Source organism: Leucoraja erinacea, chromosome 3, assembly GCF_028641065.1.
Source record: "Leucoraja erinacea ecotype New England chromosome 3, Leri_hhj_1, whole genome shotgun sequence".
Taxonomy (NCBI): Eukaryota; Metazoa; Chordata; class Chondrichthyes; order Rajiformes; family Rajidae; genus Leucoraja; species Leucoraja erinaceus.
In genome coordinates, this window is record NC_073379.1 from 51753999 (window position 1) to 51898177 (window position 144179).

Here is a 144179-nt window from a genome sequence, read left to right on the forward strand (position 1 = left end):
CTGGGGCCAAATGGAGCGGCTTATGGAGCAGATGCTCCAACGTGACAGACTCCGGGAGATGAAGTCTAGTCACCATGGGTTATACAAAACACCCACAGCAGCACCTTACGTAGCGCTGCGCAGTGCATCTCCCTCGACAGAGGGGAGTACTGGGGGTCAATTCTGGGCTGACCCTGAAGAGGGGTTTGCTGAACAAACACCAAGTGTGCAGGGGGTGCAGGAAGAACCTGAAGACACAAAGCCACCAATATTATTATTTGGGGGCAACCTGTCCAAGCAGGTTAAGGAGCTCGATGAGGAGGCAAAAACCCTGGGGCTCATAAAGGCGACAACAGGAAGGACCTCCTACACTCAAAGACAGCACCCTTACACACCCACCAGCAGAGCAAGACAATCAGAAGCTGGTGAAAGCTCAAAGGCCAGACATACAGGACAGCGGTCTTTTTTAGGCCATGGCCCAGACCGGCCTTCGTGGAAAATGCGCAAACCCCAAACCCAAACCCTCAACCTCCTCGAAGACTACACAGGAAGAAGTAAACTTTCCACTGGTAACCATGGAGGTAGGTGGGTCTGGTCCCTCACAAATTATAGGAAGTGTAGATAATACACATATCGGTGGGAGATTACACTTCTTTTGGGAGGCATGGAGTGCATTAACAACAGACACTTATCCTAAACAGTATCCAGGGATATACCATTGAATTTGTGCACAAAAATAGCCACCAGTTCAGCATGTACCGAACCAAACGTTCGTACTTTCACGAAAAGAAAAATTAGAAGCACATGCTGAACTGGTGAGACTTCACGCTAAGGGGGTTATTGAAAAAACCCAACACGATACTCTGGAATTTGTGTCTAATATCTTTACCAAAAACAAAAACGATGGTGGTTGTCGCATCATCATAGATTTGACCAAATTGAATACATTTGTGCAGTATATTCATTTCAAAATGGAAACCTTTGTTACGGCCAAACAGTTGATTTCCACAGGCTACTTCATGGCTAGCATCGACCTAAAAGATGCTTACTATTCAGTGCCTATATGGACTGATCACAGACGTTATTTAAAATTCAACTGGACGGGGCAGCACTGGCAGTATAGAGCTCTACCAAATGGATTAACATCAGCCCCAGGCTGTTTACAAAAATTTGAAACCAGCCCTAGCGTTTCTTCGGAAACAAAAACATATGATCATGGCCTATCTAGATTACATATTGATTGTGGGCTAAACTTTGGAATTAGCCAAACTAGCTGTATCAGCCACCAGACAATTGTTTGAGAAACTGGGGTTTATCATCCATCCAGTTAAATCTAAACTAATGCCTTCTACCATAATGGATTATTTGGAGTTCACTATTGACTCAGTTCACATGTCGGTGACTTTACCAAAGGACAAGGCTACAGTCTTAACTGAGGCCTGCAACAATCTCAGTGACATCAGTGAACCATCTATCAGATTGGTAGCAAGGGTGATTGGTGATTCAGTGGATCAGGCAGCATCTCTGGAGGGAATGGACAGTACCCTAAACCTGAAATGTCATCCGTCCATTTCACTCCACAGATGTTGCCTGTTCGGTTGAATTCCTCCAACTGTTTGCTTTAAAACAAAATGGATCTGTGTTTAGAGTGAGAAGCGGTGGAAGTGAAGATAAATTATTTTTCTAATTGATCCAGGATAAAGTTCCAGTTTGAAAAGCAGGACCTGGTTATCAAAAATAAAGCTGGAACAGAGATAGATCAAGACCATGAAGAAACTGTATTAGCTTTGCTTGGCAAGTACCCCAGAGTGTTATGTGATTAATATGGAAACATTCAAGATATGAAAGCCAAGATTCATGTGAATGCCACACCTCAGTTCCTCAAAACATGACCTGTGCCTTGCAGTCTGAGAGAGGAGCAGCTGGAAGCAGACGTCAATATTCTTTTGGAATTGTATGTATAATTTATGTAGAATATTTGTACAATATAATTGTTGTGTTTTTGTATAATTATCTATGTGCCTCTAATGCTGCTGCAAGATTTTTCATTGTAGCTGCACCTCATCATACTCGTGCATATGACAATAAACTTGAACATGACCAGAAATAGCCACAAAGTGCTGGAGTAACGCAGTGGATCAGGCAGTATCTCTGGAGAAAAGGAATAGGTGACGTTTCGGATCGAAACCCTTCCCCAGATCCAAAACATCACTTATTCATTTTCTCCAGAGATGCTGCCTGATCCACTGAGATACTCCAGCATTTGTGTCTATCTTTGGTGTAAACCAGCATCTGCAGTTCCTTCCGATACAGCTTAAACATGACCAGGTTTGGTTTCGTGACTGGGCTACAATAATTGTTGCTATACAAGAGACTCTGTGCTGTTTGGATCTGTGGTGAGCACAAGAAGTGAATCAACAGAGAGGCATGAACAGACAGAAACCCTTTGCATCTGATTGCTGCATTATTTATTCTGCTTGGATATAACTCTTCACAGCCCTACACATCACATGTTCACCAGCAGATCAATTAAGACAAAAGTTCAAAGCAAACCTCAATTCTAACCCGTGGTTCTTCTATATCGGTGAGATTCAAGCATACATTGGGTAGCCATTTTGCTCACTCTATCTGCCATGGCTTGATGGACTTCTTAGTTGCTAACCATTATAACTACCCTTTCCTTCCCCATATCAACCTTCTTGGTCCTTGGCCTCCTCCACTCTAGAGTGAGGCCACGTGCAAACTGGAAGAACAGCACCTCATATTCTGCTTGGGTAGCCTACAACCCAACAGTATGAATATTGAATTCTCCAATTACAAGCTAAACCCCTCCTAATCCTCCTTCTTTTCTCCTCTCTCCCCAGTGCACATGCATTTCTCCCACCATCTTCCACTACCCCATTTCTCTTCTTCCCGCCCCACCCCCACCCCCACTCTACATCAGTCTGAAGAAGGGTTTCAGCCCAAACGTTGCCTATTTCCTTTGCTTAATAGATGCTGCCTCACCCACTTTTGTCTATCTTCGATTTTCCAGCATCTGCAGTTCCTTCTTGAACACCCCATTCCTCCTTCTCCTTTCACTCATCAATCCCATCTCCGTTCCCCATTTCCCTGTTATCTCCCACTTTCCCCTTCCCCCGTCTCCTTCTACTCATATCCCTTCTTCCTGCTTTACATTTCACTCCTCTTCTTCCCTTCTTATCTGACATCCTTTTGTCTCCTTTTCACCTCTTCCATTTTTCACTTTGCCCATCAGTTATATTCACCTATCACTCGCTAGGCTTTGCCCCACCCCTACCTTTCTTTTACAGGTTTCTCCTCATACCATCAATTTGAAGAATCGTACTGATCTAATTCATCATTGGCCTATTCCCTCCACAGATGCTACCTGATTGCTGAGTTCCTCTAGCACTTTGTTTTCTGTTCAACTGTTACTATAAGCGAGTTCGGTAATCCGACTGCGCATGCCCAGGTCATAGGTCACTCGCTATAAACATTCTCGGCAGCTGTGGTGCTGCGTTGTGTGCAGGCCTGCATTTCGTCCGTGGTCGGGTCTCCGGGCACTGTTGAGTTGCTGCTTGGCCGTACCAGTCTCCTCCCGGGTGTCCCGTCCATGTCTGGGGGTGTCCAGGGTGGCCCCGAACTTGCAGCCAGCACGGGGGGAAGCGCTGGCTCCAGCTGGGTTGGCCGGCAGCCAGGGCGCAGGCCTGGAGCGGTGGTGGTCATGGACTTGCAACTAACACCGGGTGGATTGGCCGGTAGCTACTGGGTGGGGCGAGGGCTACAGCTGGCGGTCCCCGGCCCATCGGGAAGCGGGTTCCTCGGGAGTTGGAGTGAGGTTGGGCTGGAGTTGGCTCTTCTTCTCCGGGCTGGCTGTGGGTCTGTGGGCCGCTGCTCCGGGCCAGTGTCCAGTTGGTCCGGATGTCTCCGGCTGTCCCCGGGCGGGGATGGGACACTCTGGGAGGGGGGACGGAGAAGGTCCAGTTGTGGTTCGGCGGTACTTGCAGCGCCGGGGACCCGGACTTGATCCTGGCTGCGGATGAAGCGCGGGTCTGTGTGTGTGCAGCGGCCGAGAATGTCTCTCCGCCGGTCCAGTTTCCCCCTCCTCCTGTCTCCCACTCGCATCTGCCCCCTCTATCTCGCTGTTACACCCCGCTCACCTGCTACCTGGCACCCCTGTTCCTCAGATTTAATATATTTTTACACATAAATCATGAATAAAGATAAGAATTCATACACAGTTTATACAGTCAGCGCTTCATTCGCTTTTTCTTTATAGCAAGTGACCTTTGACAAATCTCATGATTCCTTGCATTTTTGCGTATTACCATTATTATTCCCCTTTGAATAATCCAAGCATTCCAGTTAGAATAGAATCAGCCATTTTCTAGAGAACATTCTATCAGTTCATAAGTTCTAGGAGCAGAATTAGGCCATTTGCCCATCAAGTCTACTCTGGCATTCAATCATGGCTGAACTATCTTTCCTTCTCAACCCCATTCTCCTGTCTTTATTCCATAACTTCTGACCCCCTTACTAATCAAGAATCAGTTAATTCAAAATCTGATAGGTGTCATAGACAATGTGATATCTGGGGGAAAAAAGCAAGATCGCACCAATCTAGAAGGTATATAATTATTCAGAAACACGTGTATGGTTGAGTGAAGACTTGAGGGTCATTTCTCCTTGGTTTTAAGATAAATGCTAAAGCCCCATCTGGTCATGGCAGAATTGGATACACATAATACCACCAATTTGACAGAGTTAAAGGCTTGGTCAGAACTCTTCGTCTCCTATCACTGGTTTCCACTATCTTTAATACATAGCATTAGGATCTCTCATGTGAATCACTGTCTCACTAAACATGAAACTAGATAAAGAAACAAGAAACTGCGAGCTAAGGATGTTCTCTCAGACACATCCTCATGCCTACCCCTTGACCATGACCCCACAGATGAATACCAGGCCACCGCCCCCCAGAATGTTCCGATCTCATCACCTTTAGTGGTCGCTCCAAAAATCCACCAGCAGGACTGCCCTGGCAGACACATTGTTTCTGCCTGCTCCTGGCCCACCGAACATCTCCAAATACAGTAAACCCTTGTTTTTACATACCTTTTTATAATGGTTTTCAGTTATAGTGTACAAATATACCGAACTTCACCGGCCAAAATACCGATGCCACCCCTGGCCATTTCCATGGCTGCACCTGCTGCCGCTGCCACCTGTATTGCTGCATTGAGACATTGGAGCTTTGGAGTTTTGGGCAGCTAAGGCTTCAATGTTTCCGCTGAAAAATGTCACGTCTGTCAGTGCAGTTCTTGCTCAGTTAAATTTTATCTTTGGGTCTCGTCACATGAAATGCCATATATTACATTCGCGTGTAGTGACGAAGTCGACCCTTTAATAAGACTCAAGGAAATATAAGATTGACCATCTGCAATGAGTTTTACTTGCACAGAGGGAGAAGTGTCTCAACCAAAGCTGTGATCACAACTCCAAAGTTAAGTCGGTACAACAGGGCATTTATAAACCAAAATAGTTAACAACCGAGGAAGTGCTGATGTGAGGTAGATTGATATGTTAATTACAGCAGTTGTGCTTTACTCTTACATTGTACAATGGTCATGACTTCTCGGTTCCGAATGCAACAAGGTACAAAGGTAAGAACAATGAAGGAGAACCGGGGTGTAGTGGAACTGACAGTTAATATGTTAAGGGCCTGTCCCACTTACGTGTCCTTGGCATGCAAATTACACGACCTCGTGGTCGCGTTGAGGCGCACGGGCATCGTATGGCTGCACGGGGCCGGTCCCATTGAGAAGTGTGGAGGGGTATGTAGTTGTGCGCGACATCCCGCGGGGCTCCAAAAATTTTGTAGTGAACGAAATCTTCGCGCACCAACGGCCTGTCACGGAACTGACGGCCAAAGTGGGACAGGCCCAAGACCCTGGCGCGATGCAACATCTCACCTGCCACAGCAGCAGAAGCAGGCAAACGATCGCCGAACTCGGCCTGAGGCTCACGGCCTTTGCAGTCCGGATCCACCCCCACTTCTACTGCCAGAGCGGGGCCAAGAAAATTGAAGATAGAAACAAAATGCTGGTGTAACTCAACGGGACCGGCAGCATCTCTGGAGAGAAGCAATGGGTGACATTTCGGGTCAAGACCCTTCTTTTCAGACTGAAGAAGAGTCTCAACACGAAACGTCACCCATTGCTTCTCTCCAGAGATGCTGCCGGTGCAGCTGAGTTACTCCAGCTTTGTGTCCATCTTCAAATGACATCACGCGCTCCAGACGGCTGTGCGGTCGATTGATGTCACGCGCGACCTTCACGGGACCGTCGTGGCTCAACACGACCATGAGGTTGCGTAATTTACGTGCCAAGGACACGCAAGTGGGACAGGCCCTTTAATGGTAGACGCTAGCTGGCAACTTGAACTAATGTATCAATAAACACCACGAACATTTTTTGTGACTTCCACAGTAGGGTCAATTGGCAATAACAAGTACCATTGCTGTGGTCCGTTATGAGGGTTTACTGTATCTCAATTGTTTTGTCCTCCCCTTGTCCAATGTTTTCCAACCTACTTCCGAGACACCTTACACGCTCTCCAATACTTCAATAACTTTAAATTCCTCATTACCTCATCTTTACCATGGATGTCCAGTTGATTTCATCAAATTTACCACCCACTTTACTTGGCTTGGACTATCTCTGACACCTATCTGGACCTCTCAGTCTCCATCACTGCGGCAGACTGCTGGCTGACATCTTGATTGCAAATGCACAGCCTGCAACAGTTATCTTGACTACACATCCTCCTACCCTGCCCATTGCACGGATGTCATTCTCTACTCTCAATTTCTCCGTCTCCATTGCATCTGTTCCTAAGGTGAAGCTTTCCTTTCTAGGACATCCGCATGTCCTCTTTCGTTGGTAAATATGGTTTCCCCCCTGCTGTTGTAGATAGATCCCTCATCCATGTCTTCTCTGTGTCCCCTAGTTCTGTTCTCACTTCCCCTCTTCCGACGGAACAAGGATAGAGATCCCCTGGTCCATACCTTCCACCCCCACCGGCCTTTGCATCCAGCACAAAATTCTCCAACCTGTTTTGCCACCTTCAATGTCATCCCACCACTAGTAACATCTTCCCATACCCACCCTTTCCACGCTCCATAGAGACCAGGCCCTCCACAATTCTTTGGTTCACATCCCATTCCACTCAAACCACATCTTTCCCATGTAATACCGGTCCCGACGGCTCCACCCTCACATCCATCTAGTGACCCCCGGAGCTCATCCAGAAGAGACAGGGGCATGAGCTCCTGATATATCTTACTTTACATGGGTGAGACCAAACATGGACAACGCGACTGTTTCGCCAGATATTTGAGCTTGGTCTGTGAAGGCCGGCTGCATCTCCGGCTTGCATCTCCTGTCTGCTAACCATTTTAGTACTCCTTCCCATTCCCATGCCGACCTTCCTGTCCAGGCCTCCTCCATTCCCAGAGTGGGGCCACACGCAAACTGGAGGAACAACACGTCATATTCCACTTGAATAGCTTACAACCCAACGGTATGAACATTTAATTAATCAATTTTAGGTAACATATCCCCTTTATCCCCATCCCACTTCTTTCCTGTGCCCCCAATCTATTTATCCTATTATCCCACCTATTTTCTTTCTCCTTCTCAGTCGGATTTACCACTAGGCTTCATAGGCTGAAGCCTAGGGCATTGAAATCTATGGTGCCTCCGGCCAAGGCAGGACACCTGCCCTTCAACTCTGAGTGAGCCCCTCTCTCTATCTCTCTCTCTGTCACTCTCCGTCTCTGCCCGCCATCCGTAGCCGTGTCCGGGCCGCTGGGTCTCCGCTCTCCGCTCGCATCTCATCCGCCGGCACGGCCGGCCGCCTTGCACATGCGCACTGCTACGGCCAGCACGTCCTCCCCCTGCACATGCGCACAACCACGGCCAGCACATCATCGGCCGCCCTGCGCATGCGCACTGCCATGGCAACTGGTCGGCGCTGCGCACTTTCTCCCTCGCTTTGAATTGTGGGAGATCTGGCTGCCATTGCTGTCCGGTCGCCTCCTCGCCGTGACCGCTAAAAACCAACACAAAATCACTCCCTGGAGCTGAAGTAACTCCCTGGAGTAACTCTTGCTTCTGGTTTCCTGGTCCTCCAAAAATATTCTAAATGGAATGGAATTTAAACTGAAGGTGGTGGAGGGTCCAGCCAACTCTGAACAACAACAGCCTATTGCACTTTATCTGTTTATTTATTGTGTATATATATGGTCTATGGTAAATAAACACACTGAACTTTTATCTCCTGTTCTGTATTATGTTTACATATTCTGTTGTGCTGTTGTGCTGCAGCAAGCAAGATTTTCATTGTCCTATCCATAGTATGGTCCAACACAACTTTGGAGTTAAATCTAATTACGGGTTGGGGTGATGGGTGGGGAGAGATGTGAGGTCTATGGTATATAAACACACTGAACTTTTATCTCCTGTTCTTTCTTTCTCTTTTTGTCTGTTTATTTTTCTTATTTTTTCTATTCCTTTCTTCTTTCTTTCATTTATTCACTTTTTGGCTACACCACTTTGGTAGTCTAGGGGTTCTATCTTTGCACATTTCACTATCTCTTTCTTGCATTTTCTTCTTTCTTTTTTTCTAACTATAGCTAAAAGTTAAAGTTGAAGTTTCACAATAACTATTATTTCACATGCCTTTGGTTATATTTTTGTACATTTGCTTCTAATATATAAAAATTAAAAAAAAATTAAAAAATGTAAAAAGCTGCCAAGGTTGCCCAGCTGACAACAGAGAAAAAAAGTTAAGTGAGGTGTATAATATTTTTGACACTGTCATAGGCCTTTCTTACATATGCTGTTACAACACACTGTAGTCTCTAAACAACCCTTCAGTAATTTTCCTTGCCCTCCATTTCAGAATAATAGTAAGCCGATAACTCGACACTAGCACTGGTAATAAATAAATAAATTTAAAACGCAGCTTTCCAGCCCTTATCTCATTGGCAAATCGGTGTCAATCTGGTGGACCATCTTCCTCTAGTCGTGGGGGTGGAGGGTTGGGAGGGGCCTCACAAGTGGAACAGCCTAGGGCCTCTTCATCTAAATTTGGCCCTGCTCCTTCTCCCCTCTTCCTCCATCCCCTTCCACCTATATTCCTCTCTATTACATATCACATCTCTTCTCTCCTTATCTGACATTTTTGTCTTCTTTTCATCTCTTTTCATGACAACCCATTTGACGATCAAGTGTACCCCCTCATCTGTATCCACCTATCACTTGCAAGGTTTTGTCCTGCCCCCCCCCACCGCCTTTACAACCTCCTCCCACCTAACACAATTAGTCCGACGGTCCGATTCCAAAATGTCACCAGTCCATTTCCTCCCGGGATGCTGCTGCCTGACCCGCTGAGTTACTCTAACATTTTTGTGTTTTACTCAAGTTTCCAGCATCTGCAGTTTCTTGTGTTTTCAAGGACTGAAGTGGTTGCCACCGAGTTTGCAGTTTTACTTCATCATGAACCTGCAAAGGTGTAACTGCTGTTCTGTGATGTGTCACAGGTGGAAGAAGTGTATTTTTGTCAGTGAAGAATAGGAATGACTGACTGACTGGTTTTCATGGGGGGTCTCTACAGTTGGAGCTACGATATTCAATACTAGAAAATGGGGTGATCAAGTCCGACAAACACCTCACACGTTTTATGCACCAGAAGCCACAACCCTGCAGCTTGCTATAATGAAATAATGTGCCCCATCTGTTCTGTGGGTGTACAACAGATGGGAAGGTGGATGTGAAGATCACATGTTGTTACCTCATCTCAGTCAAAAGATAAAACGAAATATCCAAAACGCGTCGGTTCTTTGAGGATCAAAACTTATTATCCTATTTAAGGAAGGACAGCTAAGCAGAAGTACAACAGAGTAATGAACAAATTGCCTGTTTAACCAGTAATCTAGACGGAACTGGTCATTATTTATGCAGTTCCATCCTCGACTCCATTGGCAACAGCATCACAGGAATCCATGCTAACTTCTTTTGATCGCATGGCCCCGGCCGAACAGTCCATGGTTGAAGATGCCTGCTGATTCTGCTGGTCCAATTTTGGAAAAGATTAAGTGTGGCATGCAGTCTCACAGCTCCAGTGATCTGGGTTCCATTCTGACTCCAGTCTTGCCTGCCTGGAGTTTGCAGATTCTCCTTGTAGATTTGCGAGTTCCCCCCTGGTGACATAGAGATGGAGAGATACAGCATAGAAACAGGCCTCTGGCCAACCACGTCCACGCTGACCATCCACCATTTTAGACTCATCCTATATTATTCTCCCCAAAATCCTATCAATTTAAACCAAATTTACACTCAACTACACGAGAAGCAGTTTACAGAGGCCAATTTATTTATCAATCTGCACAATTTTGGCTTATGGAAAGAAACCAAAGCAACTCAAACATTGATAAGACAGGGTAGAGGAAGGAGAGAGAGAGAGCTTAGTAACATGGCTAGAGACAACAGCCTCTTCCTCAATATCAACAAAATGAAGGAGCTGGTCATTAAGGTACAAAAATGCTGGAGAAACGGGTGAGGCAGCATCTATGGAGCGAAGGAAATAGGCAACATTTTGGGTCGAAACCCTTCTCCAGACTGATGTGAGGGTGGGGTGGTGGGAAGAAGAAAGGAAGAGGCGGAGACATTGGGCTGAGGGAGAGCTGAGAAGGGGAGGAGAAAGTAGGGACTATCTGAAATTAGAGAAGTCAATGTTCATACCGCTGGGGTGCAAACAGCCCAAGCAAAATATGAGGTGCTGCTCCTCCAATTTACGGTGGTCCTCACTCTGGCGATGGAGGCCCAGGACAGAAAGGTCGGATTCGGAATAGGAGGGGGAATTGAAGTGCTGAGCCACCGGGAGATCAGGTTGGTTATTGAGAACTGAGCAGAGGTGTTCGGCAAGCCTACGCTTGGTCTCACCGATGTAACATAAAACATAGAAAATAGGTGCAGGAGTAGGCCATTCGGCCCTTCGAGCCTGCAACATGATCATGGCTGATCATCCAACTCAGTAACCTGTACCTGCCTTCTTTCCATACCCCCTGATCCCTTTAGCCACAAGGGCCACATCTAACTCCCTCTTAAATATAGCCAATGAACTGGCCTCAACTAGCTTCTGTGGCAGAGATTTCCAGAGATTCACCACTCTCTGTGTGAAAAATGTTTCCCTCATCTCGGTCCTAAAAGATTTCCCCCTTATCCTTACACTGTGACCCCTTGTTCTGGACTTCCCCAACCTCAGGAACAATCTTCCTGCATCTAGCCTGTCCAACCCCTTAAGAATTTTGTAAGTTTCTATAAGATCCCCCCTCAATCTTCTAAATTCTAGGGAGTACAAACCGAGTCTATCCAGTCTTTCTTCATATGAAAGTCCTGACATCCTAGGAATCAGTCTGGTGAACCTTCTCTGTACTCCCTCTATGGCAAGAATGTCCTTCCTCAGATTAGGAGACCAAAACTGTACGCAATACTCCAGGTGTGGTCTCACCAAGACCCTGTACAACTGCAGTAGAACCTCCCTGCTCCTATACTCAAATCCTTTGCTATGAATGCTAACATACCATTCACCTTCTTCACTGCCTGCTGCACCTGCATGCCTACTTTTAATGACTGGTGTACCATGACACCCAGGTCTCGTTGCATCTCCCCCTTTCCTAATCGGCCACCATTCAGATAATAATCCACTTTCCTGTTTTTGCCACCAAAGTGGATAACCTCACATTTATCCATATTATACTGCATCTGCCATGCATTTGCCCACTCACCCAGCCTATCCAAATCACCTTGCAGCCTCCTAGCATCCTCCACACAGCTAACACTGCCCCCCAGCTTCGTGTCATCCGCAAATTTGGAGATGTTGCATTCAATTCCCTCGTCCAAATCATTAATATATATCGTAAATAGCTGGGGTCCCAGCACTGAGCCTTGCGGTACCCCACTAGTCACTGCCTGCCATTCTGAAAAGGACCCGTTTCCTCCTACTCTTTGCTTCCTGTCTGCCAGCCAGTTCTCTATCCACATCAATACTGAACCCCCAATACCGTGTGCTTTAAGTTTGTTTACTAATCTCTTATGTGGGACCTTGTCGAAAGCCTGCTGAAAGTCCAGATATAACACATCCACTGGTTCTCCCTTATCCACTCTATTAGTTACATCCTCGAAAAATTCTATAAGATTCGTCAGACATGATTTACCTTTCATAAATCCATGCTGACTTTGTCCAATGATTTCACCACTTTCCAAATATGCTGCTATCCCATCTTTAATAACTGATTCTAGCAGTTTCCCCACTACCGACGTTAGACTAACTGGTCTGTAATCCCACGTTTTCTCTCTCCCTCCCTTTTTAAAAAGTGGGGTTACATTAGCTACTCTCCAATCCTCAGGAACTACTCCAGAATCAAAAGAGTTTTGAAAAATTATCACTAATGCATCCACTATTTCTGGGGCTACTTCCTTAAGTACTCTGGGATGCAGCCTATCTGACCCTGGGGATTTATCGGCCTTTAATCCATTCAATTTACCTAACGCCACTTCCCGGCTAACCTGGATTTCACTCAGTTCCTCCATCTCATTTGACCCCCGGTCCCCTGCTATTTCCGACAGATTATTTATGTCTTCCTTAGTGAAGACAGAACCAAAGTAGTTATTCAATTGGTCTGCCATGTCCTTGTTCCATATGATCAATTCACCTGTTTTTGACTGCAAGGGACCTACATTTTTTCAAACTAATCTTTTTCTCTTCACATATCTATAAAAGCTTTTGCAGTCAGTTTTTGTGTTCCCTGCCAGTTTTCTTTCATAATCTATTTTCCCTTTCCTAATTAAACCCTTTGTCCTCCTCTGCTGGACTCTGAATTTCTCCCAGTCCTCTGTTAGGCTGGTCATTATCATCAGGATGCTGAGTGGACAACACACCCAATTCCGTATCAATGGTGCTGAAGACGAGATGGTCAAAAGATTCAGGATCCAAGAAATAAACATCACCAACAATTTGTTTTGGTCCAACCACATTGACACCCAAGTCCGTATCAATGGCGCTGAATGCAGATCAATATGTTGAGATAAAAGGTCAAAGTTACTCAGCGGGTCCGGCGTCCTTCTTCAATGATTTTGGGGTGATGGTGGGGTGGGGGAAAAGGTTGGTGTGGCAGCTGCTCGGCCCAAGGCTGCAAGAAATTGCAGGGTTGTGCATGCAGCCCAGTCCATCACAGATCCCATCCTTTCCCACATTGACTCCATCCATATCTCATTTTGCCTTGAGATAGCAGCCAACGTAATCAAGGATTCCTCACAACCCCGTCATTCTCACTTCTCCCATCCCGTCGGGCAGATGATACAAATGGTTGAAAACATGCACCACCAGATTTAAGAATATTGTTGTTATCAGACACTTGAACAGATCTCTCTTATGCAAAAGATGATTTCCCAATTTTCCAATCTACCTTATTGCAGTCCTTGCTCATTATTATAGCTGTATTCTGCATCCCCCTCACCTGTGCATTTGCCTTTGTTCAACACACCCTACTTTGTCCTACCTCCCCTCTCTCCCAACTTTCTCCCCCTCCTCTCCATCACCCTAAAATCATTGTAGAAGGACGACGACCCAAAACGTCGGACCCGCTGTGTAACTTTGTGTTCTTTTATGTCAACACATTGATTTGGTGAAGTCAGATATTTAAAGAAGGAAGAGCATGAGTCCAGGCCTCGTAACCACTAATTCAAACAAAATACTCCTTTATTGAAGGCTAACAATGAATCTGATTATTGGGCTAGATTGTTTGTCGTGGGCCAGATTGATTTGTGGTTCCTCGTGTCGATGTGATGATGTGTCGTGAAGACCAATGAAAATATTGTAAGTTGCAGACATCAGCTCAACCAAATGATCTGTTCTGGAAATGGATGTTTCCACATTTTCTACTGAAATCAATTGAGTGAAGGAGGATACACCTCAAGCAGAGGTGATGTTATTTCATGCTCCAGTAGAAACTGAACTTGCAAAATGTGAAAAGCTTGTTGCAAATTCATGTGCTCATGCCTTCGACACAACCGCAAATTGAATCTTACTCATCCATTATCACTGTGTTCATTGCTCATTACACAACTCAACTAAACCTTATTCCTCCATTACCATTGTGCCCATTGATCTACATTGCTTGTTGATCTATCAATCTTTCCATTTCAATAGACAATAGACAAAAGGCGCAGGAGTGGGCTATTCGGCCCTTCGAGCCAGCACCTCCATTCAATGTGATCATGGCTGATCATCCCCAATCAGTACCCCGTTCCTGCCTTCTCCCCATATCCCCAATGGAGGGTTATGGTATGAGTGCAGGCAGGTGGGACTAAGGGGAAAAACAGTTGTTCGGCACGGACTTGTAGGGCCGAGATGGCCTGTTTCCGTGCTGTAATTGTTATATGGTTTATACGGTTATCCCCTGACTCCGGTATCTTTAAGAGCCCTATCTAGCTCTCTCTTGAAAGTATGCAGAGAACCAGCCCCCACCGCCATCTGAGGCAGAGAATTCCACACTCACAACTCTCTTGTTAAAAAGTGTTCCGTCTCAGTACTAAATGGCTTACCCCTTATTCTTAAACTGTGGCCCCTGGTTCTGGACTGCCCCAACATCGGGAACATGTTTCCTGCCTCTGGCGTGTCCAAACCCTTAATAATCTTATATGTTTCAATAAGCCCCTCTCTCATCCTTCTAATCTCCAGAGTACACAAGCCCAGCCGCTCCAATCTCTCAGCATATGACATAAATCCCGGGAATTAACCTTGTAAACCTACGCTGCATTCACTCAATAGCAAGAACTTCCTTCCTCAAATTAGAGAACCAAAACTGCACACAATACTCCAGGTGTGGTCTCACTAGGGCCCTATACAACTGCAGAAGGACCTCTTTGCTCCTATACTCAACCCCTCTTTTTATGAAGGCCAACATGCCTTTCGCTTTCTTCACTGCCTGCTGTGCCTGCATGCTTACTTTCATTAACTGATGAATAAGGACCCTCAGATCCCGTTGTATTTCTCCTTTTCCCAACTTGACACCATTTAGATAATAATCTGCCTTCCTGTTTCTGCTACCGAAGTGGATAACCTCACATTTATCCACATTAAACTGCATCTGCCATGCATCTGCCCACTCACCAACCTTTCCAAGTCACCCAGCATTTTCATAACATTCTCCTCACAGTTCACACTGCCACCCAGCTTTGTGTCATCTGCAAATTTGCTAACGTTACTTTGAATCCTTTCATCTAAATCATTGATGTATATCGCAAATAGCTGCAGTCCCAGCACCAAGCCTTGCAGTACCCCACTAGTCACTGCCTGCCATTCTGAAAGGGACCCCGTTAATCCTTACTCATTGTTTCCTGTCTGCCAACCAATTTTCTATCCATGTCAGCACTCTACCCCCAATACCATGTGTCCTAATTTTGCCCACTAATCTCCTATGTGGGACCTTATCAAATGCTCTCTGAAAGTCCAGGTACACTACATCCACTCCTCTCCCTTGTCCATTTTCCTAGTTACATCCTCAAAAAATTCCAGAAGATTAGTCAAGCATGATTTCCCCTTCGTAAATCCATGCTGACTCGGACCGATCCTGTTACCGCTATCCAAATGTGCCGCTATTTCATCTTTTATAATTGCCTCCAGCATTTTCCCCACCACCGATGTCAGGCTAACTGGTCTATAATTCCCTGTTTTCTCTCTTCCGCCTTTCTTAAAAAGTGGGATAACATTAGCTACCCTCCAATCCACAGGAACTGATCCTGATTCTATGGAACATTGGAAAATTATCACCAATGCATACATGATTTCTAGAGCCACTTCCTTAAGTACCCTGGGATGCTGACCATCGGCCCTGGGGATTTATCAGCCTTCAGTCCAATCAGTCTACTCAACACCTAATGTGGATTTCCTTCATTTCCTCCGTCACCCCAGATCCTCTGGCCACTAGTACATCAGGGAGATTGTTTGTGTCCTCCTTAGTGACAACAGATCCAAAGTACCTGTTCAACTCATCCAAAATTTTCAAAAATTTAAATTTTTGTGTTCAAATAGCCCAGTCCATCCTTACTTTCGTTAATTCCTCCATCCCTGCAAACTTTCATCTTTCGTGTTTGCTCCTTACATCCTGTCATTATTGGTAGCTACCACTTCAGGTGTCTGGTCCCGAGACATTGGAAGTTCCACCCAAGCCTTTACTTCTCTTTCCCCCTCCTTCAAAAACAGTGCTACAAATCTACCTCTCACAGTGACTGGTGGAGTATGTTTGAGGAGCCAGGTGTCCATTTTTTGTTGAATTAGCCACCTGTAAATCCCCTTGAGATATTTTATTATGTTAACATTGATGTGTAAGCTCATGACTCTAAAGGCATCAATGCTTTCAATCAACTTCAACATACTTCCTGGAACATTGAAAATAATACAATTTTAGTTGGCCAAATTCCAGTCTTTACTATTATAGTCATAGTGTTATACAACAGCGAAACAGGCCCTTTGGCCGAAGTTGTCCATGCTGAGCTAGGTTGCCCTATCTCTGCTAATCCTATTTACCCACATTTGGCCCATAACCCATTTGGCCCATGACCCATTTCAAAACTCTTTAGATTCTGGAGTAGTTCCTGAGGATTGGAGGGTAGCTAATGTAACCCCACTTTTTAAGAAGGGAGGGAGAGAGAAAACAGGGAATTACAAACCAGTTAGTCTGACATCGGTAGTGGGGAAACTGCTAGTCAGTTATTAAAGATAGGATAGCAGCACATTTGGAAAGTGGTGAAATCATTGGACAAAGTCAGCATGGATTTGCGAAAGGTAAGTCATGTCTGACGAATCTTATAGAATTTTTCGAGGATGTAACTAGCAGAGTGGATAAGGAAGAACCAATGGATGTGTTATATCTGGACTTTCAGAAGGCTTTCGACAAGGTCCCACATAAGAGATTAGCATAAAAACTTAAAGCACATGGTATTGGGGGTTCAGTATTGATGTGGATAGAGAACTGACTAGCAAACAGGAAGCAAAGAGCAGGAGTAAACGGGTCCTTTTCAGAATGGCAGGCAGTGACTAATGGGGTACCGCAAGGCTCAGTGCTGGGACCCCAGCTATTTACAATCTATATTAATGATTTGGATGAAGGAATTGAATGCAACATCTCCAAGTTTGCGGATGACACGAAGCTGGGGGGGCTGTGTTAGCTGTGAGGAAGATGCTAGAAGGCTGCAAAGTGACTTGGATAGGCTGGGTGAGTGGGCAAATACATGGCAGATGCAGTATAATGTGGATAAATGTGAGGTTATCCACTTTGGTGGCAAAAACAGGAAAGTAGACTATTATCTAAATGGTGGCCGATTAGGAAAAGGGGAGATGCAACGAGACCTGGATGTCATGGTACACCAGTCATTGAAAGTAAGCATACAGGTGCAGCAGGCAGTGAAGAAAGCGAATGGTATGTTAGCATTCATAGCAAAAGGATTTGAGTATAGGAGCAGGGAGATTCTACTGCAGTTGTACAGGGTATTGGTGAGACCACACCTGGAGTATTGTGTACAGCTTTGGTCTCCAAATCTGAGGAAAGACATTCTTGCCATAGAGGTAGTACAGAGAAGGTTCACCAGACTGATTCCTGGGATGTCAGGACTTTCATATGAAGAAAGACTGGATAGACTCGGCTTGTACTCTCTAGAATTTAGAAGATTGAGGGGGGATCTTATAGAAATTTACAAAATTCTTAAAGAGTTGGACAGGCTAGATGCAGGAAGATTGTTCCCGATGTTGGGGAAGTCCAGGACAAGGGGTCACAGTTTAAGGATAAAGGGGAAATCCTTTAGGACCCAGATGAGAAAAACATTTTTCACACAGAGAGTGGTGAATCTCTGGAACTCTCTGCCACAGAAGGCAGTTGAGGCCAATTCATTGGTTATATTTAAGAGGGAGTTAGATGTGGCCCTTGTGGCTAAAGGGATCAGGGGATATGGAGAGAAGGCAGGTACAGGATACAGAGTTGGATGATCAGCCATGATCATATTGAGTGGTGGTGCAGGCTCGAAGGGCCGAATGGCCTACTCCTGCACCTATTTTCTATGTTTCTATGTAACCCTCTGAACTTTTCCTAAAAATCCATCAGGCGAGAATGAAATGCTCGGAGAAGGAGAAAGAGGTGCAGCGCACAGGACTTGAACCTGTTGAAACACAGGGTGACCAATGCGGAACACAATAATCCTCAACAATGTGTTGTCCAACTGTAACATAATATCACAACTTCTATACTCAATTCCATAATTGATGAAGGCCAATGCGTCAAATGCCCTTTTCAGTATCCGATCTACCTGGGATGCCACTTTGTGGGGACTATGTACTAGATCCTTCAATACTACCTAATTATGCCTTGTACATTCCCATCCAAATTGTTGATGTCGATGAGAAACAGCAATGGGCACAGCATCGATTCCTGAAGCACACCACGAGTTACAGGCTTCCAATCCTAAAACCAACCTCCCACCACCACCCTCTGCTTCCTACCATGAAGCCAATGGTCAATTCAGTCATATCCACTTCTGATCCATGTGTGGCTAGTTCAAAAAGCAAACGTAAGATCTTAAAACTATCCACGGATTAATGTCCATGCTTGAGTCACCAACGAAGCCACTCAGCAAAAGTGGTCTTGACTCCTGACAGCATGTCCCAAACTTGAGACCTCTGCTACTAACAAGAATAAGGAGAACACCAACAGCAGTTTCTCCTACAACCCACGGCCTCACATTTCCAACCTATCTGCATTTATTTATCATCACTGATCTTAAATGTTGGAGCTGCTTATCTAATACCAATGAAGTACTTTCACCTGCTGTACAGTGGTTCCAAAAAAAGTGGTTCACCATCATCTTCTTAAGATATTTCAGGATGGACACAAAGGCTAGCTTTACCTAGAACATCTCAAGAACAGAAACAAAGGAAATCAGGAGACAGAAGGAGCTACAGATGCAGGTTTACAAAAAAGACAAAGTGCTGGAATAATTCAGTGGATAAGTCAGTATTTCTGGGTATGGATAGGCAGGGCTGCCAACTCTCATGCATTGAGCGTGAGAATCATGCATTTCACCAAGTTCTCACGCTGATCACAAATTTCTCACGCTCTGTCGTGAGAAATTCTGTGATCAACGAAAATTTCAAAACTCATATCAACTGCATGGGCCGCGGGTGTTGGAGAGCCGGGGCTGAGGGAGGGATGGAAGCAGAAGCAGCGGTGGGGACAGATGCGGACAGGGAGCCGGGGCTGGCGAGTGTTTGCCGGGCTGGCGATTGTTTGCCGAGCTGGCGAGTTGCTCACTGCAGCTCCAGCCATGGAGCAGCCTCAGTGCAAGAGTCCCGGGCTCAGTGCATGAGAGTGACAGAGAGATGGAGCGAGATAGAGAGGGGGCCGCTCAGAGTTGCTTGCCAAGCCGGGCAAAATGGGACGGCTGTTAGGTTGCCGACGGTACTTTAGGTCGCCATTGGCAACCGGGCAACCACTAATTTCGAGCCCTGTAAAGGGTAGCCCAGTTAGGACTGAGATGAGGACAAACTTTCTTCACAGAGTTGTGAATCTGTGGAATTCTCTGCCACCGAAGGCAGTGAAGGCCAATTCACTGGATGGGATGTTTTCAAGAGACAGTTACATTTTGCTCTTGAAGCTAGCGAAATCAAGGGATATGGGGAAAAAACAGGAAAGAGGTACTGATTTTAGATGAACAGCCATGATTATATTGAATGGCAGTGCTGGCTTGAAGGGCCAAATGGCCTATTCCTGCACCTATTTTCTATCTTTCTATGCTTGAGTAAATGGCAATAAAACTTGACCACTTGATTTTGAACCATTCATGCATGGTAGAGGTATAATGTAGTCATAGAGTGATACAATGTAAAAACAGGCCCTTCGGCAAAACATGCCCACACCCGCCAACATGTAGTCCCTGCCTCAACTACCTCCTCTGGCAGCTTGTTCCATGTACCCACCACCCTTTGTGTGGAAAAAGTTACCCCTTGAAATGTTACCTCTTAAAAATACTTCAAATAAAAAACATTGAAATCATATTTCTACAAGGCACTAAAACATGACTTTAATATATCAAATTTCAAAACGTTCCTACCGTGGGAGGAAGGATAACCCCCTCACATACCCTCCCCCCACTCGGTTGCTCCACTCCCTCGCCAGTTACTCCCAAGGCCAGTGATCAGTGATTGCTCAGCCTCCCCACTTTCAAAAACGTTCCGTGGCCCCCTGGTTCAGACAGAAAACACTGCCAGATGGGAGCGGGGAACGGAGGCCAGTTGTCTGTGATGTCTGGATCCCAATGCTCAGCACTTTAAGTTTCAGAGTTGGCAAATGTTATTGATTTGTAATTAGCTTGATTTGTAATTTGTTGACAAAACCTTAATTTATTAATCCAGAATATCCAGGGGGATGGGATAAGTGTAATATTAAAATGACATGCAAAGTGTCAAGCTGTCTGTCACAACATACAGCCCCGATAACCCATTATTTCCTTCAGTTAAATATTGGGAAGGTAGCACTATTGTCATCTGCCACTCAACTATTATGTTTGTTTACTTCACTGACTATTTCTAACCCCCCCCCCCCCCCCAAAATTACTTTAACAGGTTGAATGGAAATGTCCCCAATCTCGTTGTTTTATTAATTGAACACGTGGATGAACATCCTCAAGGAGTGTAATCAGATGGAAACTGATTCAGATGCGATGTTTAAGAGCTTGTTCAAAGAAGGGGCATATTTTAAAGGAGTGACAGACATACTTGCAGGGGAATGTGTGAGGAGGTCATTATTTGTCTTTAATTTTAGCTTGAACCAGGACATCTGAAGATTCAAAGTTTAATATAGTAATTGTGCTGATACTGACTCCAACCAACCACGTAATGAATATCATCCATTCCGGAGGTTTTATTTTTCTGATGCCATTTAAACTTCACTTGGATTTCAATCACTTCAATGTAAAAGTAATTTGGGAATGGGGAGCATTGGAACAAAAATTTGCCCTCGGTACATATTAACTGTAATATAATAATGTATGCATGTTGGTAGGTGCAATCAAAACAAAGATTTTTTTATCATTGTTGTGTTATGAATACGACAGAAAATATTATGTACTCTCAAGATCACATTTAATAGAATAATATTGCTTAAATATATAGTTATTGGACTTTGCATTTCGGAAAAGTCTAGCTGAGAGGAAGACAGCAAAATACTGAAAATATTGGGGGTGAAAATGACTTCAGGACAGTTTGTTAGGAAAATGAAGGAAATGGTAACAGAATACTTATACAACTGAGTGAGTATAATTTTATGGATGAGAAATTGTGTTAAACATAGAAACATAGAAAATAGGTGCAGGAGGAGGCCATTCGGCCCTTCGAGCCAGCACCGCCATTCATTGTGATCATGGCTGAGCGTCCCCAATCAATAGCGTGTGCCTGCCTTCTCCCCATAGCCCTTGAGTCCACTAGCCCTTAGAGCTCTATCTAACTCCCACTGAAATCTATTCAGTGATTTTGCCTCCACTGCCCTCTGTGGCAGGGAATTTTATAAATTCACAACTCTCTGGGTGAAAACGTTTTTTCTCACCTCAGTCTTAAACGGCCTCCCCTTTATTCTAAGATTGTGGCCCCTGGTTCTGGAATCGCCCAACATTGGGAACATTTTTCCTGCATCTAGCTTGTCCAGTCCTTTTATAATTGTATATGTTTCTATAAGATCCACCCTCATCCTTTTAAACTCCAGTGACAAGCCTAGTCTTTTCAATCTTTCCTCATATGACAGCCCCGCCGTCCCAGGGATCAATCGCGTGAACCTACGCTGCACGGCCTCAATCACAAGGATGTCCTTCCTCAAATTATGAGACCAAAACTGTACACGATACTCCAGATGTGGTCTTACCAGAGCCCTATACAACTGCAGAAGAACCTCTTTACTCCTATACTGAAATCCTCTTGTTATGAAGGCCAACATTCCATTAGCTTTCTTCACTGCCTGCTGTACCTGCATGCCAACGTTCAGTGACTTGTGTACAAGGACACCCAGGTCTCACTGTACCTCTCCCTTACCTAACCTAACCCCATTGAGATAATAATCTGCCCCCTTGTTTCAGCCGCCAAAGTGGATAACCTCACATTTATCTATATTACACTGCATCTGCCCACTCACTCAACCTGTCCAGGTCACCCTGCAACCTCTTAACATCCTCTTCACAGTTCACACTGCCACCCAGCTTTGTGTCATCTGCAAATTTGCTAGTGTTGCTCCTAATTCCTTCTTCCAATCATTAATATAAATGGTAAACAGTTGCGGCCCCAACACCGAGCCTTGCGGCATCCACTCGCCACTGCCTGCCATTTGGAAAAGGACCCGTTCACTCCTACTCTTTGCTTTCTGTCTGCCAACCAATTTTCTATCCACGTCAATACCCTACCCCCAATACCATGTGCTCTAATTTTAGTCACCAGTCTCCCGTGCGGGACCTTGTAAAAGGCTTTCTGAAAGTCTAGATACACTACATCCACTGGCTCCCCTTCATCCATTTTACTTGGCACATCCTCAAAAAATTCCAGAAGATTAGTCAAGCAAGATTTTCCTCTCATAAATCAATGCTAACTTGGACTAATCCTTTTACTGCTATCCAAATGCCCCATTATTACCTCTTTAATAATTGACTCCAGCATCTTTCCCACCACCAAAGTCAGGCTAACTGGTCTGTAATTCCCCGTTTTCTCTCTCGCTCCTTTTTTGAAAAGTGGGATAACATTAGCTATCCTCCAATCCACAGGAACTGATCCAAAATCTATTGGACATTGGAAAATGATCACCAATCCATCCACTATTTCTAGAGCCACCTCCCTGAGGATCCTGGGATGCAGACCATCAGGCTGGGGATTTGTCATCCTTCAGTCCCATTAGCCTACCCAATACTATTTCTCGCCTAATGAAAATGTCTTTCAGTTCCTCTACCCCCTTAGATCCTCTGTCCTCCAGTACATCTGGGAGATTGTTTTTGTCTTCCTTAGTGAAGACAGATCCAAAGTGCCTGTTCAACTCTTCTGCCATTTCCTTGTTCCCCATAATAATTTCACCTGTGTCTGCCTTCAAGGGACTCACATTTGACTTTGCTATTCTTTTCCCCTTAACATATCTAAAGAAGCTTTTACTCTCCTTTATATTCCTGGCCAGCTTCCCCTCGTACTTCATCTTTTCAGCCCATATTGCCCATTTTGTTTCCTTCTGTTGTCCTATGAAACTTTCCCAATCCTCTGGCTTCCGGCTAATCTTTGCTGTGTTATATATCGTTTCTTTTAGTTTTATTCTATTCCTAACTTCTCTTGTCAGCGACAGTTGCCTCCTACTCCCCTTAGAAATTTTCTTCACTTTTGGAATGAAATGATCCTGCGGCTTCTGGATTATGCCCAGAAATTCCTGCCATTGCTGTTCCACCGTCATTCCTGCTAGGATACCTTTCCAGTCTACCTTAGACAGCTTCTCCCTCATGCCTTCATAGTCCCCTTTATTCAACTGCATCACTTCCGATTTAACCTTCTCCTTCTCAAATTACAGATTAAAACTAATCATATTATGATCACTACCTCCAAGCGATTCCTTTACCTCTTGTTCTCTTATCAAATCTGGTTCATTGGACAACACTAAATCCAGAATTGCCTTTTCTCTGGTCGGCTCCATTACAAGCAGCTCTAAGAATCCATCTCGGAGGCACTCTACAAACTCTCTTTCTTGGGGTCCTGAACCAAACTGATTGTCCAAGTCTACCTGCATATTGAGATCCCCCATCACCACAGTGGCATTACTTCGTTTAATGCCAGTTTTAACTCCTGCTGCAACGTACACCCTACATCTGGGCTACTATTTGTGGGTCTGTAGATAACACCAATTAGTGTCTTCTTGTCTTTGCAAATCCTCAACTCAATCCATGGTGACTCTACCTCGTCTGTCCCTATGTCTTCCCTCGCAAAGGTCTGAATTCCATCCCTCACCAGCAGAGCTACCCCCCCCCCCCCTCCTCTGCCCACCTGTCTGTCCTTTCTATAGGATGTATAACCTTGAATATTAAGTTCCCATGCCCAATCCTGCTGCAGCCACGTCTCAGTAATCCACATAATGTCATATCTACCAACCTCTAACTGAGCCTCAAGCAATTGATGACTTCTTTGACAAAGTAACTAGCATGTTACAAGGAAACCAATGGATGTAGCAAATTTTGTTATACAAAATTTGGTCTGTGAAGTGCCCCATAAAAGATTACCGCATTAGATAAGCACCTGTGGATTTGAACATAATAGGTTAAGTCCAGGGGGTCAGATAAGGGGCTTGATGTGTAGGCCAGATATATTGTCAGTGCAGAGGGGCTAGGAGCAAGGCCAAGTGTGCATCCAGAGTCAAGGTCTGGAATAGTACTAGGTGTACAGTCAAAGCTGGGACAATGGGAGTATTCAGCACTTGAAACCTAAGCAGGTAAGCAGCTATGATCAGGGTAGAATAGAGGGCCAGGTGTAAGGCTGGACACAGGGTCACGAATGAGAGAAGGTATGCAACTGGAGTCAGGGTCAGGAGTAGTACCAGGTGCGCAGTGAGACCCAGGTTGGTCAACATGGGCTAAGTGTTTGATTATAATCTGACTTCCATACATGAATATACTACGATCATTCATGTGCTGCACCTGTTGATCAGAGCCTGGCTCTACTGTGGAATGTAATTAGGAATGTAATTTAGCCTAACCATATTCAAAGCTAATTCAATTTAAAGCATAAATATTGCATTCAAGTGTAAGTTAAAAGACTCGCTACAGTATGCACCAGATTTCACAATTTCAAGCGGAAAAATGCAAAAGCTCCGTACCAATGGGAGGGGGTCCCACCTCCCCGTCGCTATGCTCCCTCGGGCTTGGTCTCTCGCAATTTCTCACTCCCAACTCTCACCCAATGTTGGCAGCCCTGGTGGCATTTCGGGTGGAGCCCCTTCTTCAGATTAATTGTGGTCATAGGGACAAAGATGTCAAAGGAATGGTGGACAGAGCCTGGTAGTGACAGGTGGATCCAGGTGAGGGGGAGAGGGGGGGGGGGGGGGATTGGTGGGCAGTTGGGTGGACAAGGCCAGAAAAGATCTGTAACCGAGTTCCTTGATCCCACTCCATCTTCAAGCACAGTTGGTTAGGGGTGAAAACGCCAACGTCGTCCTGTATGCCCGCCGAATGCTACCGAACTGCATTGATCGGTTCCATTGTCTCAAATTGACAGGACTGGCTGGGAACGCGGTTTCTCTTTGCCAGTGTGTGCTTCTTTGTGGATTTAAGTGCGTCAAGAGTGTTTACTTATCATATGCACCGGGTATGAAGCGGAACAATGAAATTCTACTTGCTGCAGCTTTACAGACCCCCTTTGTTAACAGAATTCAACTTAAAAGTCAGTACCTTAAAACAAACACCAAATTCATCCTTCCAATTGTTCTGAATCGCGAAGGTGGTGAACTGCTGAAGCATAACACGCAAGATCTGTCGGCACCAGAAATAAGAGACACAGAGAGATGCAAATTGCAGGGTTTAAACTTTCACGTGTCTCTCCGAGATAGAGCCGCCGAGGAGGACACGCCTGGTCTGGAGTCTTATCCGAACCATCGCTGCCTCCAAGTAATTTGCTCGCCGCTTAGCGAGATAGAGATCGGTTTGTGCAACACCAGATGTGAGCGCCGCGTTTGTGTACTTCTCATCGCTGTAGCACTGGTGGAAGGATGTTGTTTGCCCTCCCTAGAGACTCGGTGCCACTGAACGCCTCGGGGCTCGCAGCTAGACCGCCAGGTCTACCCGGCGAGGCGAGGGCAGTTGAAAGCGCTGCCCAATTCGTTCGCTGCACCGCCTTCGGTAAATCAGAAATCCAGAAACCTGCTCACTGAAGCCACCGGAGCTGTGCATCAGAAGAAACTAATCAACTCAGCAAAGGGCTTCTGGACTCGTTAGCTAGCGATGCCTTCTCCCAAACCCAGTACACGCTGTAACAGCGCGCCCTGTATATCCTGCCTTGTGTTTTGTTAGTTGTTGCTATTCGGGTTTTAACGCTAGCTCTTGTGCGCCTCGTTTTTTATTGCAGATCGCTTCAGTTAGGAAAGATGTAATCAGCTGAAAGTCTGACCCGGAGTCTGCACTGGGAGCCACAAGCGCTCGGCAGAGAAGCAAGTTCCCCGGGAGGTCTGTCTCTGTGTCACGCTGCTGCTTTTGAACAGGAGCGATGTCTGGTGCAAGAGGCATTGTTCCCACTGTGAACAGTTGCGACGGGAAGCCGCTCAGTACCGAGAAGGTAAAGGATGAAGTGAATGTGGTGGCGGTGGACTCCGACATCGAAGACCAAAGTTACAAGCTTTCGGCAAATTGCAGCAAAACTAACCGATCGCCCAAGCAGGCTGGCGAGGGGCCGTGCATGGTCGCCCCCGTGTTTGCCCACGCCAGATTAGGCGGCTCACTTTGGAATAATGACAATGCCGTGTTCTGGGGAAGGAAACCGCCCGCAATACATTCTAATAAGACCCATGTGCATAGAAGTGACTCTCAGAGGCCGGGGATCATTGACAGACTGCCAGCCACTTTGCAAATTGTGCATAGCGATCTGGCGCCTGCCTTGTCTCCCGAGCTGAGCAAAACTTCAGCAGGGGATTGCACCAGCGAATGCAATGCATCTGACGCCGACCTCCTAGCTCTCCAGGAGCACGCCGGTGCGTTCGCCGCCTTCCCAGCTCTGGGGGCTATCTCGGTGCCCCCGGGTTTTATCATCATGACCGCCCTGCACTCCCCCGGCGCCCTGGCGGCCGTGTCGGACAGCGCGGTGCACCTGGCCGGCCTGCCCGAGTGGCCTGTGCACCGGGCGGCGGCCGCCGGCGCCGGGCACCCCGCCAAGAAGAAAAGGAAGAGGTGCGGGCTGTGCGCTCCCTGCAGGAGGCTTATCAACTGTGGAGAGTGTAGCAGCTGCCGCAACCGCAAGACCGGCCACCAGATCTGCAAACTGCGGAAATGCGAGGAACTGAAAAAAAAGCCGGGCTCTTCACCAGAGGTAAACACACATACACACACCAGCCCAGCGGTGGTTCAGATCAATCAATCGTTCAGCTAATTGGAGAATTGCAAACTACCTGCTGGGTGGCTTTCCTCGGCTGGATTGCTGCGCCTTTGGCTGCGCTGTGATTGTATTAATATAAAGATACACGAGAGAAGTTGTCCCTGTAGAACTGTTGTGCTTCTGAATGGTTTACACAGTCACCCCTAGGTCCCAGCAACGCAAGGATGGTAAATTGGTCCCAGCCGTGTGTGCATGTGGGTTAGTTTCTTGATAGCTTGTCATGATATCCGCCGGCGTTCAAGGACACATAGGCCACTTGGAATTGGGGCATGTAAGTGCCGGCATTCTCTGTAGTTTGACCCAGTCAGGCCGTGTAGTGCTTTGAAGTTATAGGTTAGCCCGTTAGCAGTCTTGAGCTCGGTCAGTGCACCGTGGAGCTAGCTCGCCCTTGTTGCCCTACAAACTGTAGGCCTGGAGTGAACAGGTGTGATCTCAACACTGTCGCAACTCGAGTACATATAAGGTGTATATTGTATATTCGAGTATATTTTATATATATTAAAGAAATTATGAGAGGCATAGATAAATTGACAAACAGTGCCTTTTCCCGGGTCAAAAACTGGAGAGCATAGCTTTAAGGTAGGAGAGGCAAAGTTTAAAGGAGATGTGGGAGGCAAGTTTTTTTTTTAAACACAGACTGTGATGGGTGCCTGGAACATGCTGCCAAGAATGGCAGTGGAAGCAGTTAGGCTAGAGATAATGGAACGGATCTCCACCTTCTTGAATCGGACCAAGACAGAAGTTGGCATTGTCCACTAGGGCAGGTGGGAGAAAGTGGCTATTTGCTATGCCAGCCCTAATCCATGAAGAAGTGTGTTGAAGGGAGGTTGACCACACTGAATAATTTACTTAAAAGCCCAGCAATTATTTTGCTGAATGAATGAAAAATAGGGGTGTTGATCAACATATTTCCAATATGTATTGTCTGGCGATGTTATTGATGCCAAATGAACACTTGGATAATGTGGCTTAACTGGCCAGCTAACATTTTCCTGCTTTATACATGTGAAAGTGACACCTATTCAATATTGGGAGCTTTAATGATTTCTGTCCAGTTAAAGTACCAATAAATAAGGTGACGTTGGCTAATGTGACAGCCCCATTGTAAAATAGAGAGGGGGAAGCTGATGCAGGCAGCTATTAAGCTTAAACTTAGATAAGACAATGGAATTGATATCAGACGTAAACATGGTAATCATTGTATAAGTAGTCATGTAGTAGAAACTGCAATCAACACAAATTGAAAAAGTAGAGAATTTGCATTAAGACTCTTCGCACCCTTTTTATTTCTATGCCTAATGGATAGTGGCTAAATTGCTTGGCTTGATATTCCTGGATATTCTTTAATCAAAGGTTCATCTCAGTGTGAATAAGAACTGGTTGCAGGGTAGAAAATTGTGTTAAGATGTTAAAGAGGGTGGTAAGGCGAAGGAATGGGGCTGATTGACCAACATGGCATGTATTGGTGATCACTGATGATTCTGTGTGATAGTGGTGAACTCAACGCTGAATGCATCTCGAGACAAAACAATTATTAGGTACTAGGATACTATATGGGTCCCAAAAGTTGTTAGTCCCACCATCCAGAACACAAGACCTAGCTGTTTTTTAATGCTGGATTCTTGTTTGAATGACTTCAGCTACATAGAACATGGTGAATCTCCATTTGGCTAGCATAAGCAATATTGGTCACCTTATTTAAGGAAGAATGTTAATATATCACAGGCAGTTCAGAAATTTATCAGCCTAATACTTGGAAAAGGCAGGCTACCTGAGGAAAGATTTAACAGGCAATTGCAATCCCTATATCAGTCGCATCATTCCCTCCTTTCACTTTCCGCAAGGACCAGTCTCTTCACGACTCTATGGTTCACTCATTCCTCCCCACACCTCTCTACCCATCCCTTTCCATTCCCAAGCACTTTCCCCTGTAACTGAAGGAGGTGTGACACTTGTCACTACATATCCACCCTCACCTCAATCCAGGTATATAGATAGCCTTCCAGGTGAGACCTGCACTTACAGCCTCATATATTACATTTAATGCCCTCGATGTGCCCTCCCCTACACCAATGAGATCAAACATAGACATGGCAACCGTTTTGCAGAACACTGGCACTCTGTCCATTGCGGCCACCTGGATCTCTCGCTTGCCAGCCACTTTAATTCCTCTTCCCACTCCAACACCAACCTGTTTTTCCTCAGCCTCCTCCATTGCCAGGATGAAACAAAAATGCAAGCTAGAGGAACAGCACCTCATATTCAACCTAGGTACAGTAGCTCACCACCCAATGGTATGAACAACGAATTATCTAATTTCAACTCTAATTTCTTATTCCTCATCCTTCCCCTTCAATCCCCCCTAATTTATTTTTACATTCATTTTCAGTTTCCTCTTTACTGTTCCTTCCTCCTTTATTTACCTAGTCTCTGTATTCCTCCTCTCCTGAGGTGACCCACAGAATGAGATGACCCACCAATGAGATGACCCAATAAGTAGTTCAGCACTGCTCTCTGGTTGTGGTAAGGCTGTGCTAGCTCTCGGTAACCTGTGCAGGAGCTTTAGCTGTCAGACAGCATGTGTTGTACACATTGATGCTTTTGTTGATGCTAAAACCTTGCACTGTTTTAGGACAGATCATGTGACAGGAAAAATATTCAATCATTTAGCCAATTACATGACATAAGATAGCACTGATTGAAGAATCTTCATCAAGCTTAATGAAGGCGGACTTGACTTTAATGGTAGGCTGTTGATTCCTATTCTGATTAGCACAAAGGGAGTTTGTGTGGGATGTCTACAGATCAGAAGCGTTCTAGTTTTTGTTAAAAAATATATTATTTATAATTTGTGATTTTTTTTTTGATTTCTTTATCCGTTCATGTTGGAACTGTCTGAGCTGGACAATGAAAATTGGTCAAAGGAAGTTTAACGAGAAAGGGTATAACAAGGAACTTTTATTCTGATCAGCAGCAGTCTAGCCTGACAATGCAAAGGTGGAGTTGATAGTTTCAGCACAGAAGCAATCTATTAGGCATTGTGACTGTACCAGTACTTTTCTAACACAAACCTGCTAATCAATTCCTGCTTTTATGTTTGTGCTGTATGCTTTTAAGTTTGTAGTGGTTATAGGAGGTGACCCAACATCTTCTCAAGGCAACTAGAGATGGGCAATGAATGTTGGTCTTGTCAGTAAATATTTTACTGACACTATGGCAAACAGGACGAGATGATTATGTAATTTACCCTGCAAATTAAGCCTGATGACTACCTTGTTGGAGGTGACTTTCATGCACAAAACTCAGATGTAACAATCCTCATTTAACAGCATTTTTAATAGAATTTGGCCTGTTTTTTTTTAAGAGGTTTCTGTATCTACTGTTTAAAGTGACTTTGTTTTCTGAGCAAATTGCAAATTGACTATGAGTAACATATACTCAATCCACCCCACAGCTCCCATGACCCCCTAACCCCTGCACTTCATGGCTCATGGTTAATTCGTTGTTACTTATAAATACTCAGTACATTTAAATATTACACTTTTGCAATTAGCTGTTTAAATTATTTCTAAAAATTATTTCTGTGGGGTTGTCTGTCAATAATGATCATGCCTGATATTTCTCACTATACCTATTTGCTGTGGGCGGAGATATGCTGGTACCCAGATACAATATGAGAGGAAGGTTAAAAGACTAGACGACCAAACCTGTAGCCTGGAAAGACGAGGAAGAAGGGACCACCGACCTTTTCATTTCTTGTGTTCAGGACGGCACGAGGAGTTCACATCATTCTAGAAAAAAAAATATTTCAGGTGTGGAGAATTATAAGTTGTGAGAAGATGTATTTAGTGCAAAAGAGAAAAACGGTCTTGGAGGCAGACAGAGGAAGAAGCCTTTGTTCTCTTTTAAGTGGAGAGAATGAGGTGATGAGTGTGACCTGTCAGAAGTAAGGGAATACTGTAAATTAGAAGGGAGAAGAAAAGCAGCCATCTGTGAAATTAGGAAGGGAGGTGAATTTAAGGGTTGGGGATCAAGACATGGAAGTTCTGCCAATGAGATGTGATATGCTGCATCAACAGCAAGCGTAAGGAATAGAAATGACAGTGAAAGTGGATAGGACTGGTTCTGGGCAAAGCATTCACTGAGGTAAAAATGCCACAGGGTAGGAGAAGGGAGTGGTGGATGAAACAAGTCGATCTAAAAGCACAGATTGTGCTGCAAAATGAAATTATGTCGCTGGAGCTTTAAATGGGGGTTGTCTGATGGCTGGATCTCACCCCTAATTACTCACCCATTGGGGCAGGCTTTAACTTCTGCTGCCAGTTGGAAAATGGCCACTGAGAACTGGCCACCCATTGTATGCCATGCCACTTGAGATGTATAACAGATGTCAATATACTGTTGCCAATTTTATATGTGGTGGTGCATGTTAAAATCTATTAGAGTCATTAGCCTGAGCTTTTGGTGAAACAGTAGTATCATGAGCAGTGCTGTTGGAGCACCCTAGCCATCTGAAATTAATTATTTTTTTTCCCATCGGAGAATAGTGTGCTGTTGTAGTAGGCAGGACTCGGGCAAAAATAAAGTAGAACAAGGAAAGAGAGAGGATCTCCTGCTTGCTGGCTTAGGTTTGCGAGCAGAACCGAAAGCTTATTTGTGGCAGAGAATCAAATACTATTGAACAACATGTTTCAAATGTATTTACAGTTTGCTGTTGAAATCAAGAGGTGTGCTTTGAGGGAGAATGAATAATTTTACGCTAATTGTCAATAGCGTTCATGCTTCAGCCAAGGTCATTCACAGTGGAAGAGTTTCTCCGTCAAACATTACACAATTGGAAGCTTGTGCAGATTCCAAAAACATGTCACTTGTAAACATGCTCCACCATTAATGAGATTCTGGCTAATTATTCTTACCTTTGCTTTGCTTCCTCCTTATCCATTGATTTGGTATCCAATAGTTTATTGATCTCCATCCCACATTTATTCATCTGCAAATCCAATGGATATCTATAAACTTCTGATGTAAAGAATTCCAATATTTCTCATCGGTTTGAGTGAAGAAACTTCACTCCATTCAAATTAAATGGTCACCCATTATTCTGAGCTTATGATCCCTGCTTTAGCCACCAATGTTAAGGTGTTCAACCTTCCAGCACCTATCAAATCAAACCCTTCAGAAATTTCAACAGCATTAATGTGATTACTTTCCATTCTCCTAATCCAGTGGTGCACATTGTGTCATCTGAAGGCAATATTCCAGCTTGTGTAACTATGTTCTTAGCCCATCTCTGTGGTAATCCAAGATCTAAACCAATTTGTTTGTTGTTGATTGGACCATTCAAAGACAAAACAAATCCCAGAAATGCTGGAAACACTCAGCAGGTCAGGCTGCATCTGTGGGAAGAGAAACAGTTAACATTTCAGTCAGAGACTCTTTAGATTGATTAAAAGATACACCATGGAAAACATGACCCACTGAGTCCATGCTGACCATCGATCGTTCAATCACATTAATGCTGTTATCTCACCCTCTAATCTACTCCCTACTCTAAGGGCAATTTACAGAGGCCAATTAACTGACAAACCCGCATGTCTTTGAGGTGTGGGAGGAAACTGGTGCACCCAGAGGAAACCCGCATGCCACAGAGAGAATGAACAAACTCCAGACTGACAGCACCCAAGGACCAAACCTCAGTTTCTGGCATTGTGAGGCAGGAGCTTCACTGGCTGCACACTTGCAACCTCTTTATCAGAATTTGCGAAGACCACTGTTTTCTGACAAAGGGTTTCTGAACTCTGTTTCTCTCACCTGACCTGCTCCAACATTTTCCATATTTATTTCAGATTTGCAGCAACTGCATTTTTCTTTGATTTCCTGTCAAAGTTGGAATGCTGAAGGAAGTACGGGAGACCTCATGATCATGAGCCGGGTAAGGAGGTCTGAACCAGTGGGAAGCAGAGGAATATCGAGCAACCAGCAGAGGTTGAATGAAGGTTAAAGTGAGGCAGGGAGCAGTGCAGAAAGCAAAAAAGGGCATGAACTGACCAATTAATAGAAGCACTGGAGATACAGAAGTGGCAGAGGAAAAGAAGCAAACCATTGATACCATCCAACCTACTCATGGTTTGGATGGAGAAATATTGTTTGAGATAAAATGCATTTTACACAAATAGCCATTCATGTTTTTCAGATTGTCAGTCCTCCCACTACACCCCTCAAAACAGTTTTGCAATAACTCCAAGGAACATTGGTCAGGTCCCTTTGCAAGATCATCACCTGACTTCAGCAATCAATTCTCCTTCTTATCTAGTTCGCACACAAGATTTAGAAGTTGTTCAGCCAGAGCTGAACACACTTTCTCTACTTCTGCATACAATGGTGTCTGTCTTGTCTCTTCTTGTGCGTGGTGGTGGAAAGATTGGTGGAAACAGGGCCGCAACGTGAACGTTCTTTCCATGACCCCAGCAATCAATTGAAAGAGTGTTGTCCCTCTAAGGCAGGTATTTTCTTCCTTTGGTTAAGAGACCAGTACTATACACAGCACGCTCGATTCTGTATAATTGCAGTGCTTTGCCTCATTACTACACTGTAATCTGCGTAATAAAAGTGGACATTTGCTTTTCTGCCAACAAATTATGTTTCAATAACTCATGTACAAAAGATTGAGGCTCCCACAAAATGTATATCACTATATTTAACTGTATATCATTCAAAAAATACTTTGCTGTAGTATTTTTCAAAACCATTCTTGCATTATAACCATATAACCATATAACAATTACAGCACGGAAACAGGCCATCTCGGCCCTACAAGTCCGTGCCGAACAACTTTTTTCCCTTTTTACCTGCCTGCACTCATACCATAACCCTCCATTCCCTTCTCATCCATATGCCTATCCAATTTATTTTTAAATGATACCAATGAACCTGCCTCCACCACTTCCACTGGAAGTTCATTCCACATCGCTACCATATTATATTCCATCTCCAATATCCTTATCCAGTCACTTATGCCTATGTTCTGGCAACACATCCTCCTACCGAGATTTGTGTCATTAGCTCACTTGGATACATCAGATTTGGTCCCATCATTTACATAATTGATGTGGATAGCAAATTGCTGAGACCCAGAACGTAACCTTTGTGATATTCAGTGTGGCAGCATGAACATGACTAGTTATTCTTAGTCTCTCTTTCACACAATAACTTAGTGATATATTACTACATTCACCATTCCATCTTGTGTACTTTGTCAGCTACAATCCACAAAAATTCTAACAGATTTTGCAGTCTTGAGCTGCCTGAGAAGCTGGTACAGGCAGGCACACTCCTAACATTTAAGACACATCTGAACGACCACTTGAATTGCCACACATTGAAGATTATGGACATAGTGCTGGTAAATGTGATTCGTGCAGATAGATAATTGATGGTTGGTGTGGGGGTGGTAGGCCAAAGGTGCTGTTTCTGAGCTTTATGACTATGATTTGTGTAACACAGTTTCCCTTTCACAAATCTATGCTGATGCCACCATGTTATGATTTACATATACCTTCTCACCGTCACCTCAATAATAGGTTCAAGTTCTTTAGTTTAGAAACGCAGCGTGGAAACAGGCCCATCGGCCCCCTGAGTCTGTGCCGACCAACTTTCACAGGCAGGAAAGAAATTCACATTAGACAGGAAATGGTGTTGGGTAGACTGATGGGACTGAAAGTTGATAAATTCCCAGGGCCTGATGGTCTGCAACCCAGGGTACTTAAGGAAGTGGCTCTAGAAATCGTGGATGCATTGGTGATCATTTTCCCATGTTTTATAGATTCAGGATCAGTTCCTGTGGATTGGAGGGTAGCTAATGTTATCCCACTTTTGAAGAAAGGCGGGAGAGAGAAAACAGGGAATTATAGACCAGTTAACCAGACATCGGTGGTGGGGAAGATGCTGGAGTCAATTATAAAAGAAGAAAAGCGGCACATTTGGATAGCAGTAACAGGATCGGTCCGAGTCAGCATAGATTTACGAAGGGGAAATCATGCTTGACTAATCTTCTGGAATTTTTTGAAGATGTAACTGGGAAAGTGGACAAGGGAGAGCCATTGGATGTAGTGTAGTGGGCTTTCAGAAAGCCTTTGATAATGTCCCACATAGGAGATTAGTATGCAAAATTAGAGCTCATGGTATTGCGGGTGGGGCACTGACATGGATAGAAAATTGGTTACCAGACAGGAAACAAAGAGTAGGGATTAACGGGTCCCTTTCAGAATGGCAGGCAGTGACTAGTGGAGTATCGCAAGGCTCGGTGCTGGGATCGCAGCTATTTACAATATATTAATGATTTAGATGAAGGGATTAAAAGTAATATTAGCAAATTTGCGGATGACACAAAGCTGGGTGGCAGTGTGAACTGTGGGGAGGATGCTATGAGAACGCAGGGTGACTTGGACAGGTTTGGTGAGTAGGCAGATGCATGGCAGTTGCAGTTTAATGGGGATAAATGTGAGGTTATCCATTGGTGGCAAAAACAGGAAGGCAGATTATTATCTGAATGGTGTCAAGTTGGGAAAGGGGGAAATACAATGAGATCTGGGGGGGTCCTTGTTCATCAGTCACTGAAAATAAGCATGCAGGTACAGCAGGCAGTGAAGAAAACAAGCGGCATGTTGACCTTCATAATAAGAGGAGTTGAGTATAGGAGCAAAGAGGTCCTTCTGCAGTTGCACAGGGCCCTAGTGAGAGCACACCTGAAGTATTGTGTGCAGTTTTAGTATCCAAATTTGAGGAAGGACATTCTTGCTATTGAGGGAGTGCAGTGTAGGTTCACAAGGTTAATTCCCGGGATTGCGGGACTGTCATATGCTAATAGAATGGAGCGAATGGGCTTGTATACACTGGAATATAAAAGGTTGATAGGGTATCTTATTGAAACATATAAGATTAAGGGATTGGACATGCTGGAGGCAGGAAACATTTTCCCAATGTTGGGGGAGTCCAGAACCAGGGTCCCCAGTTAAAGAATAAGGGGTAGGCTATTTAGAACGGAGATGAGGAAAAACGTTTTCACCCAGAGAGTTGTGAATCTGTAGAATTCTCTGCCTCAGAAGGAAGTCAATTCTCTGGATGCTTCAAGAGAGAGTTAGATTGAGCTCTTAAAGATAGCGGAGCCAAGGGATATGGGGAGAAGGCAGAAACGGGGTACTGATTGTGGATGATCAGCCATGATCACAATGAATGGCGGTGCTGGCTCAAAGGGCTGAATGGCCTATTCCTGCACCTATTGTCACTGGTACTATCCTCCACACTTGGGGCAATTTTCAAATGTTACCAATTTAACCTGCAAACCTGTACATCTTTGGGTTGTGGGAGGAAACCGGACCACCTGGGGAAAACGTACGAAAACTACACGGGGAGAACGTACAAATTCTTACACAGACAGCATTCGTAGTCAGGATCAAACCTGGGTCTCTGGCGTTCTAAAGCGGGAACTCTACTACGCCACCGTGCCGCCCTGATCGACAACTGATGGAGAAACCCAGTAGGTCGGGCAGCATTTGTGGAAGAAAATGGACAGTCGACGTTTCAGTTTGAAAAATGTATTTTGGACCCTTGAATTGGGGTCCTTACAATCTTAAGTTCACCACGTTCCTTGAGACATTTTACTGTGCTGAATTTCCCTTTGGATGCTTGTTATAGTTGTCTCAGATGGTCCACTCTTGGTATGGGGTTAATATTGCCGAAGGGAAAATGTAAAATAGTTGTTGCATTTGACATTGCAGCCACTGGCATGCTCCTGTGTCAACACATGCCGAACATAGAGATTGACACTACAGTATTCACTGGAGCACACATCATGCCACCTTGCCAGGGGCCCTCATCCCAATGTCAGGTACTCAGATCATTTGCCCAACTTAGCTTAGCTTATTATCCCCATACAAGGTCTAATGGCTTAAATGCAAATTCATCTTAACATACTTTTTGCTTGCTTTTCCTTTTTAAATTTTTTTTTTTTTTTAAATCAAAATGAAATGTCGGTCCAGGACGCTGGTTCGAAGGAGTTACTGGTGAGAAGTAGGATCTAATGGATATCCATTAAACATGGTGATGGGAAGCCAGCTTGGGTTAGCTACTTCTTTTAATTTATACTCTGTGATGACTGTTGCAATAACTCCTCGACTGAATAACCGGGAGAAGGAACGGGAATAATGAAATCCTTGGTGTCCAGGCCAGCTATTTGTATCAGGTTTCTATAGATGTTAGACTGATTTTGGCAGGCTGGGGATGGATAGAGCAAAGTAGTTCTATTAACATTTGGGAGCCTAAGCTTCATTAAGAATTGCTGTGCTGTAGGAAAACGTGACATGCAGTTGTCTGCGGTGGGTGTGTAGATGACATCCCAGTCCTCGCCAGGGATATCGAGTAATTGTGAGTCTGAAGCTGTAACTAACAGTAGGCAGGGGTCTGTGGCTGTGAGAGGAGGGAGGGAGGGGGAGGGCATTTCAAAGTTCTGGCATGCGGACCTGTAGTAGAGATTCATCAAAAGCTGCGGAGACTGCAGAAATTGGCTGCCTGCCAGGTCACGCTCCATCAGTGTCATCTGAAAGGAGGATAATTCCTTTCCCTTAAGGAGATCAGATAATTGGAAAAATCTGGACTGATTTCCATTTCACCAGATTAGCTGGGCATTTAACGGCTCCAAACATAGAGGTGTTGCAGATAAACAGCTGTGGGGTGTGCTGGCGAGGGTGTGCTGGTGGTTACTGCGACTGTGGTGGGGGGTGGGGAATGTAGAACTTGGCTGTGCATTCAAGAGCTCCAGGAAAATCTTCCACAATTGGAATTTCCAGGCAGCTGGAGTCAGGGACATGGAACGTCAGTGCTTCTCGGTTATCTGAAAATTAAAGATGACTGTTTGTAATGCATATTATTAATCGTGCAGTAATACTGCATTTTTGGAATACTTACAAATATATAATTCCCTCTTTCACTGCAGTGCTTTTTATCAGGATCTTTCCTCTTCATTCTTTGTTTGCTGTCATCCCTCGCATTTAACACTTGCTGTGCTTGGTCTCCGCCAAACTTGATACCAGAGTGATCATAAAACGTCCCTTCCCAGATCAATTTAACAGAGCTGCCTCCACCCTCACTGATTAGCTAAGTCCACATTTTTCCCCCCAGCATCCCTGAAACTGCCGTCCTTCCAGTGCAGCTCTACTCGATTCCAACTAAAAAATCATAACACAGAATGCTGGAACATCTCAACAGAAAATCTGAAGTAAAATTGACGATTTGATATCCAAACCGATCAGTTTGGTGAGAGACTCGAAGACTGGTTATCTAAAGTTGTTATGCCGACTCCTGAAAGCCATGATGTGCTACCGCAGGAGATCAGGTGCAGCGCCTCAAGTTTGTGTTGGGCTTTGAGGGAACAGTTGGGAACTACCACTGCGACACCACTGGGGTCCTGAAGTAAGTGGAGGTTTCAGCCTACAACTCGACAGATCCATCCAACTTGGGGGGGAAAAAATCCGTAGGAAGTAACTGCAGATGCTGGTTTAAATCGAAGATGGAAACAAAATGCTGGAGTAACTCAGCAGGACAGGTAGCATCTCTGGAGAGAAGGAATGGGTGACGTTTCGGGTCGAGACCCTTCTTCAGACAGAGAAAAATTCTGTCCTGTTCCCATGGAATGTCCTCATTCTAACTCAGTGTTGAGTGGAATTCCTGCCAGAAATATATCAGATCATATCCTGAGATCACTCCTGTGTCGCTTCTGGTTATATGAAACAGACGTTAACTCCTTCACCCACCTCCCTGGAGTTATGCACTGACTGTGCAGTAGGTGGAGTGCTGGAAATAAGGTCTTTGCATCTCATTTCTTCTTCCAACATCCAATGGAATGCCAGATACAGGGTATTCTTTGGAGAAAAGGTTGCTCCAGTGTCATGGGTCACTCCCTTGAATCCCTGCGGCATATCTACCACAAGGACTTGTTCTTTGTAGTTGCTGTAATAATGATCTGGCAACTATGTTATTTTATATATTTTTCGATCCAAACCCTCTTTGTGTCCCTTCCCTTGTTCACTCTAATGCTACATCACCTGACAATCTGGCATTTTCTATATTTAATATAATCCCTTTGTGAGAGGGCCAAGCTGTGCCTCAAACATATCTATAGTCAGACTTGACTGCTTACAGACCAGGCTGTTAAATGATTAAAATGAATAAGCACAATTTACCTTATGATTAAAAGTTTTAATCTGCTACTCTTAGTTTTAATCACTTATTTACTAAATGCTATAATTTCCATACATTGTGAAAAGGTACTAGGAAGATGAAGAGATTTTTATGGGAATTAACTGCTTGAAAAGAAGGTAGAAGCATATTAAACAGCAAATTTGTTTATGAATTACAAAATAAGACAACAAGGCAGGGAGAAAAAGTAGGGATGTGAAATTAGACTAGTTCTTTCAAAATTCTGACACAAGCAAGATGTGCCAAACCGTCTGTGCTGTATCATTCCATAATTCTATTGCTACGCTGACTTATATTTTATCAATGCCAACGTTGGTGTTGACCAGTGCACGTGTGTTTGGTGTTAACCAGAGATGATTGGTCTGCCAAGACAATCTTGGTGGACAAATTAGTGCAAGGATTATTATTGATTGTGCAGGTTGGAATTAACAGTGAAATACAGAAATAGCTAGGTTGTTAAAAACAACTGATGGAAAATTCATGGCATGATACATTCCAAACCTTTGGTAAAGATAATGACTGGATCTCACTAGAGAAGGACGTCGGCACATGCAGTGCTAGACTCCTTCCAATACCTTTCAGTTTAAAATGTGATTTGAGTGTAATTGCTGAAATGAGAACTAATTACAGTTTGGCTGGGGCATTGAGAGATCTTGGTGATATTGTTCATTTGAGGCAAACTGTGGCATGAACCAAGTTAACATAATCCTGAATTTGCCAGCTGATTAGATGTTAATGTTGCCAATTAACACTTTTGAAGATTATTTTTGTCTATCGTATTCCTAAAGTGGATTCAGAAGGGGAAGTCCAATAGCATAAGGATTATTCCAATGATATTCTTTATGCTAATTTGAGGAAGGGCATTCTTGCTCTGAGGGAGTGAGTAGGAGGTAATTCCCTGGCGGCTGTATGGTTTACAAGGCTTGTACTTTTGACTTTGACTCCCATGGGGGGGGGGGGGGGGTGGGGGTGGTGGGGGGGGTTGGGTTGGGGGGGGGGGGGGGGGGGGGGGGGGGTGAGAGTGCAGTGGAGAGATAAGTTTATTTGGCCTTCCATCACAGCAATGTGATGGATGTTTATGTCATATGTCTTGAGAGAATGGGAGCAGTCATTTGTTTGGACCTCAAGGGGAAATTGACAAATAAATTGAAACACTCTGGAGTTTAGAAGGATGAGATGGGATCTCATTGAAACATACAAGATTGTTAAGGGTTTGGACACGCTAGAGGCAGGAAATATGTTCCCGATGTTGGGGGAGTCCAAAACCAGGGGCCACAGTTTAAGAATAAGGAGTAAGCCATTAGAACAGAGACGAAGAAACACTTTTCCTCACAGAGAGTGGTTCTCTGGATGCTTTCAAGAGAGAGCTAGATAGGGCTCTTAAAGATAGCGGAGTCAGGGGATATGGGGAGAAGGCAGGAACGGGGTACTGATTGGGGATGATCAGCCATGATCACATTGAATGACGGTGCTGGCTCGAAGGGCCAAATAGCCTACTCCTGCACCTATTGTCTATTGTCTATTGCTTGTTCCTCCTCTCTACATCCATAATTAATATATGTTTGATTGAATGAATGGGAAAACTTTGAATATGTTAACTATAGGAACTTTTTAAGAAAGGCGGGAGAGAGAAAACGGGGAATTATAGACCAGTTAGCCTGACATCGGTGGTGGGGAAGATGCTGGAGTCAATTACAAAAGATGAAATAGCCGCACATTTGGATAAAAATAACAGGATCGGTCCGAGTCAGCATGGATTTTCAATGGGGAAATCATGTTTGACTAATCTTATGGAATTTTTAAAAGATGTAACTAGGAAAATGGACAAGGGAGAACCAAGAATAGGGATTAACGGGTCCCTTTCAGAATGGCAGGCAGTGACTAGTGGGGTACCGCAAGGCTTGGTGCTGGGACCGCAGCTATTTACAATATACATCAATGATTTGGATGAAGGGTTTCAAAGTAACATTAGCAAATTTTCAGATGACACAAAGCTGGGTGGCAGGGTGAACTGTAAGGAGGATGCTATGAGAATGCAGGGTGACTTGGGCAGGTTGGGGGAGTGGGCAGATACTTGGCAGATGAAGTTTTATGCAGATAAATGTGAGGTTATCCACTTTGGTAGCAAAAACAGGAAGGCAGATCACTATCTAAATAGCGTCAAGGTGGGAAAAGGAGAAGTACAACGGGATCTGGGGGTCCTTGTACATCAATGTAAGTAACTATGCAGGTACAGCAGGCAGTGAAGAAAGCTAATGGCATGTTGGGCTTTATAACAAGAGGAAATGAATATAGGAGCAAAGAGGTCCTTTTGCAGCTGTACAGAGCCCTAGTGAGACCACACCTGGAATATTGTGTGCAGTTTTGGTCCCCTAATTTAAGGAAGGACATTGCTATTGAGGGAGTGCAGTGTGGGTTCACGAGGTTAATTCCCGGGATGGCGGGACTGTCATATGTTGATAGAATGGAGCGACTGGGCTTGTATACACTGGAATATAGAAGGATGATTGGAAATCTTATTGAAACATATAAGATTAAGGGATTGGACATGCTAGAGGCAAGAATCATGTTCCCAATGTTGGGGGAGTCCGGAACCATGGTCCACAGTTAAATAATAAGGGGTAGGCCATTTAGAACGAGATGAGGAAAAACATTTTCACCCAGAGAGTTGTGAATCTGTGTAATTCTCTGCCTCAGAAGGAGGTAAATTCTCTGGATGCTTCAAGAGAGAGTTAGATTGAGCTCTTAAAGGTAGAGGAGTCAAGGGTATATCCTTTCTTAGGTAGGGAAGCAGACGTGCACATTATTTCAGGTTCTGTTGTATTCGGACCGCATATAATTGGAGGAAGGAATCTCTACACTTGTACTAATGCCATTTGCAATGAAGATCACAGCAATGTTTGCCTTCCTGTTCCCACGTGTTAATTTTCAGTAATTTGTATTCAAGTACACCCGGGTCCCTCTGAAAACCAACATTTTTTTATTTTCTCATCTTTTTAAAATTTACTCCGCCTTTCTATTTTCCCTACCAAAGTGGATGACCTCGTATCATTCCATCTCGTATATATCATCTGCCGTATCCTTGTCCATTCAATTAACTTGTCTATACCTGCTAAGCCTCTCTTGTGTCTTCCACACTGCCACCTGGTTTTGTATCATTGGGAAACCAGCGAAATAGGTCCTAAAGTGCCAGAGGTGCTCATGAGGATAGTGGGAAGTCATTAGAACAAGGACAGTAGACACCTGTATCTTCCAAGCCTATAGAAGCCATCTATCATTCTGGAGCTTTGTTCATCTCTCTTGATTATTTGTCAGTGATAGGCTGGGTCATATCTGGGTTAGTTATTACTTCCAGCATAGAGGTTTAGCACCAGGTTCCTCCAACATGGTACATCATGACCAATATCAAAGCTATACAGTAATATAAAAGCATACAGCAGGATTTTCTAGTGACATTTAAAAAAAGAGAGTATAGCAACATGAGCGTAGTCCTAAGGAAAGTGTCTGGAATTTAAGATGTGAAAGGCAGTAGCAGATGAACTGGAGGTATTCTGTACCTGTTTCTCTAGAAGATGCAAGTAATATCCCACAACTAACCGTAGATTGGGAATTGGAATGTCCTCAACAAAATGCAGCCACTTGGGTAGGACAGAGCAAGCTGGGGGCTGATGAGTCTTTGGATCCTAGTGGGTTTCTTACAGGGGCTGAATACAAGTGGAAAATGAGGCAGCTCATGTATTGATTAAAATTTTACCAAATTCCCTTCCCATGGAAGATTCTATGAGATAGGAAAATTACAAAATGGGAGGGAGTTAAAAAGCAGGAGACCAAAGCCTGTTAATGTTACATCTTTCATCATGAAAATATTAGAAGCTATTACTAAAGATAATTTTATCAGAGTACTTGGGGAAAATTCAAGGTAATGAAGGAAAGTCAACATTGTTTCGTGAAAAGGAAATCATGTTTGTCCTATTTATTGGAGTTCTTTGAAGTAACATGCTGTGGGTAAAGGGGAACCACTGGATGTACTTTACTTTGATTTCCGGAGACATTGGATAAGGCCAAAGGTTATTGCAGAAAATAAAAGGTCATAGTTTAGGAGGTAACATGTTGGTGCATATTAAGGTTTGAATGTCTAACAGAAGCAGAGTAGGCATAAATGGCATTTGTTTTGCATTTGGCAAGATGAAAGAAGTGATTTGCCACAGGGGTTGGTGCTGAGGCCAAGACTTCATAAATGACTTGGATCAAAGCATTCATGCATAATTTGCTGATGGCAAAAAAACAAAGAGGGAAATAAGTTATGAAGAGTATACAAGGATAATGCAAAGGTTCATCAATAGGTTAAGTGTGTGGGTAAAGATCTGATAAATGGCACAAAATGTAGTTGAACGTCTCATTTGACAGGACATTTTTTTTTTTTTAAAGGACCATCCAAATTGCAGAACTTTGAGGTAGCAATGGATCTGGGGGTCTTAGTGCATAATTTGCTGAAATTCAGGAACGGCACATAATGCAGAAAGCTAACAGAATATTATTGTTTATTGCAAGGAGTATTTGATGTAAAGGTAGGGAGGTTCTGCTTCAGTTAGTTTGGGCATCATCCCAACTACACCTTGAGTACAGTGTACACTACTAGTCTCCTGACTTAAGGAAATATTTTAATGCATTCCAAGCAGGTAGGAGAAAGCTGATACACAGATATCTGGAGAATGGGCTTCTTAAGAAGAAAATTTGGACAAACTGGTGTTGTAACTTCTGGAGTTGAGATATATCAGGTGATGTGATTGAAAATCCTGAAGAATCTTGATGGAATAGCGATGGAGAGGTTTGTCCCTCTTAGAGAAGAATCTAGAACTAGGAGTTACTGTTTAAAAATATGGGATTGCTCAATTAAGCCTGAAATGTTGCTTAACATTTTTTTTCTCTGGGTCATGAATCATAAGGTTATCAGGTCATAAATGATAGGAGTAGAATTAGGCCATTTGGCCCATCAAGTCTATTCCGCCATTCAATCATGGCTGATCTATCCCTCCAACCCCATTCTCCTACCTTCCCCCCATAACCGCTGACACCTGTACTCAATACCCTCTACCTGAATCGTTGGACTTTAACTCCTCTAATATTGCTAGAAACATAATTTAAAAACATTTTTAAGGTGATGCTCTATAGACTCTTGATAAGCAAGGGAGTGAAACATTAACGCACGTTAGCGGAAATAGGAAGTTGAGGTTATAACCAGGTCAACCCTGATCTTACAGGATGATGGAGTACGCTTAACGGGCCAAGAGACCTATTCCTGCTCCTAACTATATTCGAAGAAGAGGTGGGGAATTCTGCTCTGATTCAGCCATCATTAATCATCAACCATAATGAAAAAAATCAGGCAGTTTAATCATCAATCATTATGAAGGAAATCAGGCCATTTGCTGTGTTCAAGACTCTGATCTGTGCAAATTTCTTGCTGCTTCTCCCTGCAATAGAACAGTTACTGCTTCATAAGAGTTTGTAATTGGCTGTGAAACACTTTGGAACATGCTGTGGAGATGAAAGGTATCATTATAAATGCAATTTCTCTGTATCTTTATCATGAACGAAACCATCGTAGCAGCCCTGAAGTCGTTCCTGGCTACTGCTGGCAGCTGTTGAAACGCTGAAGGGGATAACTGAAATGAGAATTCCAATGGCTATCTTAACATCGAATAGACAGAAGCCATTCTAAAGAATCATTCCAGGGTTGGATAAATCCAGTAATGCTCTGTAGTCCAGTGAAAATCTCCCGTGAGCTCACTATTTAAAAAGGAAAACACCAAACTGATTTCTCTTTCAAAGGAATAACATGGCTAATTAAGCCAAAGGGAGAAACCACTTTGAACATCTAATCATAAAAACAATTTGATCTTTATTAAATTAGCAGTCTGAGTTTTATTCCACAGCAGCAAAGACCAACCATTGTTAGATTCTTGTATTGGAGTTCTGCGACATCTTTGTGGAGCTATCAATTATGCACTGATGTTTCCACCGTTGCTTTCTGGTAATGGTGTGCCCTCGTACACTTTCATGATGGATGGGGTAAAAGGTTCCGTGACAGCACTGAAAAATGACTCGTTCTCCTTTAACATGGATATCACAGAGAAGCACCAAAACTGCATTAAAATGATTTATCAAAGTGTCTTCCCCTCACTTGACCTGTGATGCACCAGTGATAACTCTCACACCCAAGTTTGTGTTTGATCTCCACAGACGGGTTGGGATGCTTCAACGGTACTTGACAAAAAGTTGGTCTTGTATTCTGAGCTTGAATTGCTTGATAACTGACCATTCCATTAGGGTTGTCTGAAGAAGGGTCTCGATCTGAAACATCACCCATTTCTTCTCTCCCGAGGAGCTGCCTGTCCCGCTGAGTTACTCTGGCATTTTGTGTCTATCTTTGGTTTAAACCAGCATCTGCAGTTCCTGCCTACACATTCCATTCTCAAATCTACCTTTCCTAAAACATCAGCAGTGACTGCACTGTGTTGCCTGTCGAATATGGAGGTTCTCCTCATGTTAGTCTAACATCGGTAGTGGGGAAACTGCTAGAGTCAGTTATTAAAGATGGGATAGCAGCACATTTGGAAAGTGGTGAAATCATTGGACAAAGTCAGCATGGATTTACGAAAGGTAAATCATGTCTGATGAATCTTATAGAATTTTTTGAGGATGTAACTAGTAGCGTGGATAGGGGAGAACCAGTGGATGTGGTGTATCTGGACTTCCAGAAAGCTTTCGACAAGGTCCCACATAAGAGATTAGTATGCAAACTTGAAGCAAACGGCATTGGGGGTTCAGTATTGATGTGGATAGAGAACTGGCTGGCAAACAGGAAGCAAAGAGTGGGAGTAAACGGGTTCTTTTCACAATGGCAGGCAGTGACTAGTGGGGTACCGCAAGGCTCAGTGCTGGGACCCCAGCTATTTACAATATATATTAATGATCTGGATGAGGGAATTGAAGGCAATATCTCCAAGTTTGCGGATGACACTAAGCTGGGGGGCAGTGTTAGCTGTGAGGAGGATGCTAGGAGACTGCAAGGTGACTTGGATAGGATGGGTGAGTGGGCAAATGTTTGGCAGATGCAGTATAATGTGGATAAATGTGAGGTTATCCATTTTGGTGGCAAAAACAGGAAAGCAGACTATTATCTAAATGGTGGCCGACTAGGAAAAGGGGAGATGCAGCGAGACCTGGGTGTCATGGTACACCAGTCATTGAAAGTAGTCATGCAGGTGCAGCAGGCAGTGAAGAAAGCGAATGGTATGTTAGCTTTCATAGCAAAAGGATTTGAGTATAGGAGCAGGGAGGTTCTACTGCAGTTGTACAGGGTGTTGGTGAGACCACACCTGGAGTATTGCGTACAGTTTTGGTCTCCAAATCTGAGGAAGGACATGATTGCCATAGAGGGAGTGCAGAGAAGGTTCACCAGACTGATTCCTGGGATGTCAGGACTGTCTTATGAAGAAAGACTGGATAGACTTGGTTTATACTCTCTAGAATTTAGGAGATTGAGAGGGGATCTTATAGAAGCTTACAAAATTCTTAAGGGGTTGGACAGGCTAGATGCAGGAAGATTGCTCCTGATGTTGGGGAAGTCCAGGACAAGGGGTCACAGCTTAAGGATAAGGGGGAAATCCTTTAAAACTGAGATGAGAAGAACTTTTTTCACACAGAGAGTGGTGAATCTCTGGAACTCTCTGCCGCAGAGGGTAGTCGAGGCCAGTTCATTGGCTATATTTAAGAGGGAGTTAGATGTGGCCCTTGTGGCTAAGGGGATCAGAGGGTATGGAGAGAAGGCAGGTACGGGATACTGAGTTGGATGATCAGCCATGATCATATTGAATGGCGGTGCAGGCTCGAATGGCCTACTCCTGCACCTAATTTCTATGTTTCTATGTTTCTATGTAGCCAAGTGCAGAATATCTTATCATATTCCTCACCACAACTTTGCAAAGATGGGACTACTTTGATATCACCAACATATGATGTGCATTTGGACCTGCTGGAGTTTAGAAGGAATGAGGGGAACCTTATTGAAAGTTACCGAATAATGAAAGGCCTGGATAGAGTGGATGCGGAGAGGGGATGTTTCCACTAGAGGGAGAGTGTAAGGAGATGAGGAGGAACTTGTTTAGGTAGAGTGGTGAATCTGTAGAATTCATCACCTCAGAAGGCTGTGGAGGTTGTCATTGGGTCTTTTTTTTAAAGTGGGGACTGACAGGTTCTTGATTAGTAAGTGTGTCAAAGGTTATGGGGTTAAGGCTAGAGAATGGGGTTGATAGGAATAGATGAATCAGCCATGATTTAGTGGCGGACAAGACTTGATGAGACGAATGTCCTAAATCTGCTCCTATAACTTGTGAACTTTGCTGAGCTAAGCGATGATCTTTTATTTGCCTTGCATAACTGCTTATTTAAACATTGGGTCAGTGGTGACTCCAGAATGACCCGGCCTTGCCAATGAAGGTACCTTCTATTGTCATGAAGGTTTAGGACGTGGCTTAATGCAGATGATCATTAGAGAGCACCCATTAATTGAATATAATTTGCTGTGCGTGACTGAGATCTGGTTCCAAACTAGGCCAGCTGGAATTTGTATTATTGGAGGAATTGTGAACAGCTGAATATGCCTGACCTAAAGCCACTGAAGATAGTTGGGTTGAAGATGCCTGCTTCATGAGTGTTTTGAGCACTGTCTCGTGGCTGTAAAGATTAACAGTGATGGTGTTCCCTGACTATGACATCTGCAGATGGAAAGGTTTTCATTGAATCTCATTGACCCCAGTTTTGTTAAATGCAATATTCGGTCAAATGCTGCCTTGTTATCAAGACCAGGTCTTCTCACATTTCTTCATTGGTGGCCATCAATGCATCATATCCACAATGCAGTATAATAGTAAGATTAAACGAGAACTTACCAGTTTGAAGTTTGATCTGTATTTTATGAGGAGTTACGATGAGGGATTACGTGAAGAACCCGTTCAGCACGCATGCGCGGCATACTTCAAAGCAGCGGTGTGGAATCACAGATAGACACAGTTATTGAAGTAAACATAGTAAAGATAAGGAGACATCAGTTTATGAATTTGACCCATATTATTGAGGGTGGGAGCGGAGGGCACGTAATCCCTCATCGTAACTCCTCATAAAATACAGATCAAACTTCAAACTGGTAAGTTCTCGTTTAATCTTACTATTTTACTTCGGAGTCATGTGAGTGATTCCGTGAAGATTTCAAAGCTCTGTGATTTCAAACCGTGTAACAGTTATTACTACATCACTGCCGAAGTCTTTGAGGGAGGAAGTGTGTTATCGTAATCAACCAATGAATCTGTTTGTAGAAAAACACAATGGTATTTTTTAACAATAACAACAAAGAAATTAAATTGCTCCCCTGGGCTTAAATTATTAAATTAAATATTTGCAGTCTGGAAATCTTTCCTGCAAATAAAACAGGTTTTGCCAACGGCTTATTATAAAATTTCTGAACGGTCTTTCCCCCCACCATCCTGCTGTAGCTAGGATGTGGTTTATAGGCACGTCCATTCTTTTAGCCATCGACGTGGATGCTGCCCTGGTGGAATAAACTTTGTACATGTTAGTTTTTATCCCAGCAGCTTTTAGCACCTGCTTGAGCCATCCCAAAATGGCTCGTCACCCAACCATACGGTTTTTTATGACTGACCCACAAGGCTTTTCATCTCCCTCGAATATTTTGGTTGTGTCTATGTAGGATAATAGGGTCATGGCACATAACCGTGTTTCTGGCGGGTAAGCCCGGAATTCCACGACTGGATTAGGTGTTCCTGGTCTGCTCTGTTTGATCATTCCCTGGACAACGACAGAGATCTGGTCTGGAGCTGTGAGCATGGTGTCCAGTCGCAATAGGTGTAGTGACTGGACCCTCTGTGCAGCTACAAGTGCCATCAACATGAGTGTTTTGAGCATAGATGGTTCCAGGTTGAGGGATCTGGCTGGTGGCCATCCCCTGAGGTATGTCAGGACCACACTGACATCCCATATATGGGTGTACCTTGGTCTAGGGGTTTAGAGTTGTAAATACCCTTCATTAGTTTGACCACCAGCTGGTGGGACCCCATGGCCTGTTGTCCTGGAGCTGGTTTTGAAATAGACAGGCAGGGCAATTCTAGCTGTGTTGATGGCTCTGTAGCTGAAGTCCTTCATCGTGGTGAAGGTTCACCAGGAATTCGAGTACGTTGGTAACTGTAGCGGTTGAATAGGTGGTCCCTGTATCCAAGCAGTACTTCTCCCATTTTTTGATGCTGGACAAGTGCTGTTTTTCAGTGGATGTTCGGAGGGATGCTGACATGGTGTCGACGGTTTGTTATTATAATCCCAGTCCCAGAAGTGGTTTGTGCAGCATCTGCAACCCAGGAGTTTGATTTTTTCATGACACGGGTGGCTTGTACCCGACACTGGGTGTTAACAACTCTGGGTCACTGGGGAATACCATCGGAGTTTCAACAACCATGTCATGCAGTATTGGGAACCATGGCTGTGTAGGCCAGTCGGGTACTATCAAAATACCTGAAGCAGTCCATTTGTACTGTGCGTATGAAAAAGCTACTTTTCTTAACTACTAAACCAGGTTCGCTTCTTAATAAACAGACACCACACAACCTGTTTGGTAGACCAGTTCAAAACTTTACTTAACATCGGCTGATGGAAGGGAGGGAGAACTCCAGTCAAGTGACCAACACAGACACTTGACTGTGCTCAGCCACCTTCTCTGAACAACAGAATTACATTGCCTTAAATAGGGTTTTTTTGTCCCCTTAGCACATTCCACAGACATTAATCATGTCAGAGGTACGGGAAAAGGTTTCCACAGATTGCATCACATCAAAGGCCTTTTGTTTACATGGTACAAGATATACTAAAAACATTGGCCATTTTATCTCCACTTCCCTGGTTCTTCTTTGTCACTTGGTCCCTCATAAACATAGGCCATCTGCTTTATTGCCTCTTGCTTCAAAGATTTGACTAGCTATGTCTCTCTTCCTCTATCGCCTCCTCCCCCATAAACATTGGTCATTTGGTTTATGGCATCTCACTTCAAAGATTTGACTAGCTCCTTCTCTGCCTGTCACTTGGGAGACAATGTTATAGGATTTATTATCTCACACACACCGCAACCTAAGGCAAGCCTAATTTGACACTAAATATAAGCTGTAAGCTAGAAACCAATTTAATATCTTCTTATATTTTTAACTAAAACTCGGCTTCATCATGTAGTCCCCGACGGATGAGGCAGAAGGGAGGAAATGCATAGAAGAAGAATTTCCCCAATCCAGCGCAAACGCATCTACCGCTGCTGCCTCAGGGTCTGGTTCCCAAGCGACTTCCATAGGTACCTGGTGATTTAGCCTTGATGCAAATAAATCGATATCTGGCGTGCCATATTGCTTGATACCTTTTGTGAAAAATATTTGGGGGTTTTAACATCCATTCGATGTTGTCATTAAATTTACGTGACCTGGTGTCTGCCACTGTATTTAGCTTACCTGGCAGGTAAGTTACTGATAGCCAAATATGTCTTTGGACACACCATTGCCAAATTGTGTTAACCAACTTGTCGCATGATACCGATTTTATGCCGCCCATATGGTTAATGTAGGCCACCACCGTAGTATTATCTATTTATAACCATACATGCAAGTGATGCATATTTATGCATATGCTTTTAAACCATAAAAGTCACCCAACATCTCTAGATAATTAATGCCCAGTGTAAGTGGTAACGATGATTCTGGGTTAGTCCATCTACTACTTGTGCTGGATATAGAGTTAGTTGCTCCCCAGTCTTGAGCACTGGTATCTGTTTGGATAACTGACGTAGGGTTAGTGATGATAATAGGCTGAAACTATGTCAAACGTTTTTTTGCCCACCACTGTAGTTCTGATATTACTTCAGTGGGTAACTTCATGAAATGATCATAATGACCTGTATGTCGTTTTTGGTACAAAGGTCCGAATTATGTAGCCGGAAATGCTGCTACCATTTTCCCAATTACTCTGTTACTTGTCGAGAAGTTGGTAGTTTGTTGACCATTAAATTGTTGCATGATTGTGCCAATTCAACTATGTTGTCTCTTGGCAATGTTACAGTCACGTAGACTGAATTAATTATGAAGCCCAAGTAGTCCATGATAGAGGATGGCTTCAACTTAGATTTATCTGGATGTAAGACAACCCCAGGGTTTTGAATAACGGTTTGGTAGCTGAACAGCTAACATAGTCAAATTCATGGTCTTGCCTACCATTTAGGATATCATCAAGATATGCCATGACAATATGTTTTTGTCTTCTGAATATTGCCAGAGCTGGTTTTAGTGTCTGGGTGACACTCTCGGGCTAATGTGAACCCATTGGGTAACGCTTTAAACTGCTATAGCTGCCCCATCCAGGTAAATTTCAGGTATCTGCGATGATCCTAATGAATGGTACTAAATAGTAAACATCTTTAAGATGAATGCTTGCCATGAAGTATCCTTTGGAAATTAGTTGTTTGGCAGTAACAACCGGTTCCATTTTGAAATGTATATACTTAGCAAACATATTTAGTGAAGTTAAGTCAATGATGATGCGACATCCACCATCTTTTTTGGGTTTAGTGAATATATTTGATACGAATTGCAAGAGTTCAAGTTTTCCCATGATACCCTTTGTAATTATTCTCACCAGTTCAGCTTGTCCCTCTTGTTTCTTTAACGGAGAGGGGAGAAAATATGCTCTGGGGTGAATGTTGACCTGGTGGCAATTTTTCTAGTATAAATTGTATTCACTAATGCCATTGAGTATATACTGATCACTCATGATAGACTCCCATGTGGTAGTATTACTCTATATACTGGTAGGAACCAGACCCACCTACCTCCATGGTTATGGGTATTCTTCTGTTTCCTGCCGGTCCAACTAGTGTTGCACACCGTCTGACGTGGCGGTGACGTTGGGGGGGTGGCACATTTTCCATGGGGTCCGCTCTGGGCCCTGGTCTAAAGAAGACTTTCGGTGGTAGATGCGGACCCCGAGCTTTCATCAGTCCGATATGGTAGACGTTGACTGATGGATGCGATAGGGTGCTGCTGCGTAGGAATTACTGTTTTTTGGTTACTTGTCCCAGCCCTGCCCTCATGAGCCGAAAGTTTTGTAAAACCTCTTGCATGTCCTTCATATGCTTTGTGAGGTTTTTTCCCCAAAGAGCAGTGGGTCTGGCTCAGTGGCTGGGGTATGCACAACCCCGCAATGTAGGATTTTATGGCAGGTCTTATGACTTGTTTACGAAGATTGTGGTCTCTCCGTATTTGTCCATGGAACGAGGAGAAAAAACGATGTGATGGCTGTCGTCAGGCTTTTAACGGCCTCCTGCACGTGGGGTTGCCACGTAGCTGTCCACCACACCTAGCAGCTCTTCCTGTTCCTGCACCCCTTGCATACTCCCGAGATCTTCAGCCATTGCCCCTGTTCTTGACCAGCCCAGTCCTGGCCACCAAAGCTATCCTCTGGAGAGGAGGAAGCAATGGACAGTGCATAAGGCACTGTGGAGGGAGTGCCTGACCCCCCTCTGCGAGGGCGCCCCTCCTGGGGTGCACCTCGCTGGAGCTCCTGCTCCAAGAGCCGCTCCATGCGGCTCAGGCGGCTGTCTCTCCCCCGCCTGGGTGGAGAGACGTCCCCGTCTGATAAGTCGGAGCCACCGGCTGGAAAGCCGCTTCCTTGGCTTTTACATCCAGCCCACTGCTCCGGCGCTAGCAGGGCTGGGCTCGGTCGTGGTGTCGGGGTAGCGGACCGCCCGGTAAGCGGTCCTACCGCCTTGTTGCTGCCCCCACGAGATGAAACGCTCCTCCGTGGAGTCGTGCGGGGGAAGTTCTGTTCAGGCGGCTGTCTTTCCTCCCGTGCGGGTGGAAAGACATAGAAACATAGAAACATCGAGGGGGCAAATTAGGTTGCCCCCCCAGGAGTAGGCTCCTCCGTGGATTCGGCCCTTCGAGCCTTTCTTCCTGCACCGCAGAATTCAATATGAAAGGAAATCAAGGCTTGATCATCCACCTCAGTAGCCCGTACCTGCCTTCTCTCCAAATGCCCCATGCGTGCTGAACGGGTTCCACGGAATTAGACTCCACAATTTGGGGCCAGGAAACTAAATGGTCCGATTAGGAAAAGGGGAATGCAGCGAAACCTCTTACAAATATAGCATGCAGGTGCAGCAGGCAGTGAAGAAAGTGAATGGTATGTTAGCTTTCATAGCAAAACTATTTGAGTCTGTGGCAGAGAGTTTCCAGAGATCACACCATTGCTACAGTTTTGGTATCCAAACCTGTGAAAAAGGTTCACCAGACTGATTCTGGGATGTCAGGACTGTCTTATGAAGAAAGACTGGATAGATTTGGTTTATACTCTCTAGAATTTAGGAGATTGAGAGGGGATCTTATAGAAACCTACAAAAGCCTTAAGGGGTGGACAGGCTAGATGCGTGGCGATTGTTCCCGCTGCTCAGGTGCTAGCGGGGCTCGGCGTGGTGTCGGCTTAAGGAGAGGGGGAAATCCTTTAAAAGATGTGAAAAAACTTTTTTGTGGATCTCTACTCTCTGCCCAGAGGTAGTTGATCAGTTCATTGGCTATATTTAAGTGAGAGTTAGATGTGGCCCTTGTGGCTAAAGGGATCAGGGGGTATGGAGAGAAGGCAGGTATGGGATACTGAGTTGGATGATCAGCTATGATCATATTGAATGGCGGTGCAGGCTCAAAGGGCCGAATGGCCTACTCCTGCACCTAATTTCTATGTTTCTATGTTTCTATCAATGTCTAGTCTGAATGCGAGGAGATCAGCATGATTAGCAGGATTGGGAAGTAAGTGCTACTTGCTGACATTGTTGACAATATCTTACATGACTTTGGTAATTATAGGGAGATAGTTGACAGATTGCTGAGTTCAGTTTTAACCTATACTACTTTGAGATAGTTTGCAAAGTTTAATTTACTGCATGGTATTCAGATTTCAATCTATTAATCCAATTTAAAAAAACTGCAGGTGCTGAAAATCTGAAATAAAAGTAGAATGCTTGAAAAAACCAGTAGGTCAGGCAGCATCTGTCTGTGGAGAGAGAAAAGGTTAATGTTTTACATTGGTTAACCTTTGTCAGAGCTGAAAAAGACAGAAACCGGCGGGGTAACAGAGAAGGTGGCGGAGGGCAATGGGTGCAACAAAGAATTTATCTCTAGGGTGACAGGACTGACAGTTAACCTCCTTGGTTTGTGTGACCTGCTGCTAAATTTGTGACGTTTGTGTAAAGGACTGCAGTAGTCAGATCAGTGCCACCACAACTGGCTCTGTTGTACAGCAGAGCTGGTCAAAGAGTAGGCTTGCAACAATGATACAGGACTCTTATAGTCAGGGACCATAGTCTGACATTTCAATCGTTGGGCAATCAAAGATGATCGATGAGGGTAGGGCAGTGGATGTGGTGCATATGGACTTCAATAAAGCTCTTGACAAGGTCCTTCATGGTATGCCGATCCAGAAGATGACAGCATGTGGGTGACTTGGTAAATTGGACTCAAAATTGGCTTGGCCATAAAGACAAAGGTGAGAGGCCCTACAAAGTGAACATGGGGATTTGAGCAGAAAGCTGAAAATCAAAACTCAAATTACTCTCAGTTCCATGAGCTGGTGGGTTAAGAAATAGGAGGACAGTACATCTAAATGTATGGCTAGAGAGCTGCTGCAAGAGGGAGGGCTTCTGGTACATGGATCATTGGACCATGCAGTTGAGACCTGTATAAGAATGATGGATTTCACCCAAACAGAAGGGGCACCCATATCCTTGCAGCAAGGCTTACGAGGGCTGCTCGGGTGCGTTTAAACTGGTAAAGGGATTAAACCAGAGCTGCAGGTCAGCACGTGGAGGGGTGTAGAGGAAAGGAGGGGGTAGGTCAAGTAAATCTGAAGGAAGGACAGCCATGGCCTGGTCAATAAGTGGAACTGAAGTGGAATCTGATCGCTAAATTAATTTACCTAACCCAAGTCATTTACTGGGTTATTACATTTAAACTAGTCATTTACCTAGTTATTACATTTAAATGTTCAAGATGGTACTGCGAATGCTGGAAAATCGAAGGTAGACAAAAATGTTGCAGAAACTCAGTGGGTGCAGCAGCATCTATGGAGCGAAGGAAATGGGCAACGTTTCGGGACGAAACCCTGAAGGAAATAGGCAACGTTTCGGGCCGAAACCCGGAAGGGTTTCGGCCTGAAACGTTGCCTATTTCCTTCTGCACCATAGATGCTGCTGCACCCGCTGAGTTTCTCCAGCACTTTTGTCTACATTACATTTCAATGTAATGACTAGGTTAGGTAAATGACTTGGGTTTGGTAAATGAATTTAGGGATCAGATTAGTGCATGGAACTAATTATTGTTTTAAATCTTTGTTATTGTAGCCATAACAAAGACTTGATTGAGAGAAGGGCGGGAATAACAGCTCACCATTCCAGTGTTTTGATTTTTCGGATACAATAAAGGGGATGTAAAAAGGTGGGAGAGTTGCGCTACCGATTGGGGTAAATGTCACAGCTGCGTTTAGAGAGGACATTAAGAGCTTATCAAAATGGGTAGAGCTCAGGAATATAAAAAAAGTCGCCACGGTGGGGTTATACTATAAGGCCACCATATAGCCAGTGGGGGATGAAGGATATGTAGGCAGATTATGGAAAAAAGTGAAAGCAACTGGGTTGTTGTAGTGGATGACTAATTTTCTAATTATTGACCGGGACTTACTTAATACCAGAGGCATAGAGAGGGCAAAATGTATTACGTGCATCCAGGAGGGCTTTTTGACACAGTATGTAGATATTCCAACCGGGGAAAGGATCATACTGTATCTTGTATTGAGATATGAGCCTGGCCAGGTAAGGGAAGAAATGAGCAGGAGCTGGGTAGATAGGGAGCAGCTGTTATTTGATGTCCACATCTGATGTGGATCAGAGCCCTTTAAAGGCCACCTGGTCAGAATTAAGGGCAAATATATGTCCCTGTGAGGAAAAAGACAAAGATGGCAAGGTTCGGAAACCTTGAGATATTGAAAATATAGTCAAAAAGAGAAAGGAAGTGTATGCTGGAGCTATGTAAAAGGTCTTTGTATCTGCTTTAGCCACATGTAAGATCCCCGTGGAGTGGAGAATGCACAAAGTTGTTCCTATGTTTTAAGAAGGAGACAAGGGACCAAACACAAATTTATAGGCTGGTGAGCCTCATGTCAGTGATGGGAAAAGAATTGAAGAATCTTGGGGGATAAGATTTGTTCACTTATGGAAATGAAGAGATAGTCATTTAGAATATTGTGTTCAGTTCTGGGCACCATGTTTTAGGAAAGATATTGTCAAGCTTGAAAGGGTTCAGCGAAGATTTACGAGGATATAACCATGACTAGAGGGTGTAAGTTGTAGGGAGAGATTGAGTAGGCTGGGTCTCTATTTCTTGGAGCACAGGAGGATGAGGGGTGACCTTATAGAGTCGTATAAAATCATGTGAGGAATAGATTGGGAAGATGCACAGTCTCTTGCCTAGAGTAGGAGAATCGAGGACCAGAGGACCTAGGTTCAAGGTGAAGGGGAAAAGATGTAATATGAATCTGAGGGGTAACTTTTTCACACCAAGGGTGGTGGGTGTATGGAACAAGCTGCCAGAGGAGGTAGTTGAGGCTGGGACTATTCGAATGTTTAAGAAACAGTTAGAAAGTTACATGGATAGACCAGGTTTTGAGGGATATGGACCAAGCGCAGGCAGGTGGGACTAGTGTAGCTGGGACATGTTTGCCGGTGTGGGCATGTTGGGCCGAAGGGCCTGTTTCCACACGGTATCACTCTATGACTTGCCTTTACAGGTCAAGGAATTTTTGGAGGTCATGTTGTAGCAGTTTTGGTTTGACTCGATGTTACCTGGATTCAAGAGTATTAGCCATAAGGAGAGCATGGACACAATTGGATTGTTTTCTCTAGATTGTCAGGGGTTAAGGGGCAACCCTGATAGAAGTTTATAAAATGAGATGCACAGGTAGGATAAATAGTCTGAATAAGGGTACTGACCCAAAATATCGCCTATCCATTTTCTCCAGGGATGCTGCCTGACCCAACGAGTTACTCCAGCAGGTTACACAAAAAAGCTGGAGAAACTCAGCGGGTGCAGTAGCATCTATGGAGCGAAGGAAATAGGCAACGTTTCGAGCCGGAACCCTTCTTCAGACTGATCGGGGGCGGGGGTGGGCGGGGACAAGAAAGGGAAAAGGAGGAGGAGCCCGAAGGCTGGGGGATGGGAGGAGACAGCAGGGGGGCTGAGGAGGGGGAGGAGACAGCAAGGTTACTCCAGCATTTGCTGGAGTTACTCCAGCATTTGCTGGAGTTACTCCAGCATTTGCGTCAATCTTTGGTATTAAAGTTCCTTTCTATTATATTAGGATAAATAGAGTCATAGAGTAGTACAGTGTGGAAACCGGGGAGGAGGGTGGGAAAGCTGTATTTATTGTCAATGGACAGTTTGAACTTGGTGTGAGACTTCCATTGCATTTAAACAATCACCACATACTGCATTGGTTTTTGGCCCCTTCTCGATCGATTTGAATCCAATCTTATCTCGTGTCTACCTCTTCGCTTGCTGGTGCATTGGCACTCACTTTGTTCAATGATGAATGATGTGAAGACTATTTTGGTGTCTGAGCCCTGCCCTCTATCAGCAACAATAAGAATTTTTCTTTGAGGCCCTTTATTTTGTTGTATCTGCGTTTGTTAAAGAATTTAAGATTCCTTGTATGTAACATATGATTGCCTTCAATATGTCTGGCCAGAACTCCTTTGATTTGTTAAATGTCATGTACCATTGAAGCTGTGCTTTGGCTAGAGTGTGATTTGCAGATTTAGAGTGAATGGGATTGTGTTTTGTGCTGTGCATGCTGCCAACTGTGGATAGGGCAAAACCCCTCTCTACCAATGTGCGCTTCCTACTTAGAGTCCTAGCACTAAATAAATGGGCACTACCTGTCCTAGCATCACATACTAATTACCTGGACAAGATTTTCGAAGAAGCCCTGATTGGGGAATTCTGGATCACGCCGTAAGCCAAGAGAAAGTGAAGACTATATTAGCATTCCCTGATGGAAGCCCTGACACTGATGCTGAGCCATGAGTCACCAGATGATTACATACAGAGGAAATAGATCCAAAATTCTATTATGGATTATATTTTCCAGTTTTGAGGCAGAATTATACCTAAAATACCTCTCCTATGGATTGACCCAGGATTTTTCCGTTTTGTGTGATTTAAGATTTCATGAGCATGAATCGATAACCAGGTAGAGCTTGAAGGTAAGTGGTAGAGGGCCTGGAGGCAAGTTGAGAGAAATATCTTCATTCAAGGAGTGGTTAGGCCCTGAAGATCACTTCCCACTCTACGAACAGATGATGGAAGCAGAAACCCTCATCACATTTAGACAGTACAGGACTTCCCAGGTAACAAATGACCTGACATGGAAAGCAGACAAAAATGCTGGAGAAACTCAGCGGGTGAGGCAGCATCTATGGAGAGAAGGAATAGCCAACGTTTCGGGTCAATAGACAATAGCTGCAGGAGTAGGCCATTCGGCCCTTCGAACCAGTACTGAAAGGTCGAGATCCTTCTTCGGACTGATGTCGGGGGGGGGGGGGGGGGGGGGGGGGGGGTGGGGAAAAGAAAGGAAGAGGCAGACAGAGTAGGCTAGTGGGCGAGCTGGGTAGGGGAGGGGAAGGGGGGAGAAAGCGAGGACTATCTGAAATTGGAGAAGTCAATGTTCATACCGCTGGGGTGTAAACTACCCAAGCGAAATATGAGGTGTTGTTCCTCCAATTTGCGCTGGGCCTCATGGCAATGGTGGAGGCCCAGGACAGAAGGATCAGATTCGGAATGGGAGGGGTAGTTGAAGTGCTGAGCCACCGGGAGATCAGGTTGGTTAATGCAGACTGAGCGGAGGTATTGGGCGAAGCGATCGTCAAGCCTGCGCTTGGTCTCGCCAATGTAGAGAAGTTGACACCTGGAAATCCAGCTTCACATAAAGGAAAATCACATAATTTAATGGAAATCTAGCTTCACGTAAATTCTCCCATACAATCTTAAAGCATTTCCCAAGCCAGCAATAATAATAATAGAATGTTCCATGGTTTACATTAATGACTAGATAGAGAGTATTTTCCATTAGTTTAATTATAGGTAGTATTTGGGTGATTATTTAGTGAAATGAAAGAATTACAGTAAGTGCACATGGAGCAAGACAATGTCTGTTACTACAGAAAATGAACATTCATGACCTAAGGAGAACTCTGTTAAAAGAGAGTTAGACTTTAGAGATACAGCGTGGAAACAGGCCCTTCAGCCCACCGAGTCCATGCCAACCAACGATCACCGTGGGCACGAACATTATCCAGCACACAAGGGACGTTTGTACAATTTTGCCAAAGCAATTAACCTACAAACGTGCACGTTTTTAAAATGTGGGAGGAAACCGGTGCACCCGGAATTATCCCACGCAGTCATGGGGAGAACGTGCAAACGCCGTATAGACAGCATCTGTAGTCAGGATTGAATCCGGGTCTCTGGCGCTGTAAGGCAGCAGCTACCTCTGTGCTACCCTTGTCGGTAACGAAACCCGTACACGACCTGGGGACTGCCTGTTCTTGAATGAGCAAGTGACACTAACATGGCTGCAGAACAAAAACTGAAAAAGTGAGGATAAGGTGATAATTCTTTCAGCAAGTGGAGAAACAATGATCCAAGCAGTATCCTCTGTGCTGGCAATTTTTGTGGTTCACCTTTCATCACAATGGAGCAGCTGGTAGAGCTGCTGCTTCACAGTGCCTGAGACTGGTTTTGATCATGACCTTGGGTGTTGATGTATGGAGTTCGCATGTTCTCCCTGTGACCGTGTGGGCTTCCTCTGGATGCTCTGGTTTCCTCCCATATCCCAAAGATGTGAGGGTTTTTGACTTCTGTTAGTTCCCCCTGGTGTGTAGAGACTGGATGCAAAAGTGGGATAACATAAAACTGGAGTGAACAGATTATCGGCGTGGACTCGGAGTGCTAAAGGGCCAGTTTCCATTCAGCATCTTTCAAGCAATCAATCAATCTTCCTTCGTTTTCCCGTGTCCTGGGCTCCTGCCTCATCAGTCCCAAGCAATGCACAGGTGTGGTGAAAACCGTCTCCTGATTTATATGATGCAAAGCGATGCGACAGATATCAGTACAGATTCCCTCGCAGTCCTCTAATTGCAGTCCATCCAGTCAGATGCCTGGGCCATAAAAGATGATGTGTGTGCACTTTGCCCTCCTTGGGATCAAATAACAAGGCACCTAAAGATTAGGTATTCAGTTGAGCTGCTCGCCTTGGCTTTAAGCTTGTCGAGGATTGATAGTTTAGCAGCCGACACAGATAAATAATGGGCGAGTGCAGGGACCTGACGCACTGTAAACCTGCCTCCTGCTGAACTCTGAGGTCATTACAAAATACAAATACAGATGCACTATTTGCCGCGTCAAACCCTTGTGTGTCATTCCTGACCACAAGCAAAACAGATGTAGATTTTACTACCCTTAGGTAGCAGCTATATATAGGCTCTAGCTGCAGTTGTTCTGTGAGCAGCGGGAGTTTAGATGCAGCTTGGTTTCCATATTGCAGGGACAGGAACGCTGCAGATTGCAATATGCCACGAGTGTATCAAGGGAGGTAAAGCAGCTTGATAGGTGGACTGGCAGATGGCAAGGTGTGTGGAAAGAAAAGTGGATTCGGAATGGTACAGCAAGCTCACATGCCCAGTTTGCCAATTGTGTGGCAATAAGCATTGATTTCGAACATTACTTCTTAAATGAGTAAGTTGTAAAATAAAACATTTAAAAAAAAAATGCATGCAGCTTGCATAAAGCAAGGTTAGAGATCCTTTCATAACATTGTGCAGATCTGATGGTCAGATTTACAATTATGCTGGTGTTAAATATAGACATTTTTTTGGCTTCAACTTCCCGGCTTAATGGAGAGAAGCAGTCCAGCTTTCGTGTTTAAACAGAATGACTGTAAGGAAATACAATTGTGTTAATGCACTTGGTCTTGGTTATTGAGGGAAAACAAGGGACAGGACACTTGTTGAGATGTGGCTTTTTTCAGATAATCATATCCTACCAACACGTCTGGGAACCCTAGGTTTGACTTGGGGTCTCCAATAATTTAAAATTATCTAGTTTCCGAGGACTTCTCTGCCTATTTCTATTTTCCTGGCTGCAGACGTGCATAAATGTGCCAGAAATTTACCCGATCTTGAAACCACCTGCTCCACTTGACCCTCCAGTGACAAGGGGAATCTGCTTATGCTGAAAATTCTGCCTGCAGACGTTTGTGAAGGGCCATGGCACCGATCAGACTTGTTCGCCGAGACGGCTGGTCTTGGGAAACTGAACCCTGGTCCCTTTCTCTGTGTCTATCCAACCTCACGGTTATCCTTCACCCTGCCTCAGCTGTTCTGAATTTTTCTGGGGATCCTGTTGGCAAATGTAAGAAGCATTGAGATTAAAAAAAAGCCATGGCAGATACCTATTTATACGTAATTAGTTTAACTGTTGTTAATTAAAAAGGTCAGATGTCTTGGATCTTTTGTACCTTTATCTGCAGTGAACAGTTGCAGGTATGGGCTGTGTCACAGTCAGCTGAGACGGACGGTGTAATTGAGCATATAAAGCTGAAATGACAGCCTGAAAATTGTTCCACATCAAGTGCATTGACCCTGCTCCCAAATTCCCAGAATGCATTCATGCTGCACAAAGCGCTGTGCAGGAAGCTTGGAATCCTGTAGAGTAACCCTTTGCGTTCCAGTTAAAGCCTCTTTTGTGTATACGCCTGCAGAGCAAAGGGTCCTGTCCAGGGAAGCCACTGTTCTTGATTGTCACAACATTTGACATATACCAATGATGTATTTAAATCCCATTTTAAGATGAACAAAAAGACTCGCCTGCCGTAGAATATAAGCATACAGCCATCTCTTTTTCTCTCTTTAGTTACATACATAGAAACATAGAAACATAGAAAATTAGGTAGGCAGGAGTAGGCCATTCGGCCCTTCGAGCCTGCACCGCCATTCAATATGATCATGGCTGATCATCCAACTCAGTATCCCGTACCTGCCTTCTCTCCATACCCCCTGAATAGCCACAAGCACATCTAACAGCCACTACCCTCTGTTTTCTTCTTTTCATCTGTATCATCTCGCTCACCTTCATTTTTTAGCTTGTGTCCATTTTCGATTGATTATGTTTCTCTGAGGGTTCTCGGGATGCTTATTGTACATTGAAGATGCTCTGTAAATGCAGATTATTATAGTGACAATGGTCCAAGTGTTCTTTAAACTTGTAAGAGACCACCAATAATTCTTCTTTCACGTCTGTCAGCCAAAAAGTCCTAATTTTTTTTCACTACCATGCACATTCCAACGTGTGCATCTTGAAATCATTCAGTTATGGGTTGACAAATGGCAAGTAATATTATTTTTTTAAATTTTTTAAATATTTTTATTAGAAGCAATGTACAGTCGTATAAACCGTGGTATATAACATAATACATTTCGTGTACAACCTCTTGTTTTAAATTTAACAATGGACAAATAACAGAAGCAAGAAAAAAAAGAGAAAAGAAAAGTAGTGATGTGTAAGTCCCAGAAGTTAGCAATTAGTAGTTTGTGGATCGATAGAGAAAAAGAGCCCATATAAAGATGTAGAAAAAAAAAGAAAGCCAGAAAGGAAAAAAGAAAAAAATAAATAAAAAAAAATTTGAAAAACAAAAAAAGGGAAAAGGGATATACCTACTTAATATCTTTCCATACCCCTCACCCAGTTCTGAAACTGTTAATTTCCCGAGTTATGTTGCACCATATTATACTTGTAATAAATCGATGAAAGGAGACCATATCTTTAAGAATTGTTCTGATTTTCCTGCTAGGACGAATCTCATATCTTTGAGATGTAACATTTCGGACATGCTTGTGATCCACATTTTAAGCTTTGGAGTGGGTGCATTTTTCCAAAGGCAAGTAATATTCAAGCAACAAAAGTGCCAGGCAATGAGTATCTCGAGCATGAGTGATTTGAATCGGTCACTGTCAATGCCTTGTGACATTTCCATCACTGAGTTCCCCTGTATCAACATCCTGGAATCTCCATTGACTGAAATTCAGTTTAACCAGGCACATAAATACAGGCTGCAAGAACAATGAGTAAACTGTGGCAAATAGCTCACTGTCTGTCACCTCAAACTCCATCCACCGTAAATGAGGTGGACAAGAATATTGTGATGGAATACTCTCTACCTGGTTGATATTGGTTTATTATTGTCATGTGTACTGAGATATAGTGAAAAACTTTTGTTTATGTGCTATCCAGTCAAACCATACTGTAGAGAAACTAGAAACAGCAGATGCATTAAAGAGGTAAAGTACTGGATTAACAGGTAGTGCAAATTAAAAAAAAATGGCAGAGTGCAGAATATAGTGTTGCAACATAGCAGCGTTACTGTTGCAGAGAAAGTTTTAAAAAGCACAAGGGCTGCAATGAGAGAGGTTGACAGACTGGGACTACATTTTTAACTTATTAGTTAAAAGACTGGTAAAGTTGTCCCGGAATCTGATGGTATGAGATTTCAAGCTTTTGTTTCTTCTGTTTGACGGGAGAGGGGAGAAGAGGAAATGACTATGCTGTAAATGCTCCTTGATTATTATGATGGTTACTTACCTGAGGCAGCTCTTCAAATTTTTCCTATTTGTCTACCTGTCCAAATGTCTTTTAAATGTTGCAATAGTACCTGCCTCAACTACCTTCTCTGGCAGTTCATTCTATACACCGACCAAAAAAAATGTGTGAAAAAGTGATCCTATTAAATTCTTCCCCTCTCATCTTAAACCTATGTCCTCTGTCCCTCGGCTCCCTTACTCTCAGTAAAAAACTAGGTGGATATACCCTATCTATTCCCCACATTATCTTGTATACCTCTATAAGGTCACCCCTCATCTCACTTCCTGAAATCAGTAACCAGCTCCTTCACATTGTGGACATTGAGAGAGTTATGTTGTCTTAGAAACATAGAAAATAGGTGCAGGAGGAGGCCATTCGGCCCTTCGAGCCAGCACCGCCATTCATTGTGATCATGGCTGATCGTCCCCAATCAATAACCCGCGCCTGCCTTCTTCCCATATCCCTTGACTACACTAGCCCCTAGAGATCTATCTAACTCTCTCTTAAATCCATCCAGTGACTTGGCCTCCACTGCCCTTTGTGGCAGAGAATTCCATAAATTCACAGCTCTCTGGGTGAAAACGTTTTTCTCACCTCAGTCTTAAATGACCTCCCCTTTATTCTAACATGGTCTAGCTAAGCTCTCTATCTCTTCTTTGTTTGAGATCTGATAACTCCAGTCACCCTGCCGGGCACTTGGATGAGTGCAGCTCCTACAGTGCTCAAGAATATCAACACCATCTAAGAGGAGGTAGTCTGTTGGATTGACTACCCATCCACCAGCAAACCATTCATCCTCTCACCATTGGCCCATTATCACCGTAATATATACAGTCTACAAATCTCACTGCAATTACATACCTTAGTAAAGGCCCTGTCCCACTTTCCCGAGTTACGCACGAACTCTCCTGAGTTTTCCCCTTGATTCGAACTCAGAGTATTATGGTAATAGCCATTCGTAGGCTATTTTTTTTTACTCGTGGACATTTTTGAACGTGTTGAAAAAACGTCCCGACTTACCTGATGACCCGAGTTCCTACGGCTGGCATTACGAGCCGCTACGAAACATCTACGGACTCCTAAGTACTCGCTACCGACATTACCCAACATTCCCCGAGTTCAAATCAAGGGGAAAACTCGGGAGAGTTCGTGAGTAACTCGGGAAAGTGGGACAGGGCCTTTACTCTGAGTACTCCTAAAACCCACAACCGCTACCACTAAGAAAGACAAGAGCAGCAAACTAATGAAGGAGCCACCGTCTGCAGGTTCCCTCCAAGTTGCCCACTGACCTGAATTGGAAGTATGCTGCCAATCTTTAATCGTCCTTGAGTCTATTTTATATCCTACCCAACAGCAATACCTTCTCCGGAAGGACTACCGCAGCTCAGGCAGGTGGATCAGCAGCAAGTAGAGAGAGCCTGGGGTATATTATATCTTGGGTCTTATTTAAATGCGGGCAATGGCTTCTCATCAATTTGTTGAATATCGAGAGAGACAGATTTCCATTCTGTCACGTTGACAGACGGCCAACCCATAGAGCGGCCACCTATCATCAGTGAAGCAATTTATTTGGCATTTATCCTATAGCTTTGGTTACCTGCCAAAGGAAATTATCTCCTCTCTTCATGTTAAGGTGGATTATAGGAAACCTCGCCCGTTTTCTGCCATATCAGAAAATGACAGGTGCCTTAGTTGGAATTTTCCAAAACACAAAGCTGAATAATAACAGCCCAGCACCCTTTTAGGTATGAACAGGTTTATGACTTTTCACCTCCTGCACAAATCAAATTTTCTCCAATTCACCAAACAGCAGGAGCAAAGAACACAAAAGGTGGCTAATGTCAGATGTATCAGGCAACAGCTCACAGTTCTGACAATCGCCTTAACTACTTCAGAATTTCTAAATTTTAATGAAGCGTGGGTTCTGTGCCCATCACACAACACGGGAGAAGTCGATAACGGTGTTCTTTTAAAGCATACTGTTGATGGAAGAACGCTGAAAATCCAGCACAGGAAGATTGTCCAGAGTATCAGTGCATTGAAGAATAATCTTTCTGCCTGAGATTGCTGCACTGCCATGTTTAGTCTCATGCGGACCTGACAGGGCAGCAGCATAGAAAGTGTGTTTGTGCTTTAGTAATGTCAGACCAGCTCTGTTGTTCCCACTCTTGCTTCAGAGTCCCGGGTGGTGGATTCAAGACGCACTGTGAATTTGAGATTTCAAGTGAAGAGGGAGATGCTGCCTTTGAAACGAGACATTAAATTCTGCAGCTTAAGATGGTGGCAGAACCTGGGAGAGCCATAGAATCATTAACCTCAGTGTTGTGCACAAATAAGTGCCTTGTTTGGCTACAATATATTTCAATTTGTATAAATATCTTTTTAAATGTTTTGCTTTTCTGGATAAATTCTTTTTTTTTTTCAACAATGGAATACAATACACTAATACTTTATTAGCCATGTTTGTTTAGCAACATATGAGGAATTTAATTTGCCAAGTCAGTCATACAAATAGAAAGCACCAGAACACACAAAATACATTTAACATAAACATCCACCACAGTCTCCTCCACATTCCTCACTGTGATGGAAGGCTAAAAAAAAAAGGTTCAATCACTTCCTTTCTTTGTCCTCCAGCGGCCAGGGTCCTCGAGCTCCCATTAATGGGACAATCTTACTCCCGTAGCCAGCAGCGGGCCACCTCGTCGGGGCAATGACTCCTGCATGTGGGGTGAATCTCTGCTCCCACGGGCCGAGTGACAAGACCCCGGGTCAGGGCTAGTCGAACATCGTGCGGCTTCTGGTGCTCCTGACTCGGTCTCTCCCACCTAGTTTTAAAAAGCCTTGTTGGGGGGGGGGGGAGAGGGGAAAAGAGGGAATGGCCAGGATGCGACTTTGTCCTTGATTACACTGCTGGCCTTGCCGAGGCAGCGCGAGTTATAAATGGAGTCAATGGGAGGCAGGTTGGTTTGTGTGATGGTCTGGGCTGCCTCCACAATTCACTGCAATTTCTTGCAGTCTTGAATGCAGCTGTTCCCAAGCCAAGCTGGTATGAGATCCTGATAAATGCTTCTATGTTGCATCTGTAGAAGTTGGTGAGTAATTGTAAGGGGACATGCCAAACTTCTGAGCCTTCTAAGGAGGTACATGTTCACAACTCTTTTATCGCGTTGGTCCAAACCGAAAAACTCCCTAACGACCGGAAGAAAAAGGGGGGCCATTTTCCAGATGTCCGTCCGGGTCGAAAACACGCACAGGCTCGCGTTTGTGGCGCCAACAAACTTTTACCGACGAAACGACCCCGTGTCATCCCAGGTCTGTCCTAGCTGTAAGCGGCTGCCTCCTCGCCCGGAGACCGGGGAGAAGCGGAAACAATCTGTAAATCATTTGGCTTAAATGTGAGTCCGCGGGGAGTTAGTTTGGAGGGCTGTTGTATGTGAAGGGGGGGGGGTGGTTCGGTTGGGGGTGCAAGGGTGACTTTACTTCTTAGTCCCACGGCCCTGTCGGAGCAGAGGCGGGGAAACGTTCAATGCCTTACCAGGGTCGCCGTGCAGTACGCTCCGTCGGATCGCTGTTGGCCGGTGGGCGCGGGCAGCGCCGTTTTTTGCTCCGACCCCGCAACTCCAAGGACTCCCCTGTCTGCGGGTTCTCCGAACAACTCAGCGCGCCCGCGCCGGACGCCCACCCGCTCCGCAATGGTCGGAAAAAAAAAGAAATCGCGGGCGTCGCAATCGCTGGTATACCATCGTTGGAAGCGGGCCATGCCCTTTTGTGTGCACCACAGGGTCGCCGTGGGCAAGCTCCTGTCGCTGGTGTCCCTGAACCAACTTAATCGCGGGTAGCGTCCCTTGGATTTGGAGTCCCAGCGCAGCACGAGGGTAGAATTGCGCGGGTCCGGAGCTCCAACCGCTCCGCCCCACTCAAAAAAAAAAAAATCCCGTGCACGTGAAAAACGTAATCCCCCAAGCGTCCTGCGGAGGTTGGATCGCCCGACCAGTAATTACTAGACTTAAGAGGTTTCCCTTCACGCCCATACCCGACCACCACCGTGGGGGGGTTCGACGATAAAATCCCTCCCACAACTGCTAACATTTATGCAATATTCTCCTTTCTGCCGTGGGAGGAGGCTGGGGGCTGCTCCGACTTTCAGCTCGCCCGCAATCTACCGTACCTAGGGTCTACCCAAAAAAATCTTCCCTATCGTAAATCCGCAAGTCCGAAATCCCGCAAGTTCTGGTCCCAAGGCTGGTTCGGGAGAATAAAGTGTGGCACCGTACATGCTTGTTGTGATCTTAAATTGGTTCTAAAGGTTAATCTTTAAAAGAATGTTGATCACTAATCTTTCAGCTAACCTTGAACGAATTATGAGACCCTGTGCTCTTTGGGCTTCCTGTCGATTTTTAAAATTCTTTATTAAATAACCTCACATTTGTTATATTTAGTTCACTGGTGTTTATCTCTGACACGCCAAGCGCAGTAGATGTCTCATATTTCCAGTTTCTTTCACATTTAGTGTAGTTGCCCGTCACAAACCCATGACAGCAGGATTCCCTGGCTCATAGGTTTACAAGATACACCATAATAGTACTTCCCTTTGGCCCATCAATCCCGGGGGCCGATGTGACACCATCAGACCTATTTTCATTAACCGAACTCACTCACGTTTTATTACCCATCCCCTTCCACCAAAAGAATGCACCAACAAAACCCACACAAATCCCAACCAAATAAGTCCACTATTCTCTAGAACTCGGTGACATTTTATCATAGCCACAGGGTCATATGAACCAGTGGGGCAACACATTTCCTTAGACAGGCACCGAGGTCACATTGCTAACCTGGCAGTAGACCTGGGAAGCAGACGCTCCTAGGTGCACCAGGTTGCCACAAAAAAAAAAACACTCATTAAATGTTTTTTACCTCGTTTTAAAACATAAAAAGAATTATCTCCAACTCAAATTTTCCTTCTTTTACGCCCTATGTGGCGTTTGTCCCTACTTAAACAATTTCTTCCTTTAAGATGTTTCCATCCCATGATACTGGGGCCAGTTATCAGCAAGTAACGTCCATAATTTTAAGCAGTCACCAGACACATTAAGTAAATTAATTGATGCTACCAAAGAAAAGGGGGGGGGGGTGTAATTTATCTTCTTTAATTGTCACCAACATGCAAAGGGACCTGTTAGTACTGGCGCGCTCAATCATACGAGAACTTCCTATTGTGAAACACACACTCTAATAATCTGAGACAAATTGAAAAAAAAAAACTGAATAAATGTTTCGGCCCCTACACGTTGCCTATTTCCTTGCGCTCCGCTAGATGTTGCCTCCCCGCGAGTTTCTCACGTCATTTTTTTTTGTCACGCTTCGATTTGGGGGGTCCCAGAACAAATCCTGCATTTCCTTCAAAACAATCTGCTGTGCGGGCCAAACGTGCTTCTCCGAATAGAAGGGTATGATAAGTTTAGGTGAACAGTAACACATGCAAATCCTGCTTTCAACTCGCATGGTATTATGATTTGGAAGTGTATTGTCTTTTATAATTTCTGGGTCATTCCCTGGATGCATTGTGCAGACTGCGGCATCCCCTCAAGAGTTGTTTATAATGATCTTTACCCAGTGTATGCACCCAGAAGCCTCTCGTCATCAGTTCCCCCTTCCATGAAAAGTTTTGGGCCATATCTCTCCATTCCCACGATACGGCCCGCTCTAATTAACCTACATTAGTTTGTCAGAAAGACCAACGCTCATGCTCACTCCTGTAAGTCACTAACACGGTCTCGAGCGCGGTGGGAATTGTTTTCACATCCTTGATGTAGATTCACGGTTTTTAGTTGCTTCAGTGGATTTCCATCATTACAGTCTTCCTATTAAACTAATAAAGGAACCGGCCGAATAACACAAAGCTTGCCAAAGACACTGGCCCCTTTTTCTGTAGTTCCGGATATCCATAGCGCACATACCGTGTATGTCTAAATTATCCAGCTTACATTTAGCAAAGCTGGGGTCTCTATTATCTACTTGATTGTACAAATACACAGACTGATCTTTATATATGTCGGCACTGGCCTCAGAGACTGTGAGGAATAGGACACTGATGATGTTAGATTGAGATGCTAAGACAACAAAAGAGCATGAGGGCACCTCAGCGGGTTCATATAGCAATCTCTGGAGAAGAAGGAATAGTGACGTTTCGTGTCGAGACCTTGCTACTTTGACTGTAGAGTCAGGGGAAGGGTGGTGGTGTATCACGAGAGCATTTATGACGGGTCATAGCAGACCAAATGAATAAACTATGCAAACTGTCACAAGCTATTAATTAACTGCAAGACTGGACTAGAGAAGTTTGAGGTCGTTCACAGGCTTTGTAGGAAACCAGAAGAATGGATAAGAAACCATGGCCTCGTTTGTGTGGGGTCAGTGACAGTTCTTACAGATTTTCATAGAGGTGGCGTAAAGAATGATGAGAATCCTTAGATTATTGGTGTAAAAGAGTGAGCATGACTCCGATATGATGGGGTACAGTACTACAGATTGCTGCTAAGTGTGTCGCAAGCTAGGACCAAAGTGGCTCCGTGCCAACCAATATGTCGAGAAGGCGTAAAGGGACTGGCCTTTAATGGTGTCTGTGCTGATACCCAAAGCACTTTGTAGGTCTTGACTAGTAGTTTTGTGAGTTAGAGCTCATGGGTGTGTTAATGTTAATGCTCGGACTATTCTAGCTGCCATCAATGATCACCCAGGTAGAACAAGACGGATTCAGCTCTCATTGAACTAACATCGTTGCTGAGAGCATGCCAGCACTTGAGTTATTCCAGATGTAGATTTTTATGCTCGTCTCCATATAGTGATTGACCCTTATATTCATCTGAATACAGTGCCTTGCAGCCACAGGATAAGCCAAGTCATTACAACCAAAATTCTCCAAGTTCAAGTAAGTATCCCGTCCTATTAGAATATTAAAGGCAGATCTATACAAAAAAAAAAAATAAATTTACAAAGATTTCTTACGGGGTGGGGACATGCGGCGAAGAAAAAATGCAGGAAATTGTAATACCAACAAGATGTTGGGGAAGTCCAAACAGGGTTCCAACACGTTTAGGGAGGATAAGGGGGAAGTCTTTTAGGGGGGGTGCCGTAAAAGGCGAAAAAAAAACATTTTGGTAACCACACGGGGACATAGAGTGCGAATCTGGGCGATGGGGAATTCTCTGCCACTGTAAGGTAATGGGGTAAGAGACTCAAATAAATGTCAATTATCTCTATGGTGTACGGGGGTTAAAAAAGATGTGGCCCTATGTTGGCTACGGGCATCGTGGGTGGTCTGGATGGTAGGAGGCATGCTACGGGATGGGCGTGGGGGGGTACTGAATTGGATGATCATGGCCATGTGATCATAGTTTAATGCAGTTGCCGGCTCCAAAGTGGTCCGAAATGGCGGCGGGGTATTGCTGGGGCAGCCTAAGGGGTTTCCGATAGAAGATATGTTTTCTATGAGAATGAAGAAAACACCACCTTTCGCCCCTGCCCGCTCCCCACACCCAGTACACCATCATCGGGACCCGGGATTTAGGTTGTCCCGTTCCTTTTCCCCTCCGCTCCGTAACTCTAATATTATCATCCCCAAAAAAGGAGGAGGATCATCCCATTCCCATAGGTCTACTTTGTATTTCTCTCTGGGGGGGGGGCGGGTGCTTGCTTTTCTTTCCCCAAAACGTCCCAACGCGCCGACGTCACTGTTCCACCTACATCCCTCCCGAAAAAAAAATAAACAAAAACCATTTTTATTTCATCACCGCTTGCTCCTGAGGGCAAGCTTTGAGGAATCAATAAGGGAAACCCTTTCGCAGGGGCGGGCTAACTTGTCCATTAGCTTGGCCTAGGTTCCAGTCACCTACACTAGCCCGACTGTGGGGGGGTCGCAACATTTGATCATCCGTACCCGGCTCTAACCCGTTTCCTATCCATGTCCTTAAAAAAAACGAAACAGAAGTAACTTATTCTCCCAAACGGGGGGGGGGAACTGAGCCGCAGTAGGGGGAAGATTCCACGGGGGGGGGAACCAAATGAGCATGAGAATTAAGGGAACTGAAGGTTAGGGGTAACATGATGGGGAACTATGCGTTGGTCTCAGAGAGTGGTACTGTGAGGAGTGAGATAGCTGCCTAGTGAAGGTTGGAGCAGTTGGGGTCGTAAAAAAATTTTTATAAAATCATTGTGAAGGGGGGGAGGATAAATTGGATAGTTTATATATGATGGAAAGGGAATGGTGGGTAAAAGGTGGTCTAGCGCGATGTAGGGGGTAAATGGGGCGGGGGAGTGTACAAAAGAAATGAAATTATGTGTTCGCACGGCTAGTGATAGGGGGAGGGTCTAGTGATGGAAGCCTGTTGAATGGCCGGGGGGTGGGTCTGTAAGTGTTGTCTATGTATTATATGGTTGGGCGGGTAAGGACGGCTGTTTCAAGGGGGGAAATAATGCTATTTAAAATGATGTTATATTACCCGATCAGGACCGGGGGGATCCTTGGCAACCATCATTCAATAAAAAAAAAGTTCCCACCACCCTATGTGGGTGGTAAAACTTGCCACCTCGGTGTAACAAAACTATTACTCATGGTCCCTCATCTCTCTACCACTTATGTGGTGATCCTTCTGGCCGCTTTCTATTGCCCCTACCTGGGGTAATAGCTGGCAGTCACCCTAGGGCCTTTCCCCTCTTCTTTAATATCCACACTCTTATGACGTCTTCTTCATGTCTAGGCCTTTGTCACTTACACCACTCACCGGCTTAGATTATGGAGACTGCCTTGAAAGTGAAATATCTACCACAATGACTGCAGCAAACTTATGATACTGAATAGTCTGGTTGCAAAGCAGTCCTGAAGGAGGTATCGGGACTGTTGTAAGCTGGGGTTTTTGGCCTGGGTACAGTAATCTTGGTGTATTTACATAACATGGATCATACACGTAGAATGTAGGGGGGTGGGAAGGGAGGGTGGGGGGCGTTCGGCAGAAATGAGATAATAAAAAAAATAAAAAAAAAATATTAATAACTGAAGAGGTACTATGAAAGTGGTTCACAGATACTGGGGTGGGAGAGTGAATTGACCGGCATGGTATGTAGAATGTACCCTTTGGCAAAAAAAAAACAAAGGGGTATATAGCACGGACGAAAAAATAATCTAAGCCCCTGGCCGCCCGGTGTTACTCTTTTTAACCCATAGCCTCCCAAGTTAAAAAAACAAACAAACTGGCGTGTATATTCATCGCATATTTCTTGGGCATTAAGATTTCACAGTTTCAAAAAAGCGTCACTATTGGGTACCGGATAAGCAACGCGTTTCCCTATGTACGCTTCCGTTTCGCATTCACGACCCTAACGAGCATCCCGAGCTCCAGATTAGCCAGCTAAACGGTACATTCATCTACGTACTACCATGAGTTTGATTTTTTTTTAACAAAAAAGAATCCGGAGACTCTTGGATAAACGTCACTTTATTGTGGGACAGGGCTTGATAAAAAAAAAAACTCAACAGCTTAGCTTCACTTTATTTATTTGGAATGTTACGGTGACTTTTGGACTATGGGGGGGGGGGAATGGGTGGGGGTGCAGTTTGATGACACAGACCTGGCAAGCCTACATAAGAGTTTGTGCTTGAAGGCTTGCGGGGCCAAACAATATGCTCTCATCTTCCAGGGTATAGTGGCCTTGTGGGTGGTGGGGACAGGCCTAACGGCTACAAAAAAGAAAATGGGGCAATGGCTGTTAAGGGGGGTCAAGGTGATGCCAGTAGTGTGATGGCATGTATCGTCTGGCAATTCAAAGATGCTTGGGTACTGATGTGGATTACAGTTTGGTGTTAGCAGGGGAATAATCCTATACATTGGTACATTGGGGGGATATGAGGGTGGCTATACATCCCCAACTGTGACCGGAATCCATGGTAGAATAAAGCACTCAGTGTGAAGAGCTAGGTTTATGGTATGTTGAAGGGTTAGACTAGATTAGTATCTGTGAGGTGTCTGTTTGCCGGGGGGGGGTGCTCTCGGATGAAACCAACTGGCTAGGTGTATTGGTAGAAGAATAATTTGTGGAGGTTTTATCTTAGAGGCAGTATGTATCAGCCCCCACTAATGGGACCATGCTGGAATTAGAATAGTATTTTCATGTAGTGAGGACCAATCCCCGGTAGAACGACCTTTTGGTTTAAGACTCCCACGGTCGAGGTAATGACCACAATATGATCGCATTACACGGTGGGGTCATTTGAGAGTGAACAATGGACCATAAAAATGGGGGGCCACTGCTTCACGTTAAGCAGGGACAATGACATGGTATGTTGGTTGAAGTTACTGAGTGTTGGTATCATGACTCAGAGACCAGTGAGTAATAAACCCGGTTAATATTCAACAGACGGATCTGTGACACGCCATCAGATGCATAGGTCCGAATGTTCAGAGCGATTCCATGAAGAAAGAGTAGGTAACCTAGCTAATGAAGATCAAAGATATATAAACTTGAAAATAGGCACCCGGGGAATGTGGGCGCGTCGGTGGTGGGACCAGGTATGTTTTTTAGGATCCATGGCAAACAGCCCAAAAGAAGGAACAAAGATGATGTTGGTGTGTAGAAAAGTCACGAAGCTGTAAATACATGGTAAGTAGATTTCGTGGACAGGGCAGTAAGAGCGGGAGACAGGAGTGCTATGTCATGTTTTGGGGACTGTCGAGAGATTAGTTCTTCGAACTTAATAACAACGCACAGACAAAATCACTGTAGGCAGATATGAGTCCCGCAGCTCCAAACGGCCCTTAGGGGTCCCAATAGGTACATGACAATCCAAAATGCCCGGCATCTACCGCGAGTCCCATTTGCTTGGTAATGGCCCAAAAAAAAAAAAATTTTTTGATAACAAAGTCCTGTAAACATTCCTATCCATTACTTGTTCAAGTGGTTTGTGTTTTTAAATTCTGTTTATAGTTGTAATCTTGTTATTATCTGGCCTCACTACATCCCTCTGACAGCTGCGATATCCATATACCCAACCACCTCCCTGGAGTGGACAAAACCGCTTTCCCCATGTTATTGTATTACATCTTGTCCATAGTCACCTTACACATAAAAAATCCTCTTTCTTTATGAATTCCTCTACTCTGGGTAAAACTGTTTCTGGCATATTACCACCTACTTCTATTTCGCCCTCATGAGTTTTATATATCTTCTGTCCTCCTTCGATCCACAGGCTAAAGTCCTAACAAACTGCACAACCTTCTCCCAATTTGCCTCTGCCCCTCGAGTCCTTGGGGGGGGCGCTGGGGACTCCTGTAAAATCTTCCTCAAGCCTGATCTGCTTATTCCAACGTAACGAGTGAAGGCAGTGCGCATCTTTGGATCGAGGAAAGTATGCATAGTTATCGGGCCGAAACCCTTCTTCATTCAACGAGGGGTGGGCGGGGATTAGGGTTGGGGGGGTGGTGCGGGGGGGGGGGGGGGGGGGGGGGGGGGGGGTGGGGGGGGGGGGGGGGGGGAGAAAAGTGAGTGGGGGTGGGGGGGGGGGGAGGTTGGGGGGGGGGGGGGGGGTGTTAGGGTGTGTGAAGAAGAAAGAATAGGAGGATTCACAGAATGTCTGAGGGAAGCGCTGAGAAGGGTGAGGAGACAGTCAGCGGGCTACCTGTATTGGAGAAGTCAATTTACATCTGCTGGGGGTTGCAACTAGCCGTCACGGTGTGCCTCACCTTCTGAGTTTCTCCAGCACTTTTGTTAACCGTCCCCGATAAATTCCAGCATGCTGCAGAGGGGTTTCCTTCTTAAGACATAACTCCGAAGGCGGCTAAAATTATAGGTGCAATGTAATCCTCACGTAGAGGGTAAGCAGGGCTAAACTGAAACCAGTACATCCAAGTTGAATGGATGGGCCTCACCAGCGTCTGGGGGGGGTGTACATCTGCGGTATGAAAAAGGACCAATCTATGAATAGATGCGATAAGTGCCTCTGCCTACAGCGCTCTGACCATTTTCACTGTGAAATCCTGCCCTGGATGATTTCCCAAAGTAACACCGGGGAGGGGGGGGGGGAGATGCGTCCCATTTATGGGATTACCATTATCATACATGAATGTCCCGTTTGCCAAATTGGGGGGGTCGTTCATGGTGGCGCATAGTGGCCACACATTACTGACGGGGCGGGAGTTGAATTCAGGGGGCAAGAGGCGAGAGGTGAAAAGATAGCGGTAACTGAGCAGTAGACTAGAGATGTGTTACCATCACCCATCCCTAGGGGAAATGGGCCGCCTCGATGTTTCTATCAGACACCTTTAGTAGGCTATCTCGGCTGATTGGCTAGGCGGGAGAGAAGAAGTAAGCCTCTCCTGGTGTACACCTACTGAGGGAGGAATCACACGGAAATTTATAGAAAAAAAAATTTGGGGGTCAATGTAGTCGTTTGTCCTTACATGGTACCACCCATGGAGGAATTGACAGGACAATATTTCTTGGTATAAACAAAATACGGGATAGAATAAAAATATGTCAGAACATTTCCGAATAACGATGGAATAAGGGTTTACATTTTTAAAGGTTTTCTCGAGATCTGGAGGGGAGGCAGGACAGATCGTGGGTAGTCTCAACCTTTGTCAAAAAAATATGCACCACAAGGGTTATATAATAACAAAGGAAATTATTTTGGAGTTAGTGGCCATGTGACTGAAATCTTTAATACTTCCCTTAATCCTGAACTGCGTAACCAGAAGATTGTAACACGCCATGTGCAGCGTCATGGGGAAGGGGGGTTGGAATCAAAAAAGGTGGTGACAGAAGATTACGGTTTAAAAAACGAAAATCTAGGGTTGGGGGGGGGGATTTGTGTAAGGGGGGGGATGTTGAGATAGATTGCAATCATGGGCACCGGTCATGAACAAAGGGGAACTCGCGGGGTTTTCCACATATAAAATAGATTAGTGATTTAAAACTAAGTACTGGCCAAAAAAAAATTGCTTGGTGATTCCACGGGGGGGGGGGGGAACCAAATTATTGTTTTTTTTGTCTGGAAATTCCTCTGGCACGCCTTGATCAAAGACGGGGGGGCCTTAAATTTAGAAGGTGGCGACATAGGGGGGCCAATATTTGAGTACTAACCTCGAGGAAGGGGAGATTTTGGGTTTATATTGGGTGCACTCTATCCAAAAACAGAATGATGGAGGGCTAGATCCAACTGCACAAAGTCGGGGTGGCAGGCCAATGTCACGATGACTGACGTGCCGGCAGGAGGGGCCGGGGAATGGTTGTCTCTATGCAGATTTACTGCAAAACTTTAACTTGTTTCGCTTCTCTGTTTGGCTTACGCTATAGCGTCGGGGTCTTTCTTTTAATTCTGTATAACAATATGTTTCCAATGAGAAAATAACATTGTTGAGGCGCTGCGATTTATGGGGACAGTTGCTGATATCTAGGGATCTTGCCCTGGGCTGCCAGCACCAAACTTACATTGTTAGTTGCTGAGCTCAGGTGTTTTGCCTGCCAAGAAAATGCCCTTAACAAAACCTCTGTAGCGTGTCCTTTGATTTTCAAGTGCTTTGGGATGTCCTAAGATTGTGAAAGGCGCTAAACAATGGTGCCTTCACTTTCTATCTGTATCTGATTTAGCCTTGAATTTCTTTGCTCTCACTTACTTTTACTTTTCAGATCCATAATAGCTTTATTTTAGATTATTTTAATTTAATCTGAATGTGGTAACAAAGGTCAGATCCGCTGGTACCATAGTTTCTACGTCTTCGATTCCTCACCTGCAAATGTCAGCTTATCACTCTCATAGTTGCCATGCAAGACATTTACCAGTACATTCTGATGGATGGTTTAAAAAAGTTTAGTTTAGGCTACGCAGCACAACACACAGCTAGATGCTCCTGTTGCCGTAAAAATCGATAGCCTCCTTAGCTCCTCTGAATGGGCCTCTGCGTTCCCTATCTATCTTATAGATTTGAACCTGACAGTATTTGTTTCAGCAGAAGGCAACTTAAATTCAGGAAAAAGAAAGGTGCAAGAAATTAATTCCTTTAAGTTGGTGCCTTTTTTTGCAACCCCAACGTTTGGTGGGTGGAATTGGGAACAGCTCGTCAGTTTGATAAGTTCAGCAAAATGCCCCTTTACTATTTCATCACGCAAATAGGTCTGTCCTTTTGCTTTATTCATCATAACAATCTGTTAATAAACATATGTTACAGCGTCCCTGCTTCTCTTAAATCTCTGGAAAAAAATTTGAATATACAGGTGCTCCATAGAGTATTAATGTGTAATGGGGTAGTAGAGAGAACAGGGGAGTCATTGTTGTTATTTACAGGGATAAGGTATTCCCAAGAAAGAATTGAATGTGCAAACAGCTCACTATCAATATCTGTGTTAATTAATTATTACATCGTTTTGATGATTCCTTGGATAATGTTGGTGTTTGGTGGGATATTATACAATAATAACCTTACGTCGCGTTTCTGGCCATTAGGATTCTTGAGTTCGGACAGTCTGCAATCGCATAGGTTTGAGTTTATGCATCAGCCCAAAATAGGAAAATTTTATCCCATCTGTAACTCTGGGGAAGAATAGGAATGCTCATAGAGTTTGTGTATAGCCGTAAAGGGGGGGGGGAATGCCAACAATTCCAAGATTCCAACAAAGATGCTACTGACCCCAGCTCCTAAATCCTCCGCGGCCATAAGTACCAAACTTATTTATATTCCTTGGGTGTTGCCTTCCATACGGCCTATCAATTTTCTTCCGGATCTTCTGCACATGATTCTTCACCACTCATCCCATGGGGGAAGGGGGGGGCACAGGGAATAGCCATTTATCCTGGTGGGGGGTGGAATCGCTCCAAATGCAATTCAAGAAGAAACAATCCACTGCTCCCGCTCCACCTCCCCCCAGCAAACGTCACTTCACATGCCCTACCTACTATCCCCCCTTTTTCTTTCAACCTCTTCCACCTCGTTCAACCACCCTTTTCCCACCCACATCCCCCCCTGCTGTGTTCACCAGTATTCACCCACTTGCCTACCTACTATCCCACCCTTCACTGCCACGTCTAACCTGAAATCCCCACCCATTCCGTCCACCTCGTTACCTAGCATCCTTTCCATATCCAATATCACCACCTCATTTGTGTTGTTTTTCAGGAGTTATCACCCCAGGTTCCACTATTATTGTCTTCGGACAAAAACGTCACTCCCCGAAGCACCTGAAGATGTGATCGCCAGTTCTACCCCTCCCTTACCTAGATCCACCTATACACTAGGGACAAAAATAAAACAATGCTATTTATAGGACTAAACTGATCCTGTACATTCCGTACTAATTTAAAGGACATTGTATGACTTATGATAATATGCTCCTTATTGTAGCAATGTTACAACATTTTGAGATTTAAAAAATCAAGTCTGTAATTTATCCCATCAGATAAAGCATAAAAATAAGTTTAATTTGACACCTATTTCACTTTCATATCTTCAGTATTAAAAAAGTTATGGCCATTTTCATACTCGGAAATTAGCATCTTGGTCCCTATTGCTTTTCCATTGACTCAACACAAAAGCTGTGAGCAAGGACAGTCAAAAGCCCATAACTTTCTTAAAAATTAAGAGAACTGAAATAAATTTTCAGTTATTATAGATTGAAGCATTCTTAAACAAATATCAAACAATCTTACTTGGATGACCTGAAATTAAAGCATATAATCAGCTAGTTACCCAATTGTAGCTAATTACAAAATTCAATTACTAGATCTAAACATCTATCCATTTCTTAAGAAAAGATTAACATTTTTAAATAGCCTAAGTGTCCAAATAACATTCACACAAGAATTCACAATATAACAGATTTTTAAATCTTATTGTCATGGATTTATAGGCTAAATGGAACGAATTTAGTGTTTAATTCCCATAAATTAATGGCCATTTAAATCATCTTGTGAGTGGGCTTTTGAGGAACGCAATTGCTTGGAACGTTGCGGTTGCGGTGGATTTAAACCCCATATCGGCAGGAAAAATACTACCAGTTCGTATGGTTCGTTTCGCAACGTAAAATGTGGATTAAAGGCATCCTAAGAAGCACGTTTATATGTAAAATAAACGGCTTTTCTTTACCTGTTCCGTACGTGAAATCCATCCTCGTCAGTGTTGGCGGCTTTAGAAGCTGATTTTTAAATTACTCCAGTGCTGAAATTGTCGGGCGATTTATTTAAAAAAAATAAAAAATTAAATTAAAAAAAAATTCACAGAACGGCCGTCGGAACAATTCTTCAGCAAAAGCTTGCACTCCGAGAAAATATATCCAGGACAGGTAGGAAAAAAAACGCATTTTAAGGCGCCAAAGTCGCGCACACGGCCAGTGGCAGAACTGCAGCGCCGCTGAAGGTAAGTTTTGTAACATACGTACTTATTGCTGGACCTCATGAGACTGTATCTATAATACTATTAATTACTGGATCACAAATATGAAAATTTTCTTCGAACAAGATTAAGTGACTTTTGAGCTTGAATAGAAAGCGATGGTGCCATGAAAGATTATGAGTTACATAGGTCTTGCATCTTGTTTAGTTTGTAGGTAGCAGCGTAACACGGTGAACTAGTATAAAGCACCAGTTGCTTTGCTGGCCTCAATGATTTGAAACTGCATTGGTTGGGATGATAACACTAATCAAATGTAGCCTGAGCTTATGGAAGCTATACATTGCCTATCTAACACTGGCCAGTTCTGTTCTGGGGTTACTGAAATGGGTTACATTAATATATTGCTGAAAATACCATTTGAAAATGCCCACTACTGAAATCTCCACTAATGACATTGTCTGGAATGTAAACCAAGCGAGTCAAGAGTCAAAAGTGTGTAATTATCACATGTCCCAGATAGGACAATGAAATTCTTACTTGCTGCAGCTCAACAGAATATGTATACATAGTACATAACGGGAGAGAAAAAAGAAAAAAGTTCAGTGTGTGTGTGTATAATAAATAAACAAATATAGTGCAGGAATAATAATAGTCTTTTGTAGTTCAGAGCTTTTTTGTTGTCGTGTTTAATAGCCTGATGGCTATAGGGAAGAAGCTGTTCCTAAACCTAGACGTTCAGGCTCCTGTACCTTCTTCCCAATAGTGAAATGAGTGTGTGGCTAGGATGGTGTGGGGTCTTTGATGATTTTGGCTGCCTTTTTGAGGCAGCAACTTCGATAGATCCCTTCGATGGTGGGGAGGTCAGAGCCGGTGATGGACTGGGCAGTGGTCACAACTTTTTGCAGTCTTTTCCGCTCCTGGACGTTCAAGTTGCCGAAACAGGCCACGATGCAACCAGTCAGTATGCTCTCTACTGTGCACCTGTAGCAGTTCAAGAGAATCCTCGTTGATATGCCGAATCTCCGTAATCTTCTGAGGAAGTAGAGGCACTGATGTGCCTTCTTTATAATTGCATCAGTGTGCTGGGTCCAGGAAAGATCTTCGGAAATATGCACACCCAGGAATTTGGTTTTTGACCCTCTCCACCATTGCCCCATTGATATCAACAGGGTTGTGGGTCCTCATCCTTCCTCTTCCAAGGTCCACAATCAGTTCCTTGGTTTTACTGATGTTGAGAGCCAGGTTGTTGTGCTGGCACCATTTGGTCAATCAGTTGATCTCACTTCTATACTCTGACTCATCACCATCTGTAATTCGTCCAACAACAGTGGTGTTGTCAGCAAATGGAGTTTGCACTATGTCCGGCTACACAGTCATGAGTATCGAGTGAGTAAAGCAGGGGGCTGAGCACGCAGCCCTGAGGTTGAGGTTATTACCAACCATGTTAGTTATATGGTGTTCCATATTGCACAAGATATATTCATTTTACTATTATTGTCTGGGAATTCACATTATTTTCATATTAAATAGTTTGGAAATCTTATGTTATCTTTTTTACACCAATCTCTCCAAACAATCAATTGCCTTTTCTGGTCATAGAGTCATTCAGCGAAACAGGCCCTTCGGCTCAACTTGCCGACAACGACCAACATGTCCCATCTGCCTGTATTTGGCCCATATCCCTCCAAACCTGTCCTATCCATGTACCTGTCTAATTGTATCTTAAATGCTGGGATAGTCCAAATAGTCCCTGCCTCAACTATCTGCTCTGGCAGCTCGTTCCATACACCCACCACCATTAGTGTGAAAAAGTTACGCCTCAGTAATTTAAATTCCTATTAAATTTTAATTTAGTATTTCTATTAAATCTTTCCCCCTTCACATTAAACCTACTGTATGTCCTTTGGTTCTTGATTCCTCTAATCTGGGCAAGAATCTCTGTGCATTTACTCAATGTATTCCTCTCTTGATTTTATGTACCTCTATAAGATAACCCGTCATCCTCCTGTGCTCCAAGGAATAGTCCCAGCCTGTTTAACCTGTCCCTATAGCTCAGACCCTCGAGTCCTGGTAACATCCTCGTAAATCTTCTCTGTACCCCTTCCAACCTGACAACATCTTTCCTGTAACATGGTGTCCAGAACTGAACACAATACTCTAAATGCGGCCTCACCAATGTCTTACATAACTGCACCATGACCTGCCTACTTCTCTACTCATTATTCTGACTGATGAAGGCCAATGTGCCAAAAGCCTTTTTGACCACCCTATCTACCTGTGACACAACCTTCAAGGAACCATGTACCTGCACACCCAGATCCCTCTGCTCTCCAACACTCCCCATAACCACACCATTACATGTGTATATCCTGCTCATGTTAAACTTTCCAAATTGGTGTATTTTAAATGATGACCCCCCTTACATTCTTCTCTTCTCAATCTCTCTCCATGGTCGGATAGTCAGCAAATAGTTTGCCAGGTGAGGAGGGGGCTGTGGACCCCAAGCAGGCCCAAAAACAAGACCTGTCAAAGAGCGGATGAGCTCCTAGCGAGCCAACGGCCATCCACACTTCAGTAGAAGTTGTGATCACTGTCGTACATAGCGTTGTAAGGAATTATGAAAAAGCACATAAACCAATATCCTATACTTCCAGCGACAGAAGTCCGCAGGTACTTAGCAGCTGGTTGAGGTTCTGGCCCATCTGGGCACCATGACAATGGGCCTTTAAACTCTGGGCACACCCCGGGGAGGGATCAGTCTGACTTCTGGACTAAAGCGGCTGCACTACTTCTTAAGTGCAAGAAGTTATTGATTTTTCAACTTTCAGTGCTTAAACTATTCGTGAAGCGTCAAGATCCACCGAGATGGCAGCGTGGAGTCGGAGATGCAGGGTTGACGTCCTGGGCATTTAAGAGCATCGCCATGTCCACCGAGACGTGGAGATCGGGTTTGACAAAGCAGATGGCATGGACCTCATCACATCGTCAGCGTGGAGAGGTCCTGTAAATAACTCTGCTCAGGGAGGAGTGGGTCTGCTATTGAGTCGGAGAATAAGGAGCGCGCTACAGTGTGTCCACTCTGTCAGTTCTTGAATCCTTATTGTTGAGTTTCGTGGTAACCCTGTCACCATTGCCATAGTATGCTACTCCCCTCACTACAGCCGCCCTGAGGCTGAAGAGGAACAATTCTACTCTGTCCTCCAAGTTGCGATGGAGCGAGTACCTGCGCATAATTTTTTGGCTGTTCTTGGGGACTTCAATACCCGCATTGGACCGGAGGATGTCTGTTACACCTATCACACTGGTGACAGTAACCGGAATGGTCAACACCTAGCCAGCTTTCTCCAGGAGTATAGTCTCCTAGCAGCCAACACCATGTTCAAGAAGCAATGAGGAAATCTGGACCGGTGCACAGAAGAAAAGCACCAGCTGGATTACATCCTGGTTTGTCGCAAATGGCGCAAGTGTCATGGACGCTGAAGAGTATAACACTTTTGAGACCGTGAGCTCGGATCACCGAGTGGTGACAATTCAAGTGAGGCTCAGCCTGAGGCAGCCTAAGTCTACAGGCATGAAGGAAAAAGTGGACTGGAAGTTGTTTCCTCTTGACCAGATCTACACAGTCCCAATACACAGTAGAGGTGGTGAACCCTTTCCAGATGCTGGAGGAGGAGAAACGGGAAGAAGAGGAAAGGGGAGGAGCTGAGGCAAGGGAAAATCCATGGCTTGCTACGAACAGTTCATAGAGGCCCACTCTGAAGCAATGAACAGTCTCCCCAAAGTGAAGCGTGTGATGAGAAGTCGCAACTCTGAGCACCCGGAAGTTGTTGCAGCACGGAAAGTAGTTGCTGAATGCCAAGAGGCCTACCCTAGGAGTAGGATGGAGCAGCTCAAGCAGGACCTGAAGGCAGCCAAATCCCAACTCTTTGAGGTGTACGACAAATTGAAAGAGGAGGAGGTTGCGAGAATGATAGAGGGAGTAGAGGCAGCCAATGATGGCAAGCGGTATAGCGAGGCATGGAGGGGTGTGAACGAGATTAGTGGCAGGAAGAAGGAATTCTCCAGAGGACCGAATCAACACATGGTTCACCCACTTCAAGAACCTGCTTGGGTCACCTACAGCTGTCACTGAGGAAGATGAGGAGATCGAGACTGTCCTCATGGATGTATAGCTTCATGATGGCCCCTTCACCATGGAGGAGCTGTGAAAAGTGAAGACCTCGCTGAAGCAAGGGAAAAGTCCAGGCCCTGATAACATCCCTCCAGAAGTGCTGAAAAACTGTGAGCTTGTGACATCATGCTCAAGTTCTGCAACACAGCGCTAATGACGAATGACAAGCCAACACAGTGGTCACAATCCAACATCATCCCCGTCCCCAAATCTGGGAACCTGAACAAGACTGACAACTATCGTGGCATCAGCCTGACGTGTGTCTTGGCCAAGGTCTACAACTGCTTGATTCTCAACCGGATTAGGGTTGCTATCGACCCGAGGCTGCGTTTCAATCAGAACGGCTCCAGAAAGAAGAGGCACACGGTCACACAGATATTTGCCCTCTGAAAAATCATTGAGGAGATGAAGAGTAACAACTGCCGGCCGTCCTAACCTTCAAAGACTTTAAGAAGATGTTTGACTCGATTCATCGATGCAAAATGATGAGGATTTTGAAGGCTTACTGTATCCCTCCTCGTCTCCTTTAGAGCAATTGAGGATATGTACTTGGGCACCACGGCCAAAGTTGTCACCCCGGATGGCGAGAGCAAAATGTTTGAGATCCTCGCGGGGGTCTTACAGGAAGACACGCTGGCACCCTTTCTCTTCGTCATTGTCCTTGATTATGCCATGAGGCAGGCGCTTAAGGAACATGATGACCTCAGCTATACAATCACCCCAAGGCTTCTAAGAAGAATTGGGCCAGTCAACTTGTCAGACCTCGACATCCCTGATGACATCGTCCTGCTGTCAGACGAGATTAGCGAGGCACAGGAGTTGCTCGGCAGGGTCGAGACAGAGTGCGAGAAAGTGGGCCTCCACCTCAATGCTAAGAAGACGGAGTACATGGCGTATATCGTTGGTGACCATGAGCTTCTCAAGACCAGTGGTGGTGCATCTCTTAAGAAAGTGGAGGACTTCAAATACCTGGGAGTGAGGATGCAGAGCTCGGAGAATGACATCAAGTGGTCACATGGAAAGCCTTCAATAACATGGGGAAAATCTGTCTAAGGATCTGAAACTGAGATTCTTCCATGTAGCTGTAGAGACCATATTATTGTATGGGTATGAGGCATGGACTCTCACTCGAGCACTGTCCAAGTCTCTCAATGGTACATACACCCGAATGCTCAGAAAAGTTCAAAATGTCAGTTGGGGGACCACATCACCAACGTCCAGCTCTATGGGGAGATTCCACCTCTGACTGAGAAGATCAGGTGGAGAAGGATGAGGCTCGCTGGTCACTGCCACTGCCACCGCCACCCAGAAATGCCAGCAAACAGGGTTGTGCTGTGGGAACCCACCCATGGAAGACGTGACCCGGGACGGCCAATCAAGACGATGCTGAAGACTTTGATGGAAGACGCATGTGTAGAGACAAAAGAGGAGCTTGCCAGCTGTATGGAGGACAGAGATGTGTGGTGTGTCCGTCACCGTGCATGTCTGAAACCAGCACCACTGCATCGCTAATGTTTTCAACGATGATGTTGATGATGATGCCTTTCATTTGCTGCTGCTGATCCCCCCACCACTTCTACATTTTTGCTTTTGGGCCGATTCTTTATGTGGTGAGGCAGGAACTGTGCTACCAACAGATGCAGGTTGCATTTGGGATGCCATGAAGTAGGTATGTCGTCCTCACCTGTGCCCTTCTTACCCTCTCTCCGTTCATGTCTCCCTTTTTCTGGATCAAATAGAACTTGGGAGTAAGCCATTCAATCCCTCACACCTATTCCAATATACTTTAATGTCATGGCTGATCATTACCTCCTATCTCTGCTTAGTTATTTTAACCTGTCTCACAGTGTGGGAAAATTAACATTGGCCCGATCTTATAAAATATCCTGATTTTAAATTGTCTGACAACAATCTTAGTGTCTGTAATAAGGTAAAATATCTAGGGCATATTATTACAGAACAAATGACAGATGATGAGGATATTTATAGGCAACGACGCATGCTGTATGTACAGGCGAATATCCTCTTGCGTAAATTTGGTGCGTGTGCAGATGTGGTGAAGATGTCGCTATTTAGAGCATACTGCACACCCCTCTACACTGCGCACCTGTGGTCGAACTATTTAAAGACAAGTATGCAGAGACTAAAGGTGGCATATAACGATGCCATGAGAACACTGCTAAGGCAACCTAGATGGTGTAGTGCCAGTAATATGTTTGTGGCTGCAGGAGTCAGTACTTTAGAAGCTATCCTAAGACACCACGTATAAATTCATTTGCAGGATAAATGACTCTAAAAATGTGCTTATTGTGGCCTTGACAAACATAAGGGTTAGCACTACACGCTACGAATCCCAGCTGTGGAGACACTGGTATCGTTGTCTCATTGTAGGACATTGATCATCTTTTAATCTGGATTTTTAACTTGTTATGTGGGGGGTTATTTAAATATAAATTATGATGTTTTTATGTGATATACCATGATTTTATATATATTTATGATATTTGATATGCAATGCATTTTTAATGTAATGTTGCCCCTTGTCTGGACCTTGAGCCCGTAATAAGGTTTATTTATATTTATTTATTTATAACAAACATTAGGCCAAGGACGAAGGAAATTCAGCATGTCCCCAACGACTCTTGTCAAGTGCTACAGATGCACCATAGAAAGCATCTTACCGGGATGCATCACAGCTTGCCAAGGCAGCTTTCAACTGCCCTGCCATGACAGCAAGAGTTGTTGATACAGCCCAGTCCATCACGCAAATCAACCTGTCCCTTTCCCCCTCCCTCTAACTATCAACTCAATCTACATTTCACGCTGCTTCAGGAAAGCAACCAACATAATCAAAGACCACTCACACTCTGTCATTTCCTCCTCTCCCCTCTCCTGCCGAGTAGAAGTTACAAAAGTCTAAAAATAGAATACTACCAATGTCGGAAATCTGAAACAAAAATCAGAAAATACCGGACGGAGGCATCAGCAAGAAAAACAGTGATAATGTTTCAGGTTGAAGCCCTTCATCACAACCTTTAGCCATTGTGATAAAAGCTCGTCCACACAAAGTCTTAACTCTCTTCATGGAGATAACCTAACTGCTGCGTGACTTTATTTAAGATATCCAGCATCTAATTTATCTCGCTTCAGTAACTAAGGCGGTTGTTGTGTTTGATCTCGGCAATCTTTTTCCCGATGTGAACTGCGCTCAGAGAGCCAAACGTACTGATTTTAATCTCCGTGCAGGTGCTGCTTTTATCATTTTTTTTCTGTGTGGTGAGAGTAGTGTTCATGCAGCCAGGTGCAGTTTCCAGTCTGTTGCCTTGATTGCTTTCAAGACTTGTGTTGCTTCGTGATTGTGAGCCTCTTTGCTGAGATAAGCAACTTTACAATGTGATCCCATCAGCACAGTGTTGAGAAATTGCAGCTGTGTAAACCAGATGTCTGTGCTGGGTGGATGATGTTCCCTGATGCTAATGTAACTTTAAAATGATTGCAAATTGGAGTCTAAACATCGGCCATGGTGGTGTTAACCTCGTGGCGGTGATGTCGACCATACTGATAGAAATACTCAAAGCAAGACTCCATGATACTTTAGTTTACTCAAAGCCATGCAGCATCAACATGTGCCGTTCGATGCTGTGGTATTTGCTCTTTGTTGGGTTGCTCAGCTAGTGGAGTCGGAGTTTCAGTTGCAGAGACGTGTCCTTTCAGCACACCCTGTCGTCCTCCTCCACCTGACCTGCTCCTCCTCTGCCTCTCCCCGTATGTCTTCTATTCTTCCTCCTGTGGCTTCTTGAGACATTTGCATGAGGGCTGGGACCTATAGTGGCATCATTTTAGAACGGGGGACATGAGACCCTCTCTGGAAGGTGCTGCGTGGCATCTCTTGTTCACTTCAGGCACCTTGAGGACCCTTGTGCCACTCTCCACTGACCTCCTGGTGATTGTACGACTGGATATATTGATACTATACCAGAAAGGTTCAGGGAAGCAAGGAAGGAGTGGATACCTAATTCCCATGGTGCCAGCTCTCAGTGCAGCATGGCAGTTAACGCATGACAGACTCCTGAAAACAAAATAAAATCCTTAGTTGTGAGAAATCCCATCCCCCGGAGTGCTGGCAGTTTGTGGTTCTGATGGCCCAAGTGATTTAGTGCTCAACGTTTGTGGAGAGAGCCCAGAATGCCACATGAGTGCAATCCATCGCTCCGTCAGCCTTTAGGAAGCCTGTGACGCTGACAAATCCCCATGCCCCTGACAATCGCTGTGCTGTGTGCACAGAGAAGAAAATTAATTCTCCCTGTAAATCCTGACATGAGCTGAGCACTGAGGTGTGGCAGAGCTCAGCCATCATCACAGACATTTGAAGGGATAGTTCATAGATATTTTTAATTATATTAATTCATAAAGATAACATAAATATAATCGTGTGTTTATTAGATTTGCTAATGTTTGTTGAGGGCCCTGTTATGTATCAAAAGTTCATTTGACTGAGAACAATAGTGTATGAAATAAAATGTCACTTGAATCTAGTGTATAGAATGAAGAGAAAGGTAAATAGAAAGTACCAATTTCCTTTTGCGGAAAGGCCAATAACTGGGGAATTGAAAGGAGTTGAAAATGAATGATTTCACTCATTGAGTGATAGCAATAAAACTCATTTCCTGAAAGGCAGAAAGACGGACCATATTCACAATCTGGCTGAGCATCCGAAGAGGAGTAGCAGCAATGTGGTAGACCGGGGCTGGGAAATAGGATAAATCTAAAATCCACTTTTGCCAGGCATTGACATGAATTGCTGAATGGTCCCCAAATGCGCTGGAAGGTTTTAGAATTCTTTGGTTAATAGGCACTCAGTGACATCACTGCACATTCTCACGGTAAAGCTGATTGTACAATCGCAGCTTTTGTGCTTCGTAAAATGCAGCATTTAACGTTGGAGAAACAATTGTTATGAGCAATCATAATGAGACAATTTTATTGGTATTAGTGTATGGTCTCATGTACCGAGATACAGTGAAAAAGTTGTTTTACATGCGATCCAGGCATATCAAATGCAAGTACATCAGGTGGTACAAAGCAGAATGCAGAATATAGTGTTAAAGCTACAGAGAAAGTACAGATAAATAAAAAATGCAGGAGCATCAACGAGGCAAATTGAAAGATCGGGAATTCAGCCCTAGCATAAACTTAGTGTAGATCCATTCAAGGGTCTGATATCAGCATGGAGGAAACTTCTTGAATCTGGTGGTACATGGGCTGAGTCCAGAACTCTCTGCAATTTATTGTGGCTTTGGGCAGAGCAGTTACCATGCCAAGCTGTGATGTGGATACTTTTAAACGTGCATCTGTAGAAATGAGTAAGAGTCAATGGAAACTTTAAACTATTACTGTGTTAAACAACCTGCAGAGTGGCAGGTTGTTTAACATTTTACACATTTATTTTAGCACCATGTCGAATTTATTTTAAAAAATAATTCTGATGCTTCGTCTGTCGGGGAAGCACTGCATGTCTAAAGGGTTCCAGGGTTATAAAAGGAGAAGTGGGTCTAGAAATAGCAGATGCAATATAACTTAGTCACCTGTGAGGTGGTGCATTTTGGCAAGGGCCCTGGGGGATGTTGGAGAACTGAAAGACCTCGTGATGCAGCTGTACAAATCATTGGTGAGACCACATACTCTATTGTGTGCAATTCTGCTCACTCATCCATGGGAGGTATTCTCATGAAACTAGAGAAGAAATAGAAAAGATTTGCAAGGATATTACCAGGACTTGGTTATAAGGAGGGCTTAAGTTATAAGGAGAGACTGGATATGCTGGGCTTTTTCCCCCTGACCTGTAGGAGGTTGTACAGTGATCTTAGAGGTGTAAAGAATCATGAGGGGTGTGGGGAAAGTGGGAGATCACAGACTATTTCCCAGCCTAAAACTCGACGGCATCGATTTGTTGAGATGGAAAGATTTAAAAGTGACCAGATGGGCAACTCTTTCACGTAGAGGGAAATAGGAAATGGAACTAGCTGCCAGAAGAATATGTAGAGGAAGAATTACAATGTTTAAAATACATTTAGATAGGTTCAAGGATTGAAAAGGTTTAGATGGATGTGGGCCAAATGCAGCCAAGTGGCATTAGCTCAGACAAACATCTTTGTTGGCAGGACAAGTTGGGGTGAAGGGCATTTTTTCCATGCTATATAACTCTGTGGCTCTATATCTGCCATTGAACATACTACAGAATTGGGCATTTCATGGGTTAGAATAAGTACCATATATGGGCATCATGATGACCCTCATTATGTTTTCAGGCAGTGAGGGCTTTAAATGTTAACCCCATTGTGTGGGACTGGAATCGCATTAAGGCAAATAAGGTGGGAACTCCCAGGATCTCATTTCCAAGTGTCAAATAAGTTATTTCACAGAATTCCAATAGATGTTAGTATGGATAGGAAACGTTTTGAGGGAAATGAAGCAAATGCAAGCAAATGGGACTAGCTGAAATAGGGCAGCTTGGTCGGCACGGCAGTAGGGCCTGTTTCCATACTGACTCAATGACCCTATAATAGTTCAATTCCTGCAACCAGCCCAAACATGTTGACTCTAATTTACCTTGATGAATTTGAACTTCTACTTATTAGATTGCCTCTCCCATACTATAGACAAGCAAATATCTGTACCCTGATATCTGTGTGCCCTGCATCACATTCATCATGTCCACATTTGAAACATTAAACTGCCTTTACAGTCACCGACGGGCAGCCAGGGCAGCTTTTTATATCCGCTGAAGCATTTTGCATTGCAGCAGGTTGCAATGGTTCAATGGTGCCTTTATTGTCACATGTGCCAAGTGCAAACGCACAGTAAAATTATTTTCTTATAATCAGTCCAATAGAGTATAACTATACCTAAGCACATCCCTGATTAGCAATTTGTACAGAAATAGTCTATTGATCCTGCATGCAAGAGGCGCCATGTTTTGGCTCTGTTTCCAAAGTCCGATACGCACTCTTATGGGCAATGCTCATTCCATGCAAGCCCCCAGGCTGCTGCGGGACCCCAGCTGCTACCTTCCTTGGTCGTGTGGATCGTCCAGTGAACCGACGTCCTTTCCCCGCCCGTCGACCTTTGGTACTCGGGGGCGCCCCCTGCAGCTGCAGCTGACCATGAGTAGACCCGACCCTCTCCTACTGGCCTTGGTCCTCGCTCTACGTCACTGGCTCCATCATCCCGGTCTCAGGCCTTTGGCGGATGAGCAGGGGCTGGCTCAGCGGGCTCCCTCTTCCATCGCATCCTACGAGCATGGGCCGGCTCGGCAGCTACCCCCTGCAGGCCATGGGCCGGCCGGTTTGGTTCTATGGAGAAGGTCAGGACAGTATTGTTCCAGAATCCATATCACTCAAAGCTTCTGTGATGTTCCCCGCACCCTCATCCATCACGGACACCATTCCTGCACAGCGGTGCTGATGTACAGCATGGATAATGTTTAAGAAAGAACTGCAGATGCTGGAAAGATCAAAGGTAGACAAAAATGCTGGAGAAACTCAGCAGCTCCCACTGAGTTTCTCCAGCATTTTTGTCTACCTTACATCATGGGTAAAATTGTATGGTTCCATATATTCCTCGGGTACCTGAAGGGGCTCGTGAACTGACTGAAGAGCCAAGTAGAGAAACAGAGGCCGAGTTGGGTTGTGCTTGGATAGAAGGTCAGTGGCTCCCTGTGTAAACAAGTGGCCCGAATATATGCCCGTAAACCCTATGTCAACTTCCCCTCCAGCTTGCAAATCCAGTGCACAGAAAGGGATGTTTAATGGTGCGATGTAATAACACTGCTCGGGTGTGTTATAATTCTCACTGCCCAACATGTAACCAAAGTAGGAATCAAATCATCTTCCCCTCGGGGGGCATGTTGCCTTACCCATGCCCAGGTGCCTTTTCTCCACCATGTGTGTGCTTTAACCAGCCACTTTGAGCAGCTGAGCCAGCAGTGTTTCATCCAGCGGGAGACGGTGTTGGTTGACAGGACCAGAAGGTTTCAGGCTGGAAGTTGAAGCTCCGGATGATTTATCCTCTTTTGTTTACTGTATGTTGTGGGAGCCCATGAAACCCTGCACATGTGTAGGACGTTGTGTTGTTAGCATTATGTCCTGTCAGACCACAGGCTATCCTGCAAGTCCTTGTCCACCAAAAGAGTGGGAAGCTGTGAAAACAGCAACCTTAGCATCGGCAATTTTCTTTCCTGTTTTCAAGTATTAATCTCTTTTTTTCTTCTTTTCACTTTTGCAGAGGGTGATTGTCCCTGGTGGAAGTGAAGCCTTCAGATGGTTCTTCTGAGCATAGTTGCAGATCTCCTCAAGACCTCATGAAGCTTGAAAAGTCTCGCGAGCAGAGAGCTAGTTCTGCACGTGTTCCAGACACAAGGCACGAGCTCCATGCTGATGGTTCTTTTTCTGTTTTTGTAGTGGGCGTATTTTTGGGCATCTTTGGTTTTATGTCAAAACTCTATGCTGGTATTATTAGGGGTGAATTTGTGCAAAAGGTCAGCTTGCATTGTATGGTGAAGAGAACTGGACAATCATTCGACCATATTGAACATTTGTGGCCAGTGCTATTGTTTATAAAACAAAACTTGTATAAGAAAGGGGGAATTAAGCAATAACCTATAGTGCAATTGTACAGATAATGAGCATGTTTTGTAGGGTAGTGAAGGATATAACAGTTTCCTAAGAGTAGATTCATTGTTCCATGGGGTTTAACAATGATTTATACTTCTTAGCATCTCCAGCTCCTGGTTTCAGATGCTTCTTTACGTCAACAGACGAAGACAACAGGACCACTGCAGTGCTGTTTGATTTTTGAAATTGGGGGACTGACTGTATAACAAATGAATAATAGCACGAAAGAGGGCATGGGGAAAGGTGTGATTCACTGGTTGTGAAGAAATCCCCTTATGTCTCCAAATACCATACAGTGTGGAGACGTATATTTAACAGGGTAATTTTCCTCATCTTTTAAAGATGCACTTTGGTGAAAAGCCTTTGAAGAATTCTCCATTTTGAGCATTGTGATATAATGGAGAGTTCGGTGATTGACCATACGAGGCACTCAGTATATTGTCTCCAAGGATGTGTCAATACAAGACATCAAACCATTCACCTGGCCCAGTGTGTAAATTTTGCCTCCATTTACAATTTACAGTGCTCTCCACAATGTTTGGGACAAAGATCCATCATTTATTTATTTGCCTCTGTACTCCACAATTTGAGATTTGTAATAGAAAAAATCACTTTTGGTTAAAGTGCACATTGTCAGATTTTATTAAAGGGTATTTTTATACATTTTGGTTTCACCATGTAGAAATTACATCTGTGTTTATACATTTTCTCCCAATTTCAGGGCGCCATAATGCTTGGGACACATGGCTTCACAGGTGTTTGTAGTTGTTCAGGTGTGTTTAATTGCCTCCTTAATGCAGGTATAAGAGAGCTCTCAGCACCTAGTCTTTCCTCCAGTCTTTCCATCACCTTTGGAAACTTTTATTGCAGTTTATCAATATGAGGACTAAAGTTGTGCCAATGAAAGTCAAATAAGCCATTATGAGACGAGAAACAAGAATAACACTGTTAGAGACATCAGCCAAACCTTAGGCTTACCAAAGTCAACTGTTTGGAACACCGTTAAGAAGAAAGAGAGCACTGGTGAGCTTACTAATCGCAAAGGGACTGACAGGCCAAGGAAGACATCCACAGCTGATGACAGAAGAATTATCTCTATAATAAAGAAAAATCCCCAAACACCTGTCTGACAGATCACAAACACTCTTCAGGAGTCAGGTGTGGATTTGTCAATGACCACTGTCCGCGGAAGACTTCATGAACAGAAATACAGAGACTACAGTACAAGATGCAAACCACAGGTTAGCCGCAAAAATAGTAAGATTAAACGAGAACTTACCAGTTTCAAGTTTGATCGTTATTTTATGAGGAGTAACGTTGAGGGATTACGTGAAGAACCCCGCCAGGACGCATGCGTGTCATTCTTCAAAGCAGCGGGGTGAAATCACAGATAACTGTAATGACTAAACATAGTAAGATTAGAGAAGAGATACCAGTTGAGTATATGATCAAGGGTGGGAGTGGAGGGCACGTAATCCCTCAACGTTACTCCTCATAAAATAACGATCAAACTTCAAACTGGTAAGCTCGTTTAATCTTACTATTTTACTTCGGAGTCACGTGAGTGACTACGTGAAGATTTTAAAGCTCTGATTTCATGCCATGGAAACGAGTCCATGCATCACATCTGCCTTTATTATGGGGAGAATAGTGTTAACATCATTAGACATCAATACGATATTGAAAACCCAACGATAAATATATTAACACCAAATTATAGCCCCTATTTATGGGGTAAAATTATATTACAGAACTTAAAATTGTTTCTGCAAATGTTCCAGGTTCAATGACTGGTTTGTTATAAAATCGTTGGAAAGTTTTCTCCGTTGACCATCCTGCTGTCTTGAGGATTTGGTCCATAGGAACATCCAACTTCATAGCTGCCGATGTAGCTGCAGCCCTGGTGGAGTGAGATTTAAAATGCTAGTGTCTACTCCAGCCTTTATTAGGACCTGTTTTAGTCATCTAGAGATGGTCTGGACTGTCACTTTTTTGAGTGGCTGTTTGTAGCTGATTAAAAGTGACATTTCTTTGCCTCTGATGATCTTAGTATACTCCATATATAATAGTAAGTGTGTTACAATACAGAGACGATCATCTGTCAGGTATGCTCTGAATTCTGTTTTTAGGCCTGCTGATCCCTGTCTGTTCTGTTTGACTAATTCATTGATGTGAAAAGTTAAATTTCCAGATGAAATAGTCATGTTGTCCAGCCTTAGTTTCTGTAGCGACTGGACCCTTTGTGCCATGACCAAGGCCATCAGCATGACTGTTTTCATAGTCAGTTTCTGTAGGGACAGAGCTGTAGCTGGAGACCAGTTTCTTAACATGGTCAGTACAATGCTCACATCCCATGTTTGGGAGTACCTGGTTCTTGGGGGATTAACATTAAAAATGCCCCTCATGAGTTTGGTTACCAGGGTGTGTCCCAACAGAATGCCGCTCTGTTCCTTGCCACAGGTATGTTGACAGAGCACTTCTGGTGCAGTTGATGGCACTATGACTGAGCCTCTCATCGTAATGGAGGCTTGCCAGGAATTCCAGAACAGACGGGATGTTCATAGATCTGTGGGTGATGTTATTGTTGTGACAGTACTTTTCCCATTTCTTGATGACACCAAGTACTGTTTTTTGGTGGACTGTCTGTGGGCCGCTGAAATAATATCCACTGTTCGGTCCATCAGTCCCAGGTGTAGTAGAGGTGCTTTCAAACTCTACAAATTAATAGGTTTATATAATTATGACATGGGTAACTTCCCCTTGTTGCGGGATGAACCAGTAAATTAAGTCTATGATGGATGGTGATGCATGGTTCTAATACCATGTCGAGTATCACCGGGACCCATGGTTGAGTAGGCCAATCGGGTACTATCAAAATACCAGACGCGGAGTCTTGCTGTATTTTCCTTAATACCCGACTGATGAGGCAGAAAGGAGGGAATGCATAAATAAACAATATCCCCCAATGCAGCGAAAATGCATCTGTTGCCGCTGCCCCAGGTTCTGGTTCCCATGAACATAATTCGATAACTGGTGTGAGCCTGGATGCGAATAGGTCGATATCTGGTGTTCCATACCGTGCTGTAATTTCAGCAAATACATTTTTATCCAACATCCATTCAGTGTTTTCATTGAATTTGCATGACCTGTTGTCTGCCACTAAATTTAGTTTACCTGGTAAGTAGGTAGCTGATATCCAAATATCTCTCTGGATACACTATTGCCAAATTGTGTTGGCCAGATTGTCACATGATGTCGATTTGTTTCCACCCATATGGTTGATATATGCTACCACGGTGGTGTTGTCAATTTGTAGTCTAACATGCTGGTGATATAACCCAGAACAATATGACTTAAGGCCATGGAATGCACTTAACATTCCCAGGTAGTTTATGCCCAGTGTTTGTAATAATGATGCCTCCTGTGCATTCCATCTCCCCCACAGCTGGAGATGGAATTGGTAGCACCCCAACCAAGTGCACTGGCATCAGTTTGTAGTACCATAGACGGGTTGCTGATAATGTTTGGATTGGAACAATGCCTAATGTTATCTTTCCACCATTTTAGTTCCATTATGGCCTCTGTTGGTAGCTTCATTGGTCTGTCAAAATGACCACCATAATTTTTGAGTGCTCGTATTTTAGCCCTCTGTAATTTTTGATAATGTAAAGGTCCGATTTGTGTGGCTGGAAACGCAGCCACTATTATGCCAATTATTCTTGCTACCAGTCTGATGGATGGTTTTGTGATGTCAATGATTTTGCTGCAAGCCTCCATTAAGGCTGTAACCTTTTCTTTCGGCAAAGTCACTGACATGTAAACTGAGTTAAGGGTGTACCCCAGATGATCCATTGTGTTAAATAACATCTGTGGTCACCTCTAATGGGTACTGTATAGTAAGCATCTTTTAAATCGATGCTTGCCATGTAGTAACCTTAGGAAATCAATTGCATATCAGTAACAAAGGTTTCCATCTAGTAATGAATATATAGTACGAAAGTGTTCAAAGTAGTCAAATCTGTGATGATGCGGCAACCACCATCTTGTTTATGATAAAGATTTTGGTCACGAATTCCTGTGATTTGTGTTGGGTTTCCTCCATTACTCCTTTTTATAAGGTCACTGTAGTTCAGCATGCGCTTTTGATTTTTCTTTGCCTGTAAGCACGAACATTCGGTTCGGTACATGCTGAACTGGAGGATTATGTTTTTGTATAAATTCTATGGTATAACCCTATACTTCTGAAAATATAAGTGTCGGTAGTTAATTTATTCGATGCATCCAGATAGAATTGTAATCTCCCACCAATCTCATAAGGAACCACCTACCTCCATGGTTACTATTGGTAGGTTTGTTACTTTTTCGGCATCCTCCGTGGACGTTGAGGCGCCGGTGTCTGGATCTGTAGTTGGGTCGGTGTTGAGGGTTAGCGCATTCCACAGGAAGGCCGGTCTGGGCCATGGCCTAAAAAGACCGATGTTGAGTGTTCCTGGCCTTTGTGCTTTCACCAGTTTGTCTTGGCCGACTGGTGGTGCGTAGGGGTGCTTTTTCTGGCCGAAGTAGTTTTTAGACGTTGCTTTAATGAGCCCCAGGGTTTTACCCTCTTCGTCAAGTTCTTTTACCTGTTTTGATAAGTTGCCTCCAAATAGTAATATTGGTGGCTTGGAGGTTCCAGGTTTGCATAGGCCTGCAAATTAGGGTCTAAAGCCGGTTGGATGGCACTTTTTCCTAATACTGTTTACTCGTATTGATAGTTGCAAAATAAAGCCAGTGCATCCTGGTGATCTTGTGTCATGTCTTTTTTGTTTATTGTGCGGGCGAAAACCGTAATTCCCGCTGTTAGGACTTTCAGAACTTTCTGAGGTTTCAAGTTCCTGGATCTGATTGAGGCTCCGACATGTTTTCAAATACACTGGTTGACACTGGGAACATTCAGTGTTTTGCAGTTCCCTGGTGGTAAGTGTCTTGCTGTGGTGTCCAATAATGCCTGTCCTTATAGCTGGCTGAATGACAAGTAGTTGATACTTGTAGCTATTTTGGTTCCAGGTTTTGGCCAGTGTGGTCAGGTTAAATAAACTGGGACACCATATCCAATAGGTTTTCTTGCACCCCATGTGCACTAGGGGTATGTTCTGCACCCCTCTTCAGGGTCAGCCCAGAATTGACCCCCTGTACTCCCCTCAGATGGGGGAGAAACACTGTGCAGCCCTACAAGAGGTACTGCTGTAGGACTTACTAGCTGCCCACTGTGACTAGTCTCCATCTCCCGGAGCCTGTCACTTTGGAGTATTTGCTCCAACTGGCTCCAATGCTCTCAGGCACTGGCCACTCGTGGCTGCTCCAGTTCCCGCAGCCGCAGCTGCTCTTGTTCCCCGCTCCCAGCCGCTCCAACCGGCTCCAATGCTCATGGGCACTGGCCGTCGCGGCTATTCAGTGGCCGGTGCGGGAGCAAAGTCGGGCACAGCTGTTCCCATTACGGGAGATTGGCGTGCCGTTGGCTGCTGCTGCCGACTGCCCGCAACGCCGCGGTTCTCCCCCGCCAGCTTTTTCGCAGCCTTCGTGGATCTGGTCCATGTCTCCACCTGTAAGGTAAGTGGAAGGAACGCAGAGTCTCCTTACCTGATGTTCCCGGCTTTCAAATTCTGCCGCTAAGGGGAACGTCGTTCCCCCTGCTGTGACTCGTTGCAATGCGTGTAGCAATATGTCACGCATGCGGCCAGGCGGGGTTCTTCACGTAGTCACTCATGTGACTCCGAAGTAAAATAGGATGGCCGGGTTACAGTTTGCCAAGCAGTACTTAAAAGACCGACCACAATTCTGGATAAAGGTCTTGTGGACAGATGAGATGAAGATTAACTTATATTAGAGTGATGGCAAGAGCAAAGTATGGAGGATAGAAGGAACTGCCCAAGATCCAAATAATACCACCTCATCTGTGAAACACGGTGGTGGGGGTGTTATGGCCTGGGCATGTATGGCTGCTGAAGGTACTGGCTCACCTATCTTCATTGATGATACAACTGCTGGTAGCATAATGAATTCTGAAGTGTATAGACACATCCTATCTGCTCAAGTTCAAACAAATGCCTCAAAACTCATTGGCCGGTGGTTCATTCTACAGCAAGACAATGATCCCAAACATACTGCTAAAGCAACAAAGGAGTTTTTCAAAGCTAAAAAATGGTCAATTCTTGAGTGGCCAAGTCAATCACCCGATCTGAACCCAATTGAGCATGCCTTTTTATGCTGAAGAGAAAACTGAAGGTGACTAGCCCCCAAAACAAGCATAAGCTAAAGATGGCTGCAATACAGGCCTGGCAGAGCATCATCAGAGAAGACACCCAGCAACTGATATTCATGAATTGCAGACTTCAAGCAGTCATAGCATGCAAAGGATATGCAACAAAATACTAAACATGACTACTTTCATTTACATGACATTGCTGTGTCCCAAACATTATGGTACCCTGAAATGGGAGGATTGTGTGTAAACACAGCTGTAATTTCTACATGGTGAAACCAAAATGTCTAAAAATGGCCTTTATTAAAATCTGACATTGTGCACTTTAAACACATGTGATTTTGTTTTCTATTACAAATCTCAAATTGTGGTGTACAGAGGCAAATAAATAAATGATGGGTCCTTGTCCCAAACATTATGGAGGGCACAAGATGGGGGTGATCCTTTATGTTGGAAGAGCTTGCTGTACTTGTTTAATCATTTTCTGTGACAGATTATTTAATGAGGGCAGTTTAGTGGTTAATGCACGGGCCTCTCAGCTCTTAAATCTTGGGCACTGATCCAGCCCCAATGAATAATTAAAGCTCTCTCTCTTTCACTCTCACTCTCTTTCCCTCTTCTCCCTCTATCTCTCTCTCTCCCCTTTCTCTCTATCCCTCCCTCTCTCTCTCTCCCCCTCTCTCTCCCCCTCTCCCTCTGTCTCTCCGTCTGTCTCTCCATCTGTCTCTCCGCCTCTGTCTCTACGTCTCTGTCTCTACGTCTCCGTCTCCGTCTCTCTCTCCGTCTCTGTCTCTGTCTCTCCGACTGTCTCTCCGACTGTCTCCGACTCCGCCTCTGTCTGTGTGTCTCTCTCTGTGTTTCTCTCTCTCTCTCTCTCTCTCTCTCTCTCTCTCTCTCTCTCTCTCTCTCTCTGTCTCTCTCTCTCTCTCTCTCTCTCTCTCTCTCTCTCTCTCTCTCTCTCTCTCTCTCTCTCTCTCTCTCTCTCTCTCTCTCTCTCTCTCTCTCTCTCTCTCTCTCTCTCTCTCTCTCTCTCTCTCTCTCTCTCTGTGTCTGTGTCTCTCTACCAATAGTATGGACTCTAAATGTAAGATGAATATATGTGCACTGAATTTATACATTTTCTGCTAAGTGCAAACCATGGGAAATATTGTCCATAATTGGACTCCTCTCACTTTGAGTCAATGGGCATGGTTGGTGTAGGAAAGAAAACTATTCCACCTGTTTGATTTGGGCACATCCTTCAGATTTGGAAGTACAACTCTTTAGAATTGCAGGCACCAAGTTGGGGCAGTGTGGTGGAAGTTTCCCGTGCAATTGGCTCCTCGGGACTCTTCTTGCTGCACTCAGGTGACAGCTTTGTTACTCACTATCACATCGCACATCTCAAAGTTGGCATCTTAATGGGCCTGTCCCACTTAGGCAACTTTTTAGGCGACTGCAGGTCGCCACATGTTCGCGGGTGGTTGCCGGGTGGTCGCCTTCATGGTCGGGAGGCGTTCCCACATTCTGGAAACTTGTCGCGGCCTCAATATGGTGCAAATTTTTCAACATGTTGAAAAATTAGCGGCAGGAAGTCACCACGGAGAGTAGCGAGAATTCTCGTGCCGTAGGTGGGTTGCCAGGAAGTCGAAGGTTGTCGCAGGTTCTCGTGGGTTATAGCCGGTGCTGACTGGTAAATTTCATTGGCTCATTGGGGAAAAAAAACGTAGGCAGTAGTTTTCAGAACCAAGGATAACCGACCGGTAATGTTAATGTCCGCCGAGCTTCACAGTCGCCTGAAAAATCGCCTAAGTCGGACAGGCCCATAAAGGTCAAAAGAAAGCAACTTAGATGTGCTTGAGATACATTTTACATGCAGCATCGGTATGGTGTGCGGATGTGTGGGTGGGTGGTAATGGTCATTTTGCCGCTGCACAAAGGCTATTTATCCTCCCGGTTGTGTTTGTCAAACCTGCTTTATTTAAAATTGAAATAAATGACGTTATGTATTCATTTGGAAAGCTGTTTAGTAGAGCTGAAGGTTTTTCTCGGCGTTTCTCATCGTGGTCGAAACGCAAGACAAAGCAGTAAATCTGAATTAAAAATGAATGGTGACACAGGGTCGCCCCCTGATGCATGGACTTGTCTTTTCTCTTCACAGGGTCACTGATGGCTCTGCATTTCGTGCATTTCCTGTTTTTTTTTTTCTAGTTTGTCTCTATGTCCTGGTACCTGGGAACCTTCACAGTGACTGTCTGCAGATGCACGTTTGCAGCCAAAGTTGCATGCTATATTCGTTTTCACTGACTTTTTTGAAATAGCTAAGATCAATTGTTGCTGAATGTGAATTTAGTTGTCTGTTGTTTCCCGTACAGTCTGGGTCAAGATGTTTGTGCGGCATTGTTTTATCAAACAAAAGCTATTTTTGTAACTGATTTTGTGAGTAGTTTTAACATGCACCCAAATAAAGTGTGATACAATCACCAGCTCATGCAGTCAGGTGTCTTTTTAGTTTTTTTTCATGCGTTTCTGATGTTGGAAGGAGAAACCCGTGTTGATACAGCACCTTTCGCAACCCCAGTGATGCAAGGTGATGCAAAAGGTGATGCTGGAAACCTGAGCAAAACACACCGCTGCTGGAACTCGGTGGCCCAGTCAGCGTCTTTGAGGGGAGATGGACAGACGTTGTTTCGAGTCAGGATCCTTCTTCAGATATCTAAAGGATTTTACGTCCAATGAAGTATGTTGGAAGCAAAGTCTCCATTCTACTATAGGGAAAGACAGGCAATAATTTCAGCATATTCAATTATTAATATTTCAATGCATGTAACATTGATACTTACCCGTCATCTCCAATATTTGTTTTTCTCCAAAATTCCGTCATTGAATGGGTTCCAGCATTCGGTCAGTCTACTGTTCCCCATTGGCCTCACTGAAACTGATCATCTGGTGGGATGGACAAAGGGTGGTCTATTCTAGATAGATGCTAGAGCTAAGCTTCTACCTGTTATGTGTGTTCAAATGAGCTAAAACCATCTTTCCCCCTTTCCAGTTCCAGGCTCTTCAGCCAGGTTTTCAATCTTGTTGACAGACCAAACACTCACCAAACCAAAACCAGTCTGAAGAAGGAAGGGTCTCTACTGGAAATGTCACCCATTCCTTCTAGCCAGAGATGCTGCCTGACCCGCCGAGTTACTCCAGCATTTTGTGTCTACCCTGAAACAAGGTTGTAAATGATATTTTGACTTGACCAAACACCACTGGATTTTAAATTTTCTACAACAATTGACATGGTTGTCTCAGCATCCATCTCTGGCATTCATCATATTGGCCTGCTGGGTGACGTTGCTTGCAATTCAATCCACCTCTTCTTTTGGATCATAGCCAGAACTTCCCACACAATTACCTATGAGTTGCCTTCCTCTGCACCTGCTTGCTTGATGACATTAGCTGGAGACATGAAAGTAGTTTCAGTGTTTTTTTTGTTCCACTGCCCGACCATGCCTTCTCACTGTGTAAGTTGTCAGACTGCATCTCCAGATGCTTCAAGGTAAGGATTAGGAAAGTTGAATACAATAAACCCATTTAAAACTAAATTCCTAGCATTTTTCCTGACCACTCTCTGCATATTTTCGGATGGAACTGGATTGTCTCTAACCTCACAGTTCTCCACCTAGAACATATACCAGTTTAGTTTAGAGATACAACATGGAAATACATCATTGGGTCCACCCTGACCATCGATCACCCGTATATGAGTTCCATGATATTCCACTTTCGCATCCGACACAGTAGGGGCAATTTACAGAAGCCAATTAACCTACAAACCACCACGTCTGCAAACCTGGATGTGGAAGGAAACCGGAGTACCTGGAGAAAACCCACACGGTCACACAGAGAATGTACATATTCTGCACAGCCAGCACCTGTAGTCAGGATCGAACCCTGGTCTCTGGCGCTGTGAGGCAGCAACTCTACTGCTGTGTACAGCCCAGGAACCAGCCTTTTGGCCCACATTGTCATGCCGAATATGATGCCAGGTTAAACTAATGTACGCTGCCTGCATTAAATCCACATCCCTGCAGACTCTGCATATCAGTGTGCCTACCGAAATGCCCCTTCACTGCCACAATCACTAAACTGAGCTAACTACTAATAACCCTTCTAGGATAAACACCACTCATCTTCATTTCATTGGCCATCTTTACCCCGTCTGCTGCCGTAACCTTCATCCATGCAACACCTCGCGCTTATATGCATTAAACTCCATCAACCAATCCTTACCCTACTTGATCAAGATGCTGCTGTAATATCTTCACTATCTTTGATACCACCCACTTTAGTGTCATTTGCGAACTTACCTATCATATCTTCCACATTCTCATGCAAATCATTGATATAAACCTCAAACAGCAATGAGCTGAGCACGGACCTCTGAGGTACACCACTGGTCACAGGCCTCCAGCCCAATAAAAAACAACATTCACCATCATGGTCTACATCCTTGCATTAAGCTATTTTCTATCAAGTCAGCTTGCTCTTAATGGATCCTTATATTTTTCCTTAAAATTTAGGGGCAAAATAGTAAGGAAAAATAAATGAAAACAGACGTACTCAGTGTAGATTTATGGCCTAGAATTCACTACCTCTGGTTGATGGATGCACAGTCTATTGATGCATGAGTGGCACAGTGGCGCTGCGGTAGAGCAGCTGCCTGACCGTGCCAGAGACCCGGGTTCAATCCTGACCACTGCTGCTATCTGTGTGGAGTTTGTACCTTCTCCTTGTGATCACGCGGGTCCTGTTTCCATACTGTTTCTTTGAACCAAACTTTCAAAAGGAAATTGGATGGGTACAGACACAAAATGTGCAGATTTTGGGAGAAATTTGTGTATTGAAACAACTGCTCAAACTGTACCCAGTATGGACTTGTTGGGCCAAATGGCCTTCAATGCTGTATCAATTTTCTAATTCTACAGGAAGAGTTTATCCCTATACTGCCTTAAGAACAGACTATGTGATTGGCAGTGAGTTGGCATTAACCGAAGAGGAATGGGTATGAAAACCTATTAGTCATTCTACACCACGAGCCTCATACATATTGATTCTTGACACGAAACTGCAGTGAAACCCCCTGGGAATGATTTAATTTAGCAGGGTTCACTGTGACGAGGTCACGGAGTGAATGAAGATTAGCTGTGGACCTCTCCAGCATCAAATGCATAAGCACGTTGCAGCCGTTAATGCCTGTGAGAGGAAGGAGGGCATGGGGGGAGGGGTGGGGGTAGGGGGGAGAGGCAGAGAGAGAGAGAGAGCAAGCCAAGAGAGATAAAGTAAGAGGGAGAGAGAGAGAGAGAGAGAGAGAGAGAGACAGACAGACAGCAGGGGGGATATTGAATCTGAGAAAAAACAGAAGGGGGAAGAGTATGATAGAAAAGGAAACCCAAGAAAAGAACAGAGTAACAAAGAAAAGAAGAGGCTAAAAGGATAGAGATTCCGAGAGATAAAGGGAAACACAAACAGGCAGATACAGATCAAAGACGTAGAAGCACAGGGGAGAAAGAAAAACCAGAGAAACAAAGAGGCAAAGAGCAGACAGAAACTGACAGGCAGGCAAAGCAAAGCAGAAAACGGCATCGATGCTGGGGTACTGAAAGGGGGAGAGAAAAATAACAGGGACAGACTAAGGGTTGAAAGATTTGGAGTGGGTTAGAGCGAGGAACATACAAACACAGCTCACTTGATTCTACCCCCATTAATCCTAGTGACTTGAAACGCATTTGATTGTAACCATCCTTTCCTCATTTGTTCAGATCAAACATTTGCTAACATTTCTATTTCAGCAATCTACGGCTGAGATCTCAACTATAAACTGTCTTGGATTTTAGCACATTTTGTTTGAAAAACATTTGAAATGAATTAAATGTGTTGAATTTAACACAAAAAGAGGGCAAAGTGCCGATGCAGTTGTAAATGTGAAATCACAATAGGCACATGATGGCTTTTAAGAGTTTTTAAAAATTTGACCAAAAGTTGTGTTTCTGTACAGATGTTTCCACTTTCATTTAGAAACATAGAAAATAGGTGCAGGAGGAGGTCATTCGGCCCTTTGAGCCAGCACCGCCATTCAGTGTGATCATCACTCATCGTCCCCTATCAATAACCCGTGCCTGCCTTCTCCCCATATCCCTTGACTCCACTAGCCCCTAGAGCTCTATCTAATGCCCCTGTCCCACTTAGGAAACCTGAACGGAAACCTCTGGAGACTTTGCGCCCCACCCAAGGTTTCCGTGCGGTTCCCGGAGGTTGCAGGTGGTTGCTGGAGGTTGCAGGTAGTGGAAGCAGGTAGGGAGACTGACAAAAACCTCCGGGAACCACACAGAAACCTTGGGTGGGGCACAAAATCTCCAGAGGTTTCCGTTCAGGATTCGTAAGTGGGACAGGGGCATACCTCTCTTAAATCCATCCAGTGATTTGACCTCCACTGCCCTCTGTGGCAGGGAATTCCATAAATTCACAACTCTCTGGGTGAAAACGTTTTTTTCTCACCTCAGTCTTAAATGACCTCCCCTTTATTCTAAGACTGTGGCCCCTGGTTCTGAACTCGCCCAACATTGGGAACATTTTTCCTGCATCTAGCTTGTCCAGTCCTTTTATAATTTTATATGTGTCTATAAGATATCCCCTCATCCTTCTAAACTCCAGTGAATACAAGCCTAGTCTTTTCAATCTTTCCTCATATGACAGTCCCGCTATCCCAGGGATCAATCTCGTGAACCTACGCTGCACTGCCCCAATCACAAGGATGTCCTTCTTCAAATGAGGAGACCAAAACTATACACAATACTCCAGATGTGGTCTCACCAGAGCCCTATACAACTGCAGAAGAACCTCTTTACTCCTATACTGAAATCCTCTTGTTATGAAGGCCAACATTCCATTAGCTTTCTTCATTGCCTGCTGTACCTGCACGCCAACTTTCAGTGACCGGTGTACAAGGACACCCAGGTCTCGCTGTACCTCCCCCTTACCTAACCTAACCCCATTGAGATAATAATCTGCCCCATTGTTTTTGCCGCCAAAGTGGATAACCTCACATTTATCTATTTTTCTGACATCCTCTTTGTCACTTTCTCCATCCACCTTCCAATCAACCAACCCCATCCCCCACCCTCCCCCTACATGTGTCCACCTGTCAATTGCTAGACTTTGTCCCGTCCCCACCTATCTTTTCCATCTGTCCCCAGCACCCCCTACACTCAATCTGAAGGAAGGACCCAACCCTAAACGTTGCATGTCCATTCCCTCCAAAGATGCTGCCTGACCTGCTGAGTTCCTCCAAAACATTGCTGTGTGCTTCAATCTTTAGTCTGTAAACTCCCGTGCCTATTTTCGGCAGATTTTTAAACGTATTATATTTCTATGAAACCATAGTTCCAGTTTCATGACAGAAAAAAAACATGAATACCCAGAAATTGGTGTGCGATGTGTCATGTCAAGTCATTGTAAGACACAACACAGAAACAGTCCCTTTGACCCACCAACTTATGAAGAAGGAGAGACGGGATAGGCTGGGGTTGTTCTCCCAGGAATGAAGGAGGCTGAGGGGTGACCTGATAGAGATTTATAAAATCATAAGAGGCATAGATAGGATAGGTATTCACTGTCTCTTTCTCGGGGTTAGCAAAATCTGAAACGAGAGGGCGTAAGTTTAAAGTGAGAGAGGAAAGATTTGAAAGGGACCTGAGGACAGGTTTTTCACACAGTGGGTGGTGTGTATATGGAATGAGCTGCCAGAGAAGTGGTAGAGGCAGGTATAATTATAACATTCAAAATGATATTAGACCGAGTGGGACCCGTTGGGTTCCATCCCCTCGACGGGCGGTTGGGGGGGGGGAGGGCAGCTCGCAGCGCAGGCACAGCACGCAGTGTCATTGAGACTTCATCAGCCAAAGCCGTTCGGTTTTTATTTTCAAAGACATTTCAGATTCTTGAACATTTTTATTAATAACTGAAGAAATAATGTACAAAATTTGCAGGTAAGCCGATTTTTGACTTCAGGGGATAAATCTCTATCGGAATATGTAAAAATTTCCCATTAGCGCGTCATTTCTTCGAGTAGATACACACACACACACACACACACACACACACACACACACACACACACACACACACACACACACACACACACACACACACACACACACACACACACACACACACACACACACACACACACACACACACACACACACACACACACACACACACAAGATCAGAGTTTTATAGTTATAAGAATTTGGACAGGGACATGGATAGAAAATATTTAGAATATGGGCCAAACACAGACAAATGGGATTAGCTCAGGTACACACCTTGGTCAGCATGTTCATGTTGAACCAAAGTGTCTGTTTCTGTGCTATATCCCTCTATGAACCCATGATTCCAGCCTGTTTAATTTTTCTCATAATCCCATCACCCTCCAACATTTTCCCACTCATTTAAATTCTAACCTCCAAACCTGCATATTTTTGGGGATGTGGGAGGAAACGAGCACCTGGGGGAAACCCACGCAATCACAGGGAAGACATGCAAACTCCACACAGTCAGCACTGCAGATCTGGAGCTGCAAGCCATTTTTAATGTTTATGATTTTTGATGATTTGAACAAAGCAAATCAGTCTGGTCCGACACTCAATCTATCAAAGGGTTAGTAATACTGCTGAAAATATAAGTTTAGTTTATTGTCACGTGTACCATAGAGTCATATAGCGTGGAAACCGGCCCTTCGGCCCAACTTCCCCACACCTGGAAACATGTCCCAGCTACACTAGTCCCACCTGCCTGCATTTGGTCCATATCCCTCCAAACCTGTCCTATCAGTGTACTTGGGGGCGTCTGACGAAGGGTTTTGGCCCAAAACGTTGCCTATTTCCTTCGCTCCATAAATGCTGCTGCACCCGCTGAGTTTCTCCAGCATTTTTGTGTAATATCAATGCACTTGTCTATCTGTATCTTCAATGCTGGGATAATCTCAACCGCAACTACCGCCTCTGGCAGCCGGTTGCATATACCCACCACCCTTTGTGTGAAAACGTTACCCCTCAGTTTCCTAATAAATCTTATCTCCTTCACCTTAAACCTATGTCCTCAGGTCCTCAATTCACCTACTCTGGGCAAGAGACTGTGCATCTACACAATCTATTCCTCTCATGATTTTATACAACTCTGTAAGATCATCCCTCTTCCTCCTGCACTCCAAGGAGTCCAGCCCACTCAACCTCCCTATAGCTCAGACCCTCTAGTCCTGGCAACACCCTTGTAAGCAGTCTCTGAACCTTTTCCACCTTGACAATATCTTTCCTATAACATGGTGCCCAGAACTGAACACAATACTCTAAATGCGGCTTCACCAACACCTTATGCAACTGCAACATGATCTCCCAACTTCTATACTCAATACTCTGTCTGATGAAGGCTAATATGCCAAAAGCCTTTTTGATCATCCTATCTACCTGCGATTCCACCTTCAAGGAACCATTCACCTGCACTCCTTGATCCCTCTGCACTACAACACTCCCCAGAGGCATACCATTCTCTGCGTAAGTCCTGCCTAAGTTAGACTTCCCAAAATGCAACACCTCACATTTCTCTGTATTAAATTCCATCAACCTTTCCTCAGCCCAACTATCCAATCGATCAAGATCCTGCTGCAATTTTTCACAACCACCATCACAATTTGCAAAACCACCTACTTTTGTATCATCAGCAAACTTGCTAATCTTGCAATGTATATTCTCATCCACATCATTGATATAGATTACAAACAATAATGAGGCCAGCACCAAACCCTGAGGCATACCACTAGTCACAGACCTCCAGTCTAAGAAGCAACCTTCCACCATCACCCTGCTTCCTTCCGTGTAGCCAATTTTCTATCCATGGAGCTATCTCTCCTTGGATCCCTTGCGATCTAACCAGAGCAGCCTACCATGCGGAACCAAGGTGCACTGAAAAGCTTTTGTTGCATGCTAACCAGTCAGCAGAAAAGACAATACACGATTACAATAGACAATACATGGAACCTTGAGCATCAATCAATCTGCTGGAGGAACTCAGCTGGTTGAGCAGCATCTGTGGGGGGAAGATAATCGTTGATATTTCAGGTCAAAATCCCTCCTCACGGTCACAAAACCCAAACCTAATTTCCAACATTTGGAAAGGCAGGATATATCATGGGTCTCAATGGCAATCTAATCAAGTCTATTATCAAAGGAACAAAAGTAAAATGCTTAATTCTCAGCAGAGCAAGCAGCATTGGTTTCTGTTTTCATTTGAAACGGTCAGAAGATCTTGAGACTTTACCTCTTCAGAACTCGAGCCCTGCAACCCTGTAACCCCTGTCCCCTACACTTACTTTGCTGGCCTGAGATAGGCTGACGGGGATTGCTACACTGCACCAGATGATGACCCAAAGTCAAAACTAACCAGCTAATGGAGATTTAAGTGGGCAGAGTGGATAAAGCAATGGTCCAATTGAGAGATACAGACTCTACTGTATGTGTCTTGATATAGCCCTAAGGCAGATAATGGAAAGTCTCTATTATGCTGTACTAAAAAGATGTTTTCTAAACATTAATATTGTTTGAAAGTTTCACTGATCTGCAGAATATCACGGTACCCAGTTTTACATATAATTCCCACAATCAATTTTTGAGCACCTGCCCAGGACATTTCTTTTAGTTAATTGCACATTCTTTCCTTCATACAGCCAAGAACCATTTCACACAGTTATTTAAATAATTTAACATGATTTCTTTTTAATTGAACTCTCAGTATGATTTCACCCTGAGCCAATATTAGAACATTTATCTTTTTATAATTTCCGAATCCAGCCGTGAAACTCAGTTGATAGCAGGAGTTGGAAGGAGCATGCATTTAGGCAGCATTTTATCATCTCTTCATGACATGCAGAAACATTTCACAGGTAATGAACCACCTCTGAGTGTAATATCTGTCTGAGTGTAATATCTCTTGTAATGGAGCAGCCCCTTCAGGTACAGAAAGATGCCACAATCCACAGTCTTATGAATCAAAGAATATAACTTCTTATTTTCATACTTCTTTCATAATCTTAGGCCAATGAGATAATTACAATGTGTAGTTGCGGACATAATCTAAGGACAAGAAGATTAGTTTGCAGATAGCAAAGTACCACAATGATGTGACAATGCTTAGATAATCTGTTTTAGCGATATATTTGTGAAATGATAAACGCTGGCCCTACACCAGGCAGAATTAGTCTGCTCCTCTCTGATAGTGCCTGGGAACGTCTATATCTACCTGAGAGAACAAATTAGCTTTAACATCGTGTGCAAGAAAAACAAAACTCCCAAAAGTGCCCACTCTCTGGGTATTGCATCAAAGCTGGATCAGTGACTGAAGGAATAATGCTGTCATACTGTATATATAAATGATTTGGATGTAAATGTAGATGATCTGGTTAGCAAATTTACAGATGAAACCAAGGTTGTTGGAGTTTGGGGCACTGAGGAAGGCTGTCAAAGTATACAGTGGGATATAGATCAGCTACAGAAATAGGTGGAAAAACTGGCAGGTGGAGTTTCATCCAAGCTAGTGGGAAGTGTTGCATTTAGGTATGTCGAATGTAGATGGAAATTTAATCCAAGCAAGAGTGAGGTTTGGGCATTATGAGGAGGTTGAATGTAAAGGTAAGTATACAATTAAAGGTAGTTAATAGAAGTTATGATGCTCTGTAAAGATGGTTAGGCAGCATTTGGGAGCAAAGCTTGCAGTTCTGGTTGCCCCATTACAGGAAGGATGTGGAGGCTTTCGAGAGGGGGCAAAATAGGTTTTTCCAAAATGCTGCCTTGATTAGAGGGTATTGGCTATACCGGAGAGGTTGGACAGCCTAGGATTGTTGTCTCTGTATTAGAGGATACCTGACAGAAGTATAAAATTCTTAGAGGCATAGATGAGATGGACAGTCAGAGCTTTTTTCTCAGGTTGGAAATGTAAAGTGCGTAGCTTTGAGGTGAGAGAGGCAAAGTTTAAAGGAGGTGTGCTGGGGATGTTTTTTACATAGAGGATGGTGACTTCATGGAAAAGGTGGTGGTGGATGCAATAGAAGTATTTAAAAGGCTTTTAGACAGGCATCTGGATATACAGAGAATGGAGGGATATGGATCATGTGCTAGCAGATGTGATTAGTTTATATTGGCATCATATTTCACACTGACATTGTGGGCCAAAGGGCCTGTTCCTGTGCTGTACTGTTCTGTGTTCTATGTTCTATGACATTGATAGGATCTGCTGATCTTTCCAAGTTGTGACGCAGGATTCTTTCACATTTGCCAGACCTGTGAGGCATAGCCTTGGTATAGTCCCTTCCCCAAAAGACAACACATCAGACATCAGCTGCAAAATGCTGAAGTGCCAGCTGAGATTATGTAACTGAGCTCTGGAGTGGGCTCAACAATTTAGCTGCCAACATAGTCCAACCAAAATCATCTTGGGAAATTCAATTCTGTGAATTGAGCAAGTAACAAGAGTCCCCACTTCATACAGTGAATACATATTGAATTAATAATGTCAAAGAAATTCAAAGTAATTTTGAAAAAATAATTCACCTCAGTATTGTTTCACAATAGAATTGGGATAGATAGGTACATAAGGCAGCAATGACATGGCGGGCCAAAAGCCCTGTTTCTCTGTTGTACAACTCTGTGAGATGACATGTTTATTATTCTTCATTAAATTATTTAGGTTATTTTTTTAATTTCATCGAAGCGACATAAGTCGTGTTACATAGAGCAAGAGAGTTTCAGAGCCGGACAACCCAGAAACAGGTTCATCAGTCCACCATGTTCACGCCAAACATCATGTATCCATCCCCTATACCAGCAGTTGGTCTGTAGCCACGTGTTTAATATTGTGTCAGCCTGGACATCTGTCTTCAGATTACTTGGAGTGGAACTTGAAATTACAACTTTCTGACTGAGTGGAGCAAGTTCAAACCAACTGGGCAACGTTGGTGGGGGCTGCGAGCCGAGGGGAAGGATTTCAAGCCTAACGCCTCAGCAGTTCAAAACACCCAGGTCACCTCCTGCCCTGGCACACCGGGAGATGACCAGTCATTAAACTACAGCAGCAAGAACTCCCGGCTGTATCCAGTGAAGCCATTTGTAAGATGCACATGATGGACCCCAAAAATGTCACCACATCCCAATTACATTTCCATCAAGTAGCCTGTCTAGGTAAATTGGTAAGGATTCACTGGATCCAGATCAGTATCAAAATAGACTGGAGACAAAAAAGCCATTATATAAGTTAATCTTTTCAATTCGCTTTTTCTTCTTTGTGGAACCCCTAATTGTGCCTCCATTAGAAACATAGAAACATAGAAAATAGGTGCAGTAGGCCATTCGGCCCTTCGAGCCTGCACCGCCATTCAATATGATCATGGCTGATCATCCAACTCAGTATCCTGTACCTGCCTTCTCTCCATACCCCCTGATCCCTTTAGCCACAAGGGCCACATCTAACTCCCTCTTAAATATAGCCAATGAACTGGCCTCAACTACCTTCTGCGGCAGAGAATTCCAGAGATTCACCACTCTCTGTGTGAAAAAAGTTTTCCTCATCTCGGTCCTAAAAGATTTCCCCCTTATCCTTAAACTGTGACCCTTGTTCTGGACTTCCCCAACATCGGGAACAATCTTCCTGCATCTAGCCTGACCAACCCCTTAAGAATTTTGTAAGTTTCTATAAGATCCCCCCTCAATCTTCTAAACTCTAGCGAGTACAAACTGAGTCTATCCAGTCTTTCTTCATATGAAAGTCCTGACATCCCAGGAATCAGTCTGGTGAACCTTCTCTGCACTCCCTCTCTGGCAATAATGTCCTTCCTCAGATTTGGAGAACAAAACTGCACGCAATACTCCAGGTGTGGTCTCACCAAGACCCTGTACAACTGCAGTAGAACTTCCTTGCTCCTATACTCAAATCCTTTTTGCTATGAAATGCCAACATACCATTCGCCTTCTTTACTGCCTGCTGCACCTGCATGCTACTACCTTCAATGACGTCTCGTGCATCTCCCCCTTTCCATGACATTCAGATAATAGTCTACCCAGTGGTAACCTCACATTTATCCACATTTATACTGCTGCCATGCATTTGCCCACTCTCCCCCTTTCCCAGCTAATCCCCCACCATTTAGATAAACTTGGAGATGGCCACTTGCCTGCCATTCTGAAAAGGAACTGAGCCCGTATTTACTGCCTCCTACTCTTTTACTCCTTCCTGTCTGCCAGCCAGTTCTCTATCCACATCAATACTGAACCCCCAATACCGTGTGCTTTAAGTTTGTATACTAATCTCTTATGTGGGACCTTGTCAAAAGCCTTCTGAAAGTCCAGTTATACCACATCCACTGGTGCTCCCTTATCCACACTACTAGTTACATCCTCGAAAAATTCTATAAGATTTGTCAAACATGATTTACCCATCATAAATCCATGCTGACTTTGTCCAATGATTTCACCACTTTCCAAATGTGCTGCTATCCCATCTTTAATAACTGATTCTAGCATTTTCCCCACTACCGACGTTAGACTAACTGGTCTGTAATTACCCCTTTTCTCTCTCCCTCCCTTTTTAAAAAGTGGTGTTACATTAGCTACCCTCCAATCCTCAGGAACTACTCCCGAATCTAAAGAGTTTTGAAAAATTATCACTAATGCATCCACTATTTCTGGGGCTACTTCCTTAAGTACTCTGGGATGCAGCCTATTTGGCCCTGGGGATTTATCGGCCTTTAATCCATTCAATTTACCTAACACCACTTCCCGGCTAACCTGGATTTCACTCAGTTCCTCCATCTCATTTGACCCCCGGTCCCCTGCTATTTCCGGCCCTAAACATTACTATTGTTTAGTGCCCCTTTTCAGTTTTAGTTTAGTTTAGAGATACTGCATGGAAACATTTGACTCAGCCATTTACCAGACCCTCCAAAATTGTGACTATCAACTTCCTTCTGCTATGAATGGCATGGGAAGCCAGCCAGTGGGATTTAAGTCATTAAATACCCCCACAAATCGATTCTTCATGCCTCCCTTCATTGTGGACTGAGAGAAAAACATACATCAAACAAATGCTATTCCACAATTAAAATTGTGGCTTTTGTTTTCTGTTCAATGACAGAGAAATTTAATGAGAAACACAATTACAGTGGTAGAGGTGTGGTCTGAATGTTAGGAGGAGGGCAGGAGAGATTCTAATTATTTCAATGGCAAGCTTTCATTCTAGTGGCTCATTTTTTGATTGTCTAACCCTGGCTTTTTACTTGAGTATAAACTTACTAAATACAGGAATCTTATCAACAGCCTTTCTTGAGTTTGCAAAACTTAAACGCCAGAAAGATGATGTGTGGAAAAGAAGAGAATTATAAAATTGGAATTAGAATAAAAATCAGAATTAAATTTTAAATGCTACCATATGACATTCCTGATGGGAAGGTAAGCATGAAAATTTGATGAACTCAGGGCCTGATTATTGGCAAAGGCAGGGTTACTGCATGGAGATATAGTTGAAAATAATTATCCGAGTGTGAGAAACAAGGTTCTTACTTAGTCAATGCAAGTCAGCTCAGGTAAACCTATCTTATGGAAACATAAATCTAAGAAAAGCGTAGTGTTAACTCACTAACGAAATATACAGAGGCTGTTATCCCAGCAACTTGTGCTGATGAAAAGGTCAGCTTTCTCCTCACAAACGGTCAGACTCAACTAGATGTACTCAATTAGCAGAATCTGACTCACAGGCTCCTCGGCTGTTTCACACGTAGCAGGCTTGAGATGTGACAGGAATCCCAAACCTAACACTCACGAGAGATTTGACCTCAATTGAGCTGGCTCCAAATTGGCAGCTCTCACCGCTGCCTCCAGCCAGGGAGGGTCAGGGGAAATCGGCTTATCTGAATGTGCAGCCTGTAATCGAAGGGACTCAGGAGGGGGCTGGGCTAGCTTGCACTCAGCTAATACATGTAAGACAAAGTATAAAGATTGTAAGGGTCAACCAGGCCCCCAGGTTATCATCTATGGGAAAGTGGGGTTTAATTCCGAGGCTCACCTCCATTGATTCTATCAGGCCTAGGTTTAATTTTTTTAGCCTGTGCCTTTCACTCTTCAGCAGCTGTATATGTGCTTTGTCAAGACCAGACATCAGTGAAGTAAACAAGACTATTGATTTTTCCCATTAGCCCGAACATTTCATCAAAGGCTTTACTTTACTAAATTGTGATGCGTGCCACCAGCCCAACACTTTTATGAGCACTTTTACACTCAGTTCTATTCTATAATAAAGGCTCTGCAGTTATTAAGACTGTCAATTAATTTACCTGTTAACATTGGAACAGAGACAGCTCAAAGACTGTAGTAAAACTCTTTTAGGATTGTGGAAGATTTTGCAAAGTGGAGATTTTGCAGTGGAGAAAAATTGTTCCCACTGGTTGAAAAACTGTAACAAGAATGCATTTCATTAAAAGGTTGAGGAGAATGATTATATAATGGAGCACTTCACCTCAACGTACCCTTGCAGTAGCGACTGCAAGATATCTGAAACGGAACTGGATAAGGAATTGAAAGGTTAAAGTAGGAAACAATACACGATAGTTTCATTGCATAGTTAAGTTGATAATGCTTTCACCATTAAGTTAGGAGGTTCCAGTTTCAAGTCCCACACCAAAGAATGGAGCACACCAAAGGATTAAGGTGTCAGTCCTGTCAGAGGAACTGTCACTTGGCTGAGCCTCTGGTCTGTCTCTCGGATGGAATGCACTGCCCGAGTGGATGGTGGGAGCAAGTGCTGTCACAACATTTAAGAAATATTTAGACGAGTATTTGGCATTGAAGGCTGCAGACCAAAAGGAATGAATTTAAATGGGGTCTTGATGGTGAACATGGAAACATTGTGCCAAAGGGCGTGTTTCTGTGCTGCGGGTCTCTGAGACTTCGCAAGGTGCTGTTTTGAAGAAGAATGGGGAATGACCCCTCTGAGGCCAAGTCAATATTTATCCTGATCAACAAACATCATTAAAAGTAACATCATTATTTCTTTGCTATTACAGGATCTTGCTATCCACAGATTTCCACACCGCAATAGAAACTATACTAGTAACTACTACCACAGAAACTACTCCAAGAGTAACTACAACTAGAACTACTACTGGAACTAATGCAGCAGCAACTATAACTGTAACTACAGCAGTAACTACAACACAAACTGCTATAACAGCAACTGCAATAGTAACTACCACAGTAACCTATAATGGTAATTACAATAGTAACTACTACAGTAACTGCCACTGTAGTAACTACTGCAGTAACTGCTTCTTTCCTCAAAAGCTGACATCAATTCTGAGTTCAACCATCACCTGAGTTGTGCCAGTGGCGCCTATGCCAGACTCGGGAAAAGAGTCTTTGAAGACCGAGACCTAAAGGCTCAAACAAAACAGCTGTTCTACAGAGCCGTTGTCCTCTCCACCCTGTTGTATGGAGCCGAGTCATGGACCATCTACAGCAGGCACCTGAGAGCCCTGGAACAATACCATCAAAGATCCTTACGAAAGATTCTGAGGATCAGCTGGGAGGACAAACGCACCAACATCAGCGTTTTGGAGGAAGCCAACATGACCAGCATCACCATCACAATAATGCAGCACCAGCTTTGATGGACTGACCATGTCATCCACATGTCCAACTCACATCTCCCTAAACAAATCCTGTACTCTCAACTGAAGGAAGGTCGGCGAGCACCTGGTGGGTCAAAGAAACACTTCAAGGAAAACATCAAGGACAGTCTGAAGAAATTCCATATCACATGAAGCAACTGGGAGCACATTGCACTGGACAGGCGCTCCTGGAGGAAATCCGTGCAGGAAGGAGCAGCACGTCACAAAATGGAACTACGCCATGTCGCAGAGACAAAACGACAGCACCATAAGGAGAGAGAGAAGGGGGCTCGACGACTACCAACCACCGCCAGTCTCCATTGCTCATGTTGCACCAAGGTGTCTGGATCGTGGATCGGCCTCTACAGCCATCTGCAGACCCACAAGTAGATGACCCTATGGAGAGGTGAGAACGATCATTTCGAGTGACCGCCGATGATGATGATGATGATGAACTGCCATTGTAACTACTATAACTATAACAACAACATTATCTACAACAGGAATAAGTACAGTAACTACTGCAGTAGCTATTACAACAGTAACTACTATTGTAACTATTCTAACAGGGATTACTGTACAACTGTAACTACTATAGTAACTACTATAGTAACTACTATAAGAGTAACAACAGTATCCAAAATAGAACTGAGCACTACTAGAGCAGTGACCCAAAATGTAACCAATCTCTCCAGAGATGCCGCCTGTCCCGCTGAGTTACTACAGCATTTTGTGTCTATCGAGAGCAGTGACTACAACAGCAATTGTAACAGTAACCACTAAACCAGGAACTACAACAGTAACCATTATAGAAAGCACTACACTATTACTGAACAGTAACTACAATAGTTACTACGATAGGCACAAGTACAGTAACTACAACAATGATAATTACCACAATGACAACTAGTAGCTACTGTAACATAATTTATAACTGTAACTGCAACAATAACAGTTACAACATCAACAACAACAGCAACTATAAAAGTAACTACAACAGGGTGGCATGGTTGTGCAGAGGTAGATTTGCTGCCTTACAACGCCAGAGTAAGGGTTCAATCATGACTATGGGTGTTGTCTGTATGGAGTTTGTGCGTCCCCCCCATTACCTCTGTGGGTTTTCTCTGGGATCTCCGGTTTCCTCCCACATTCCAAACACGTACAGGTTTGTAGGTTAATTGGCTTGGTATAATTGTAAATTGTCACTGGTGTGTGTAGGATGATGCAAGTGTGCGGGGATCACTGGTCGGCGTGGACTCGGTTGACCTGTTTCAGCACTGTATCTCTAACCTCTAAACTCTAAACAGTAACTACCACAACAGTGACTACATCTGTAACAATGACCGTAACTCCAATAAGACAGCAATTAAAACAGTAACAACAGAAGTAACAACTGCAACAGTAGCTGCAACTGTAACTGCCACAATAGTAACGAGTTCAGAGATGTTTTATTTATTGACTGTATGCTTTGAGATATCATGAAAGGGATATGGATGGTGTCCGTGTGCAAATGTTTCTTGTGAGAGCAGAGAAATAGGGCTGGATTCAGGTGGAGGATTTAGCTGACTGCATACCTGCTGGGTTTATGGGTCTCAGTGTGTGCTGTAATTTCTGTGCAGGAGATGATGCTCTTCTGCAGCAGTGAATTGACCTTCTGTTGTTTATCATGATGAAGGCCATCAGTTTCATGGAGGGATTAGTAAAGTGAAAGAAGAAGAAAACTATCCTTCCCTGAATTCTGACAGACAATACTGATGATTGGAACAATTTAAATTATATCCGGATAAAATAATGGGCTGGTTCATGCTCAATTCAATCTACCACATGTACTTGGCCTCCAGGCTAACGCTACAGCTGGTGTTCTGTACTGTAGTCTGTGTAGGGGAAGAGGGGGGAAGGGATATGGCAAGCTGTACTTATCGCCACCGTTCCCACACCACAAATCCCTCACAATCTTCGCTCGACAGCCTTTGTGGTCGGTCATAACTCCCATGACCCAGATTCAATAAGCGAGTTTGGTATTCCGACTGCGCATGGCCAGGTCATAGGTCACTGAAGATAAACATTCTTGGAAGGAAGCTGAGCTGCTGCGTGTTTTCAGACCTGCGTTTCATCCATGGTCAGGATAGAGCCGGGTCTCTGACGCTGCAAGCGCTGTTGAATCACTACTGGAGTTAGAGACACGAGTTCTCCCTTATCCACTGGTCCATGCAGCAATCTCAGCAGTCTCTCTCTGTCTCTGCCCCTCTGTCTCTGTCTCTGCCCCTTCTCTTTCTGCCCTCACTCTCTACCCACCTCCCCCCCCCTCTATCTCTTGAAGCGCCTGCAAGTTGGTGACTCTGCGTCGGTAGATAGGGCCGTTATGGGGTAAAAGGAGCATATTAATAATATTAATATAATATCTAGAGGGTAGTTAACGTGTGTGGGGGGGGGGGGGGGGGGGGGGGGGGGTTAGTAGTGTGTGTGTGATGCCACATGCTGCCCCCCCCTCCCCGCAACCGTACGTTGGGGGAACAGACCTAACGGGTCTGCACTTGGTCTAGTTACTCTTAATTTCATGTGCAATATCTCTTTTTGTACTTTCTTCATGCAACATAACACCATTTTGGCGCCCAAAAAATATGGGCTCGCATCAGTAGAGCTGCTGCCTCACAATTCCAGTGGCTTGGGTTCAAATCTGACCTGCGCTGTCTGTGTGGCATTAGCATGTTAACTCATAGGTTTCTTCCGGTGATCCAGTTTCCTCCCATGTCCCAAAAGTATGCCGGTTGATACATTAATTGGCTACTGGAAATTGATAGTAATATGGGAACGTGGTATTAGGCACAAAAAGTTGGAGAAACTCAGCGGGACAGACAGCATCTCTGGAGAGAAAGAATGGGTGACATTTCGGGTCAAGACTCGAAACGGTACCATTCCTTCTCTTCAGAGATGCTGCCTGTCCCACTGAGTTACTCCAGCTTTTTGTGTCTATCTTTGGTTTAAACCAGCATCTGTAGTTCCTTCCTACACAGTGGTATTAGGATTGTGTACAAATGGTGTAGTGGGCCTCTGTGGGCAGTTGCATCGTAGGGCCTGTGGGGGCCACCGTTAGTTTGAGCTGCCTCAGCCCTTCCTCCTCCATGAAAGTGCATCATTGCAGGGACTGACTTCATCATTGCCCAAAGAAGCGTTTCAGTCCGTGTAAAGTTCACTTTTGCCTCAAAGTTTGCAACACTCAGCACAGCCTTGTTGGGCAGCCAGACCGGTGTCCTTGCTGCAGCTCTCAGTGATTCCATGACCTGCTATCACCCTGACCTATTCCCATAAAATAGTAAGATTAAACGAGAACTTACCGGTTTGATGTTTGATCTGTATTTTATGAGGAGTTACGATGAGGGATTACGTGAAGAGCCCGCCTCAGCACGCATGTGCGGCATACTTCAAAGCAGCGGTGTGGAATCACAGATAGACACAGTTATTTGAAGTAAACATAGTAAAGACAAGGAGACATCAGTTTGCTAGTTTGACCCATATTAATGAGGGTGGGAGCGGAGGGCACGTAATCCCTCATCGTAACTCCTCATAAAATACAGATCAAACTTCAAACTGGTAAGTTCTCGTTTAATCTTACTATTTTACTTCGGAGTCACGTGAGTGACTACGTGAAGATTTCAAAGCTCTGTGATTTCAAACCGTGTAACAGCTATTACCACATCACTGCCAAAGTCTTTGAGGGAGGAAGTGTGTTATCGTAATCAACCAATGAATCTGTTTGTAGAGAAACACAATGGTATTTTTTACAATAACAATGAAGAAATTTAAAATGCTCCCCGGGCTTAATTTAAATATTTGCAGACTGGAATCTTTCCTGCAAATAAAACAGGTTTTGTCAACAGCTTATAATAAAGTTTTTCTGAATGTTTTACCCCCACCATTCTGCTGTAGCCAGGATGTGGTTTATAGGCACGTCCATTCTTTTTGCCGTTGACGTGGAAGCTTGTCCTGTGGAATGAACTTTGTACATGTTAGTTTTATCCCAGCAGCTTTAGTACCTGCTTGAGCCATCCCGAAATGGCTCGTTACCCAACCACAAGGTTTTTTGTGACTGACCCACAAGGCTTTTCATCTCCCTCGAATATTTAGGTTGTGTCTATGTAGGGTAATAGGGTCATGGCACATTACCGTGTTTTCTGGCGGGTAAGCCCGGATTCCATGACTGGATTAGGTGTTCCTGGACTGGTTTGACCATTCCCTGGACAATGATAGAGATCTGGTCTGGAGCTGTGAGCATGGTGTCCAGTTGCAATAGGAGTAGTGACTGGACCCTCTGTGCAGCTCCAAGTGCCCTCAACATATGTGTTTAGAGCATAGATGGTTCAGGTTGAGGGATCTGGCTGGTGGGCATCCCCTGAGGTATGGCAGTACCACTCTGACATCCAATATATGGGTGTACCTGGTCTAGGGGTTTAGAGTTGTAATACCCTTCATAGATTTACCACCAGCCAGTGTGACCCCATGGCCTGTTGTCCTGCAGCTGTTTTGAAAAGACAGGCAGGGCAATTCTAGCTGTGTTGATGGTACTGTAGCCAAATCCTTCATCATGGTGAAGGTTCACCAGGAATTCCAGTACGTAGTAACTGTATCGGTTGAGTAGGTTATCCCTGTATCCATGCAGTACTTCTCTTGATGCTGGACAAGTGCTGTAGTCCAGTGGATGTTCAGAGGGATGCTGACATGGTGTTGACGGTTCGTTATGATAATCCCAGTCCCAGAAGTGGTTTGTGCAGAATCTGCAACCCAGGAGCTTGAATTTCCCATGGCATGGATGGCTTGTGCCCGACTCCGAGTGTTAATAATTCTGGGTCACTGGGGAATACCATCGAAGTTTCAACAACCATGTCATGGAGTATTGGGAACCATGGCTGCGTAGGTCAGTCGGGTACTATCAAAATACCTGAAGCAGAGTCCTTTTGTACTGTGCGTAGTCCCTGACTGATGAGGCAGAAGGGAAGAAATACATAGAAAAATAATTTCACCAATCCAGCGCGAACGCATTTGCTGCTGCTGCCTCAGGGTCTGGTTCCCAAGCGACATACATAGGACATCACCCAAACACCTGGTGATTTAGCGTTGATGCAAATAATCGATATCTGGCGTGTCATATAGCTTGATAGTTTTATTGAAACTTTTTTATAAAAACATCTAATCGATGTTGTCATTAAATTTATGTGACCTGGTGTCTGTCACTGTATTTAGCTTACCTGGCAGGTAAGTTGCTGATAGTCAAATACGTCTTTGGACACACCATTGCCAAATTGTGTTGACCAACTTGTCGCATGATACCGACTTTATGCCGCCCATATGGTTAATGTAGGCCACCACCGTAGTATAGTCTATTTATAACCGTACATGCAAGTGCTTTAAATCCATAAAATTCACCCAAACATTTTTAGATAATTAATGCCCAGTATAAGTGGTAACCCCACCACTGTCTTTCTGATATTACTTCAGTGGGTAACTTCATGAGACGCTCAATGACGACCTGTATGTCGTTTTTGATACTAAGGTCCGAATTATGTAGACAGAAATGTTACCATTTTCCCAATTACTCTGTTACTTGTCGAGTAGTTGGTAGTTTGTTGACCATTAATTTGTTGCATGTTTGTGCCAATTCAACTATGTTGTCTCTTGGCAACATTATAGTCATGTAGACTGAATTAATTATGAAGCCCAAGATAGTCCAAGAAAGAGCTCTATATGCTGGTAGGAACCAGACCACCTACCTCCATGGTTATTGGCGATTCTGTTTTTTTATTTTCCTGAATGTTCTGTTCTGACGATGTGCTGGCGATGTTGGGGGGAGGCGCATTTTCCAGGGGGTCCGCTGCGGGCCCTGATCTAAAAAGATCTTTGGGGATAATGTGCGGCCCCAAGCGTTCACCAGTCCCATATTCCGGACGTCGACTGGTGGATGCCGTGGGGTGCTGTCGCTTGGGTATCGGAGGTCTTGGTTTGCTCGTCCCGGGGCCTGCCCTCATTAGGCCGAAGGTTTTTGATGCCTCATCCATCTCCTTCAGCTTTTTATTAAGATCTTTCCCAAATAGCAGTGAGTCAGCCTCCGCAGCTGGGGCTTTACACAAGCCAGCAAATTTGGGATTGAGGGCAGGTCTTATGATTCCCTCCGGAGATTGTTGATCTCGAATTGTGTGGTACACATTAATGCCAGCACATCCTGCTGGCATGTATTCATCTCCGTCGTCTCCACGGAACGAGCAAAGGCTGTGATGGCTGACGTCAGGAGCCTTAGGATCCGCTGTAGCTTGAGTTCTTGGGTCCGGATGTGTGCCCCCACATGCCCCCAGCTTTGGCTGTTGACACTTTTTTCTTTGAGGGCCTCACAGTTTTCTGGTGCTGTGTGTTGTTCTCCAGCCCGTGGGGTTGCTACAAAGCGGTCCATCACACCCAACAACTGTTCCTGTTCCTGCACCCCTAGCATACTCCCGAGTTCGTCCGCCTGCCCCTGTTCCAGACCAGCCCTGCCCTGGTCACCAATGCTAGCCTCCTGGTATGAGGGAGCAAAGGGCAGTGCACAAGACACTGTGGAGGAGGTACCTGTCCTTTGTCCCCGGGAGCGCTGCTGTTCCCGGTGGACCATCTCCTCCAGGAGCTGCTAAATGCAGCTCAGGCGGCTGTCTCTCTTCTGCTTTGGTGGAGACATGTCCCCCTCCGACGAATCGGAGATGACCGGCCGATTGGTCTTCCTGGCCGCTTTCCCAGTCCGCCGTGCAGGCTCTGGCGAGACTGGGCTTGGCTCGGTCTCGGGGATAGCGAACCGCTCTGAGAGCGACGCTGCCGCCGGTTGCTGCCCCGCTGGTAGAGTTGGAGCGGGGCAGTTTCTCTTTGAGAGTTTTCTGCGTTGTGACATGTTTTCTGAAAGCCTGCAAAACACAACTGCAACTCTCCTCTGTTATTCCAACGCCCAAGAGCCGCTCCTGCAGCTCAGGCGGCTGTCTCTCCCCCTCCTGGGTGGAGAGACGTCCCCGTCCGATGTCGGAACCACCGGCCGGTTCTTGCATATGCATCCAGCCCGCTGCTAAGGCGCTAGCAGGGCTGGGCTCGGTCGCGGTGTCGGGGTAGCGGACCGCCCGGTAAGCGTTCCTACCGCCTGTTGCTGTCCCCGCAATGAGACGCTCCTCCGTGGTCGAGCGGGCAGGTGCAGGCGGCTGTCTTTCTACCTGGGGTGGAAAAAACATCCCGTCCTTCGAGTCGGAACCACCGGCCCGACGCCTCCGTGGCGTTCTTCCCAGCCCGCTGCTGAAGTGCTGACGGGATGGGCTTGGCGCAGTGTCGGGAGCGGAGCGCTGGTTAGCGGTCCTGCCGCGGTGATGCTGCCCCCGCGATGGAACGGTCTTCCGTGGAGTCGAGCGGGGGCAGGACTGCACCGTTGTTGCCCCCTGGATAAAGGTGAGTCGTGCGGGGACAGGTCTCCCTCGTTGCTGCCCCCGCGAGAATGGGCTCGAGCGGGGACAGGTCTCTCTCTCTCACCGTTGCCGCCCCTGTGTGGAGTGGCACCGGCACCGGCACAGCTCCCTGTCCGTGGACCGCAGCGTGTGCGGTCCTGGTGGCGTCTTTCCCCCCCTTCCGTGAACGGAACACTCCTTCCCCGGAGTCCAAGGGGGCCGCTTGCGTGTGGAGTGGCACCGGCACAGCTCCCTGTCCGTGGACTGCAGTCCTGCGGGGAACAAACAGACGCGAGGGGCTGTTAGAATAAAGGTAAGTACTTACCTAAAGCTTCGTTTTTCAGGTTGTAGCGGGAGCCCTGACTCCCGCCTGCCGCTGTTGCCTGCTGAAACGTAATGCCGCGCATGCGTGCTGAGGCGGGCTCTTCACGTAGTCACTCACGTGACTCCGAAGTAAAATTCAACGTTGTGCCTCCATGTGGGTTTTCATTCCACTTAATTCCCCCCCCCCCCCTCCCAAAATCCCATAGCTTTCTGCCATTCCCGTTCTTTGAACTCCCTGGGCCAAAGTCGTGGGCAATTTTATGCCTTTCACATTTCAACTCCTGTGCCCGGAAATGTGTTCGGGAATATCACATTAGGTTTGCTCGTCCAGTGCCTGAAATCCATTAGGTTGTAGGCGGCCTCATTTACCTTGTACGTGTAGTTCGATGCTGAGCAATGCTGCAGGGTAGTGCTCACCCCCATGTTATCTGTCCTTGTTTTAGATCTGCTGGTCATTTCAAGGTTCTGTCCGCAGCGTGGAAGCTACTCTGGTGCAGGTAGAAATTAAAATTACCCCTGTAGGTACTGAGTGACAGAACTTGCTTGTGTGGCAGAAGGTGGAGCATCAAGGGGGGTGACACAATGACTGAAGGAGTCCTGGCCTCACATTCTGATTTCAGATTCAATGGGACTGAAAGCCATCAGCGTGGAGTCTGCTGAGAGCATGTCGCATTGCTTCCCTCTATCTGTGCCGATGATTTCCCAAGAGCAGCACTGGCCTAAAGCAGTGTACGTGCCACGCTGCAATTCACAGCTGGCTCTCAATCTCAACAAATGTTTGACTGAGTGATCGATTATTCTTTGAGCAACGGAATTAGCAATCATGCTTTTTGCACTTGCTGCTAGGTTGTACTGTGTTAGTCATTTCATAATACCTTTGTCTACACATTGAGAAAGATCCACCCTCCCCCTCATCCCCTCGCTCACAACATCACCTTGACTCCCACAATATGTCTGTGCTTCGTGTGAGAGTGAACCTTGTCTCTTGCCATCCCCCCTTGCCTCGGCACAGTGTCCACAGAGAAACCGCAGTGCAGATGTGATGTTGAGGCTTGGTAGATAACATGGGTTGGGAAGTGCTTTCATATAGGTACAGGTTGTCCTGGAGCCAGAAAGTCATGGAGTGCATGAAAACAAGCCCTCCCCTGCACCGAGTCCGAACTAACCCGCAGGTACAGCAGGCAGTGAAGAAAGCTAAAGGTCCCAGCTATGCCTGCCTATTTGTCGGTTACGTTGAGCAATCCTTGTTCAATACATACCAGGGCCCCATCCCCGACCTCTACCTCCGCTACATCGACGACTGCTTTGGTGCCACCTCCTGCACCCGCACACAACTGACTGACTTCATCCACTTCACCACTAACTTCCATCCGGCACTCAAATACACCTGGACTATTTCCGACACTTCCCTACCATTCCTTGACCTCACTATCTCCATTGCAGGTGATAGACTTCTGACCGACATACACTATAAACCCACTGACTCCCATGGCTATCTGGACTACACTTCTTCCCACCCTGCTTCCTGTAAGGACTCCATCTCCTACTCCCAATTCCTCCGTCTACGCCGCATCTGCTCCACGGATGAGGCATTCCACACCAGGACATCTGAAATGTCCTCATTATTCAGGGAACGGGGGTTCCCCTCCTCCACCATAAATGAGGCTCGCACCAGGGTCTCTTCCATACCCCGCAACACTGCTCTCTCTCCCCATCCCCCTACTCGCAACAAGGGCCGAGTCCCCCTAGTCCTCACCTTTCACCCCACCAGCCGTCACATACAAAAAGTAATCCTCCGTCAGTTTCGCCACCTCCAACGTGACCCCACCACTCGCCGCATCTTCCCATCTCCCCCCATATCTGCCTTCCGCAAAGACCGCCCCCTCCATAACTCCCTTGTCAATTCTTCCCTTCCCTCTCGTACCACCCCCTCCCCGGGCACTTTCCCTTGCAACCACAAGAGATGCAACATTTGTCCCTTTACCTCCCCCCTCGACTCCGTTCAAGGACCCAAGCAATCATTCCAGGTGCGACAGAGGTTTACCTGCATCTCTTCCAACCTCATCTATTGCGTCCGCTGCTCTAGATGTCAGCAGATCTATATCGGTGAGACCAAGCGGAGGTTGGGCGATCGTTTCGCCGAGCACCTCCGCTCGGTCCGCAATAACCAAGCTGACCTCCCGGTGGCTCAGCACTTCAACTCCCCCTCCCACTCCGTCTCCGACCTCTCTGTCCTGGGTCTCCTCCATGGCCACAGCGAGCAGCACCGGAAATTGGAGGAACAGCACCTCATATTCCGTTTGGGGAGTCTGCATCCTGGGGGCATGAACATCGAATTCTCCCAATTTTGTTAGTCCTTGCTGTCTCCTCCCCTTCCTCAGTCCCCCTGCTGTCTCCTCCCATCCCCCAGCCTTCGGGCTCCTCCTCCTTTTTCCTTTCTTGTCCCCGCCCATCCCCGCCCCCGATCAGTCTGAAGAAGGGTTTCGGCCCGAAACGTTGCCTATTTCCTTCGCTGCATAGATGCTGTTGCACCCGCTGAGTTTCTCCAGCTTTTTGTGTACCTTCGATTCTCCAGCATCTGCAGTTCCTTCTTAAAAGCTAATGGAATGTTGGCCTTCATAACAAGAGGATTTCAGTATAAGAGTAGAGAGGTTCTTCTGCAGTTGTATAGGGCTCTGGTGAGACCACATCTGGAGTATTGCGTAAAGTTTTGGTCTCCTAATTTGAGGAGTGACATCCTTGTGATTGAGGCAGTGCAGCGTAGGTTCACAAGATTGATCCCTGGGATGGCGGGACTGTCATATGAGGAAAGATTGAAAAGACTAGGCTGGTATTCACTCGAGTTTAGAAGGATGAGGGGGTATCTTGTAGAAACATATCACATTATAAAAGGACTGGACAAGCTAGATGCAGGAAAAATGTTCCCAATGTTGGGCAAGTCCAGAACCAGGGGCCACAGTCTTAGAATAAAGGGGAGGTCATTTAAGACTGAGGTGAGAAAAAACGTTTCACCCAGAGAGTTGTGAATTTGTGGAATTCCCTGCCACAGAGGGCAGTGGAGGCCAAGTCACTGGATGAATTTAAGAGCGAGTTAGATAGAGCTCTAGGGGCTGGTGGAATCAAGCAATATGGGGAGAAGGTAGGCACGGGTTATTGATTGGGGACGATCAGCCATGATCACAATGAATGGCGGTGCTGGCTCGAAGGGCTGAATGGCCTCCTCCTGCACTTATTTTCTATGTTTCTAACACTTGTTAACACAGATCCCATATTTTATTCTCCCTACATTACCCTCAATTGCCCCTACAGTACATCTCTTGTTTGGCTACACACAATTGGTGGCTTCAAATGGCCTTTAAACTACCAACCTACACAATTTTGGTACTGTAGCTCCTGAAGGAAACCCGCAGAGGTAATGAGCATGACCACTCTGTCAGCACCAGAGGTCAGGATTGAACTTATGTCTCTAGTGCTGTCAGGTAACAGCTCCACTAGCTGCCACATTGTGCACACTTTAAGACAGAAGGCAACTTTACATGGGCTGTGACATTTATTTTGAGAATGTGGGGGTGGCTCTCTGCAATAGTAAGCTTTGCTGATGGAGGAATGCTCGCTAGATCAGGGAGTATTAGCTACAAGGAGCGCTTGGACCAACTTAGAATCTTTTCCGTAGAATGCAAGAGGTTGAGAGGGAGATCTGATAGAAGTATACAATATTATGAGAGGATTAGATAGGGTAAACAGCCAGAATCTTTTTTCTCAGCGTGGAAATATCAAAGACTAGGAGGCATCGAATGGAAGTAAGAGTGGCAGAGGTTTAAAGTAGATGTGCCTGGCAAGTTTTTTACACAGCGGGTGGTGGGTGCCTGGAACAAGCTTCCACGTGGTGGTGGAGGCAGATACAATTAGTGGCATTTAAGAGGTTTTAACAAGGCACATGGATATGCAGAGAATGGAGGGATCACGTGGATGACATTGGTTTGTCTTGGCATCATGTTCGGTATTGACTTTCGTGGGTCAAAGGACCTGTTAGCGTGCTGTACTGTTTTGTGTTCCGTGTGGTGACTCAAACTGATGGTAGCACCACAGGACAATGTTCCCACTCCACCATCTGACCATCACTACGTTCCTACCCAAATCTATTGAACAGATAATAGCTTTGCCAACAAAGTATTAGCTGATATATATCCTGGTAGGCAGTGAGAGGTAGAACATTAATTGACACTGTATTTCCTAAAGTAGAGCAGGAGAATATTGGTACGTAGCCGCATGGTGCCTGGAACCTGCCACTATACTGGTCATTGTGTAGTCAGGGGTTTGAAGTTCATGGTTATTTCTACTTCACTGGTGACTTCCAGGCAGCACCACTGAATTGTAAAACTACCCCCTTCAATTGTTTCCTTTATAGACAATAGGAAACGGTTTCCCAGTCTCTTCCGGGCGGGGACGCGACTATTTCTCCGAGTTGCGTCCTCGCCCCCCACCTCGCGGCCTGCCTGCTGGATCGGAGCGGCCTTTCCTGCCGGGGACCGGGAACCGGACCAGGTTTGCTACAGCGGTGGCGCAGCACTGGAGTCACCGCGGAGCGGGCGATACCTACCCGGGTCGCCGTTTGGAGCTCCGAAGCATTGAGCCGCTGCTCCAACATCGTGGAGCTCTGGTGCGGAGAGCTTTCCAACGTGGGAAGCGCTGACCATCATCGCGCAGTCCTGGGGCGCCTTGCAGAGGGTCTGAAGCAGCAGTCTCCACCCGGCACGGCCTGCGGACTTTGGAAACCGCCGACTCCGGTAGGAGGGGGCCGACTCTGGTGTCCACGCCGCTGAGGACGTTCCGCAGCCCCGACGTCGGACTTACAACACCCCGGCGAGCGGTCCTGAACATCGGGCCGCCCGTGGCGGCAACTGCGGAGGGCACGGGGAGGCCCTGACCACGGGGAACAATGGAGGAAGAGACCGACTTTGGTGCCTTCCCACACAGTGGGAAACTCTGATTCTGCTGTGTGGGGATGTTTTATGTCAAACTCTATAGTGTGTTGTGTCCCTTATTTTTATGGTATGGCTGTATGGGAATTTCATTTCACTGTGCCATCTGGCACATGTGACGAATAAATCTCTCTTGTATCTTGTATCTTGTAGATATTACAGAGTTTTCACACAGAATTGTGAGTCTATGGAATTCTCTGCCTCAGAGGGTGGTGGAGGCCAGTTCTCTGGGTACTTTCAAGGGAGAGCTAGATAGGGGTCTTAAAGATAGAGGAGTCAGGGGATATGGGGAGAAGGCAGGAACGGGGCACTAATTGGGGATGATCAGCCATGACCACATTGAATGGTGGTGCTGGCTCGAAGGGTCGAATGACCTACTCCTGCACCTTTTGTCTAACACATTAATGCAATTTCCAGTAGGTGGATGTGATTTCTCAAACATTGACTGTCTATATCCCTCAGATTGCTGTATATTGGTCAGTGAGAGTATGAATCCTACAGTTGGTTGTGAGTTCTTGGCCATTTCAGGGCCACCAGGATTGTATCAAATTGTTGGAAAAAAACCGTCTGTTTGGCTAATGTCCTTAACTGAGGGAAACTATTGCTCTTACTAGGTCTAACATAGAAGTTAGAAAGTAGTTCTACACTACCTTAGGTGACAAATGACTGTCTTGTAAAGCAAGTCCTTCAGCTTACACCGACCTCCATGGCTTATGAGAGGGGGGTGCAGGGGGTACATTGTACCCATGCCCGGGGTCCAAAAGGGGGCCTGGGGTCCAAAAGGAGGGGGACGGGAATTTCCTGAAATCTCAGAAAAGGTTTGTATATAATTTGTGAAGATTAGCATTCACATTTTGTGTGAGCCTACATCATTTTATATCGTAATTCGTAGAAATTATGATCCATAATAAAGGAGGAATTTTAACGAGCGGGCGTGTGATCTACTGATGGGTCTTCCCTGTAGGAGGGGAGAGAGCGCTAGGACCCAGCAGATTTAGACCACGTGCTGCCTGCACCGTGGAGGTGTGTGGGCGCCTTGAACTCTGGTGAGGTGACGGCTCTGGCCCGCTGGTGGCTGGTGGGGAAGCGAGGGTCGGTGGAGTCGCTGGTGGGGGGGTCTGGAGTAGAGATACGAGCAGCAGCATCAGTGGCTTTCTGAAGACAATGAAGGTTAGGGACAGTGGCGATGGTGGCCCCGCCCAGGGAGGTGGTGAGAGTCAATGACAGCGAGTCTGGGTTTGGTCGAGTAGGCGGTGTGGGTCGCAGAGGGATGGATGTTGTTGCTGCTCCTCGTGGTGGTCGCTGTGGTCCAGCAGTCGAGCTCTGAGTCGAGGAGTGTCAGTGGAGGGGTGGGTTTGTGTGGGTATGTGTTTGTGAGTGGGTGTGAGTGCGTGGGTGTGTGTGCGTGTGGGTGTGTGTTTGTGCGTGTGGGTGTGTATGTGTGTGTGTGTGTGTGTGTGTGTGTGTGTGTGTGTGTGTGTGTGTGTGTATGTGTGTGTGTGTGTGTGTGTGTGTGTGTGTGTGTGTGTGTGTGTGTGTGGGTGTATGTGTGTGTGAGTAGGTGTGGATGTGTCTGTGTGGGTGGGTGTGTGTGTGGGTGTGGGTGGGTGTGTGTGTGGGGGTGTGTGTGTGTGGGTGTTGGTGTGTGTGTGGTGTGAGTGTGTGCGTGTGTGTGGGTGTGTGTGTGTGAGTGTGTGCGTGACTTTGAGTGTGTGTGTGAGTGTGAGTGTGTGAGAGCATGTGTGTGCATGTGTGTGTGAGTATGTGCGTGAGTGTGAGTGAGTGAGTGAGTGAGTGAGTGAGTGAGTGAGCGCCAGACTTGACAGTACTGGCCTTTTGAAAATGTATGTTTTAGTACCGACTTAATTCCAAGTGCCTGGTTGACATAGGGTAGGCAGTATGGCGATGGTCATTTCACCTTACAACTTACAGGCCCATACGAAGCTTTTCAAAAAGGGGGGTGGCATGACAGGATTACAAAAAACTTAATGTGAAATAATGTGTGCGCTGCGCACATCACGAGTGCGAAGCGTGATGTCCCTCGATGCCAGGGTCCAGGGCCCGCTTAAGGGGGTTTTAGATGCTCTCTGATGCATTCTGAGCCTTATTTTGGAGCATTTTTGCACCAAATTTATGACCAATATTTCAGAAATTAACAGGAATCTGAGAGGTAGCTTTTTCACACAAAGGGTGCTGGGTGTATGTAACGAGCTGCCAGAGGAGGTAGTTAAGGCTGGGACTATCCTAATGTATAAGGAGAAATCTTTTAGGACTTTAGAGATGAGAAAAACATTTTTTACACAGAGAATGGTGAATCTCTGGAATTCTCTGCCACAGAATGTAGTTTAGGCCAGTTCATTGGCTATATTTAAAAGGGAGTTAGATGTGGCCCTTGTGGATGGAGAGGGTTGGAGAGAAAGCAGGTACAGGATACCGAGTTGGATGATCAGCCATGATCATATTGAATGGCAGTGCAGGCTCGAAGGGCCGAATGACCTTCTCCTGCACCCTATATTCTATATAGGATAGGACAGATTTAGATGGATAAGGGTCAAACGCGTGTGAGTGGGACTAGTTTAGATGGGACATGTTGGTCGGTGTGGGCAAGTTGGGCTGAAGGGCCTGTTTCCACACTGCATCATTCTATGACTAAAAAGTGAAGAAGAAAAATGCATGCAGATAAGTAGAGCAGATTTGAAAGAGGAGTGAAATGTAAAGGCAGAGGGAGGTTTATGGGTGGAAAGGAACATAGGAAAGGAGGGGGGAAAGTGGGCTTGGGCAGATGGGTGAAGGGAAAATAGTCACAAAGTGCTGGAGTAACTCAGTGGGTCAGGCAGCATCTGCGGAGAATATGAATAGGCGACGTTTCACAGAGTGCTGGAGTAACTCAGTGGGTCAGGCAGCATATGTGGAGAAAAGGTATAGATTATATTTCGGGTCAAGACCGTTCTTCAGTAATATTCATGATGTGGCAAGCATAGATATTCCTGAATGTTACCCAAACCATCGTGAGCTACTTTGTTACGGTGCTTGCCCTCTCCTATAACATCTCTGCTGCCTTGGGTGATGCAGGACAGGACACAAGCTTTGGGACACGGTGTGAAGCTGTTGCAGTCTGTCCCAGCCTGGTAAAAACCTGGATGGAGTGGATTTGGAGAGGATGGTTCCACTAGTGGGAGAGTCTAGGACCAGTGGCCACAGCCTCAGAATTAAAAGACATTCCTTCAGAAGGTGGTGAACTGTGGAATTCATTACCACAGCCAGCTGTGGAGGCCAAGTCAATGGACATTTTTCAGGAGTAGATTGATAGATTCTTGATTGATACGGGTGTCAGAGGTAATGGAGAGGAGGCAGGAGAATGTGTTTGAGAGGGAAAGATAGTCATAGTGATACAGTGTGGAAACAGGCCCTTCGGCCCAGCATGTCCCATCTGCACTAGTCCCACCTGCCCACGTTTGATCCATATCCCTCCGAACCTGTCCTATCCATGTACCTGTCTAACTGTTTCTTAAATGTTGCGATAGTTCCTGCCTCAACTACCTCCTCTGGCAGCTTGTTCCATACACCTACAACCCTTTGTGTGAAAAACATACCCCACAGATTCCTATTAAATCTTTTGCCCTTCACCTTAAACTTATGTCCTCTGCTCCTCGATTCACTTACTCTGGATAAAAGACTCAACCATATCTATTCAAATCATGATTTTATACACCTCTATTCGATCATCCCTCATCCTCCTGTGCTCCATGAAATAGAGTCCCAGCCTACTCAACCTCTCCCTATAGCTCTGGCCCTCTAGTCCTGGCAACATCCTCGTAAATCTTCACTGTACCCTTTCCAGTTTGATGACATTTTTCCCATAACATGGTGCCCAGAACTGAACACAATACTCCGAATGCGGCCTCACCAACTTCTCATGCAACTGCAACATGACCTCCCAACTTCTATACTCAGCCTAACCTGCTGAGTTACTCCAGCACTCTGTGAAACGTCACAGAACAGGGCAAGATTAGCAAGTTTGCTGATGATACAGAAGTGAGTGGTTTTTCATATAGTGAAGATGGTTGTGAAAGATTGCAGCGAGATCTGGATCAATTACCCAGGTGGGCAGAGGAATGGTTGATGGTTGCATGGTTCCTTGAAGGTCGTGTCGCAGGTATATCAGGTAGTCAAAAAGTATTTTGGCACTTTGGCTTTCATCAGTCAGAGTATTGAGTATAGGAGGTACACAAAATTGCTGGAGAAACTCAGCGGGTGCAGCAGCATCTATGGAGCGAAGGAAATAGGCGACGTTTCGGGCCGAAACCCTTCTTCAGACTGATGGGGGGTGGGGGGGGGGGGAGAAGGAAGGAAAAGGGGAGGAGGAGGAGCCCGAGGGCGGGCAGATGGGAGGGTGGGAGGAGATAGCTAGAGGGTTAAGGAAGGGGAGGAGACAGCAAGGGCTAGCAAAATTGGGAGAATTCAATGTTAATGCCATCCGGACGCAAGGTCCTCAGGCGGAATATGAGGTGCTGTTCCTCCAATTTCCGCTGTTGCTCACTCTGGCAATGGAAGATCTGCCATTTTCTGTTCTGCTCTCTTTCCACGGAGTTTGATACACGACACATCTATGCAGATTGCTGGCAATGCATCTCTTAGCTCCCACAATCCAGATACCGTCTGTGCGGATAGCTCCCTCAGTGAAGATTCTGCCTTGATGTCTAACTCTCTCATGGTAATAATTTACAAGTAAGCTCGCAACATGGCTGCGACCAGGAATGATGAGAGGGTCTTTCTCCTCTATCTCAAGTGGAGCATGCTGAAGCCGGCCTCCTATTCTCAAGAGTCCATTACCATCAAGGATCGGATTGAGCTTCTTTAGGGAACTGTTTTTGGGAATGATCCTTCCTTTCTCTAGACAGGACACCTCAGATTGGTATACTTCCCTTTGTACACATCTGATAATGACAGCCTTTGCTTGTGACAGTATTTCAACTGTGTGGGCTTTAGAACAGTTATGCCAACCATTGCAACCTTGTGTGCTGCTATCCTTCTTAGACTTAAAGGTGTGAATGATGTGGATGAGGGAAGCCATAGCTCTGACAAGGGGTTGCCACTTGGAAAACCTTTCAAAGCGATGTGAACCAATACCCTGGTGGGAGTCTGTGGCTGTGTTAGCGTGGCACTGGACCTCCAGATCAGATTCTGGATCGATGAGGTCATAGGATGTCTCCTCTGCCTTGTCTGTCTCCACACGATTTAACAGGAAATCTGGACCGGTGAGCCAGTTGGTGTTGGAGAGTTGGGCTGAAGACACTGACCTGGTAGCAACATCTGCAGGGTTCTGACCTGTGCGAACATAATGCCACTGTTCAGGTCGTGTGGATTTTATTATCCGTTCCACTCTGTTGCTGATGTATACATAAAACCTCCTGATTTCATTACAGATGTACCCCAACACCACCTTACTGTTGGTATAGAACTTCAGACTGTTGGGGTTGATGTCCAGTTCATTCACAACCAGCTCAGCAATCTCCACTGCCAAAACGGCAGCACCTAACTCAAGCCTGGGAACAGTGTGAACTGACATGGGCGCTAGCTTGGCTTTACCCATTATGGAACCAATGTGGCATTTTCCCTCAACATCCACCACCTTAAGGTATGCCACCGCTGCAATGGCCTTTATGGAAGCGTCTGAAAAGATGTGGATCTCTGTAAGTTGAGCACCGGCAAGGGAAGGTGTGGTGTATGCTCAAGGGGTTTGAAACTGTTTGAGATCTTGCAGTGAATCTCTCCAAGCAATCCATTCTGCTTCCTTTTCAGATGGTAGGGGAGCATCCCAGTCGCTGGCGTCGCTCGTGAGCTGACGTAGTAAGAGTTTACCTTGGATGGTAATAGTAACACAAGACCAAGTGGATCGAATAGGCTATTAATGGTTGCAAGCACTCCTCTTCGAGTGAATGGCTTCTCACTGTTAGCAACATGGAATGTGAAGGTGTCATTTACAAGGTTCCAGCTTAGCCCTAGGCTACGTTGTACAGGAAGGGAGTTAATGGCTAAGTCAAGGTCTTTCAAGTCCTTTGCATGGTCCATTGACGGAAATGCATGCATGACGACTGTGCAGTTGGATGCTATCTTATGAAGCCTCGGGTTAGAGATGGCGAGCATACCTTGGGCTGCTTTCAATAAATTGATGGCTTCTGTTGCAGATGGCAGTGACTTTAGTCCATCATCAACATAGAAGTCCCTGTGTATGAATTGCTTTGCATTTGTCCTCTCCATGTAGAGCGGCTCGTCGTAGTCCATAGGTAGCAACTGCTGGAGAGGGACGATTGCCGAATACATGGACTTTCATCCTATATTCCTCAACTTCTTTGGTGATGTCGTTGTCTTTGAACCACAGGAATCGGAGAAAGTTCCTGTGGTCCTCACTGACGACAAAGCTGTGGAACATTTGTTCAATATCTGCTGTGACAGCTACTTGCTCACACCCAAATCTGATCAGCACTCCCAGCAAGCTGTTGTTTAAGTCTGGTCCTGTCAAGAGCACATCTTTCAATGAGACGCCAAGATGTGGAGCACTGGAGTCAAACACGATGTGGATTTGGCCAGGCTTACGTGGGTGGTACACAACAAAACTGGAAAGATACCAGCATTCTTCTCCGTCGTGTAATGGTGGATCCACTTCAGCATGATCTTGGTCAAAGATTTTCTGCATGAAAGCCAGAAAATGGTTCTTCATTTCAGGTTTTCGTTCGAGAGAACGACAGAGGCTGGTGAAGCGGGTCAGAGCTTGTCCTCTGTTGTTGGGCAGCCTTGGCCTTGGTTTACGAAAGGGAAGAGGAGCCACCCAACTGTTGGCATTATTCATTGAACATTTCCTTGTCCATCAACTGAATAAACCGTTTGTCCTCAATAGATGGGGCAACCTTGTTGTCATCCTCTGTTCTTACAAAGATCTCACTTCCTAGTGAACAATCATCAGATTTCTGAACTGTGCTGCCAGAGAAATGAGAGTGTTGTAGGTTTTGGGAGCTGAGAGGGTTTGTGCCTGTCCTTACGGTGAGCTTCTCTTTCAGAACAAGATGGTTGGGACATGGGCTGAAGTGAGAGTGACGGCCATTCTCCAGAATGTTAGTACGATATGTGGTGACTACCTTTGGTTTGTGAGCAGCACCTAAACAAACGTCTCCAACTACGACCCAGCCAAGGTCGAGTCTTTGGGCATAGGGAGCATTGTTTGGCCCATTATGTTGGTCTCTTACTTTGTGGACCTGCAAGACATCTCGGCCAAGAAGGAGCAGAATTTGTGCACCAGGGTCGAGTTCAGGGATGAGGTGAGCAATAGCCTCAAGGTGGGAGTGGTGTTTGGCAGCCTCAGGAGTAGGGATTTCTGATCTATCATCTGGCATATGGTTGCACTCGATGAGTGTGGGGAGATGCACACTGAGACTCCCATCTACAGACTGAGCAACAAAGCTGGTTCCTCTTCTCCCAGACATCTCTGTTACTCCAGCACATGTGCGCAGAGTGTAAGGAGAATTTGCGCCCCTGATGTTAAAGTGGTCAAAGAACTCTGACCGAGCGAGAGACCTATTACTTTGGTCGTCAAGTACAGCATAGACTCTCATTGACCTGTCTGGTTGTCCTTTAGGATGCACCTTTATGAGGCAGATTTTTGAGCAAGAGCGGGAGTGATTGGCTTCACCACACACTTCAGTGCATTTGGAAATTATGTCAGGAGAAACCTCTTCCCTTTTCTCCCCGCCATCCACAAAGTCGTGGTCTTTGATGGTCCATGGAGCTGGTCCCGGATGAAGAGCTGTGACGTGTTTATTGCTGTCACACTCTTTGCACTGAATAGTCATTTTGCAATCTTTAGCCATGTGATTGGTTGAGGAGCAGCATTTGAAACAAATCCCTGTCTCTTTAAGAAATGTTTTGCGTTCCTCTAGTGTCTTGGCTCGGAAGCCTCTGCATCGCTTAAGGGGATGAGGCTTATTGTGAATCGGGCACTGTCCGTCGACATCCAACTTGTTAAAGGCAGTCTTAGTGGCAGGTGCTGGCATGATCTCTGTTTTGTGGGATGAGACTTGGCCTCCAGCGTAAGTGCACTTCTTCACAGGAATGTCTGGTTTTCCTGCCGTCATGCCAGAGGAGCTGAGTGTAAAACTCGGATCATTACGAGTCTGGGCCTCTCTGCAGACAAAATCGGTGAAGAAAGAGAATGGTGAAAACTGGACTTGATGTTGTAGCTTGTACGAACTGCCTTGTGTTATCCACTTTTCTTGTAGCCCATTTGGCAGTTTCTCAACAATTGGATTAACACCCCAAGATGTATCCAAGTAGACGAGCCCAGATAAATAACCGTCTGATTTTGCTGATTCCAACTCTCGTAGCAGATCGCCCAGCTCCCTTAATTTGAGGGGATCCTTATTACCAATCTTGGGGAACCTCTCAAGTTTGTCCAAAAGAGCCTTCTTAATTGTTTCTGGTGCCCCATAGCACTCCTCAAGATGGGCCCATGCCGTCACAAGCCCAGAGGCAGAATCACTGACATGAACAGCTCTGATTCTCCTAACCTGCTCCGATGATTGAGGGCCTAACCATTTGGTTAAAAGGTTAAGCTCTTCATTACAGGCGAGTCTCAGTCTCTCTATGACATTCATGAAGGTGGATTTCTAACCCCAATAATTTTCCGGACGGTCGTCGAATTTGTTCATCCCAGAGGTAACAAGCTCGCGACGAGCCATGTATATGGCCAAATCATCCATAGGTGTGTGATTAGGAGCAGATGACGCAGCTTGCATCCCAAGAGAGGGTGTATGGGGTCCCTTCATGGGTGAGAAGTTGTGTGGATGGGTCCCAGGATAATGTTGGACAGCTGGCAGATTCATGCTGTGTACTCTGGGGTAGTTAGCATGTTGCTTGACGTGAGCTGGAGTGATGTCTGGTGCATCTGCAGCTTTGCTAATGGGATGTTGCTTTCTCTCTTGGTGTGGCAAAACGTGAAGGACATCATGTGGCTGACCGGGTTTGGTGAGAGACTCAAGACTGGGCATTGGTAGCTGACTCCTTATAGAATGACATTCAACATAGTCGGTTGTTCTTTTGAGCTGCTAGAAGAACTAGCAACAGATCTGGTCATGTATGACTTTACAGATGAATTTTCAGATTCAGCTTTCTGTTGATCTTCTGTGTTTGCCTTGTCGTCCATCCTGTGTATGCTGTAGACCTCTTATTTGGTGTGGAGGGTGCAGTGAGGATGAAACAGGGCAGTTAAAGAAGAGCAGCTGTCTCTGTTAACAGGAATTGCTGTGTTGAACCCGCCGTGATGCCGTTTTTCACTATTCTGACCCCTTGCATGTGTGGCTGTACACAAAGTGACAGATAGCTAAACAGGTGTACTTGGCACTGAAAGGGTTAAGTGATGACAGACGTGGAAATAAAGTTGAATTTCATTTATTTGTTTGTCTTCATCAACTTGCTTTTTACAATGCTTCCATAACTCTTTTTTTTGTGAAACTGAAATTAAAGACAGAAGAAAACATCCTTAAACCAAGTAAAAGATGAAGTAAATACACAAATAGCTACTTAACATTACATAATGGAGATGTATGACTATGCTGCACATGGCAAAAAAGGCTTTAGGGAATTATCTATTATTTTCTTAAAATATGAATTAAAACAACATAATATGCATCAATCATCATCCCTAAAGAAGAAACATGAAATGTAAACTTACAACAAAGCTTCTCCAAGGTTCAACACGGGCAGATGGCAATGGATTTAACAGAGGGCTTCAGAGCACATTGCTGTCCACAATCCCAATACAAAATGGCCTGTCTCATCCATGAGTCCAATCATGTGATCACAAGCAACGAATGGAGAACAAGAGTGAATTTAGGTGGCCGCAATCTTTTAAGCAACCACTATGAGGGGTAAAATACACTATGCTTACATGTAGCATCACACTTTCCATGTTGATTATTTTTGCACAATACAGTCAAGATTAGCACTTCTGCGTCTATGTCTGCACTGGTATCTGCTGAAGGCTGGGATTCTAATGGGAAGTGGTGGAACCGTTCCTACAGGATCCCAAAACATGAAAAAGGCAATAGCCACAGAGAATGTTACCTGGCTTGGCGAGAACTGGGATGGCACCTGCTGTCTGGGACGGGAGTTGACGCCATCTTAGAAGCGTCAATCAAAACTGAAGTTGTGAAATGGTACAATCTTTTAAAGCGCATTATCGATGTTATACTCTTCTTGGGAGAACGTGGTCTGGCATTTTCTGGTTCATCCCATCAAATTGGTGATTCAAACAATGGAAACTTTTTAGAACTCATTGAACTGCTCTCCAGGTGGGACCCCATCCTTCAGGAACTTGTGCTAAGTGTAGTGGAGTCACAGAAAAGGAGTGAGCGACTTCAAGTTCATTATCTGTTCCCGACTCACAAAATGAATTTATTGCAGAGTGCTCGAATCTTGTGAAACAACACATTTGGCTTGAGTGGCAATCTGCAAAGTACTTTGCAGTAATAGTAGATGACACACCAGATTACTCCCATATTGAACAAACAACATTTATTTTAAGATACGTACTTTTAAAAGAAACGCAGTATGAGATTCAAGAAAGATTTCTCAAGTTTGCAGATTGTAGCAACAAAAGAGGGGAAGAAATTGCTCAGTTGATTACTGATACATTGAAAGAACATGCTATTCCTCTCAGTGATTGTAGAGTTCAAGCCTTGGATAATGGGACAAATATGGCTAGAAAATACAACGGCGCACAAGCAAAAATACAACAATGCTCACAGCAATTTTTTCACCTTGCGGTAGTCACACACTCAACTTATGTGGAAATGATGCTGCTGAATGCATACCTGAAGCAATAACCTTTTTCAGAACAATTTAAACCAAAGATGCTAGAGGAGCGTTATACTAGAGATACTAGATGAGTGTTATAAGGATCTTTAATTCAAACTGTGTACCACCTGTTCAGTTCCAGTCCTAAGCGGTGGAAATTTCTACAAAATTGTATTGGTAGTACAGTTAGTTCATGGTATGTCTGAAACAAGATGGTCAGATCATGTTATATGTGTAAAGACTTTTGCAGCTCACTTGCCTGGCATTAAATTAGCACTGGAAGACCTCCTAGAACTAAATTTGACAGCCAAAACAAGAAATGACGTCCATGGAATTTTATTATATGTAACATCTTTTGCCTGTGTGTTAATGTCAGCTGTGTGGTACTAAATATTAGCTGGCATAGATATTTACAACAAGGTCATCCAAGCTAGAGATGCCACACTGGATGTTGAAGCAGCAAACATAGAAACTCTCCTCATAGATCTGACAAAACTTTGAAATCCATGTGGAATGAAGCTAAATCGATTGCGTGAAACCTAAAGATAGAAATAAAACTCTCCCTTAGATGTGGTGGAGTTAGGCGCAAGAGGGCAAGGCCACATAATGACAGCACACCTGATGCTAACTTAGAGGAAATGAATGACACAGATGATAAGCCAGAAGAGGCCTACTTCAGAAAGTGTGTGTTTTAAGTATTGGTAGACAACGATATAGCAGGATTAACTGTCCGCTTCAATGCTGTTAAGCAGTTGGCAGAAAATGTTGATTTCTTGGGGAAATATCTCACCATATCTGAAAGTGATGTGGAGAGAAAAGCTTTTTTTTATCTTTATCAGAGCAATATCCTGCTGATTTTAACGATGATGATTTTGGAGAAGAAATGCAACATTTACCCTCAGTAAATTTTGTAAATGCACAGTTAAAGCCATAAGATCTGTTGAATTTGTTAACAGAGTACAGACTTTGTGACCTGTTTCCAAATGTTTTTGTTAGCTTAAGAGTACTATTAACAATTCCAGCAACGGTAGCTTCTGCAGAGAGGTCATTTAGCAAACTCAAGCTGATTAAGAATTATTTAAGGTCTACAATGTCTCAGGAACGTCTTGTGGATTTGGCCAGGCTAAGTATTGAATCAAACATTGCCAGAACAATAAATGTTCATGCTGTGATTCAAAATAATTGTAAAAAAAAAATACCAGGAAAGCTCTTTATTTAATTATTTAATTAAATACTAAGCCTATCTACCTTTTTGTTTTCACTTTTTACTAATAATTATGTCTTCTGATGACCTGATCTGCATTGAAATATAAAAGGATGTTTCAATGTGAATACTTTCTCCTTATCTGTATTGTAGCATAAACAAAGATGTTCAAAACAAATGTGCTTTCTTCTCTCTGATCCTTTTATTTATATTTATTGATATTTATCATGGGGGGAGTATAGGCGCATTCGGCCTCAAATGCAGAAAATCAACAGTGCTCCAATCCACTCCTCTCATCTTCCATAACCTTTTTGGCCTTATAGGCTACAGCTCATGGCATAAAACCGTAGTGGATAAAAACTGGATGACTAATGGAGAAGGGAAGGGGGCCCGAAAGAAACTTTGTACCTACTGATAAAATTCCTCTCAGAGGCCCTGCCGACCTCTCTGGGCATGCTAATCCTAGTCTTGCCAACAAAGCCCATATGATGAGCACAAATTCAAGAAATGAGCCGTTGTGCATTGCTGTGCTGATGCCTCCTTCCTGCGGGAAATGTCCTGCTTGTGTTTTCCTGTCAAACAGTGCCTGAGGTGTAGTCACAGTTGCCTTAATTTTATCCCCAAGAGCTGCAGATCTTCAGAATTTCAGAGTGCCACTGGAGTCCTAAATGGAATAGCAGCACCGGTTGTAAGGGGAAAATGAGTTAGAAACAAGTCTGTTAGGGAAATTAATTTTGTAAGTAAATGTTTTGCACTTTAAAAAGACAGAGGCGTAATGTTTCAGGAAGCAATGCTTCAGTACAAATTCAAACTATCCCACAGAACCTTGGGGTTTTCAGCATAAAAGGAGGCCTTTTGACCATTGATTGAGCAATCGGAAATTAAAACGCTTCCGCCTTCCAAAGCTCTTTCACAGCTTCAAAAATGGCATCTTGCTTTCTTTTCTCTCTCCATCTCTTTTTTTTTCAAAGACTTTATTCAACACATCAAATAATACAACAGATCAAATCATACACAAAACGAACTTACATTATATCGTGTCATTATAGTACAACATTACAATCATTATTCACAATACTCTCAACCCCACGCGGTGACCAGCGCCCACGGAATACCTCCAAAGTCCCCGTGAACACCGCATGTTCCCTCTCCAGGGACACACATGCACAGACTCTCTCTCTCTCTCTCTCTCTCTCTCTCTCTCTCTCTCTCTCTCTCTCTCTCTCTCTCTCTCTTTCTCTTTGTGATCCCCAATGGCAAAGCATTCCATGCACCAACAACTCTGTTCAATAAATCTCTTTCAATGTCTCTCTTTGCTACCTTAAATTGATGATGCCTCATCACCGACTCACCATGCAGAGGAAACCGTCTTCCCTATTCACCCTGTCAAAACCATTTATATATATTTTTTAAATAACACCATTAAATCTGCACTCAGCTTTCTATGCTTCAGTGAAAATCGTCCCAAGGGCTAATTCCAACCACTGAGTGTGACTGCAGCTCGTCTCTGACCACCAGGAAACAAATATAAAACTAAATCAAATCCTTTCCGAGCCTCTTCTACATTCGGCTTCTCTGATCTCCATGGAGGCCTTGTGAGGAAATGATTTCTGCCATGGTCTTGGGTTCAAGTGGTAATTGGATCACGAGTGCATCATGAACTCATGATCCAATTGCCACTTGAACCCGAGGAGCTGCAGTTGTACTCAGACCTTTTTCACCCCAGTCGTTCCTTCTTATAAAACATAGAACATGCAACATAGAAAAGTACTGCACATGAACAGGCCCTTCGGCCTGCAATGTTTGTGTCGAACAATAGTCGTGAGTCAGGACCAACATTATCTGCCTGCACATAAT

The 144179-nt window shown here is 44.7% G+C and overlaps 1 protein-coding gene across 1 annotated transcript; it reads left to right on the plus strand.

Annotated features, from left to right (window-relative positions):
• The first annotated feature begins 25546 nt into the window (after positions 1–25546).
• Positions 25547–94548, plus strand: cxxc4 (CXXC finger 4). The gene is made up of 2 exons (XM_055632663.1): positions 25547–27168; positions 93159–94548. The coding sequence occupies exons 1-2, from the start codon at positions 26353–26355 to the stop codon at positions 93204–93206; spliced, it is 864 nt and encodes a 287-aa protein (XP_055488638.1). The 5' UTR covers positions 25547–26352; the 3' UTR covers positions 93207–94548.
• The last annotated feature ends 49631 nt before the right edge of the window (positions 94549–144179 follow it).

Bases quoted from the DNA above. Each gene is read 5' to 3' on its own strand.
- cxxc4 (XM_055632663.1), top strand. From the start codon at position 26,353: ATGTCTGGTGCAAGAGGCATTGTTCCCACTGTGAACAGTTGCGACGGG. The intron at 27,169-93,158 runs GTAAACACACAT...TCACTTTTGCAG, and splicing joins AGCCGGGCTCTTCACCAGAG to AGGGTGATTGTCCCTGGTGG.